General features: G+C 40.6%; 3 protein-coding genes, 1 long non-coding RNA gene and 1 pseudogene across 19 annotated transcripts; all 5 read left to right on the forward strand.

The window, feature by feature from the left end:
• Positions 1-19,830: 19,830 nt before the first annotated feature.
• LOC147871581 (uncharacterized) lies at positions 19,831-27,537 on the forward strand. Of its 2 annotated transcripts, none has more exons than XR_015538680.1 (5): positions 19,831-20,044; positions 20,491-22,674; positions 22,822-23,535; positions 24,695-25,619; positions 27,058-27,537. It is a non-coding gene; the product is annotated as an uncharacterized LOC147871581 (long non-coding RNA). The 2 variants fall into 2 exon arrangements; XR_015538681.1 differs by having other exon boundaries at positions 20,491-21,407.
• Positions 27,538-28,865: 1,328 nt separating this feature from the next.
• On the forward strand, positions 28,866-37,797 carry LOC147871582 (transformation/transcription domain-associated protein-like). 4 transcript variants are annotated; one of them, XM_087360769.1, is made up of 7 exons: positions 28,866-29,045; positions 29,889-30,040; positions 30,514-30,611; positions 31,111-31,196; positions 34,045-34,139; positions 34,650-34,774; positions 35,934-37,797. In XM_087360769.1, the coding sequence occupies exons 1-6, from the start codon at positions 29,037-29,039 to the stop codon at positions 34,675-34,677; spliced, it is 468 nt and encodes a 155-aa protein (XP_087216895.1). In that variant the 5' UTR covers positions 28,866-29,036; the 3' UTR covers positions 34,678-34,774; positions 35,934-37,797. The 4 variants fall into 4 exon arrangements, with proteins under 4 accessions (XP_087216895.1, XP_087216893.1, XP_087216892.1 ...); XM_087360768.1 differs by having other exon boundaries at positions 28,880-29,045; positions 32,197-34,139; XM_087360766.1 differs by lacking the exons at positions 34,045-34,139; positions 34,650-34,774; positions 35,934-37,797 and adding exons at positions 31,467-32,015; positions 32,197-32,335 and having other exon boundaries at positions 28,875-29,045.
• A 2,263-nt stretch (positions 37,798-40,060) lies between these two features.
• On the forward strand, positions 40,061-50,013 carry LOC147871583 (transformation/transcription domain-associated protein-like). 7 transcript variants are annotated; one of them, XM_087360776.1, is made up of 8 exons: positions 40,061-40,280; positions 41,124-41,275; positions 41,749-41,846; positions 42,346-42,431; positions 45,280-45,374; positions 45,885-46,009; positions 47,169-47,283; positions 49,534-50,013. In XM_087360776.1, exons 1-6 carry the CDS (start codon positions 40,272-40,274, stop codon positions 45,910-45,912), a joined length of 468 nt encoding a protein of 155 aa, XP_087216902.1. In that variant the 5' UTR covers positions 40,061-40,271; the 3' UTR covers positions 45,913-46,009; positions 47,169-47,283; positions 49,534-50,013. The 7 variants fall into 7 exon arrangements, with proteins under 7 accessions (XP_087216902.1, XP_087216903.1, XP_087216898.1 ...); XM_087360777.1 differs by having other exon boundaries at positions 49,538-50,013; XM_087360773.1 differs by having other exon boundaries at positions 40,070-40,280; positions 43,432-45,374; positions 47,169-48,095.
• Positions 50,014-51,202: 1,189 nt separating this feature from the next.
• Positions 51,203-72,844, forward strand: LOC147871584 (transformation/transcription domain-associated protein-like). Of its 5 annotated transcripts, none has more exons than XR_015538679.1 (5): positions 51,203-51,521; positions 52,365-52,516; positions 52,990-53,087; positions 53,587-54,110; positions 54,461-54,563. XR_015538679.1 is itself a non-coding variant. In XM_087360778.1 (5 exons), the coding sequence occupies exons 1-4, from the start codon at positions 51,513-51,515 to the stop codon at positions 54,631-54,633; spliced, it is 432 nt and encodes a 143-aa protein (XP_087216904.1). In that variant the 5' UTR covers positions 51,211-51,512; the 3' UTR covers positions 54,634-54,660; positions 57,255-72,844. The 5 variants fall into 5 exon arrangements, 4 of the variants coding, with proteins under 4 accessions (XP_087216908.1, XP_087216904.1, XP_087216906.1 ...); XM_087360778.1 differs by lacking the exon at positions 53,587-54,110 and adding an exon at positions 57,255-72,844 and having other exon boundaries at positions 51,211-51,521; positions 54,461-54,660; XM_087360780.1 differs by lacking the exon at positions 53,587-54,110 and adding an exon at positions 67,457-72,844 and having other exon boundaries at positions 51,212-51,521; positions 54,461-54,660.
• An 18,893-nt stretch (positions 72,845-91,737) lies between these two features.
• On the forward strand, positions 91,738-119,107 carry LOC147871585 (peroxisomal multifunctional enzyme type 2-like; annotated as a pseudogene). The gene is made up of 26 exons (XR_015538672.1): positions 91,738-91,816; positions 91,995-92,078; positions 92,601-92,738; positions 93,134-93,278; positions 93,718-93,845; positions 94,087-94,203; positions 94,598-94,797; positions 95,186-95,246; positions 95,320-95,483; positions 96,803-96,921; positions 97,100-97,272; positions 97,679-97,855; positions 98,604-98,765; positions 101,214-101,355; positions 101,709-101,804; positions 102,232-102,394; positions 103,731-103,838; positions 108,659-109,116; positions 109,229-109,658; positions 110,255-110,404; positions 110,889-110,986; positions 111,486-111,573; positions 111,819-112,039; positions 112,388-112,599; positions 113,134-113,347; positions 115,540-119,107. The product of XR_015538672.1 is annotated as a peroxisomal multifunctional enzyme type 2-like (transcript).
• Positions 119,108-129,234: the final 10,127 nt, after the last annotated feature.

Genomic DNA, 129,234 nt, shown 5'->3' on the forward strand with positions numbered 1-129,234 from the left:
ATATACGTTCCCTCAAAGTGACATAAGTTTTGTCTCTCAGATTCCTACAGATCGGGAGATATTTGCCTTTAAAAAATTGACTTTCGAATAATCTCGAAAAATTTAAATGTCTCTATCGTCCAAACCCTTTCACATACATTGACGAGATTCTGACATGAAGTTGACATATACGATCCCTCAAAGTGACATAAGTTTTGTCTCTCAGATTCCTACAGATCGGAAGATATTTGCCTTATCAATAATTGACTTTCGAATAATCTCGAAAAATTAAAATGTCTCTATCCTCCAAACCCTTGGACATACATTGACGTGACTCTGACAGGAAGTTGACATATACGTTCCCTCAAAGTGACATAAGTTTTGTCTTCCAGATTCATACAGATCGTAAGATATTTGCCTTTTCAAAAATTGACTTTCGAAAAATCTCGAAAAATTAAAATGTCTCTATCCTCCAAACCCTTGGACATACATTGACGTGACTCTGACAGGAAGTTGACATATACGTTCCCTCAAAGTGACATAAGTTTTGTCTCTCAGATGCCAACAGATCGGGAGATATTTGCCTTTTAAGAATTGACATTCGAATAATCTCGAAAAATTAAAATGTCTCTATCCTCCAAACGATTAGACATACATTGACGTGACTCTGTCAGGAAGTTGACATATACGTTCCCTCAAAGTGACATAAGTTTTGTCTCTCAGATTCCTACAGATCGGGAGATATTTGCCTTTTAAGAATTGACATTCGAATAATCTCGAAAAATTAAAATGTCTCTATCGTCCAAACCCTTGGACATACATTAACGAGATTCTGACATGAAGTTGACATATACGTTCCCTCAAAGTGACATAAGTTTTGTCTTTCAGATGCCTACAGATCGGGAGATATTTGCCTTTTAATAATTGACTTTCGAATAATCTCGAAAAATTAAAATGTCTCTATCGTCCAACCCCTTGGACATACATTGACGAGATTCTGACATGAAGTTGACATATACGTTCCCTCAAAGTGACATAAGTTCTGTCTCTCAGATTCCTACAGATCGGGAGATATTTGAATTTTCAAAAATTGACTTTCGAATAATCTCGAAAAATTAAAATGTCTCTATCGTCCAAACCCTTGGACATACATTGACGAGATTCTGACATGAGGTTGACATATACGTTCCCTCAAAGTGACATAAGTTTTGTCTCTCAGATTCCTACAGATCGGGAGATATTTGCCTTTTCAAAAATTGACTTTCGAATAATCTCTAAAAATTTAAATGTCTCTATTCTCCAAACCCTTGGACATACATTGACGTGACTCTGACAGGAAGTTGACATATACGTTCCCTCAAAGTGACATAAGTTTTGTCTCTCAGATGCCAACAGATCGGGAGATATTTGCTTTTTAACAATTGACATTCGAATAATCTCGAAAAATTAAAATGTCTCTATCCTCCAAACGATTAGACATACATTGACGTGACTCTGTCAGGAAGTTGACATATACGTTCCCTCAAAGTGACATAAGTTTTGTCTCTCAGATTCCTACAGATCGGGAGATATTTGCCTTTTAATAATTGACTTTCGAATAATCTCGAAAAATTTAAATGTCTCTATCGTCCAACCCCTTTCACATACATTGACGAGATTCTGACATGAAGTTGACATATACGTTCCCTCAAAGTGACATAAGTTTTGTCTCTCAGATTCCTACAGATCGGAAGATATTTGCCTTTTCAAAAATTGACTTTCGAATAATCTCGAAAAATTAAAATGTCTCTATCGTCCAAACCCTTGGACATACATTGACGTGACTCTGACAGGAAGTTTACATATACGTTCCCTCAATGTGACATAAGGTTTGTCTCTCAGATTCCTACAGATCGGGAGATACTTGCTTTTTCAAAAATTGACTTTCGAATAATCTCGAAAAATTAAAATGTCTCTATCGTCCAACCCCTTTCACATACATTGACGAGATTCTGACATGAAGTTGACATATACGTTCCCTCAAAGTGGCATAAGTTTTGTCTCTCAGATGCCTACAGATCGGGAGATATTTGCCTTTTAATAATTGACTTTCGAATAATCTCGAAAAATTAAAATGTCTCTATCGTCCAAACCCTTGGACATACATTGACGAGATTCTGACATGAGGTTGACATATACGTTCCCTCAAAGTGACATATGTTTTGTCTCTCAGATGCCTACAGATCGGGAGATATTTGCCTTTTAAAAATTGACTTTCGAATAATCTCGAAAAATTAAAATGTCTCTATCGTCCAAACCCTTGGACATACATTGACGAGATTCTGACATGAAGTTGACATATACGTTCCCTCAAAGTGACATAAGTTTTGTCTCTCAGATTCCTACAGATCGGGAGATATTTGCCTTTTCAAAAATTGACTTTCGAATAATCTCGAAAAATTAAAATGTCTCTATCGTCCAAACCCTTGGACATACATTGACGTGACTCTCACAGCAAGTTGACATATACGTTCCCTCAAAGTGACATAAGTTTTGTCTCTCAGATTCCTACAGATCGGGAGATATTTGCCATTAAAAAATTGACTTTCGAATAATCTCGAAAAATGTAAATGTGTCTATCGTCCAAACCCTTTCACATACATTGACGAGATTCTGACATGAAGTTGACATATACGTTCCCTCAAAGTGACATAAGTTTTGTCTCTCAGATTCCTACAGATCGGAAGATATTTGCCTTATCAGAAATTGACTTTCGAATAATCTCGAAAAATTAAAATGTCTCTATCCTCCAAACCCTTGGACATACATTGACGTGACTCTGACAGGAAGTTGACATATACGTTCCCTCAAAGTGACATAAGTTTTGTCTCTCAGATTCCTACAGATCGTAAGATATTTGCTTTTTCAAAAATTGACTTTCGAATAATCTCGAAAAATTAAAATGTCTCTATCGTCCAACCCCTTTCACATACATTGACAAGATTCTGACATGAAGTTGACATATATGTTCCCTCAAAGTGACATAAGTTTTGTCTCTCAGATTCCTACAGATCGGAAGATATTTGCCTTTTAAAAATTGACTTTCGAATAATCTCGAAAAATTTAAATGTCTCTCTCGTCCAAACCCTTGGACATACATTGACGTGACTCTGACAGGAAGTTTACATATACGTTCCCTCAATGTGACATAAGGTTTGTCTCTCAGATTCCTACAGATCGGGAGATATTTGCTTTTTCAAAAATTGACTTTCGAATAATCTCGAAAAATTAAAATGTCTCTATCGTCCAAACCCTTGGACATACATTGACGAGATTCTGACATGAAGTTGACATATACGTTCTCTCAAAGTGGCATAAGTTTTGTCTCTCAGATGCCTACAGATCGGGAGATATTTGCCTTTTAATAATTGACTTTCGAATAATCTCGAAAAATTAAAATGTCTCTATCGTCCAAACCCTTTGACATACATTGACGAGATTCTGACATGAGGTTGACATATACGTTCCCTCAAAGTGACATACGTTTTGTCTCTCAGATGCCTACAGATCGGGGGATATTTGCCTTTTAAAAATTGACTTTCGAATAATCTCGAAAAATTTAAATGTCTCTATCGCCCAAACCCTTCGACATACATTGACGAGATTCTGACATGAAGTTGACATATACGTTCCCTCAAAGTGACATAAGTTTTGTATCTCAGATTCCTACAGATCGGGTGATATTTGCCTTTTAAAAATTGACTTCGGAATAATCTCGAAAAATTAAAATGTCTCTATTCTACAAACCCTTATACATACATTGACGAGATTCTGACAGGACGTTGACATATACGTTCCCTCAAAGTGACATAAGTTTTGTCTCTCAGATGCCTACAGATCGGGAGATATTTGCCTTTTAAAAATTGACTTTCGAATAATCTCGAAAAATTTAAATGTCTCTATCGTCCAACCCCTTTCACATACATTGACGAGATTCTGACATGAAGTTGACATATATGTTCCCTCAAAGTGACATAAGTTTTGTCTCTCAGATTCCTACAGATCGGAAGATATTTGCCTTTTAAAAATTGACTTTCGAATAATCTCGAAAAATTTAAATGTCTCTCTCGTCCAAACCCTTGGACATACATTGACGTGACTCTGACAGGAAGTTTACATATACGTTCCCTCAATGTGACATAAGGTTTGTCTCTCAGATTCCTACAGATCGGGAGATATTTGCTTTTTCAAAAATTGACTTTCGAATAATCTCGAAAAATTAAAATGTCTCTATCGTCCAAACCCTTGGACATACATTGACGAGATTCTGACATGAAGTTGACATATACGTTCCCTCAAAGTGGCATAAGTTTTGTCTCTCAGATGCCTACAGATCGGGAGATATTTGCCTTTTAATAATTGACTTTCGAATAATCTCGAAAAATTAAAATGTCTCTATCGTCCAAACCCTTTGACATACATTGACGAGATTCTGACATGAGGTTGACATATACGTTCCCTCAAAGTGACATACGTTTTGTCTCTCAGATGCCTACAGATCGGGGGATATTTGCCTTTTAAAAATTGACTTTCGAATAATCTCGAAAAATTTAAATGTCTCTATCGCCCAAACCCTTCGACATACATTGACGAGATTCTGACATGAAGTTGACATATACGTTCCCTCAAAGTGACATAAGTTTTGTATCTCAGATTCCTACAGATCGGGTGATATTTGCCTTTTAAAAATTGACTTCGGAATAATCTCGAAAAATTAAAATGTCTCTATTCTACAAACCCTTATACATACATTGACGAGATTCTGACAGGACGTTGACATATACGTTCCCTCAAAGTGACATAAGTTTTGTTTCTCAGATTCCTACAGATCGGGAGATATTTGCCTTTTAAAAATTGACTTTCGAATAATCTCGAAAAATTAAAATGTCTCTATCCTCCAAACCCTTGGACATACATTGACGTAACTCTGACAGGAAGTTGAAATATACGTTCCCTCAAAGTGACGTACGTTTTGTTTCTCAGATTCCTACAGATCGGGAGATATTTGCCTTTTAATAATTGACTTTAGAATAATCTCGAAAAATAAAATGTCTCTATCCTCCAAACCCTTGGACATACATTGACGTAACTCTGACATGTAGTTGACATATGCGTTCCCTCAAAGTGACATAAGTTTTTGTCTCTTAGATTAATACAGATCGGGAGATATTTACCTTTCACAAATTGACTTTCGAATAATATCGATAAATTTAAATGTCTCTATCCTCCAAACCCTTGGACATACATTGACGTGATTCTGACAGGACGTTCACATATACGTTCCCTCAAAGTGACATAAGTTTTGTCTCTCAGATTTCTACAGATCGAGAGATATTTGCCATTTAATAATTGACTTTCGAATAATCTCGAAAAATATAAATGTCTCTATCCTCCAAACCCTTGGACATACATTGACGTGATTCTGACAGGACGTTGACATATACGTTCCCTCAAAGTGACATAAGTTTTGTTTTTCAGATTCCTACAGATCGAAAGATATTTGCCTTTCAAAAATTGACTTTCGAATAATCTCTAAGAATTTAAATGTCTCTATCCTCCAAACCCTGGGACATACTTTGACGAGACTCTGACATGAAGTTGACATATACGTTCCCTCAAAGTGACATAAGTTTTGTCTCTCAGATTCCTACAGATCGGGAGATATTTGCCTTTTAAAAATTGATTTTCGAATAATCTCTAAAAATTTAAATGTCTCTATCCTCCAAACCCTTGGACATACATTGACATGACTCTGACATGAAGTTTACATATGCGTTCCCTCAAAGTGACATAAGTTTTGTTTCTCAGATTAGTACAGATCGGGAGATATTTGTCTTTCACAAATTGACTTTCGAATAAACTCGGAAAATTAAAATCTCTATCCTCCAACCCCTTGGACAAACATTGACGTAACTCTGACAGGAAGTTGAGATATACGTTCCCTCAAAGTGACGCGCGTTTTGTCTCTCAGATTCCTACAGATCGGGAGATATTTGCCTTTTAATAATTGACTTTCGAATAATCTCGAAAAATTAAAATGTCTCTGACCTCCAAACCCTTCGACATACATTGACATGACTCTGACATGAAGTTTACATATGCGTTCCCTCAAAGTGACATAAGTTTTGTTTCTCAGATTAGTACAGATCGGGAGATATTTGTCTTTCACAAATTGACTTTCGAATAATCTCGGAAAATTAAAATGTCTCTATCCTCCAAACCCTTGGACAAACATTGACGTGACTCTGACAGGAAGTTTACATATACGTTCCCTCAAAGTAACATAAGGTTTGTCTCTCAGATTCCTACAGATCGGGAGATATTTTCCCTTTAATAATTGACTTTCGAAAAATCTCGAAAAATTTAAAAGTCTCTATCCTCCAAACCCTTGGACATACATTGACGAGACTCTGACATGAAGTTGACATATGCGTTCCCTCAAAGTGACATAAGGTTTGTCTCTCAGATGCCTATAGATCGGGAGATATTTGCCTTTTAAAAATTGACTTTCGAATAATCTCGAAAAATTAAAATGTCTCTATCGTCCAAACCCTTGGACATACATTGACGAGATTCTGACATGACGTTGACATATACGTTCCCTCAAAGAGACATAAGTTTTGTCTCTCAGATTCCTACATATCGGGAGATATTTGCCTTTTAAGAATTGACTTTCGAATAATCTCGAAAAATTAAAATATCTCTATCCTCCAAACCCTTGAACATACATTGACGTGACTCTGACATGATGTTGACATATGCGTTCCCGCAAAGTGACATAAGTTTTGTCTCTCAGATTCCTACAGATCGGGAGATATTTGTCTTTCACAAATTGACTTTCAAATCATCTTGAAAAATTAAAATGTCTCTATCCTCCAAACCCTTGGACATACATTGACGTGATTCTGACAGAACGTTGACATTAACATTCCCTCAAAGTAACATAAGTTTTGTCTCTCAGATTCCTACAGATCGGGAGATATTTGCCTTTTAATAATTGACTTCGGAATAATCTCGAAAAATTAAAATGTCTCTATTCTCCAAACCCTTGGACATACATTGATGTGACTCTGACCGGAAGTTGACGTTTACATTCCCTCAAAGTGACATAAGTTTTGTCTCTCATATTCCTACAGATCGGGAGATATTTGCCTAATAAAAATTGACTTTCGAATAATCTCGAAAAATTTAAATGTCTCTATCCTCCAAACCCTTGGACATACATTGACATGAATCTCACAGGACGTTGACATATACGTTCCCTCAAAGTGACATAAGTTTTGTTTCTCAGATTCCTACACATCGGGAGATATTTGCCTTTTAAAAATTGACTTTCGAATAATCTCGAAAAGTTAAAATGTCTCTATCCTCCAAACCCTTGGACATACATTGACGTAACTCTGACAGGAAGTTGAAATATACGTTCCCTCAAATTTACGTACGTTTTGTCTCTCAGATTCCTACAGATCGGGAGATATTTGCCTTTTAATAATTGACTTTCGAATAATCTCGAAAAATTAAAATGTCTCTATCCTCCAAACCCTTGGACATACATTGCCGTGATTCTGACAGGACGTTGACATAAACATTTCCTCAAAGTAACATAAGCTTTGTCTCTCAGATTCCTACAGATCGGGAGATATTTGCCTTTAAATAATTGACTTCGGAATAATCTCGAAAAATTAAAATGTCTCTATCCTCCAAACCCTTGGACATACATTGACGTAACTCTGACATGTAGTTGACATATGCGTTCCCTCAAAGTGACATAAGTTTTTGTCTCTTAGATTCCTAAATATCGGGAGATATTTGCCTTTCACAAAATGACTTTCGAATAATCTCGATAAATTTAAATGTCTCTATCCTCCAAACCCTTGTTCATATATTGACGTGATTCTGACAGGACGTTGACATAAACATTCTCTCAAAGTGACATACGTTTTGTCTCTCAGATTCCCACAGATCGGGAGATATTTGCCTTTAGAAATTGACTTTGGAATAATCTCGAAAAATTAAAATGTCTCTATCCTCCAAACCCTTGAACATACATTGACGTGATTCTGACAGGACGTTCACATATACGTTCCCTCAAAGCGACATAAGTTTTGTTCTCAGATTTCTACAGATCGGGAGATATTTGCCATTTAATAATTGACTTTCGAATAATCTCGAAAAATTTAAATGTCTCTATCCTCCAAACCCTTGGACATACATTGACGTGATTCTGACAGGACGTTGACATATACGTTCCCTCAAAGTGACATAAGTTCTGTTTCTCAGATTCCTACAGATCGGGAGATATTTGCCTTTTAAAAATTGACTTTCGAATAATCTCTAAAAATTTAAATGTCTCTATCCTCCAAACCCTGGAACATGCATTGACGTGACTATGACAGGACGTTGACATATACGTTCCCTCAAAGTGACATAAGTTTTGTCTCCCAGATTCCGACAGATCGGGAGATATTTGCCTTTCACAAATTGACTTTCGAATAATCTCGATAAATTTAAATGTCTCTATCCTCCAAACCCTTGTACATATATTGACGTGATTCCGACAGGACGTTGACATAAACGTTCTCTCAAAGTGGCATACGTTTTGTCTCTCAGATTCCTACAGATCGGGAGATATTTGAATTTTAAAAATTGACTTTGGAATAATCTCGAAAAATTAAAATGTCTCTATCCTCCAAACCCTTGGACACACATTGACGTGATTCTGACAGGACGTTGATATATACGTTCCCTCAAAGTGACATAAGTTTTTGTCTCTTAGATTCCTACAGATCGGGAGATATTTGCCTTTCACAAATTGACTTTCGAATAATCTCGATAAATTTAAATGTCTCTATCCTCCAAAACCTTGGACATATATTGACGTGATTCTGATAGGACGTTGACATAAACGTTCTCTCAAAGTGACATACGTTTTGTCTCTCAGATTTCTACAGATCGGGAGATATTTGAATTTTAAAAATTGACTTTCGAATAATCTCGAAAAATTAAAATGTCTCTATCCTCCAAACCCTTGGACACACATTGACGTGATTCTGACAGGACGTTGACATACACGTTCCCTCAAAGTGACACAAGTTTTGTCTCTCAGATTCCTACAGATCGGGAGATATTTGCCTTTAAATAATTGACTTTCGAATAATCTCGAAAAATTTAAATGTCTCTATCCTCCAAACCATTGGACATACATTGACGTGACTCTACCAGGAAGTTGACATATACATTCCCTCAATGTGACATAAGTTTTGTTTCTCAGATTCCTACAGATCGGGAGATATTTGCCTTTTAAAAATTGACTTTCGAATAATCTCGAAAAATTAAAATATCTCTATCCTCCAAACCCTTGAACATACATTGACGTGATTCCGACAGGACGTTCACATATACGTTCCCTCAAAGTGACATAAGTTTTGTCTCTCAGATTTCAACAGATCGGGAGATATTTGCCATTTTATAATTGACTTTCGAATAATCTCGAGAAATTTAAATGTCTCTATCCTCCAAACCCTTGGACATACATTGACGTGATTCTGACAGGACGTTAACATATACGTTCCCTCAAAGTGACATAAGTTTTGTTTCTCAGATTACTACAGGTCGGGAGATATTTGCCTTTTAATAATTGATTTTCGAATAATCTCTAAAAATTTAAATGTCTCTATCCTCCAAACCCTGGGACATACATTGACGAGACTCTGACATGAAGTTGACATATACGTTCCCTCAAAGTGACATAACTTTTGTCTCTCAGATTAATACAGATCGGGAGATATTTGCCTTTTAAAAATTGACTTTCGAATAATCTCTAAAAATTTAAATGTCTCTATCCTCCAAACCCATAGACATACATTGACATGACTCTGACATGAAGTTTACATATGTGTTCCCTCAAAGTTACATAAGTTTTGTTTCTCAGATTAGTACAGATCGGGAGATATTTGTGTTTCACAAATTGACTTTCGAATAAACTCGGAAAATTAAAATGTCCCTATCCTCCAAACCCTTGGACAAACATTGACGTGACTCTGACAGGAAGTTGACATATACGTTCCCTCAAAGTAACATAAGGTTTGTCTCTCAGATTCCTACAGATCGGGAGATATTTTCCCTTTAAAAATTGACTTTCGAATAATCTCGAAAAATTTAAAAGTCTCTATACTCCAAACCCTTGGACATACATTGACGAGACTCTGACATGAAGTTGACATATGCGTTCCCTCAAAGTGACATAAGGTTTGTCTCTCAGATGCCTACAGATCGGGAGATATTTGCCTTTCACAAATTGACTTTCGAATAATCTCGATAAATTTAAATGTCTCTATCCTCCAAACCCTTCGACATATATTGACTTGATTCTGACAGGACGTTGACATAAACGTACTCTCAAAGTGACATACGTTTTGTCTCTCAGATTCCCACAGATCGGGAGATATTTGCCTTTAAAAATTGACTTTGGAATAATCTCGAAAAATTAAAATGTCTCTATCCTCCAAACCCTTCGACACACACTGACGTGATTCTGACAGGACGTTGACATATACGTTCCCTCAAAGTGATATAAGTTTTGTTTCTCAGATTCCTTCAGATCGGGAGATATTTGCCTTTTAAAAATTGACTTTCGAATAATCTCGAAAAATTAAAATGTCTCTATCCTCCAAACCCTTGAACATACATTGACGTGATTCTGTCAGGACATTCACATATACGTTCCCTCAAAACGACAAACGTTTTGTCTCTCAGATTTCTACAGATCGGGAGATATTTGCCATTTAATAATTGACTTACGAATAATCTCGAAAAATTTAAATGTCTCTATCCTCCAAACCCTTGGACATACATTGACGAAATTCTGACATGAAGTTGACATATACGTTCCCTCAAAGTGACATAAGTTTTGTTTCTCAGATTAGTACAGATCGGGAGATATTTGTCTTTCACAAATTGACTTTCGAATAAACTCGGAAAACTAAAATCTCTCTATTCTCCAAACCCTTGGACAAACATTGACGTGACTCTGACAGGACGTTGACATATACGTTCCCTCAAAGTAACATAAGGTTTGTCTCTCAGATTCCTACAGATCGGGAGATATTTGCCCTTTAAGAATTGACTTTCGAATAACCTCGAAAAATTTAAATGTCTCTATCCTCCAAACCCTTGGACATACATTGACGAGATTCTGACATGAAGTTGACATATACGTTCCCTCAAAGAGACATAAGTTTTGTCTCTCAGATTCCTACATATCGGGAGATATTTGCCTTTTAAAAATTGACTTTCGAATAATCTCGAAAAATTAAAATATCTCTATCCTCCAAACCCTTGAACATACATTGACGTTACTCTGACATGAAGTTGACATATGCGTTCCCGCAAAGTGACATAAGTTTTGTCTCTCAGATTCCTACAGATCGGGAGATATTTGTCTTTCACAAATTGACTTTCGAATCATCTCGAAAAATTAAAATGTCTCTATCCTCCAAACTCTTGGACATACATTGACGTGATTCTGACAGGATGTTGACATATACGTTCCCTCAAAGTGACATAAGTTTTGTTTCTCAGGTTCCTACAGATCGGGAGATATTTGCCTTTTAAAAATTGACTTTCGAATAATCTCTAAAAATTTAAATGTCTCTATCCTCCAAACCCTTGGGCATACATTGATGTGACTCTGACAGGAAATTGACATATACATTCCCTCAAAGTGACATAAGTTTTGTCACTCAGATTCCTACAGATCGGGAGATATTTGCCTTTTAAAAATTGACTTTCGAATAATCTCGAAAAATTAAAATGTCTCTATCCTACAAACCCTTGGACATACATTGTCGAGATTCTGACAGGACGTTGACATATACGTTCCCTCAAAGTGACATAAGTTTTCTTTCTCAGATTCATACAGATCGGGAGATATTTGACTTTTAAAAATTGACTTTCGAATAATCTCGAAAAATTAAAATATCTCTATCCTACAAACCCTTGGACATACATTGACGTGATTCTGACAGGACATTGACATATACGTTCCCTCAAGGTGACATAAGTTTTGTCTCTCAGATTCCTACAGATCGGGAGATATTTGCCTTTTAAAAATTGACTTTCGAATAATCTCGAAAAATTAAAATGTCTCTATCCTCCAAACACTTGAACATACATTCACGTGACTCTGACATGAAGTTGACATATGCGTTCCCTCAAAGTGACATAAGTTTTGTCTCTCAGATTCCTACAGATCGGGAGATATTTGTCTTTCACAAATTGACTTTCGAATAATTTCCAAAAATTAAAATGTCTATATCCTCCGAACCCTTGGACATACATTGACGAGACTTTGACATGAAGTTGACATATGCGTTCCCTCAAAGTGACACAAGTTTTGTCTCTCAGATTCTTACAGATCGGGAGATATTTGCCTTTTAAAAATTGACTTTGGAATAATCTCGAAAAATTAAAATATCTCTATCCTCCAAACCCTTGGACATACATTGACGTGATTCTGACAGGACGTTGACATATACGTTCCCTCAAAGTGACATAAGTTTTGTCTCTCAGATTCCTACAGATCGGGAGATATTTGCCTTTTAAAAATTGATTTTCGAATAATCTCGAAAAATTAAAATATCTCTATCCTCCAAACCCTTGGACATACATTGACGTGACTCTGACATGAAGTTGACATATGCGTTCCCGCAAAGTGACATAAGGTTTGTCTCTCAGATTCCTACAGATCGGGAGATATTGGTCTTCACAAATTGACTTTCGAATCATCTCGAAAAATTAAAATGTCTCTATCCTCGAAACTCTTGGACATACATTGACGTGATTCTGACAGGACGTTGACATATACGTTCCCTCAAAGTGACATAAGTTTTGTTTCTCAGATTCCTACACATCGGGAGATATTTGCCTTTTAATAATTGACTTTCGAATAATCTCGAAAAATTTAAATGTCTCTATCCTTCAAAACCTTGGACATACATTGACGTGACTCTGACAGGAATTTGACATATACATTCCCTCAATGTGACATAAGTTTTGTTTCTCAGATTCCTACAGATCGGGAGATATTTGCCTTTTAAAAAATGACTTTCGAATAATCTCGAAAATTTAAAATGTCTCTATCCTCCAAACCCTTGAACATACATTGACGTGATTCGACAGGACGTTCACATATACGTTCCCTCAAAGCGACATAAGTTTTGTCTCTCAGATTTCTACAGATCGGGAGATATTTGCCATTTAATAATTGACTTTCGAATAATCTCGAAAAATTTAAATGTCTCTATCCTCCAAACCCTTGGACATACATTGACGTGATTCTGACAGGACGTTGACATATACGTTCCCTCAAAGTGACATAAGTTTTGTCTCTCAGATTCCTACAGATCGGGAGATATTTGCCTTTTAAAAATTGACTTTCGAATAATCTCTAAATATTTAAATGTCTCCATCCTCCAAACCCTTGGACATACATTGACATGACTCTGACATGAAGTTTACATATGCGTTCCCTCAAAGTGACATAAGTTTTGTTTCTCAGATTAGTACAGATCGGGAGATATTTGTCTTTCACAAATTGACTTTCGAATAAACTCGGAAAACTAAAATGTCTCTATCCTCCAAACCCTTGGACAAACATTGACGTGACTCTGACATGAAGTTGACATATGCGTTCCCTCAAAGTGGCATAAGGTCTGTCTCTCAGATGCCTACAGATCGGGAGATATTTGCCTTTTAAAAATTGACTTTCGAATAATCTCGAAAAATTAAAATGTCTCTATCCTCCAAACTCTTGGACATACATTGATGTGACTCTGACAGGAAATTGACATATACATTCCCTCAAAGTGACATAAGTTTTGTCACTCAGATTCCGACAGATCGGGAGATATTTGCCTTTTAATAATTGACTTTCGAATAATCTCGAAAAATTAAAATGTCTCTATCCTCCAAACTCTTGGACATACATTGACGTGATTCTGACAGGACGTTGACATATACGTTCCCTCAAAGTGACATAAGTTTTGTTTCTCAGATTCCTACAGATCGGGAGATATTTGCCTTTTAAAAATTGACTTTCGAATAATCTCTAAAAATTTAAATGTCTCTATTCTCCAAACTCTTGGACATACATTGATGTGACTCTGACAGGAAATTGACATATACATTCCCTCAAAGTGACATAAGTTTTGTCACTCAGATTCCGACAGATCGGGAGATATTTGCCTTTTAATAATTGACTTTCGAATAATCTCGAAAAATTAAAATGTCTCTATCCTACAAACCCTTGGACATACATTGACGTGATTCTGACAGGACGTTGACATATACGTTCCCTCAAGGTGACATAAGGTTTGTCTCTCAGATTCCTACAGATCGGGAGATATTTGCCTTTTAATAATTGACTTTCGAATAATCTCGAAAAATTAAAATGTCTCTATCCTCCAAACACTTGAACATACATTCACGTGACTCTGACATGAAGTTGACATATGCGTTCCCTCAAAGTGACATAAGTTTTGTCTCTCAGATTCCTACAGATCGGGAGATATTTGTCTTTCACAAATTGACTTTCGAATAATCTGAAAAAAATTAAAATGTCTCCATCCTCCAAACCCTTGGACATACAATGACGAGACTCTGACATGAAGTTGACATATGCGTTCCCTCAAAGTGACATAAGGTTTGTCTCTCAGATGCCTACAGATCGGGAGATATTTCCCTTTTAAAAATTGACTTTCGAATAATCTCGAAAAATTAAAATGCCTCTATCGTCCAAACCCTTTGACATACATTGACGAGATTCTGACATGAAGTTGACATATACGTTCCCTCAAAGTGACATAAGTTTTGTCTCTCAGATTTTTACAGATCGGGAGATATTTGCCTTTTAATAATTGACTTTCGAATAATCTCTAAAAATTTAAATGTCTCTATCCTCCAATCCCTTGGACATACATTGACATGACTCTGACATGAAGTTTACATATTCGTTCCCTCAAAGTGGCATAAGTTTTGTTTCTCAGATTAGTACAGATCGGGAGATATTTGTCTTTCACAAATTGACTTTCGAATAAACTCGGAAAACTAAAATGTCTCTATCCTCCAAACCCTTTGACAAACATTGACGTGACTCTGACAGGAAGTTGACATATACGTTCCCTCAAAGTAACATAAGGTTTGTCTCTCAGATTCCTGCAGATCGGGAGATATTTGCCCTTTAAGAATTGACTTTCGAATAATCTCGAAAAATTTAAATGTCTCTATCCTCCAAACCCTTGGACATACATTGACGAGACTCTGACATGAAGTTGACATATGCGTTCCCTCAAAGTGACATAAGGTTTGTCTCTCAGATGCCTACAGATCGGGAGATATTTGCCTTTTAAAAATTGACTTTCGAATAATCTCGAAAAATTAAAATGTCTCTATCGTCCAAACCCATGGACATACATTGACGAGATTCTGACATGAATTTGACATATACGTTCCCTCAAAGTGACATAAGTTTTGTCTCTCAGATTCCTACAGATCGGGAGATATTTGTCTTTCACAAATTGACTTTCGAATAATTTCCAAAAATTAAAATGTCTATATCCTCCGAACCCTTGGACATACATTGACGAGACTTTGACATGAAGTTGACATATGCGTTCCCTCAAAGTGACACAAGTTTTGTCTCTCAGATTCTTACAGATCGGGAGATATTTGCCTTTTAAAAATTGACTTTGGAATAATCTCGAAAAATTAAAATATCTCTATCCTCCAAACCCTTGGACATACATTGACGTGATTCTGACAGGACGTTGACATATACGTTCCCTCAAAGTGACATAAGTTTTGTCTCTCAGATTCCTACAGATCGGGAGATATTTGCCTTTTAAAAATTGACTTTCGAATAATCTCGAAAAATTAAAATATCTCTATCCTCCAAACCCTTGGACATACATTGACGTGACTCTGACATGAAGTTGACATATGCGTTCCCGCAAAGTGACATAAGGTTTGTCTCTCAGATTCCTACAGATCGGGAGATATTGGTCTTCACAAATTGACTTTCGAATCATCTCGAAAAATTAAAATGTCTCTATCCTCGAAACTCTTGGACATACATTGACGTGATTCTGACAGGACGTTGACATATACGTTCCCTCAAAGTGACATAAGTTTTGTTTCTCAGATTCCTACAGATCGGGAGATATTTGCCTTTTAATAATTGACTTTCGAATAATCTCGAAAAATTTAAATGTCTCTATCCTTCAAAACCTTGGACATACATTGACGTGACTCTGACAGGAATTTGACATATACATTCCCTCAATGTGACATAAGTTTTGTTTCTCAGATTCCTACAGATCGGGAGATATTTGCCTTTTAAAAAATGACTTTCGAATAATCTCGAAAATTTAAAATGTCTCTATCCTCCAAACCCTTGAACATACATTGACGTGATTCGACAGGACGTTCACATATACGTTCCCTCAAAGCGACATAAGTTTTGTCTCTCAGATTTCTACAGATCGGGAGATATTTGCCATTTAATAATTGACTTTCGAATAATCTCGAAAAATTTAAATGTCTCTATCCTCCAAACCCTTGGACATACATTGACGTGATTCTGACAGGACGTTGACATATACGTTCCCTCAAAGTGACATAAGTTTTGTCTCTCAGATTCCTACAGATCGGGAGATATTTGCCTTTTAAAAATTGACTTTCGAATAATCTCTAAATATTTAAATGTCTCTATCCTCCAAACCCTTGGACATACATTGACATGACTCTGACATGAAGTTTACATATGCGTTCCCTCAAAGTGACATAAGTTTTGTTTCTCAGATTAGTACAGATCGGGAGATATTTGTCTTTCACAAATTGACTTTCGAATAAACTCGGAAAACTAAAATGTCTCTATCCTCCAAACCCTTGGACAAACATTGACGTGACTCTGACATGAAGTTGACATATGCGTTCCCTCAAAGTGGCATAAGGTCTGTCTCTCAGATGCCTACAGATCGGGAGATATTTGCCTTTTAAAAATTGACTTTCGAATAATCTCGAAAAATTAAAATGTCTCTATCCTCCAAACTCTTGGACATACATTGATGTGACTCTGACAGGAAATTGACATATACATTCCCTCAAAGTGACATAAGTTTTGTCACTCAGATTCCGACAGATCGGGAGATATTTGCCTTTTAATAATTGACTTTCGAATAATCTCGAAAAATTAAAATGTCTCTATCCTCCAAACTCTTGGACATACATTGACGTGATTCTGACAGGACGTTGACATATACGTTCCCTCAAAGTGACATAAGTTTTGTTTCTCAGATTCCTACAGATCGGGAGATATTTGCCTTTTAAAAATTGACTTTCGAATAATCTCTAAAAATTTAAATGTCTCTATTCTCCAAACTCTTGGACATACATTGATGTGACTCTGACAGGAAATTGACATATACATTCCCTCAAAGTGACATAAGTTTTGTCACTCAGATTCCGACAGATCGGGAGATATTTGCCTTTTAATAATTGACTTTCGAATAATCTCGAAAAATTAAAATGTCTCTATCCTACAAACCCTTGGACATACATTGACGTGATTCTGACAGGACGTTGACATATACGTTCCCTCAAGGTGACATAAGGTTTGTCTCTCAGATTCCTACAGATCGGGAGATATTTGCCTTTTAATAATTGACTTTCGAATAATCTCGAAAAATTAAAATGTCTCTATCCTCCAAACACTTGAACATACATTCACGTGACTCTGACATGAAGTTGACATATGCGTTCCCTCAAAGTGACATAAGTTTTGTCTCTCAGATTCCTACAGATCGGGAGATATTTGTCTTTCACAAATTGACTTTCGAATAATCTGAAAAAAATTAAAATGTCTCCATCCTCCAAACCCTTGGACATACAATGACGAGACTCTGACATGAAGTTGACATATGCGTTCCCTCAAAGTGACATAAGGTTTGTCTCTCAGATGCCTACAGATCGGGAGATATTTCCCTTTTAAAAATTGACTTTCGAATAATCTCGAAAAATTAAAATGCCTCTATCGTCCAAACCCTTTGACATACATTGACGAGATTCTGACATGAAGTTGACATATACGTTCCCTCAAAGTGACATAAGTTTTGTCTCTCAGATTTTTACAGATCGGGAGATATTTGCCTTTTAATAATTGACTTTCGAATAATCTCTAAAAATTTAAATGTCTCTATCCTCCAATCCCTTGGACATACATTGACATGACTCTGACATGAAGTTTACATATTCGTTCCCTCAAAGTGGCATAAGTTTTGTTTCTCAGATTAGTACAGATCGGGAGATATTTGTCTTTCACAAATTGACTTTCGAATAAACTCGGAAAACTAAAATGTCTCTATCCTCCAAACCCTTTGACAAACATTGACGTGACTCTGACAGGAAGTTGACATATACGTTCCCTCAAAGTAACATAAGGTTTGTCTCTCAGATTCCTGCAGATCGGGAGATATTTGCCCTTTAAGAATTGACTTTCGAATAATCTCGAAAAATTTAAATGTCTCTATCCTCCAAACCCTTGGACATACATTGACGAGACTCTGACATGAAGTTGACATATGCGTTCCCTCAAAGTGACATAAGGTTTGTCTCTCAGATGCCTACAGATCGGGAGATATTTGCCTTTTAAAAATTGACTTTCGAATAATCTCGAAAAATTAAAATGTCTCTATCGTCCAAACCCATGGACATACATTGACGAGATTCTGACATGAATTTGACATATACGTTCCCTCAAAGAGACATAAGTTTTGTCTCTCAGATTCCTACATATCGGGAGATATTTGCCTTTTAAAAATTGACTTTCGAATAATCTCGAAAAATTAAAATATCTCTATCCTGCAAACCCTTGAACATACATTGACGTGACTCTTACAAGAAGTTGACATATGCGTTCCCGCAAAGTGACATAAGTTTTGTCTCTCAGATTCCTACAGATCGGGAGATATTTGTCTTTCACGAATTGACTTTCGAATCATCTCGAAAAATAAAAATGTCTCTATCCTCCAAACCCTTGGACATACATTGACGTGATTCTGACAGGACGTTGACATAAACATTCCCTCAAAGTAACATAAGTTTTGTCTCTCAGGTACCTACAGATCGGGAGATATTTGCCTTTTAATAATTGACTTCGGAATAATCTTGAAAAATTAAAATGTCTCTATCCTCCAAACCCTTGGACATACATTGACGTGATTCTGACAGGAAGTTTACATATACGTTCCCTCAAAGTGACATAAGTTTTGTCTCTCAGATTCCTACAGATCGAGAGATATTTGCCTTTTAAAAATTGACTTTCGAATAATCTCTAAAAATTTAAATGTCTCTATCCTCCAAACCCTTGGACATACATTGATGTGACTCTGACAGGAAGTTGACATTTACATTCCCTCAAAGTGACATAAGTTTTGTCTCTCAGATTCCTACAGATCGGGAGATATTTGCCTAATAAAAATTGACTTTCGAATAATCTCGAAAAATTTAAGTGTCTCTATCCTCCAAACCCTTGGACATACATTGACGTGATTCTGACAGGACGTTGACATATACGTTCCCTCAAAGTGACATAAGTTTTGTTTCTCAGATTCTTACAGATCGGGAGATATTTGCCTTTTAAAAATTGACTTTCGAATAATCTCTAAAAATTTAAATGTCTCTATCCTCCAAACCCTTGGACATACATTGATGTGACTCTGACAGGAAATTATGTATTTTCATTAATGTTCTTGGACACCGGCCATGCCGTCATCATGAAGTTACCTGCTTCAGTTCCCTCTGGGTGTTCTGTTTGACAAGTCTGGGGTGAAGAACCACGACGATATTGGCCGCAGTTAGATGACCTGTTACTGGCGAGTAAAACCTCTGTGTTGTGCCCCTGACACGAGATAGGGCGTTGGACCAACATTTCTCAAAGAGAGAGCATATTAATTGGCTCACAAAGTGCAGCGTATGTATAGAGCTACAATAACTGGATGTGAGTGAGTGAGTGTGTGTGTCTGTCTGTCTGTTCATAAGAGGCACCAGTACAAGAAGTAGGACACTGTCTTCTGACTTCATATCACAAAGAATATTAACTGGATGAATATTCGGAATATGTACCAAGTTGGAAGAGGAATACTTTTTCTGCCAAGCAACGGTAATGCTCTGACAGAGGCTGACTGCATGTTGGATGTTTGTTCTTACGTGTCTAATCCCCTGTATGTCTATGAACGGCATTCCCCCCCGCCCCCATTTCAGATTAAATATTTGAATAAGCAGGAGGCACCCATTAGATAAAATAAGTTGGCATGAGATTGTTCCATTTCAGACGACTTTGCCTCCAATGTCTGTGAAAGTGGCCCCTTGAGATTCTAGATTTCTTGTGTATCTTACACCTTTCCTGGTATATTGCAGGAGGAGTGCACCAACACTAGACAGACTGACATCCGAGAGAAGACCGCTTGTGTCCCCGATGGTTGGCCGTCCTGTTGCTGAGTGCGTACATGGAGAAGAGGACTGAATGCAGCGTGTAAATTTTGTGTGCCTCTGGAGAGGTGGTGCAGTTTTCTGTTATTTAACCCATTGACAGGGGCTTGCTCTGTTGTGGTAATTGTGTTGCAAGTGTGATAGCAACTTAGATATGAATCATGTGAACGTGTAAGGTGTGGATGTCTAGTTATGTGTGTGGGGTGTTCTACGGAGTGTAGTAAAATAGTAGAAATGTCGGCCGCAATCACATTGCGTTGATAAGAGTCTGCTTCATAGTGTGGTGGCCAACACATCTCGGAATGAGAGAGAGTTTGTCCTGTGTGAAAGGCTGTAAGTTGCAGGTGCTCTTGGCTTTGGCCGCAGCTTGTCACCAAAGATGTGATTCCTCTTCCTGGAAAGAATATGTTATTTCGTTTTATCTGCTTCATCCCATTTCACATTCTCAGTTCAAGCTAATGCCACAGGAAGATCTTCAAAACGTCAGTCATTGTGAATCTGTTCGGAAGCAGATGGGGGGGGGGGGGGCTCTGCAGTTTCACTCGTTTAGGAAGTGCGGTGATGAAGATCTCTGGCATAGCTGTACCGGACAGTCTTGATAGTAGTGGGTGTCCGTTCTCTGACCCAGGAGGGCTTTAAAAGTGTGCTGACCACGCATTACTTAGTTTGTATTTTCTTCATGTAAATCTGTAAAGAGATGTCAAAGCGGGAGGTAACGGGAATACTTAGTGATCATCACCGAGAGGGAGTTTCCAAACAGTCGTTAACGGGAGATGCGCAATAGCAGTTGTCCTATGATCGAAAAGTGTGACTTGCCAGTGATGAGATTGCTTTTTGTAAGTCAGGTAAGTGCAATGAGTTTTATGGATTGTGTGTGTTTTTCTGCAAGTGGTTTTCAGCGAATATTGCCGGCATTAATTTTGTTGGTAGTGTATTAAGTGTTGATTGCTGCATGTGCCAAAATGAAGTCTGACGAAGGGAAGTTGGTGTTGTTGAAGTACGGTCACCAGTGGGCTGGGTCGTTGGGTGTGTTATAGATGCTCGTGAAGTACAACCTGGTGGCAGGGGGGCTGTGTAGTGGCGACATATGCAATAATCGTTTATAGTGCTTCGTTCATTGAGCTGTAGTTTACGAAATCCCACCTGTTTTCATAAATGATGGAAGATATTTAGGTTATGGAAATGTTTATTAGTTGGTGTCTTATAGGTGATGTTGGTCCTACTTTTCAAATGACTCAGCTCGCGAGACGTTTTCGCCCTTCTGCAAAATTACTTGTGACAAATTATCGCGCAGGGAGAATGTCGGTGCTGAATTTGCGTGATGTCTTGAGTGCCAACATGAAATGTGACGAGGATAAGTTCGTGTTTGAAAGGACGTGGACGATTTCACTGGGTGATTTATAGGTAGACGTGCAGGTATTCAAGAGTTGTGTCTGGTATCAATCTGAGCAGTAACATAACGGCGACCGACAGGTTATGTGACAAATGTGCCCTAGGATGTAGGCGATGTAGATGCAAATTGTGGGCTACTTGTTTCGTAGTGCTTCGTGCTAAGTTGATTGAGCTGTAGTTTATTGGGTGTGGTTGGATTCATAAATTATTTTATGATTTTTGAGGTTATGGAAGTGATTGGTAGTTGGTTTCTTATAGGCGAAGTTGGTAGCTCGTTTCGCCTTAATTTTTTTCTTTACTTCCTGTCGTCTTTAAAGGAGAAGATGTGTCACTAATGGTATTCACGGAATAAAGTTTGATGTCTTCATAATATTTTATGGTATTTCAGTCAGCATTTGGTTCGGCAGTGCCGTGTAGTGTTCGCGGACGGGCATTTACCTCAGGTGTATTGTCGGTAGATGACAGGACAGTTCGTCAGGGTGCGCACATATTGATCGTAGAATATCCCTCATGCTCCGCCGGTGGCGGGATGTGTTCCCTTTTTTCAGACGTTGCCGTCCCTGCCTGCGAGAAAATGGCGCAGCTCCTCTGCTGTTATTGTTTACTTCGGACGGCGTGATGGTAGGATGCATGCCCAGTCGAGTGCAGCTTTACTCTCTTATATTTCCAATGCTTGCAAGTTTATTTGAACTGATGTTTGTCATCTTTCTCCTGTGTGAAGTACGTAAAGTGGGAAATATTTTGGTTGCACGAAAGGCCGGATTAGTTGCCAGTAGGTTTTTAATGTGGTGTAGAGTGCCTTGGTAGTAAGAATTAATACTGGTCTCTCAATGCGGATGTTTATTTCTGTACATGGTTTTGTTTCAGGTAGGCGTGAATGCAAGCATATGGGATACTTCAGCCGTTACGCAGTTTCGAGTCCATCATTACTACGGAGGTAGCAAGACTTTGCTCCGGTAGCTGACATGACCACTGTGCATGATGGACACAATTCATCAGTCGATGCGGTTGGGATGACCCACAGACTCGTGGTGGCAGCCTCTGTTTTAGTGACTTGCATGTGGAAATTCAGTAGCTGTTGATTTAAATTTGTGCAAGAGCTTATCGTAGTGAAGAAGCTAGAAGTAAGCAGCTAGGGTTACAGGTTGTAATGTTGGTTATGTGGCCACCACACCACACCACAGTTGCCCACTTTTGATTCCTAGTGACCAAGTATGGGGTGTTCGTAGCATGCCTCACAATGCCACAAGGAAGACCTCAGGCCCTCGTGCGAGTATATACCTTGCTTTCCGAGGAGGTGTACTGTTATAGATTTAGTGGGAGTGCCTAGTCTGTCTCAAAGAGGAGTTTGAGATCAGGGGATGTGCTGAGTAGCAACGTTCATGTGAACTGTAGCTGTAGTGTGTGTTTACTGGCATCAACGAAGACATGGAGGACCAATTTGTCTGAATATCAGTGTTTCAGAAGATCAGTTGTGTGCGTGATGGGGAAGCAGCTTTTTTGGAGTTGGAGATGTGAAGAACGAGACAGAACGAAGCACCTGGAGTGTTTGTTACTTGGATAAGGAATTGCATTATTCAGGTATGTTAGAGAGTAGAGTTTGTTTGCATTCCATAGATCCTTCTTAGGAGGAATCCAAAGGATGCAGTACAAGTCATTTCATACAATAAACATAAACTTCAGGACTTCATTCAATATACGTAAACCTCGGTACTTTTGACACAATTACAAGAACGTGTTTCACATATGAATGTACATAACCTTCAGATTTTGCAATTCAAGTATGAAAGCTAATTTCAGTGCAGGCTTGAATACATTTATATCACAATTTAGAGTTTTAATTGTTGGTTGGTGATTATTAAATAACTTGACACGTGTAAAGTACACTCCTCTTTGACATTTAGCAGGGTTTACATCTTGTAATTAAATTATGTACATCTGTATTTCTTTTAAAATTATCCAACTTTTCCACCACAAATGATAGCAAGCAGAGTATAAATTCACTTGCAAGTGGAAGTATATTAAATTTACGAAATAATTCTCTACAAGGTAAGCTGCTTTTGACACCTGCCATTGTTGTGATTATTTTCTTTTGCATGTAAAAAGCCTTATTACTGTCTGTTGAATTCCCCCAAAATATTAATCCATAAGACACCACAGAGTGGAAATAAGCAAAGTAAACTAGCTTTATAGTATCTATTGTCATGGGTGGTATGACTGTTCTGATGGCTAGGCACGCAGAGCTTAATTAGGGAATAATATACTCAGTGTGCTTCTTCCAATCTGAGGTGTTGTCAACTTGTAAGCCAAGGAAATTGTTTGTTTCAACTTCCGCGATTAATTTCTCATCACCGTAACCTCTCCTTTTGCCTCTGTACGTACGCACATGCACATTCACAACATTCCCTAGGGTGGAATGCTCACCTCGGGAGCTTACAGAGTTGTTCACGCCGACATTGTTGGTGCCCCGGCATATTCCTGCAGGCAGTCCACATCCCTTCTGTACTCACGTTTTCGGGCATATGTATACGTGTCTAATCCCCTGTATGTCTATGAACAGCATTCCCCCCCGCCACCATTTCAGATTAAATATTTGAATAAGCAGGAGGCACCCATTAGATAAAATAAGTTGGCATGAGATTGTTCCATTTCAGACGACTTTGCCTCCAATGTCTGTGAAAGTGGCCCCTTGAGATTCTAGATTTCTTGTGTATCTTACACCTTTCCTGGTATATTGCAGGAGGAGTGCACCAACACTAGACAGACTGACTTCCGAGAGAAGACCGCTTGTGTCCCCGATGGTTGGCCGTCCTGTTGCTGAGTGCGTACATGGAGAAGAGGACTGAATGCAGCGTGTAAATTTTGTGTGCCTCTGGAGAGGTGGTGCAGTTTTCTGTTATTTAACCCATTGACAGGGGCTTGCTCTGTTGTGGTAATTGTGTTGCAAGTGTGATAGCAACTTAGATATGAATCATGTGAACGTGTAAGGTGTGGATGTCTAGTTATGTGTGTGGGGTGTTCTACGGAGTGTAGTAAAATAGTAGAAATGTCGGCCGCAATCACATTGCGTTGATAAGAGTCTGCTTCATAGTGTGGTGGCCAACACATCTCGGAATGAGAGAGAGTTTGTCCTGTGTGAAAGGCTGTAAGTTGCAGGTGCTCTTGGCTTTGGCCGCAGCTTGTCACCAAAGATGTGATTCCTCTTCCTGGAAAGAATATGTTATTTCGTTTTATCTGCTTCATCCCATTTCACATTCTCAGTTCAAGCTAATGCCACAGCAAGATCTTCAAAACGTCAGTCATTGTGAATCTGTTCGGAAGCAGATGGGGGGGGGGGGGGGGGGGGGGCTCTGCAGTTTCACTCGTTTAGGAAGTGCGGTGATGAAGATCTCTGGCATAGCTGTACCGGACAGTCTTGATAATAGTGGGTGTCCGTTCTCTGACCCAGGAGGGCTTTAAAAGTGTGCTGACCACGCATTACTTAGTTTGTATTTTCTTCATGTAAATCTGTAAAGAGATGTCAAAGCGGGAGGTAACGGGAATACTTAGTGATCATCACCGAGAGGGAGTTTCCAAACAGTCGTTAACGGGAGATGCGCAATAGCAGTTGTCCTATGATCGAAAAGTGTGACTTGCCAGTGATGAGATTGCTTTTTGTAAGTCAGGTAAGTGCAATGAGTTTTATGGATTGTGTGTGTTTTTCTGCAAGTGGTTTTCAGCGAATATTGCCGGCATTAATTTTGTTGGTAGTGTATTAAGTGTTGATTGCTGCATGTGCCAAAATGAAGTCTGACGAAGGGAAGTTGGTGTTGTTGAAGTACGGTCACCAGTGGGCTGGGTCGTTGGGTGTGTTATAGATGCTCGTGAAGTACAACCTGGTGGCAGGGGGGCTGTGTAGTGGCGACATATGCAATAATCGTTTATAGTGCTTCGTTCATTGAGCTGTAGTTTACGAAATCCCACCTGTTTTCATAAATGATGGAAGATATTTAGGTTATGGAAATGTTTATTAGTTGGTGTCTTATAGGTGATGTTGGTCGTACTTTTCAAATGACTCAGCTCGCGAGACGTTTTCGCCCTTCTGCAAAATTACTTGTGAGAAATTATCGCGCAGGGAGAATGTCGGTGCTGAATTTGCGTGATGTCTTGAGTGCCAACATGAAATGTGACGAGGATAAGTTGGTGTTGGAAAGGACGTGGACGATTTCACTGGGTGATTTATAGGTAGACGTGCAGGTATTCAAGAGTTGTGTCTGGTATCAATCTGAGCAGGGTGTCGAAGGTTGCTCTGTGCAGTAACATAACGGCGACCGACAGGTTATGTGACAAATGTGCCCTAGGATGTAGGCGATGTAGATGCAAATTGTGGGCTACTTGTTTCGTAGTGCTTCGTGCTAAGTTGATTGAGCTGTAGTTTATTGGGTGTGGTTGGATTCATAAATTATTTTATGATTTTTGAGGTTATGGAAGTGATTGGTAGTTGGTTTCTTATAGGCGAAGTTGGTAGCTCGTTTCGCCTTAATTTTTTTCTTTACTTCCTGTCGTCTTTAAAGGAGAAGATGTGTCACTAATGGTATTCACGGAATAAAGTTTGATGTCTTCATAATATTTTATGGTATTTCAGTCAGCATTTGGTTCGGCAGTGCCGTGTAGTGTTCGCGGACGGCCATTTACCTCAGGTGTATTGTCGGTAGATGACAGGACAGTTCGTCAGGGTGCGCACATATTGATCGTAGAATATCCCTCATGCTCCGCCGGTGGCGGGATGTGTTCCCTTTTTTCAGACGTTGCCGTCCCTGCCTGCGAGAAAATGGCGCAGCTCCTCTGCTGTTATTGTTTACTTCGGACGGCGTGATGGTAGGATGCATGCCCAGTCGAGTGCAGCTTTACTCTCTTATATTTCCAATGCTTGCAAGTTTATTTGAACTGATGTTTGTCATCTTTCTCCTGTGTGAAGTACGTAAAGTGGGAAATATTTTGGTTGCACGAAAGGCCGGATTAGTTGCCAGTAGGTTTTTAATGTGGTGTAGAGTGCCTTGGTAGTAAGAATTAATACTGGTCTCTCAATGCGGATGTTTATTTCTGTACATGGTTTTGTTTCAGGTAGGCGTGAATGCAAGCATATGGGATACTTCAGCCGTTACGCAGTTTCGAGTCCATCATTACTACGGAGGTAGCAAGACTTTGCTCCGGTAGCTGACATGACCACTGTGCATGATGGACACAATTCATCAGTCGATGCGGTTGGGATGACCCACAGACTCGTGGTGGCAGCCTCTGTTTTAGTGACTTGCATGTGGAAATTCAGTAGCTGTTGATTTAAATTTGTGCAAGAGCTTATCGCAGTGAAGAAGCTAGAAGTAAGCAGCTAGGGTTACAGGTTGTAATGTTGGTTATGTGGCCACCACACCACACCACAGTTGCCCACTTTTGATTCCTAGTGACCAAGTATGGGGTGTTCGTAGCATGCCTCACAATGCCACAAGGAAGACCTCAGGCCCTCGTGCGAGTATATACCTTGCTTTCCGAGGAGGTGTACTGTTATAGATTTAGTGGGAGTGCCTAGTCTGTCTCAAAGAGGAGTTTGAGATCAGGGGATGTGCTGAGTAGCAACGTTCATGTGAACTGTAGCTGTAGTGTGTGTTTACTGGCATCAACGAAGACATGGAGGACCAATTTGTCTGAATATCAGTGTTTCAGAAGATCAGTTGTGTGCGTGATGGGGAAGCAGCTTTTTTGGAGTTGGAGATGTGAAGAACGAGACAGAACGAAGCACCTGGAGTGTTTGTTACTTGGATAAGGAATTGCATTATTCAGGTATGTTAGAGAGTAGAGTTTGTTTGCATTCCATAGATCCTTCTTAGGAGGAATCCAAAGGATGCAGTACAAGTCATTTCATACAATAAACATAAACTTCAGGACTTCATTCAATATACGTAAACCTCGGTACTTTTGACACAATTACAAGAACGTGTTTCACATATGAATGTACATAACCTTCAGATTTTGCAATTCAAGTATGAAAGCTAATTTCAGTGCAGGCTTGAATACATTTATATCACAATTTAGAGTTTTAATTGTTGGTTGGTGATTATTAAATAACTTGACACGTGTAAAGTACACTCCTCTTTGACATTTAGCAGGGTTTACATCTTGTAATTAAATTATGTACATCTGTATTTCTTTTAAAATTATCCAACTTTTCCACCACAAATGATAGCAAGCAGAGTATAAATTCACTTGCAAGTGGAAGTATATTAAATTTACGAAATTATTCTCTATAAGGTAAGCAGCTTTTGACACCTGCCATTGTTGTGATTATTTTCTTTTGCATGTAAAAAGCCTTATTACTGTCTGTTGAATTCCCCCAAAATATTAATCCATAAGACACCACAGAGTGGAAATAAGCAAAGTAAACTAGCTTTATAGTATCTATTGTCATGGGTGGTATGACTGTTCTGATGGCAAGGCACGCAGAGCTTAATTAGGGAATAATATACTCAGTGTGCTTCTTCCAATCTGAGGTGTTGTCAACTTGTAAGCCAAGGAAATTGTTTGTTTCAACTTCCGCGATTAATTTCTCATCACCGTAACCTCTCCTTTTGCCTCTGTACGTACGCACATGCACATTCACAACATTCCCTAGGGTGGAATGCTCACCTCGGGAGCTTACAGAGTTGTTCACGCCGACATTGTTGGTGCCCCGGCATATTCCTGCAGGCAGTCCACATCCCTTCTGTACTCACGTTTTCGGGCATATGTATACGTGTCTAATCCCCTGTATGTCTATGAACAGCATTCCCCCCCGCCCCCATTTCAGATTAAATATTTGAATAAGCAGGAGGCACCCATTAGATAAAATAAGTTGGCATGAGATTGTTCCATTTCAGACGACTTTGCCTCCAATGTCTGTGAAAGTGGCCCCTTGAGATTCTAGATTTCTTGTGTATCTTACACCTTTCCTGGTATATTGCAGGAGGAGTGCACCAACACTAGACAGACTGACATCCGAGAGAAGACCGCTTGTGTCCCCGATGGTTGGCCGTCCTGTTGCTGAGTGCGTACATGGAGAAGAGGACTGAATGCAGCGTGTAAATTTTGTGTGCCTCTGGAGAGGTGGTGCAGTTTTCTGTTATTTAACCCATTGACAGGGGCTTGCTCTGTTGTGGTAATTGTGTTGCAAGTGTGATAGCAACTTAGATATGAATCATGTGAACGTGTAAGGTGTGGATGTCTAGTTATGTGTGTGGGGTGTTCTACGGAGTGTAGTAAAATAGTAGAAATGTCGGCCGCAATCACATTGCGTTGATAAGAGTCTGCTTCATAGTGTGGTGGCCAACACATCTCGGAATGAGAGAGAGTTTGTCCTGTGTGACAGGCTGTAAGTTGCAGGTGCTCTTGGCTTTGGCCGCAGCTTGTCACCAAAGATGTGATTCCTCTTCCTGGAAAGAATATGTTATTTCGTTTTATCTGCTTCATCCCATTTCACATTCTCAGTTCAAGCTAATGCCACAGGAAGATCTTCAAAACGTCAGTCATTGTGAATCTGTTCGGAAGCAGATGGGGGGTTGGGGGCTCTGCAGTTTCACTCGTTTAGGAAGTGCGGTGATGAAGATCTCTGGCATAGCTGTACCGGACAGTCTTGATAATAGTGGGTGTCCGTTCTCTGACGCAGGAGGGCTTTAAAAGTGTGCTGACCACGCATTACTTAGTTTGTATTTTCTTCATGTAAATCTGTAAAGAGATGTCAAAGCGGGAGGTAACGGGAATACTTAGGGATCATCACCGAGAGGGAGTTTCCAAACAGTCTTTAACGGGAGATGCGCAATAGCAGTTGTCCTATGATCGAAAAGTGTGACTTGCCAGTTACTGTAACTAAAACATTTGACTTCCCTTACTCGTTATAACTTGAAACTGTTGCTTGTGTTTTCCAGGTCGTGGAGACAGCATCTAGTGCTCTGAAGTCGAGCACGACGGATCCGTTCTACCGTCGTCAGTGCTGGGAAATAATTTGCTGTTTCTTGGTGGCATCCCTGAATTTTAATGATGATGAGAATAGAGTGCAGCAGCTGTTCTCCTGTCCAAGGTATATAAGAGCAGTTGGAGGTAGAAGAATATTGTAAAACTAACCTCATTCTTGATATTAAAAAAAGTGTACAAAATAAAAGATGTTTTTCCATCCTGATGGTACTAACATGACATAACAGATTGTTAATCACTGGCTTTTCAACGCAGAATTGTAAGCGAGTCCCAAGGCAGTCTATGAGGCACTGATATAGATTTTTCTCTGAGCACCCAGAACTCATTATTTACTGGTACAGTGAGCCCGTTAGAGGCTGTATCACAATTAGTTTGTGTTTAGTATCCTGCCAGTACCAGGAGGCTTCTACAAGTAATGTATTTCTTTGTCATATCATAAAACCAGATTTCCCATTTGCTCTGTGCCTCTTACATCAGTTGCTGATTTAGGAAGCAGCTACTGCATTGGCCACTGCTGTGACCATTGAACATTAGGATGTGACTGTAATTATCTGTACTCATTGTGATTCGCTGTTGCAGTTTTGATGATCCACATGTGGAGATCTCCGCAGTCCATGGGATTCCGTACATATTGCAGGACAAGCAAGCCAGAGCCACTCACCAGACGGCAGTCACAGGCAAGTTCATCCGTTTGAGTAAATTGTTTAATAAACTTCTTTTCTGAATTGTAATGCCATTATTGAAAGAAGAAGACCTTTTTTCCTGAAAGGTAGCAAATGGTTTTAATGAAATGAAGAACTTGTCTATTTCTTCTATTGAGACTACAAAGAAACAGTGAAGAACGTGATTTTTCTTTGCCAGTGTAAGGAACCACATTTTGAGGCTGACCTCCACATAGTTCTATAATTGAGAATGCATGGAGTTTACCTCCATGCTCCCACTGCCTCATGGCATTGCGCTTAGTCACAAGGATAACTTCAGGTGATATAGCGAACCATTAAATGTTTGAAAACCATAATCGGTGTTGGTTTTCTGTAAGTCCAAGTGGTGTTAGAACCCAAAGACCACTGTGAGAACCTGAAATCTCTCTTAAAACCACATTTAGTATGTGAACTTGTTGAAAGCGTCTGCTTCATGTCTGGAAAAGCCAGTAAGGCCTGTTGTGTATGTTGGTAGGAGTGTTTGTTGCTGCAGCCATGAAAGAGTTACGACGGTGTTCCTTGTGTGTCACTACACAATGGTGGCGATATCACAGGAAGCTGGTGAGTTGAGTTTTATAAATTTAGATTGTTCAACATTGAAACAATTTATATTACTGATGGTGAAGTTTCCACCTTTGCTTCCAGAAGGCATTATAAAGTGGCATTACTGATGGTGATATGGAAAATAAATCTAATTGATACGGCTACCTCTTGCCCCTTGTCGGTTGAATTCACCTTAGTAGTAGAAGTGCTACAGATGTTGGCTGTGTTGTAGTGGCTTGCCATTTCTTAATCTTTCATTTACGTCCTTTCTCCATGACATCAAAACAGGCGAACCTGAAGGGCATGGACCGACTGGTGTTTATAGACTCCCTTGCTGTCATAATGGGGCACGAGGAGAGGGAGCCGTGTAAGCCGGGACACCTCGGCTCCAAACAGACGGCAAGCGAACTGTTCGTTAAATATCCACTGAATCAGTGGCAAGGGAAGTTGCGTGGGTCTGACGTGATGTGTGTGAGTTGTAGAGTTTGTAGTTGCAGTATTATGACGTGTGGAAGCAACAAGTACCTCCGAGTCTTAAAGAGTGCTCGGGTGACCGCACGCCCACAAGTTTGTGCGGAGGCTACTCACTTCTTGATGTACAGCGAGAACGTAGGCTCCCGGATCAAGTTGTTGTTGGGGGTGGCCCGCGAGGGGCCTTGGGACCCTTCCTGGAAGGACAGACCCAAAATGCCGTCAACTGGTGCTTGGTAAAAACCGTTCGCTGGCACGAACGCGACGTCAGGGATGCGGATTCCTCCCACCTGTAACGCATGGATTGCGACTTGTATGCGCCCTGTGAGCTGTGTGAAACAGCTGAACAGCGTACATGTTTAAAATGTGGGTTTCTTGTGTATTTTTGTTTCGCTTTACATGTGGTCTTTCTTTCTCTCGAAGGCTTGTGCTTGCAGAAAATGTTTCTAGAATTACGTTTTTCAATAATATTGTCATGTCACATTCTCTTCCATGGTAAATTGAAACATTTTTGTGAACTAAATATGTTGGAAATTTGTCTTTCTAGATTGTGACGCCTTGTAGTCTTGTACCTGGTGACCAAGGTGGAATGCCGAGGCAATGCATTTCTCCGAAACCTGTTGGATTAGACGGCGTCACAACTCAGAAGACCGCAGTCCACATTATGGCCGCAGCGAAAACTTCTCACCTGCGTGAAATAGCTTATGACACTGATTATGCAGAGGAGAGCAATTTATTTATTTTTTTTGCAAAAAAGAAATTGTCGTTTTCACCAGTGAACACTTTACTTGCAATGCAAACATGTTAACAACTGGAGCCTGGGTTTTCTGAACTGAGTACGAGGGTTGATGATTCATACTCACTGTCAGCGTATCCATGGCAACAGGACCGTACACTTTTATCTCGGCGTACGACAGGGAGATGTTTCCGTACTGCTTCTCCAGGTGGTGCGTGTCTGACAGGTTCGCCCTGAAGACGTCGTGGTACTCTGCAGCACAAGAGAAACGCACGCGGATTAACGAGAAACTTGGGCCTGTCACCTAGAGAGAGTCCGACTCTGGAGTCCTCGTCAGTTCTACGCACATCCTCACAATTTATTTCCCGAGAAAAATCGTGGTTCGTGTTTACGTTGTTCGTAAGTTTGCTTAGTTATTCCGGTCTAAATCTGGCAAAGAAACTTAAAATAGACCACGACCTCTTTCTTGTCTCTCTCTCTCTAATTCCGAAAAATCTAATACTTCATTTCATTGTTACATGACTCTTGTCGTTGATACAGCGTCTTTGAAACCGAATGAGCATGTACACAATATTATCTGCCAGTGTGTGTATTTACTCTGAATGTCCCCGCCTAAATCTCCCTTCATTTTATCGCAAGTACAAACGTACAATATTCGTTTGGTATGATTATTAATTCAAAATGGACCCTTGTAAGTGCCACAGCTGCTATAATCATGTGTTTTTCGGCGCCCCGAAAAACTACTTGTTGTAAAGGAACCCTGTTTAGACAGAAAACAAGAACACAAGAGTCAGAAGCTGCGCGTTTTTGTATTGCTATGTCCCGGTTTTCCGTGCGTTCTTTTCCACTCCATTAGACTATGGCATGCCCGAGAAACACCCCTCGCTTTCTTTCTGAGTAAATTTTTGTAGCGGCCGGATTGCTGTAATCGTAGAATTTAACACTTTGCATTCTGCTTCTGTTAAAAACCTTTTTCTGTTCGTGTGTTTTCATGGTAACATGTACTTTATGCTATTGAAAAGCCCGAATAGTTAGCTTTAATGTTGAGAGACGGCGATCACGTTTATTTTTCTGATCTTATTCACCTGACAAACCCAGATTGAAAAAGCCAGTACTTCTAACGATATTTGTCGTGCGTAACATGCAAAGACTTCCCTGCCCTCTCTTTGTGGAAGACCGTACTAAGTACCGACTGTCGAATTGCAGACAAGCAGTCGCCCTGACGATGGAAATAGTCAGAATTGTTGGATGGTTTAAATGATGAGATTTCTAGATCAATTCGTGATGTTTCACAGGATTACCTCTTTATATACATAGATTGATCTAAGCAATAATGCTATTGAACTTTATGCGGGTAGGGGGGGGACTTGCGCTATTTGAATATCACCTCGTGCTCTGATTTTACCCGCAGGTGTTCATGTAATATCTCACTGTGTTCAGGTAAATATGTGTCGAAGTCCGCTGGGACTACGAACGGCAGCAACTGTCGCTGTGATCGCACATAGCGGATAGGGCGTGCTGGCGGCATAGTCGCCAGATACCCTCACCGTATTTAGTTCGTTCTGCACGTGTGTCTGAATGGCCTAGTGCCTTTCTTAACACGTGTTAATTGCTTAATTTCCCCAGTTTAAATTCTAACAGTATTTTCATTTCTTCTAGAACTCACCTTACTACGTCGTGGCAGGATGTGGCAACCACGAAGAGGACGACGACGAGCAGTTGAACAGCAGACATCTTGGTGGTGTTGCTTCCAGGTGAGAATGAGGCACACAGCTCCTCCGCTAGCTTATATACCAGCCCTCTCACAATTGCCTTATCTCCAACTGACACCATACGTCTCCTTAGAGGCAGGTGATACTTAATGGCGCGCTCGTGCCTTCTCGAAGTTGGCACCAGCTGGTTGGTGTGTCACATAATTTAAATTTGAATTTGTCTGAAACAGGCATAAGTTATTAACCATTTGGTGTAAGCAATGCAAAATGAATAATTGACAGTCTTGTTAGTTTTGTAGCGACATTAAGAGAAGGCAGGCAGGTATAGTAATGAGTCTTACGAAAATTAGTCAGGAAAGTGTGTAGGAATGTAGAGTGAAGTCCTGGTGTGATCTTCCTTGTGCTTGTAGCGATAGGGCCGCAAAATGTAGAAGATTGTTTGCCAGAATTTTGTGTGGGGTATTGGTTTGACTTATTTGGCTGGATTCTTTCTTTTCGACTCCGGTGCTTTGAACACGTGGTTAAAGATTGTTGACCTGGAAATGATATCAGTGTTTCAGAAGATCAGTTGTGTGCGTGATGGGGAAGCAGCTTTTTTGGAGTTGGAGATGTGAAGAACGAGACAGAACGAAGCACCTGGAGTGTTTGTTACTTGGATAAGGAATTGCATTATTCAGGTATGTTAGAGAGTAGAGTTTGTTTGCATTCCATAGATCCTTCTTAGGACTAATCCAAAGGATGCAGTACAAGTCATTTCATACAATAAACATAGACTTCAGGACTTCATTCAATATACGTAAACCTCGGTACTTTTGACACAATTACAAGAACGTGTTTCACATATGAATGTACATAACCTTCAGATTTTGCAATTCAAGTATGAAAGCTAATTTCAGTGCAGGCTTGAATACATTTATATCACAATTTAGAGTTTTAATTGTTGGTTGGTGATTATTAAATAACTTGACACGTGTAAAGTACACTCCTCTTTGACATTTAGCAGGGTTTACATCTTGTAATTAAATTATGTACATCTGTATTTCTTTTAAAATTATCCAACTTTTCCACCACAAATGATAGCAAGCAGAGTATAAATTCACTTGCAAGTGGAAGTATATTAAATTTACGAAATAATTCTCTACAAGGTAAGCTGCTTTTGACACCTGCCATTGTTGTGATTATTTTCTTTTGCATGTAAAAAGCCTTATTACTGTCTGTTGAATTCCCCCAAAATATTAATCCATAAGACACCACAGAGTGGAAATAAGCAAAGTAAACTAGCTTTATAGTATCTATTGTCATGGGTGGTATGACTGTTCTGATGGCTAGGCACGCAGAGCTTAATTAGGGAATAATATACTCAGTGTGCTTCTTCCAATCTGAGGTGTTGTCAACTTGTAAGCCAAGGAAATTGTTTGTTTCAACTTCCGCGATTAATTTCTCATCACCGTAACCTCTCCTTTTGCCTCTGTACGTACGCACATGCACATTCACAACATTCCCTAGGGTGGAATGCTCACCTCGGGAGCTTACAGAGTTGTTCACGCCGACATTGTTGGTGCCCCGGCATATTCCTGCAGGCAGTCCACATCCCTTCTGTACTCACGTTTTCGGGCATATGTATACGTGTCTAATCCCCTGTATGTCTATGAACAGCATTCCCCCCCGCCACCATTTCAGATTAAATATTTGAATAAGCAGGAGGCACCCATTAGATAAAATAAGTTGGCATGAGATTGTTCCATTTCAGACGACTTTGCCTCCAATGTCTGTGAAAGTGGCCCCTTGAGATTCTAGATTTCTTGTGTATCTTACACCTTTCCTGGTATATTGCAGGAGGAGTGCACCAACACTAGACAGACTGACTTCCGAGAGAAGACCGCTTGTGTCCCCGATGGTTGGCCGTCCTGTTGCTGAGTGCGTACATGGAGAAGAGGACTGAATGCAGCGTGTAAATTTTGTGTGCCTCTGGAGAGGTGGTGCAGTTTTCTGTTATTTAACCCATTGACAGGGGCTTGCTCTGTTGTGGTAATTGTGTTGCAAGTGTGATAGCAACTTAGATATGAATCATGTGAACGTGTAAGGTGTGGATGTCTAGTTATGTGTGTGGGGTGTTCTACGGAGTGTAGTAAAATAGTAGAAATGTCGGCCGCAATCACATTGCGTTGATAAGAGTCTGCTTCATAGTGTGGTGGCCAACACATCTCGGAATGAGAGAGAGTTTGTCCTGTGTGAAAGGCTGTAAGTTGCAGGTGCTCTTGGCTTTGGCCGCAGCTTGTCACCAAAGATGTGATTCCTCTTCCTGGAAAGAATATGTTATTTCGTTTTATCTGCTTCATCCCATTTCACATTCTCAGTTCAAGCTAATGCCACAGCAAGATCTTCAAAACGTCAGTCATTGTGAATCTGTTCGGAAGCAGATGGGGGGGGGGGGGGGGGGCTCTGCAGTTTCACTCGTTTAGGAAGTGCGGTGATGAAGATCTCTGGCATAGCTGTACCGGACAGTCTTGATAATAGTGGGTGTCCGTTCTCTGACCCAGGAGGGCTTTAAAAGTGTGCTGACCACGCATTACTTAGTTTGTATTTTCTTCATGTAAATCTGTAAAGAGATGTCAAAGCGGGAGGTAACGGGAATACTTAGTGATCATCACCGAGAGGGAGTTTCCAAACAGTCGTTAACGGGAGATGCGCAATAGCAGTTGTCCTATGATCGAAAAGTGTGACTTGCCAGTGATGAGATTGCTTTTTGTAAGTCAGGTAAGTGCAATGAGTTTTATGGATTGTGTGTGTTTTTCTGCAAGTGGTTTTCAGCGAATATTGCCGGCATTAATTTTGTTGGTAGTGTATTAAGTGTTGATTGCTGCATGTGCCAAAATGAAGTCTGACGAAGGGAAGTTGGTGTTGTTGAAGTACGGTCACCAGTGGGCTGGGTCGTTGGGTGTGTTATAGATGCTCGTGAAGTACAACCTGGTGGCAGGGGGGCTGTGTAGTGGCGACATATGCAATAATCGTTTATAGTGCTTCGTTCATTGAGCTGTAGTTTACGAAATCCCACCTGTTTTCATAAATGATGGAAGATATTAAGGTTATGGAAATGTTTATTAGTTGGTGTCTTATAGGTGATGTTGGTCGTACTTTTCAAATGACTCAGCTCGCGAGACGTTTTCGCCCTTCTGCAAAATTACTTGTGAGAAATTATCGCGCAGGGAGAATGTCGGTGCTGAATTTGCGTGATGTCTTGAGTGCCAACATGAAATGTGACGAGGATAAGTTGGTGTTGGAAAGGACGTGGACGATTTCACTGGGTGATTTATAGGTAGACGTGCAGGTATTCAAGAGTTGTGTCTGGTATCAATCTGAGCAGGGTGTCGAAGGTTGCTCTGTGCAGTAACATAACGGCGACCGACAGGTTATGTGACAAATGTGCCCTAGGATGTAGGCGATGTAGATGCAAATTGTGGGCTACTTGTTTCGTAGTGCTTCGTGCTAAATTGATTGAGCTGTAGTTTATTGGGTGTGGTTGGATTCATAAATTATTTTATGATTTTTGAGGTTATGGAAGTGATTGGTAGTTGGTTTCTTATAGGCGAAGTTGGTAGCTCGTTTCGCCTTAATTTTTTTCTTTACTTCCTGTCGTCTTTAAAGGAGAAGATGTGTCACTAATGGTATTCACGGAATAAAGTTTGATGTCTTCATAATATTTTATGGTATTTCAGTCAGCATTTGGTTCGGCAGTGCCGTGTAGTGTTCGCGGACGGGCATTTACCTCAGGTGTATTGTCGGTAGATGACAGGACAGTTCGTCAGGGTGTGCACATATTGATCGTAGAATATCCCTCATGCTCCGCCGGTGGCGGGATGTGTTCCCTTTTTTCAGACGTTGCCGTCCCTGCCTGCGAGAAAATGGCGCAGCTCCTCTGCTGTTATTGTTTACTTCGGACGGCGTGATGGTAGGATGCATGCCCAGTCGAGTGCAGCTTTACTCTCTTATATTTCCAATGCTTGCAAGTTTATTTGAACTGATGTTTGTCATCTTTCTCCTGTGTGAAGTACGTAAAGTGGGAAATATTTTGGTTGCACGAAAGGCCGGATTAGTTGCCAGTAGGTTTTTAATGTGGTGTAGAGTGCCTTGGTAGTAAGAATTAATACTGGTCTCTCAATGCGGATGTTTATTTCTGTACATGGTTTTGTTTCAGGTAGGCGTGAATGCAAGCATATGGGATACTTCAGCCGTTACGCAGTTTCGAGTCCATCATTACTACGGAGGTAGCAAGACTTTGCTCCGGTAGCTGACATGACCACTGTGCATGATGGACACAATTCATCAGTCGATGCGGTTGGGATGACCCACAGACTCGTGGTGGCAGCCTCTGTTTTAGTGACTTGCATGTGGAAATTCAGTAGCTGTTGATTTAAATTTGTGCAAGAGCTTATCGCAGTGAAGAAGCTAGAAGTAAGCAGCTAGGGTTACAGGTTGTAATGTTGGTTATGTGGCCACCACACCACACCACAGTTGCCCACTTTTGATTCCTAGTGACCAAGTATGGGGTGTTCGTAGCATGCCTCACAATGCCACAAGGAAGACCTCAGGCCCTCGTGCGGGTATATACCTTGCTTTCCGAGGAGGTGTACTGTTATAGATTTAGTGGGAGTGCCTAGTCTGTCTCAAAGAGGAGTTTGAGATCAGGGGATGTGCTGAGTAGCAACGTTCATGTGAACTGTAGCTGTAGTGTGTGTTTACTGGCATCAACGAAGACATGGAGGACCAATTTGTCTGAATATCAGTGTTTCAGAAGATCAGTTGTGTGCGTGATGGGGAAGCAGCTTTTTTGGAGTTGGAGATGTGAAGAACGAGACAGAACGAAGCACCTGGAGTGTTTGTTACTTGGATAAGGAATTGCATTATTCAGGTATGTTAGAGAGTAGAGTTTGTTTGCATTCCATAGATCCTTCTTAGGAGGAATCCAAAGGATGCAGTACAAGTCATTTCATACAATAAACATAAACTTCAGGACTTCATTCAATATACGTAAACCTCGGTACTTTTGACACAATTACAAGAACGTGTTTCACATATGAATGTACATAACCTTCAGATTTTGCAATTCAAGTATGAAAGCTAATTTCAGTGCAGGCTTGAATACATTTATATCACAATTTAGAGTTTTAATTGTTGGTTGGTGATTATTAAATAACTTGACACGTGTAAAGTACACTCCTCTTTGACATTTAGCAGGGTTTACATCTTGTAATTAAATTATGTACATCTGTATTTCTTTTAAAATTATCCAACTTTTCCACCACAAATGATAGCAAGCAGAGTATAAATTCACTTGCAAGTGGAAGTATATTAAATTTACGAAATTATTCTCTATAAGGTAAGCAGCTTTTGACACCTGCCATTGTTGTGATTATTTTCTTTTGCATGTAAAAAGCCTTATTACTGTCTGTTGAATTCCCCCAAAATATTAATCCATAAGACACCACAGAGTGGAAATAAGCAAAGTAATCTAGCTTTATAGTATCTATTGTCATGGGTGGTATGACTGTTCTGATGGCAAGGCACGCAGAGCTTAATTAGGGAATAATATACTCAGTGTGCTTCTTCCAATCTGAGGTGTTGTCAACTTGTAAGCCAAGGAAATTGTTTGTTTCAACTTCCGCGATTAATTTCTCATCACCGTAACCTCTCCTTTTGCCTCTGTACGTACGCACATGCACATTCACAACATTCCCTAGGGTGGAATGCTCACCTCGGGAGCTTACAGAGTTGTTCACGCCGACATTGTTGGTGCCCCGGCATATTCCTGCAGGCAGTCCACATCCCTTCTGTACTCACGTTTTCGGGCATATGTATACGTGTCTAATCCCCTGTATGTCTATGAACAGCATTCCCCCCCGCCCCCATTTCAGATTAAATATTTGAATAAGCAGGAGGCACCCATTAGATAAAATAAGTTGGCATGAGATTGTACCATTTCAGACGACTTTGCCTCCAATGTCTGTGAAAGTGGCCCCTTGAGATTCTAGATTTCTTGTGTATCTTACACCTTTCCTGGTATATTGCAGGAGGAGTGCACCAACACTAGACAGACTGACATCCGAGAGAAGACCGCTTGTGTCCCCGATGGTTGGCCGTCCTGTTGCTGAGTGCGTACATGGAGAAGAGGACTGAATGCAGCGTGTAAATTTTGTGTGCCTCTGGAGAGGTGGTGCAGTTTTCTGTTATTTAACCCATTGACAGGGGCTTGCTCTGTTGTGGTAATTGTGTTGCAAGTGTGATAGCAACTTAGATATGAATCATGTGAACGTGTAAGGTGTGGATGTCTAGTTATGTGTGTGGGGTGTTCTACGGAGTGTAGTAAAATAGTAGAAATGTCGGCCGCAATCACATTGCGTTGATAAGAGTCTGCTTCATAGTGTGGTGGCCAACACATCTCGGAATGAGAGAGAGTTTGTCCTGTGTGACAGGCTGTAAGTTGCAGGTGCTCTTGGCTTTGGCCGCAGCTTGTCACCAAAGATGTGATTCCTCTTCCTGGAAAGAATATGTTATTTCGTTTTATCTGCTTCATCCCATTTCACATTCTCAGTTCAAGCTAATGCCACAGGAAGATCTTCAAAACGTCAGTCATTGTGAATCTGTTCGGAAGCAGATGGGGGGTTGGGGGCTCTGCAGTTTCACTCGTTTAGGAAGTGCGGTGATGAAGATCTCTGGCATAGCTGTACCGGACAGTCTTGATAATAGTGGGTGTCCGTTCTCTGACGCAGGAGGGCTTTAAAAGTGTGCTGACCACGCATTACTTAGTTTGTATTTTCTTCATGTAAATCTGTAAAGAGATGTCAAAGCGGGAGGTAACGGGAATACTTAGGGATCATCACCGAGAGGGAGTTTCCAAACAGTCTTTAACGGGAGATGCGCAATAGCAGTTGTCCTATGATCGAAAAGTGTGACTTGCCAGTTACTGTAACTAAAACATTTGACTTCCCTTACTCGTTATAACTTGAAACTGTTGCTTGTGTTTTCCAGGTCGTGGAGACAGCATCTAGTGCTCTGAAGTCGAGCACGACGGATCCGTTCTACCGTCGTCAGTGCTGGGAAATAATTTGCTGTTTCTTGGTGGCATCCCTGAATTTTAATGATGATGAGAATAGAGTGCAGCAGCTGTTCTCCTGTCCAAGGTATATAAGAGCAGTTGGAGGTAGAAGAATATTGTAAAACTAACCTCATTCTTGATATTAAAAAAAGTGTACAAAATAAAAGATGTTTTTCCATCCTGATGGTACTAACATGACATAACAGATTGTTAATCACTGGCTTTTCAACGCAGAATTGTAAGCGAGTCCCAAGGCAGTCTATGAGGCACTGATATAGATTTTTCTCTGAGCACCCAGAACTCATTATTTACTGGTACAGTGAGCCCGTTAGAGGCTGTATCACAATTAGTTTGTGTTTAGTATCCTGCCAGTACCAGGAGGCTTCTACAAGTAATGTATTTCTTTGTCATATCATAAAACCAGATTTCCCATTTGCTCTGTGCCTCTTACATCAGTTGCTGATTTAGGAAGCAGCTACTGCATTGGCCACTGTTGTGACCATTGAACATTAGGATGTGAGTGTAATTATCTGTACTCATTGTGATTCGCTGTTGCAGTTTTGATGATCCACATGTGGAGATCTCCGCAGTCCATGGGATTCCGTACATATTGCAGGACAAGCAAGCCAGAGCCACTCACCAGACGGCAGTCACAGGCAAGTTCATCCGTTTGAGTAAATTGTTTAATAAACTTCTTTTCTGAATTGTAATGCCATTATTGAAAGAAGAAGACCTTTTTTCCTGAAAGGTAGCAAATGGTTTTAATGAAATGAAGAACTTGTCTATTTCTTCTATTGAGACTACAAAGAAACAGTGAAGAACGTGATTTTTCTTTGCCAGTGTAAGGAACCACATTTTGAGGCTGACCTCCACATAGTTCTATAATTGAGAATGCATGGAGTTTACCTCCATGCTCCCACTGCCTCATGGCATTGCGCTTAGTCACAAGGATAACTTCAGGTGATATAGCGAACCATTAAATGTTTGAAAACCATAATCGGTGTTGGTTTTCTGTAAGTCCAAGTGGTGTTAGAACCCAAAGACCACTGTGAGAACCTGAAATCTCTCTTAAAACCACATTTAGTATGTGAACTTGTTGAAAGCGTCTGCTTCATGTCTGGAAAAGCCAGTAAGGCCTGTTGTGTATGTTGGTAGGAGTGTTTGTTGCTGCAGCCATGAAAGAGTTACGACGGTGTTCCTTGTGTGTCACTACACAATGGTGGCGATATCACAGGAAGCTGGTGAGTTGAGTTTTATAAATTTAGATTGTTCAACATTGAAACAATTTATATTACTGATGGTGAAGTTTCCACCTTTGCTTCCAGAAGGCATTATAAAGTGGCATTACTGATGGTGATATGGAAAATAAATCTAATTGATACGGCTACCTCTTGCCCCTTGTCGGTTGAATTCACCTTAGTAGTAGAAGTGCTACAGATGTTGGCTGTGTTGTAGTGGCTTGCCATTTCTTAATCTTTCATTTACGTCCTTTCTCCATGACATCAAAACAGGCGAACCTGAAGGGCATGGACCGACTGGTGTTTATAGACTCCCTTGCTGTCATAATGGGGCACGAGGAGAGGGAGCCGTGTAAGCCGGGACACCTCGGCTCCAAACAGACGGCAAGCGAACTGTTCGTTAAATATCCACTGAATCAGTGGCAAGGGAAGTTGCGTGGGTCTGACGTGATGTGTGTGAGTTGTAGAGTTTGTAGTTGCAGTATTATGACGTGTGGAAGCAACAAGTACCTCCGAGTCTTAAAGAGTGCTCGGGTGACCGCACGCCCACAAGTTTGTGCGGAGGCTACTCACTTCTTGATGTACAGCGAGAACGTAGGCTCCCGGATCAAGTTGTTGTTGGGGGTGGCCCGCGAGGGGCCTTGGGACCCTTCCTGGAAGGACAGACCCAAAATGCCGTCAACTGGTGCTTGGTAAAAACCGTTCGCTGGCACGAACGCGACGTCAGGGATGCGGATTCCTCCCACCTGTAACGCATGGATTGCGACTTGTATGCGCCCTGTGAGCTGTGTGAAACAGCTGAACAGCGTACATGTTTAAAATGTGGGTTTCTTGTGTATTTTTGTTTCGCTTTACATGTGGTCTTTCTTTCTCTCGAAGGCTTGTGCTTGCAGAAAATGTTTCTAGAATTACGTTTTTCAATAATATTGTCATGTCACATTCTCTTCCATGGTAAATTGAAACATTTTTGTGAACTAAATATGTTGGAAATTTGTCTTTCTAGATTGTGACGCCTTGTAGTCTTGTACCTGGTGACCAAGGTGGAATGCCGAGGCAATGCATTTCTCCGAAACCTGTTGGATTAGACGGCGTCACAACTCAGAAGACCGCAGTCCACATTATGGCCGCAGCGAAAACTTCTCACCTGCGTGAAATAGCTTATGACACTGATTATGCAGAGGAGAGCAATTTATTTATTTTTTTTGCAAAAAAGAAATTGTCGTTTTCACCAGTGAACACTTTACTTGCAATGCAAACATGTTAACAACTGGAGCCTGGGTTTTCTGAACTGAGTACGAGGGTTGATGATTCATACTCACTGTCAGCGTATCCATGGCAACAGGACCGTACACTTTTATCTCGGCGTACGACAGGGAGATGTTTCCGTACTGCTTCTCCAGGTGGTGCGTGTCTGACAGGTTCGCCCTGAAGACGTCGTGGTACTCTGCAGCACAAGAGAAACGCACGCGGATTAACGAGAAACTTGGGCCTGTCACCTAGAGAGAGTCCGACTCTGGAGTCCTCGTCAGTTCTACGCACATCCTCACAATTTATTTCCCGAGAAAAATCGTGGTTCGTGTTTACGTTGTTCGTAAGTTTGCTTAGTTATTCCGGTCTAAATCTGGCAAAGAAACTTAAAATAGACCACGACCTCTTTCTTGTCTCTCTCTCTCTAATTCCGAAAAATCTAATACTTCATTTCATTGTTACATGACTCTTGTCGTTGATACAGCGTCTTTGAAACCGAATGAGCATGTACACAATATTATCTGCCAGTGTGTGTATTTACTCTGAATGTCCCCGCCTAAATCTCCCTTCATTTTATCGCAAGTACAAACGTACAATATTCGTTTGGTATGATTATTAATTCAAAATGGACCCTTGTAAGTGCCACAGCTGCTATAATCATGTGTTTTTCGGCGCCCCGAAAAACTACTTGTTGTAAAGGAACCCTGTTTAGACAGAAAACAAGAACACAAGAGTCAGAAGCTGCGCGTTTTTGTATTGCTATGTCCCGGTTTTCCGTGCGTTCTTTTCCACTCCATTAGACTATGGCATGCCCGAGAAACACCCCTCGCTTTCTTTCTGAGTAAATTTTTGTAGCGGCCGGATTGCTGTAATCGTAGAATTTAACACTTTGCATTCTGCTTCTGTTAAAAACCTTTTTCTGTTCGTGTGTTTTCATGGTAACATGTACTTTATGCTATTGAAAAGCCCGAATAGTTAGCTTTAATGTTGAGAGACGGCGATCACGTTTATTTTTCTGATCTTATTCACCTGACAAACCCAGATTGAAAAAGCCAGTACTTCTAACGATATTTGTCGTGCGTAACATGCAAAGACTTCCCTGCCCTCTCTTTGTGGAAGACCGTACTAAGTACCGACTGTCGAATTGCAGACAAGCAGTCGCCCTGACGATGGAAATAGTCAGAATTGTTGGATGGTTTAAATGATGAGATTTCTAGATCAATTCGTGATGTTTCACAGGATTACCTCTTTATATACATAGATTGATCTAAGCAATAATGCTATTGAACTTTATGCGGGTAGGGGGGGGACTTGCGCTATTTGAATATCACCTCGTGCTCTGATTTTACCCGCAGGTGTTCATGTAATATCTCACTGTGTTCAGGTAAATATGTGTCGAAGTCCGCTGGGACTACGAACGGCAGCAACTGTCGCTGTGATCGCACATAGCGGATAGGGCGTGCTGGCGGCATAGTCGCCAGATACCCTCACCGTATTTAGTTCGTTCTGCACGTGTGTCTGAATGGCCTAGTGCCTTTCTTAACACGTGTTAATTGCTTAATTTCCCCAGTTTAAATTCTAACAGTATTTTCATTTCTTCTAGAACTCACCTTACTACGTCGTGGCAGGATGTGGCAACCACGAAGAGGACGACGACGAGCAGTTGAACAGCAGACATCTTGGTGGTGTTGCTTCCAGGTGAGAATGAGGCACACAGCTCCTCCGCTAGCTTATATACCAGCCCTCTCACAATTGCCTTATCTCCAACTGACACCATACGTCTCCTTAGAGGCAGGTGATACTTAATGGCGCGCTCGTGCCTTCTCGAAGTTGGCACCAGCTGGTTGGTGTGTCACATAATTTAAATTTGAATTTGTCTGAAACAGGCATAAGTTATTAACCATTTGGTGTAAGCAATGCAAAATGAATAATTGACAGTCTTGTTAGTTTTGTAGCGACATTAAGAGAAGGCAGGCAGGTATAGTAATGAGTCTTACGAAAATTAGTCAGGAAAGTGTGTAGGAATGTAGAGTGAAGTCCTGGTGTGATCTTCCTTGTGCTTGTAGCGATAGGGCCGCAAAATGTAGAAGATTGTTTGCCAGAATTTTGTGTGGGGTATTGGTTTGACTTATTTGGCTGGATTCTTTCTTTTCGACTCCGGTGCTTTGAACACGTGGTTAAAGATTGTTGACCTGGAAATGATATCAGTGTTTCAGAAGATCAGTTGTGTGCGTGATGGGGAAGCAGCTTTTTTGGAGTTGGAGATGTGAAGAACGAGACAGAACGAAGCACCTGGAGTGTTTGTTACTTGGATAAGGAATTGCATTATTCAGGTATGTTAGAGAGTAGAGTTTGTTTGCATTCCATAGATCCTTCTTAGGACTAATCCAAAGGATGCAGTACAAGTCATTTCATACAATAAACATAGACTTCAGGACTTCATTCAATATACGTAAACCTCGGTACTTTTGACACAATTACAAGAACGTGTTTCACATATGAATGTACATAACCTTCAGATTTTGCAATTCAAGTATGAAAGCTAATTTCAGTGCAGGCTTGAATACATTTATATCACAATTTAGAGTTTTAATTGTTGGTTGGTGATTATTAAATAACTTGACACGTGTAAAGTACACTCCTCTTTGACATTTAGCAGGGTTTACATCTTGTAATTAAATTATGTACATCTGTATTTCTTTTAAAATTATCCAACTTTTCCACCACAAATGATAGCAAGCAGAGTATAAATTCACTTGCAAGTGGAAGTATATTAAATTTACGAAATAATTCTCTACAAGGTAAGCTGCTTTTGACACCTGCCATTGTTGTGATTATTTTCTTTTGCATGTAAAAAGCCTTATTACTGTCTGTTGAATTCCCCCAAAATATTAATCCATAAGACACCACAGAGTGGAAATAAGCAAAGTAAACTAGCTTTATAGTATCTATTGTCATGGGTGGTATGACTGTTCTGATGGCTAGGCACGCAGAGCTTAATTAGAGAATAATATACTCAGTGTGCTTCTTCCAATCTGAGGTGTTGTCAACTTGTAAGCCAAGGAAATTGTTTGTTTCAACTTCCGCGATTAATTTCTCATCACCGTAACCTCTCCTTTTGCCTCTGTACGTACGCACATGCACATTCACAACATTCCCTAGGGTGGAATGCTCACCTCGGGAGCTTACAGAGTTGTTCACGCCGACATTGTTGGTGCCCCGGCATATTCCTGCAGGCAGTCCACATCCCTTCTGTACTCACGTTTTCGGGCATATGTATACGTGTCTAATCCCCTGTATGTCTATGAACAGCATTCCCCCCCGCCACCATTTCAGATTAAATATTTGAATAAGCAGGAGGCACCCATTAGATAAAATAAGTTGGCATGAGATTGTTCCATTTCAGACGACTTTGCCTCCAATGTCTGTGAAAGTGGCCCCTTGAGATTCTAGATTTCTTGTGTATCTTACACCTTTCCTGGTATATTGCAGGAGGAGTGCACCAACACTAGACAGACTGACTTCCGAGAGAAGACCGCTTGTGTCCCCGATGGTTGGCCGTCCTGTTGCTGAGTGCGTACATGGAGAAGAGGACTGAATGCAGCGTGTAAATTTTGTGTGCCTCTGGAGAGGTGGTGCAGTTTTCTGTTATTTAACCCATTGACAGGGGCTTGCTCTGTTGTGGTAATTGTGTTGCAAGTGTGATAGCAACTTAGATATGAATCATGTGAACGTGTAAGGTGTGGATGTCTAGTTATGTGTGTGGGGTGTTCTACGGAGTGTAGTAAAATAGTAGAAATGTCGGCCGCAATCACATTGCGTTGATAAGAGTCTGCTTCATAGTGTGGTGGCCAACACATCTCGGAATGAGAGAGAGTTTGTCCTGTGTGAAAGGCTGTAAGTTGCAGGTGCTCTTGGCTTTGGCCGCAGCTTGTCACCAAAGATGTGATTCCTCTTCCTGGAAAGAATATGTTATTTCGTTTTATCTGCTTCATCCCATTTCACATTCTCAGTTCAAGCTAATGCCACAGCAAGATCTTCAAAACGTCAGTCATTGTGAATCTGTTCGGAAGCAGATGGGGGGGGGGGGGGGGGGGGGGGGCTCTGCAGTTTCACTCGTTTAGGAAGTGCGGTGATGAAGATCTCTGGCATAGCTGTACCGGACAGTCTTGATAATAGTGGGTGTCCGTTCTCTGACCCAGGAGGGCTTTAAAAGTGTGCTGACCACGCATTACTTAGTTTGTATTTTCTTCATGTAAATCTGTAAAGAGATGTCAAAGCGGGAGGTAACGGGAATACTTAGTGATCATCACCGAGAGGGAGTTTCCAAACAGTCGTTAACGGGAGATGCGCAATAGCAGTTGTCCTATGATCGAAAAGTGTGACTTGCCAGTGATGAGATTGCTTTTTGTAAGTCAGGTAAGTGCAATGAGTTTTATGGATTGTGTGTGTTTTTCTGCAAGTGGTTTTCAGCGAATATTGCCGGCATTAATTTTGTTGGTAGTGTATTAAGTGTTGATTGCTGCATGTGCCAAAATGAAGTCTGACGAAGGGAAGTTGGTGTTGTTGAAGTACGGTCACCAGTGGGCTGGGTCGTTGGGTGTGTTATAGATGCTCGTGAAGTACAACCTGGTGGCAGGGGGGCTGTGTAGTGGCGACATATGCAATAATCGTTTATAGTGCTTCGTTCATTGAGCTGTAGTTTACGAAATCCCACCTGTTTTCATAAATGATGGAAGATATTAAGGTTATGGAAATGTTTATTAGTTGGTGTCTTATAGGTGATGTTGGTCGTACTTTTCAAATGACTCAGCTCGCGAGACGTTTTCGCCCTTCTGCAAAATTACTTGTGAGAAATTATCGCGCAGGGAGAATGTCGGTGCTGAATTTGCGTGATGTCTTGAGTGCCAACATGAAATGTGACGAGGATAAGTTGGTGTTGGAAAGGACGTGGACGATTTCACTGGGTGATTTATAGGTAGACGTGCAGGTATTCAAGAGTTGTGTCTGGTATCAATCTGAGCAGGGTGTCGAAGGTTGCTCTGTGCAGTAACATAACGGCGACCGACAGGTTATGTGACAAATGTGCCCTAGGATGTAGGCGATGTAGATGCAAATTGTGGGCTACTTGTTTCGTAGTGCTTCGTGCTAAGTTGATTGAGCTGTAGTTTATTGGGTGTGGTTGGATTCATAAATTATTTTATGATTTTTGAGGTTATGGAAGTGATTGGTAGTTGGTTTCTTATAGGCGAAGTTGGTAGCTCGTTTCGCCTTAATTTTTTTCTTTACTTCCTGTCGTCTTTAAAGGAGAAGATGTGTCACTAATGGTATTCACGGAATAAAGTTTGATGTCTTCATAATATTTTATGGTATTTCAGTCAGCATTTGGTTCGGCAGTGCCGTGTAGTGTTCGCGGACGGGCATTTACCTCAGGTGTATTGTCGGTAGATGACAGGACAGTTCGTCAGGGTGCGCACATATTGATCGTAGAATATCCCTCATGCTCCGCCGGTGGCGGGATGTGTTCCCTTTTTTCAGACGTTGCCGTCCCTGCCTGCGAGAAAATGGCGCAGCTCCTCTGCTGTTATTGTTTACTTCGGACGGCGTGATGGTAGGATGCATGCCCAGTCGAGTGCAGCTTTACTCTCTTATATTTCCAATGCTTGCAAGTTTATTTGAACTGATGTTTGTCATCTTTCTCCTGTGTGAAGTACGTAAAGTGGGAAATATTTTGGTTGCACGAAAGGCCGGATTAGTTGCCAGTAGGTTTTTAATGTGGTGTAGAGTGCCTTGGTAGTAAGAATTAATACTGGTCTCTCAATGCGGATGTTTATTTCTGTACATGGTTTTGTTTCAGGTAGGCGTGAATGCAAGCATATGGGATACTTCAGCCGTTACGCAGTTTCGAGTCCATCATTACTACGGAGGTAGCAAGACTTTGCTCCGGTAGCTGACATGACCACTGTGCATGATGGACACAATTCATCAGTCGATGCGGTTGGGATGACCCACAGACTCGTGGTGGCAGCCTCTGTTTTAGTGACTTGCATGTGGAAATTCAGTAGCTGTTGATTTAAATTTGTGCAAGAGCTTATCGCAGTGAAGAAGCTAGAAGTAAGCAGCTAGGGTTACAGGTTGTAATGTTGGTTATGTGGCCACCACACCACACCACAGTTGCCCACTTTTGATTCCTAGTGACCAAGTATGGGGTGTTCGTAGCATGCCTCACAATGCCACAAGGAAGACCTCAGGCCCTCGTGCGAGTATATACCTTGCTTTCCGAGGAGGTGTACTGTTATAGATTTAGTGGGAGTGCCTAGTCTGTCTCAAAGAGGAGTTTGAGATCAGGGGATGTGCTGAGTAGCAACGTTCATGTGAACTGTAGCTGTAGTGTGTGTTTACTGGCATCAACGAAGACATGGAGGACCAATTTGTCTGAATATCAGTGTTTCAGAAGATCAGTTGTGTGCGTGATGGGGAAGCAGCTTTTTTGGAGTTGGAGATGTGAAGAACGAGACAGAACGAAGCACCTGGAGTGTTTGTTACTTGGATAAGGAATTGCATTATTCAGGTATGTTAGAGAGTAGAGTTTGTTTGCATTCCATAGATCCTTCTTAGGAGGAATCCAAAGGATGCAGTACAAGTCATTTCATACAATAAACATAAACTTCAGGACTTCATTCAATATACGTAAACCTCGGTACTTTTGACACAATTACAAGAACGTGTTTCACATATGAATGTACATAACCTTCAGATTTTGCAATTCAAGTATGAAAGCTAATTTCAGTGCAGGCTTGAATACATTTATATCACAATTTAGAGTTTTAATTGTTGGTTGGTGATTATTAAATAACTTGACACGTGTAAAGTACACTCCTCTTTGACATTTAGCAGGGTTTACATCTTGTAATTAAATTATGTACATCTGTATTTCTTTTAAAATTATCCAACTTTTCCACCACAAATGATAGCAAGCAGAGTATAAATTCACTTGCAAGTGGAAGTATATTAAATTTACGAAATTATTCTCTATAAGGTAAGCAGCTTTTGACACCTGCCATTGTTGTGATTATTTTCTTTTGCATGTAAAAAGCCTTATTACTGTCTGTTGAATTCCCCCAAAATATTAATCCATAAGACACCACAGAGTGGAAATAAGCAAAGTAATCTAGCTTTATAGTATCTATTGTCATGGGTGGTATGACTGTTCTGATGGCAAGGCACGCAGAGCTTAATTAGGGAATAATATACTCAGTGTGCTTCTTCCAATCTGAGGTGTTGTCAACTTGTAAGCCAAGGAAATTGTTTGTTTCAACTTCCGCGATTAATTTCTCATCACCGTAACCTCTCCTTTTGCCTCTGTACGTACGCACATGCACATTCACAACATTCCCTAGGGTGGAATGCTCACCTCGGGAGCTTACAGAGTTGTTCACGCCGACATTGTTGGTGCCCCGGCATATTCCTGCAGGCAGTCCACATCCCTTCTGTACTCACGTTTTCGGGCATATGTATACGTGTCTAATCCCCTGTATGTCTATGAACAGCATTCCCCCCTGCCCCCATTTCAGATTAAATATTTGAATAAGCAGGAGGCACCCATTAGATAAAATAAGTTGGCATGAGATTGTTCCATTTCAGACGACTTTGCCTCCAATGTCTGTGAAAGTGGCCCCTTGAGATTCTAGATTTCTTGTGTATCTTACACCTTTCCTGGTATATTGCAGGAGGAGTGCACCAACACTAGACAGACTGACATCCGAGAGAAGACCGCTTGTGTCCCCGATGGTTGGCCGTCCTGTTGCTGAGTGCGTACATGGAGAAGAGGACTGAATGCAGCGTGTAAATTTTGTGTGCCTCTGGAGAGGTGGTGCAGTTTTCTGTTATTTAACCCATTGACAGGGGCTTGCTCTGTTGTGGTAATTGTGTTGCAAGTGTGATAGCAACTTAGATATGAATCATGTGAACGTGTAAGGTGTGGATGTCTAGTTATGTGTGTGGGGTGTTCTACGGAGTGTAGTAAAATAGTAGAAATGTCGGCCGCAATCACATTGCGTTGATAAGAGTCTGCTTCATAGTGTGGTGGCCAACACATCTCGGAATGAGAGAGAGTTTGTCCTGTGTGACAGGCTGTAAGTTGCAGGTGCTCTTGGCTTTGGCCGCAGCTTGTCACCAAAGATGTGATTCCTCTTCCTGGAAAGAATATGTTATTTCGTTTTATCTGCTTCATCCCATTTCACATTCTCAGTTCAAGCTAATGCCACAGGAAGATCTTCAAAACGTCAGTCATTGTGAATCTGTTCGGAAGCAGATGGGGGGTTGGGGGCTCTGCAGTTTCACTCGTTTAGGAAGTGCGGTGATGAAGATCTCTGGCATAGCTGTACCGGACAGTCTTGATAATAGTGGGTGTCCGTTCTCTGACGCAGGAGGGCTTTAAAAGTGTGCTGACCACGCATTACTTAGTTTGTATTTTCTTCATGTAAATCTGTAAAGAGATGTCAAAGCGGGAGGTAACGGGAATACTTAGGGATCATCACCGAGAGGGAGTTTCCAAACAGTCTTTAACGGGAGATGCGCAATAGCAGTTGTCCTATGATCGAAAAGTGTGACTTGCCAGTTACTGTAACTAAAACATTTGACTTCCCTTACTCGTTATAACTTGAAACTGTTGCTTGTGTTTTCCAGGTCGTGGAGACAGCATCTAGTGCTCTGAAGTCGAGCACGACGGATCCGTTCTACCGTCGTCAGTGCTGGGAAATAATTTGCTGTTTCTTGGTGGCATCCCTGAATTTTAATGATGATGAGAATAGAGTGCAGCAGCTGTTCTCCTGTCCAAGGTATATAAGAGCAGTTGGAGGTAGAAGAATATTGTCAAACTAACCTCATTCTTGATATTAAAAAAAGTGTACAAAATAAAAGATGTTTTTCCATCCTGATGGTACTAACATGACATAACAGATTGTTAATCACTGGCTTTTCAACGCAGAATTGTAAGCGAGTCCCAAGGCAGTCTATGAGGCACTGATATAGATTTTTCTCTGAGCACCCAGAACTCATTATTTACTGGTACAGTGAGCCCGTTAGAGGCTGTATCACAATTAGTTTGTGTTTAGTATCCTGCCAGTACCAGGAGGCTTCTACAAGTAATGTATTTCTTTGTCATATCATAAAACCAGATTTCCCATTTGCTCTGTGCCTCTTACATCAGTTGCTGATTTAGGAAGCAGCTACTGCATTGGCCACTGCTGTGACCATTGAACATTAGGATGTGACTGTAATTATCTGTACTCATTGTGATTCGCTGTTGCAGTTTTGATGATCCACATGTGGAGATCTCCGCAGTCCATGGGATTCCGTACATATTGCAGGACAAGCAAGCCAGAGCCACTCACCAGACGGCAGTCACAGGCAAGTTCATCCGTTTGAGTAAATTGTTTAATAAACTTCTTTTCTGAATTGTAATGCCATTATTGAAAGAAGAAGACCTTTTTTCCTGAAAAGTAGCAAATGGTTTTAATGAAATGAAGAACTTGTCTATTTCTTCTATTGAGACTACAAAGAAACAGTGAAGAACGTGATTTTTCTTTGCCAGTTTAAGGAACCACATTTTGAGGCTGACCTCCACATAGTTCTATAATTGAGAATGCATGGAGTTTACCTCCATGCTCCCACTGCCTCATGGCATTGCGCTTAGTCACAAGGATAACTTCAGGTGATATAGCGAACCATTAAATGTTTGAAAACCATAATCGGTGTTGGTTTTCTGTAAGTCCAAGTGGTGTTAGAACCCAAAGACCACTGTGAGAACCTGAAATCTCTCTTAAAACCACATTTAGTATGTGAACTTGTTGAAAGCGTCTGCTTCATGTCTGGAAAAGCCAGTAAGGCCTGTTGTGTATGTTGGTAGGAGTGTTTGTTGCTGCAGCCATGAAAGAGTTACGACGGTGTTCCTTGTGTGTCACTGCACAATGGTGGCGATATCACAGGAAGCTGGGGAGTTCAGTTTTATAAATTTAGATTGTTCAACATTGAAACAATTTATATTACTGATGGTGAAGTTTCCACCTTTGCTTCCAGAAGGCATTATAAAGTGGCATTACTGATGGTGATATGGAAAATAAATCTAATTGCCCCTTGTCGGTTGAATTCACCTTAGTAGTAGAAGTGCTACAGATGTTGGTTGTGTGGTAGAGGCTTGCCATTTCTTAATCTTTCATTTACGTCCTTTCTTCATGACATCAAAACAGGCGAACCTGAAGGGCATGGGCCCTTCTGGTGTTTATAGACTCCCTCGCTGTCATAACGGGGCATGAGGAGAGGGAGCCGTGTAAGCCGGGACACCTCGGCTCCAAACAGACGGCAAGCGAACTGTTCGTAAAATATCCACTGAATCAGTGGCAAGGGAAGTTGCGTGGGTCTGACGTGATGTGTGTGAGTTGTAGAGTTTGTAGTTGCAGTATTATGACGTGTGGAATAATGGCCCACTTGGCGAATGTTTTAAATTTGCTGGGGGGGGGTGAGGAAATAAAGGCTCCAATATGAATCTGTAAGCGAGGGAGTTCAGAATTTGTCAGGTCGCTGGTTGTGACCCGTATTTAAAGTTAACTTGTGAATGGGTTTGTAATGAACTTGACAGAATTTGTCTTCTGAATATGGAAGGTGCTTGTTCATTGGCTAAGGTAGGAGTGTTAACTGCTTGGTGAAGTAAAACTGTGTGTTCTTAGAGGAGTGTGATGTCTTGATTTCTTGAATGTGAATGTATTTTCTCTTTCTGGGAGTAGCAGATTACGAGAAACAGAATGATCCTTCAGATTGTACTGAGCACCACGTGACCTGCGTACTGCTAGCCAGAGAAGCGTTGAAGTACGTGCGGCAACAGTTGGCGGACCGACTTGATGTCAGAAGATTAAACCTGCTGGGACAAAGAAGGAACATCGTATCCGCAAGAAACTGATATCAGTCTGAACCAGGCATTCGTTGTGTGAGTACATGAGCATTAGAATGTATTTGATGCGGTTGTCATGTGAGAGAGATGAGTCTGTCCAATTTTATTAGGTACTTTAGATGTTGTGAACTTAAATGTGAGATTTGATATGTTGAAAGACCTATGTGCGGTGAGAGATTGGCATAATTGCAGTATCTGTGGTATGCTAGAGGCATTCATGATTCTCTAGTGAATATATTGTTCATAGGACATCGAAATTGGAGGTTAGGTGTAGCTTGTAGATGAGGGTGGTGACTATTTGTGATAAGGTTTTGTTACACGTGAGATGTGTGCAGTGCTGAGGAGCCTTTAATGTGGTCTGTTTACTAATTAATAAGTGAGCATTTGCCAGTGTAAGTAATTTAGTTTTGTGCACAGTGAGCGGAGCTGCCGGGATATTTTCTGTGCTTTTGGTTAATTTTGAGAGTTTGTTGTGTTGAGCAAGGGGATCGGTTACAAAACTTGTAAGTTTGGGGTGTGGTGTTTGTTATGAATTTGGATTTGCTTGCAAAAATGGAGATGACTGTCAGAGGTTCCATTTATTTGAGACTTAACCATAAGTTGAGAGTTGTCAGGTGTCAGTCTCATGGACATGTGATGAGGCTCAGTATTACTTCTGGTATATTCCGTGGTTGTTGGTGGGGTAAGGGGATTTGCATTAGGATCGAGGAGTGGTGTGGTTGGTTGGAACCAAGTATAGAAAGGCAGTGCCACTTATGTTGGTCACAATGTACCAGTGGTGGTGTTCGTCAGGATTGTTATTTTATGTCTGTAAAATGGTTGTGAAGAGTTCTTGGCTTAGGAAACACTAATTTGTTAGTGTTGTCAGTCAGATTGTTTATACGAAGAATGTAGAGATTGTGTTTTTGTGTGTGTGAGAGAGAGACAGGCTGAAGTTATTGACCATTTAGTTTGGTTAAAGATTGTTGACCTGGAAATGAAATGATATATGATGTCTGTTTGGTGTTCGTTGACCACCTTGGCTGCTCCCTCATAAATATATTGTTACATAACCCCTCCTTCCTCTCATCTTGGGCTCCCATATCGCACCCACGAAAACCCTCAGTTATTTTTTAGAGGGCAGAAATCAGGAAGGAAATGCATACAATACGAAACCCGTGTCTCCCCTCCATTCATTTCTAGAACTTATTACTACTGTAAGAATCCGTGCTGAAATGGAAGGGAGGGGACTTTAAGTGGTACAGCTCTTTTGCAGGATGTTTGTTAAAATATTAGATGTTCGAGCCGTCTGTGAGTGAAGATTCCTTTGCGTATGATTCTTGGAGGTAGAACGTAGCTTTGTTTGTTGCACGTTTTATTGATCTTGTTATTGGGTAGTCAATCAACATACGATGATGATGTTGAAGGGGTCCCTGGATCTTAATAAACATTGTGACCACAATCAGAAATTCTCGTGTAGACATGCTGGCAATTCCGTAATCAGCGTGCACTAAAACTCATCTCGTAAAACTGTTTATTGACGTAATGTCAGATACAAAATATTGTTTTGTAGAATTGCTTTCTTTATTTTGTTGTGTTTCTACTTGTTACATTGAGAGTGCTGCTGCTGGTGTCATGGAGAGATGTTTCCTCAAAGTAAGAAATTTTTGGTGGCTCCTTTACTTAGTGGGGAATCCCCACGTCCATATTACAGAATGTCTAAGTATTTGCTACCGGGTAGGTGGCCCCAGCACCCTGCCAGTTTCTTTAGCACTTACAGTCATCCTTCCATCCTTTATGTGAATTGGGTGTGGAGCGAGAGAGAGAAGGCAGGCAGTTGTCTTCTGGCAAACTGCTGCTTCTGTAATTGCTGGAAATGTGACCATACGAGTAACCAAGACTTTGAATAAAAATCTGCCCCAAGATGTGGGCGTAGGTGTGCGGATTGTTTTAAAAAGGGTAGCAGAAAAATTGAACGTAGTTTAGCGTAATGAATGGCGCGTTGCTTTGGTTAACAAGGAAATGATCATTTGTTTACCGTAACTGAAACAAATTATTTACGAACACACAGTCACGAAGGTCATATTGAACGGCTTTTCGCGTTTGCTTTACTTCATCGTTTTGTCGTCTGATTTGACTTCGTTTGTCCCCACCATTTTCCTACGTGATACGACCATAATTCGTTGCGTTGGATACGTTACTGGGCGGGGGAAAAGGGTCCCTTTGTAATTTATGAAAGTGACATTTGACAACTTGCCGAAGTGTAGCCTAGAACGTTTGTACATTGGCCGACAGAATTCGTGTATTTCTACATTGATTTGAGGTCTTGTTCGTCCTCGTAATCGTTAAAAAACAACTCGGCTCAATTTGAATACTAAGAAAAGTGTTAAAACTAGCTACTACATGTTTGTCCAGGAAGGCACAGATGTTTTGTAGTTGGTAGTATAGCCAGTATGATCTGAGTTTTTATCCATTTTTGTTGTCTGGATTTGGAAACAGTTATTATTGAAATATGATATTGTGTAATATTACCAGTTAGGATTCCAGTGAGACAGATTAGATGTTTGGAAGAAGAAGAAGATGGCAATAATGATGATGACAGTAATTGCAGTAAACTTGTCTTCACGATGTGTGTGTTACTTTTTTTTCAGAATTGTCACCTTTACTCAGAACACCTGATGTGATCTGGATATGCCATTCTGGTCGCTGCGGTGTGACAGCAGATAGGTTGCGGTGTTTAAATATCAGTGTTGTAATGCAGTTTGGAATAAGCAGGGTTCCTAATGACGTAGGATGTGGAAAGAGGCAACTCCATTCTGAATGAATCTGGTTTCATGCGGAATGTCACGGCCATAGCACTTTGGAATTTCCTGGAAACTCGGCTATGCTGTCAGAGGAATTTTGCATTTATCTTCATCCAAGATTGTTTCCTTCCACACAAAAGACTGAGCTACGCCGCAGTTTAAAATATAAGGTGACATTTTCATTGATCTGTCTTTTACACGAACATTTGTCATTTCAGAGTTGGTGACCATGAAATAATGACTTTTTGTACAGACTGGATGCAGCGGCTTGTTATCGTTTAGGTTCAGCTGTAACAAGGTAAATGTTAGGTGGAAGGAATATGTTGTTTGTGGCAATTCTTACTAATATAGAATATCACAATTTCTTATCTTATACAAGAATTATTAAGAAATCTGTCAAACTGCCCTCCACTCTTTCCATTTTAGTTTTGATTAGATCGATCATTGCTGGTGGACGTCGTGGTCTCTTACAATTGAACAAAGTTTGAGGTAAGGGATTCCTATTTATTATTATTGTTCATCACATTTAATGTTTTCATCTGCATTTTTGAACTCATGTACGAGAATTAAACTTGTCTTCTTTTAACACAATTTCAATTAACATTAGATTGACTTGTGTGTGTTCACGGCAACATTGATAATAAAAGAATATTCCAGTAGGCAATTAACTTTTTACAATTTTAAAGGAATTAAACGTGTTTCGTGGCCCAGAATCTTAATAAAAAATGCCGATGCTAAGAAGTGGGGTACATATTCTGAATAATAATTCTAACACTTTACAATTCCTGATACATCGACATTATTAAAGCGTTTTAGGGAACTCTGAAGAATTTTTATTTCGGATTTAGAAGCCTAATTATCGACGAATCTCCCTACATCAGCAGATTAAATCCAGGGAATGTTTGCTGTTATTGAGTGCAAAGTATTTATGGGTGCAAAACGTGGTCTTTCACTTTGAGGGAGGAACATAGACTGAGGGGCTCTGAGAACAGAGTGTTGAAGAAGATGTTTGGACCCAAAACGGGAGTGGGACAGATAAGAGAGAAATATACTTGACGAGCAACTCACCCGATGTTGTTAGGGTGAGTTGAGTGTTTACAAGGCCTGAAGGGAGGAGACCTCGGCGTAGGTGGCAGGATAACATTAAGATGGATCTTAGGGAGACTCGATGTAGCGAATTGGCTTTCCGAACACGATAATGAATCATCTGGTTCAGTAAAGGAAGTGGGATGTTCTTTGACAAGCCGAGAACCATAGAATATCTTGCTCATTGCAGGTTGAGAGTAGCGTGATGTAGGCCCGATCTGCGCATGCGTTAGAACGACTTTGAGATTTTGTGACTGTTCCCAACTGTAATTCTCGCGTTCATTTGATAAATTTAAATGACGTATTGTGCTCTTGGTTTATATAAACGTGTAACTTAGGCAGGAAAGTCCTTAATCATGTAAGCTCTTACGCACTTTTACTTCTACAGAGAGAGAAGAACTCGAAAATTTTATGCTTATGAAAAGGCGTAACCTTCTTTTTCCAAAATTTGTTTGTTAACTGCCCGGTTCTGCAACAAAGGTCGCATAATTTGTGTGGCATGTTTTTGTAAACCTTGACAAAGATGGCTTACTACATCGGCGAGCGGGAGGTCATTGCCCCGATCAGCTGGTAATGCCGCATGGGTTAGTAAATGACGTCATAGCCTCGCGTCACACCCAGGACAGAACAGGACTCTGAAGCCACGGATAGAGCGAGCGATACAATCCCATGTCAGCAGATGCGAGTCGAGAGACCGACGGAAACAAGGCCATGAGAATAAAGCCTCAGTGGGAGACCCGGAAGGGGCGAGGGAGCCATCTCAAGCGTGCGCCGTGGATCATAAAGCATCAAGGATTGGACTGCGAGACGCGGGATCAACATTTCTAGATCAACGATCACGCAGGTTATGAACTGGCCGTGACACCAAATGAGACTCGAGTCCATGCCTACCGATTCGCTAAGCTAATTAAGAATCCCTGAGACAACCCATCAAAACCCCGAAATATCCCACCAGCTACGTCGCTCTCTGGGATGGGACGCAGTGTGCGACCAGCCACGTCGTAGCGGACGCCGCGATGTACGCGACAGACATTAAGGAGGCTAATAAGTCCTTTGAAAGTGTGACAAAGTTCAAATACTTGGGAAAAACAATAACGATTCAAAATGATGCTCACGGGGAAGTTAGGAGGAGATTAAATTCCGGAAATGCTTGCTACTTCTCAGTTCAAAATATTTTGTCTTCCCGTCTGATTTCTAAGAACCTGAAGATTAAAGTATACAAAATACTAATTTTGCCTGTTGTGTGGTATGGGTGCGAAACATGGTCAATTTCGTTGACATTACTGTGTTGAATATTTCGGGCACAAACCTGGGTCCACATTTTCGCCTTCCGCTGTTATGTTATGGCAGTGAGCGTCAGTGTGGACCCGGCTTTAAGAGGCCGAGAAGTGAAAATGAAACTTCAAGATAAAAAGAAGAAGACTCGAGAACAAGTGTCCATATTCAGAAAATCATTCCGTACCGAGCATATTTTATTAGCCACGTGATCTAATTAGAGGTTTGTGGCGACTATTACCGATTGGGTACAAGAATACTTTGTGGGGTGGAGTTATTTTATCACGTGCTCGAGGCTGATTTTCAAAAGACATGCGTAATTTAGAATTTAAAAAGAGCCGGTTATGACGACAGGCTTCTGTACTCTGTCAGAATTTTCGTTCACTGTTTAAAGTTCAAATGCGGCAGGCAAACTTTTTAAATTTTGGGACTTTACTGAGTTACGATGCAACTGACCATGAGTGCAGAATGCAACGTGCGTGTTATTTCAACAATTTTAGCGTTCCTGAATTTCTTGTCACAGTGAACTTACTAAAACTGCAGCTGTGGTAGCTTGCTTGGTGACACACGCTATGCGACTCCACCCCCATTTAAAAGAAGGTTGAGCTGAAACAGGGTGTTTCATGTTAATTGTCGTTGAAATAAAATTTACTGTGCGTTAGATGTATAACACACCTCTTTCGATCTTTACTTTTTATGTATGAGGGGATGGTTATTCATGTAATAAATGTTTCGAACCCCCTCTGAGCTTAAGATTATGGCAGAGCAGATCTCTATCTATCTACCTGTCCGAAAGTCCATCCACCTGTCTTTATTATCCAGAGTTTCCGCATAAAACACAGTAACTAAGTACAACAGCAGAGCATACAGGCTTGGATTCAAACCAGTAACCTGCCGAGTACGAACCCCATTCCACAGCGCCCAGTTCCCAAGCCGCGCGTCGATGCCTGTTCGTTGCTTGGTTCTCAGCGTCAATAACAAATATAATGCTCCATGCGCTGTGATCTAATAGGGCAAACCACGGAAGTCAAGAATACTTTTCCAGAAGTCAGATTTCTTGAATAGCCCAGCGACTATTACGTTGTCAAGAAGCATTCTGTTCTATAGTTTGTTTCGCAGTCAAATCTAGAGCTCATAACGTGACGAGAACAGTCCTAATGTATTTGAATACATTTATACAAAGACTGAATAATGGCTACAGATTTTCATGAAGCTAAACCTACGATGGCTCAATTTTGTGGGCCCTCAGATTTTAATTGGGAAACTTGGATGTTTCCAAGTTAATGTATGTTCAATAATTCTCTTGTGTTTGGATTATTTACGACGCGAAACTTGGTCAGTGGCATTTATGCAGTGTCACAAACGCCTACATTTTGCGTTTTGGGCGAATGCTTTGTGTTGAAAAGCTTGAAACATTGGGTACTTGGCTAGTAACAGAGGAGGGATACAGAGTGACATAGCGTGGGAACCGCGGCGCGCCATTTGCTTGTCTGGTCTCTAACGTCACTTACCCCAGGTTAAATTTTATATAATTTTATGTGTGTCGAACTTTAAAACCCAAATAATAGGCGTACTAAATATATTTAGTGACGTCTGCACTTATTATTTTGATCATTAAATGCCGTCCATTTGTTAGATTTAGCTTTAACCGTCACAGGATGTCAGGTGGGGTGACATCTTACGGGCGAAATCGCTCTTCATTTTTTTAATCGCGTAGCATCAGAGAGCCATTAGCCTTCGTAAGGGTGAGACGTGAGCCTGCCTGCAGTCTATCTTGGCCTACATCGTACGAATCTGGTATTGTAGAATAAGCAACTAGTGTTCATAAGTTGTATTAAATAGTTTACGTGAAATTAATTGTGATTTCGTATTAATAGAGACAAATTAAATGTTCTCGGACACGTGCAAAAGCTACTTCACTTTTCTTTGTATAGTTGGATAAAAAGTAGTTCGTGGTGTGTGCAAATCAGGTCGTGTGAAACAATGAAGAAGTGTTCACTAAAAACGTCGTAACAGTTTCGTGATTTGAAATAACTTCGACTTTGATTTCACGTTGCTCGGTCAACAATTGCAAAATCATTATTCACGATATTCATTCCAACATGGAAAATTACGTGCGAAGTTGGTAGCCATTATGGCGTCTTTTTGCGATGTAGAAATATTAAATATTCAAGTCATTCAGAAATGAAGAACTTTTCCAAAATATTAAATTTGTTTGCCGACTTTTGAGCACGTACACAAAATTACTGCTGACCAGTGGCTTTGTAATCCGCGTAGCCTATAGGAACTGTACCGAGTACACATTAATATGAATAATTAATTAGTTGCAAAAGTGGTAGACATTTTGATTTTTCCGACATGAATATTCAAGCTGATCTGAATTATATTACATATTAATAATGAATGAGTTTTGCAAAGTTTCTAGAAGTTTCTCTTCAAAATTCTGGCGAACGTTTGGGAATCAAATTACTGTAGGACATTAATTGTTGATTGTCATTCTTATGATTTAGTCTAAAAATTCAGTGGTCCCATTGTAAAGTTATTGTCGTAGTTTCATGAAAATAATTTTAAATGCACTTGAGGAGATACTTAAATAATTATTGTGATAATATTATGTCAGTTCGGTTTCATATAAATTGATGAGTACATTTCAGTCAAATAGGGTTACGATGCACTCAGATGTCATTGCTAATATTAAATAGTTTTGTTTTCATATTTATAATCAGCTATTTACATGTGACATTACCGTAAAATGACCTCGCTCGGCTCACTGCTTGTTGCATCCGGAAGGCTCTCGGATAGATTCCCGAGCTGGTACAGAAGGTTTCGTGTTTTTATCCAGTTTCTCAGCGCATAACTAGTCACTGTGTCTTATATTATACTTTATTTTCGAAGCTGCAAAAGGATGTGAGCACTAATGTACCAAAGTTAAGTCGTGGGGAATTCTTTTGCTGATCCTGGGATTTGGGATTCGTGCAATAGAATGACGGACAATTGTCTTCCTGTGATTAAATGAAAAAGTTAATTACACTTGAGAAATGTGAAATTCATTTCTTAGGATGTCTGCACCATTCCACCCCTTCAAACTACGTTACATTTTATCTTTACGTCGACACGTTAAATGATTTGTTACATCTTTGCAGCTTTTCCTGTACTCTCGCGTAAAATATTCCCATTATCCCTAGAGTCAGGAATTCTTCCACTATTTCATCTTCCAGGATAGGAAACCATGAACACTTTTCATCTCCTCGTAAACTCCCGTCGTTTGTTCTACTTAGGCTACGAAGTCTAAACTGCAGTGCGTTTAAAAAGTTCGGTTCATTGTGTTCAGAATTTGTACAAAACTTGAAACATGTTCTCCTGCACCAACAAATTATTCCCCATTATAGCCAAGGTTCTTGGATTGTGACTGAGTAAGAGCAGTAACTGTCAAATCCGCTGACGTCACGTAAATTAAACATTGATATAAAGTTATTTGATGGCAGACTCCACACACGAATCGTACAAATTATCATTCTTTCTGCATGACTAACTCACTAATAAACCTAATAATTCTTTCCTTCTGTGTGCATGGCCGGCGAACACTAACTTTTCATGATTTGTACGTTCTCGTGTGCCCCTGCCATCCGTTGCTTCTTTGAATGTAGACAAATTTTAAATTTCGTTTCGTGAAAGAGCTTAAGAATGAACTTCAGTCGAAATCACGACAGTAAATAAATGGGACCAAAGGCGTCCCCACTCACAAATTCAAGGAATATTATAAAGAGTAGTATGATAATATTAAAAATGTCGCTAAATATGTTACGTGTGATGGGTAGTTGGACAGAACCTTCTATTTAATGTGTTTTGTTCTGAAGTTTCGGTCAGGATTACCACAGTGAAGTTTGCAAATGTTGAACACAGCTTCCATATCAGGTGTTATGTTATCCTGACATTTCAATAAGAGCTCTTAATTAATTTACATCTCGACGCTGAGGCTCTCTGTCCCTGTTCCAACTTCTCGATTCTCTTCCACGTCTTCATACATTACAACGTTTTCGGGAAATTCACTGCCACAAAAGAACACGGAAGTTAATTCTCGTCACCAGAAAAACCGAAATTCTACTCCTAGTCCGAACCATTTAACTTAAATTCGGATCTTAACTCCGTTTTAATAATATTCTCCTCCACTCCGAGGCCCCTTAGCTCGTGTCACGTGTTTCCGTGTCAAAGTTTTCTGCTAGGTTTCAAATTCCTTGGGCGTGGCCTTCTTGATGTAATCACAGGAAAGAATAAAAAAAATGAAACTCCTTCAACTGATACATCGTTGTTATATCATCATGCTTCGAGTCGAGAATAATTTCAGTTATTGTAGAGTATGAACTTATGTAGGCGTTGCCTTAGTTTTCTAATTTGTTCTGTGCTAGAAAAGATGATTCCATGGACCCGGAATCAAAACTTTAAATAATTCATTTTGACCAAACATCGGACGGCCGTCTTCGCTATGTGAAACTGAATAAAATCACGAAACCAAGCAAAGAGGAGGTTTTTGATCAGAGGAGCTTATGAATGCAACCAGTGGTGGACGGAGCACGGAAAACCAAAACTGTTTTGTTATTGTTAAATTGAGATTTGCAGACATCAGCAACAAATCTTTTTAAAATTGGTTGTCTGTCCATTGAAGAGCCTCCCCCCCCCCCACAGCTTATATTTTATACGCAACGTGTTATGTATGCTGTCTAAATGCCCAGCCAATCGTAACCATATTGATTTGTTTATGGCTGTGATGTTCTCACACTAAAAGGCCATGTTACACGATCATATAACTTGCCGAATTCGATGGCGCACGCATTCATCGCGAACTAACAGACATGTCGAAATTTCGTAGTTATATCGCGCGGTGTATTACAGGCAGGCAGGCTCTGGTCATTGCGGTAAGATTTTCGATAAACCAGGAAATATAAGAGAATATTTGCTCGTCAGGGATTTCGAAGTGTTTAGTGTTCAGTAAAGATTGGCTCAGAGTTTCGAAAGAGTGTAAAGTCTGTGTGTGAGTGAAGCGGCCCTCTGAGTATTTGTGGTTGTGTTGTGTTGTGTTGTGCCAGCGAGAGACTTCGAACCAGGGACCATGGCAAGAGGAGCAACGCGCAAACAGTAAAGTTAAGAGAAAAAACCAGTGTCGGCCGAACCCCTAGTGGACGAGGACCCATCCGCTGGAGGATGGGCTGGGTGCTCGCGGCAGATCTTGTACGCCATAGCATCGGCACGGTCTTATCAGAGCGGCCAGGCCCCAGGTTGCCAACGATAACCACGTCGGTCCGTGCCAGGCAACTTGTATTTGACGCGGCGCCCGCCACGACTGAGGGCATGTTAGGTTAAGGTCAAGTTGGCAACCCTGTGCACTTTATACTTTTTTTATAGTTTGTAAGTGTCCTCCCTGCCCTCCCCGATAGGTGCCCAAGTTAGGTCGCGTGCACTTAGCTTTTGTGTCCATGGCAATGGACGTTCAGTTAGGAGGGTTTGATATTTCTGTGTGTTTTTTTTTATCACAGGGTGCACAACTTGACAGGTTCGGTCGGCACGACCAATGAAATCAATGCGAGAAGGAGAGACAGACAAAAAGAACTTTTGCATTCTCTTCCTGTGAACAAATCGCATTGCAAGGAAAAAGATTCAGTAAAGCCAAAATACGTATTTTGGTTCTTCAGTCTTTCGCTTCAGTGCTGAAAGATTTGTCTGAATCTGTAAGGTTATTTATTGTCAGGAATTCTGAAGAGAAATATTATGTTTTGTTGTGTGTTTTATTCTGTGAACTGAATTACAGGTTATTCGACGTTAGAGAAAGACATCGATTGTGTTTTTTCTTAAGAAAGCGTAATTCAGCGTTATCGAACGCAGGTCAGTTACACGAACATTTTGCGTTTCGTTTGTCCGCGAGAATCGCGGAATTGGCGCCGGAGTTAGGATTTTGCACGACGAAAACTTCGCCGACGTAATAACGCGCTTTGGTTTGAACAAATTAGGAGTTTCGTGTGTTGTTCCGGGCCGCGAATCCGTGTCGCTGTTATTTTTTTCAGGAAGGCGAACTCCTTGCACGGGCGTAAAGGTAAGTGACAGAATAAAGGTGGGTGAGAGGTTCGACGTTGTTTGGTCCTCGTTTCCGACGTTTCGTTCTTCGATTCAGTGAACCGTCATTCCAGCGCGACAAATCTGAATTTCGTGTTCTCGTTTCATTTCCGATCTTATTGCGACGTCGTAAAAGCTCGATAAATTTTAGTCCGCGTTTTCGTTCGCCGAAGTGGATGGCCTGCAGTCGTGTCGCTTCGAAGTTGCGCTTGTCAAAACGGACAACTGCAATGAGCAATCATAAATGGCTACTGAACTCTGCGCATGCGCACAGCAGAAGAGATGAGTCACGGAGTCAACGAACAGCACAGGTAAGTTTTCTGAGTTCGTGTTCTTACTTCCAATGTATGATTGTTGTGCCGTTCTTACAGAAGTCGTTTTGTTTGTTTGTTTGTTTGTTTGTTACAGGTCCCGCTCATTTCCTGTGCCTCAACAAAGAACGATGCACGCCCGAAATTGGTTTTAGGTTTTACTTTGACGGAAATCCGTCCATTTTGGTCACACTGTTTCGTCTGTGTGCGGTTATGATTCGTGATTTGCCCAAGTTAATTGTCCTTTAAACGTTTCAATGTTATTTCGCGTCGCCTATTGACACGTGTTCGTCTGTCTTATTTTCTCCAGGTTGTGAGGATTTGAATAGGAGAGTCGACTTATGCACATAAGTGACGTGGAAATTATAATGGAAATGTCCGGGCAGTATTTTACGAAGTTGTGATTCATCGATTTTGATTAACATGGTTCGGGTAATTTGGACAATTACTCGCGGACGGATACGATGAGACTAATGGGTGGTCTTTAAAAAACACAGACAAGGGGGATTGTTTTGGTTTCTTAATTGTGACACTCTGTGGCACTTATAAAAGTGTCAATTATTTGCTTTCATGAATGTACAGAATTGAAAAATTTGACAGGGTGACCAAAAATGCTCGGAATGATGAAAGAACGTTTTGATATTTTGGCCAAGCAACGGAAGTGTGATGATACAAACTTCTGTTAAACCTCTGTTGTGTGACCACAGAGTTGTATTCGTGAATCTGGTAATTTAGAAATTATGGGGATGCATCGTTCCTTGGCCAAACAGGATGAACCTGATAATTTTAAATAATTTCCTGGTCACCAAGCCCTCGTTTACAGCTTCAAATGCATTCAGTATTTAGCTTTTCAAGAAGTTCCCTCTTACAAATCCTGCCATTTCAGTCTGAACCTGTAACCTAGCAACCTTAAATTTATTTTCATGTTAGCGATGTCACGTGTTGAATGTTAACCGAAGAGATTTTCTGAATCTTTCCGAAATTATTCACGTGTATGTAGTAATAGCAGTGCCTGGATCCAGTTTCTGAAATTTAATGTCTGAAATATTCATTCTTATAATAATTTCTCTAACTATACATGAGTCACTTAACTCGACTTTTATCACTAACATTTGCCTTAACGTCACGTATAAGAATTGTGGAATGGAGGGCTTAATGTTCATCAAAAGGTTTCAGGTAACTCGTGTCATCACTAGCTCAAGTTGAATTTTGACATTCTGTGAAAATGATGTACGTAAATCTGTGATTTATCGGAAGGTACTACGCTTGCAGGTACCTGGAGCAACTAACAAAAACCAGGACAGCTCATCCGCAGTCCAATTCTTGAGCACAGGACGTCCAGAACACAGAGCAGAGCGGCTACGCCTTCAACAATTCATCATCACGAAGTTTTGTTGTTAACTTGATGCATGTTTTTGGATATTTCCTGGGGATTGAGACGAGCTGCATCCAGTGAGTTTTTCTAGTGTTACAGGATAATGTAAGCAGAGCCAGCGTCTGAAATGTTGTTTTTTTCAACAAAAATATATTTGTTTCGAAAGTGCAATTAGCCTCTTTGCCGTCCAGTAAAATGTTAATTTTAACTTTGTCCAGTTAACACAATTTATTCCAGCAGTATCAATACAAATCACATTAAAATTACGCAATTTATAATATTTCTCTTTAGAGTAAATTAAATGTAAAAATACCTTCACGGCGACTACCAAAAACACGTAAATAAAACCGAGCGCCTTACTCCAGACTCCTCCCAGTTCCACAAGAGGCGCCACCATCACCTCGTTTTCATCTCGTGCTACCAAGGTCTCCTACGTCGCACTCGCATAGCAAATTGTGATGAGCATTGACTATTATATTAGGAGCAAACCTTCGTGTGTTTTTAAACATAATTCTCGTGTGTTCTAATTGTGGTGCAATGTATTCAGTACAGCTGTTTCTCTGTCGTTCAATATCCTAGAAACAAAGCGAGCTCCTGAAACGCTGAGCGATGGATGAACACAAATCTTAGTACTTAGTACATCGTATTTGATTCTGTGTAAATGTTGTTTTGAAATTGATGTTGCTAAAACTTCTGTCACTATTTACGAGATAAATTGTTAGTATTAACTGAAATTATGAATTGTAAAATGGTATAAAAGATACTGGACTGAGAGCTGTGTTTTAAGTCCACCTGACGTCATATTTTCAGGGGCTTAAAATGTCGCCTTTGATACATTTCATTGCCTCATCTTTATCAATTCCTCGTGGCGTCTGTTTCGATTCTGTCTCTGAGAGTTTGTTTCTGTTTTGTGCGGTCGAAATTGGAACTCCATTACGACAACGGAATCATCCAAATTCGAAAGAGTTCAGAGAAAGTTTCGTGCTTTGTGCCACGGTAATTACGAATGCATTTTAGTTACAGTAAATATCTCAGGCGGCGTCTTGATGACTTCCCTTTTCAATTCGTTTAAGAACAAAATTAGCTTTTTCCGTGTTTGATTTTGCTTTTGTCCTGACCTCTGTACACTTACGGTTAGTCTCAATTTCAAGGTCAGAGGCGTACTGCGTGTTTTTGTGCAGTAATTAAAGTTAAGATTCATCCGCGAAAGACTTGCTCGTGTTGTGTTGGTGGACGTGTATTCGCGTTACTAGACTTCTATGTTACTTTTATTAGATTCGATGTAAAACAGGGCAATTGATAGTACGAATTAAAATAAATGTATGCTTATAAAAAATCCGGACAATTTGTGACCGAATGTCAAAGTATCATAACAATTATGCACTGTCGTCTTCGTTACTTCAATGCAACACGAATATTCAAAATAATAACTTGTAAAATTTACTGCGATGTAACTTAATGAAGCTTCTACAAAGTACAGTCAAATAATTAAATAAATTTAGAGCGTGATGGAGCACGTACACACAGACGTAGTGTTCCGTGCTCCGTGACCGGAGAAACCTAAATGGAGAACAGCCCGTTAAATCGGAAAATGTTGTGGGAGATTTGTCGCCAGTTACGAGAAAAGCTTTGACCTTGGTAGTGCGCGCAGATCATAAGGAAAATGTTTTCTCAGCTAGAATACGTTCTCACGGCGGGGAGTACGAAGACGCCCGTCTTCTGCGTTGTAGCGCCGCGAAGTCTGGTAGGAGGTCCCTCCTGCCTCCATCATCACGTCGTCTTATCGCCCTGACGATGGAGGCATCAAGCAGCGTCGGTTTGAAGCCGCAGATTTACAACCCTCAGACTTTTAGAGAGGTCAGAACTGCCGAGGTCAAATCTTTCGCCGTGAGTCAGGAATAATATGCATAGCAGATCGTTACAGATTGCACCGTCCTTTAATTACGAGTCGTAGTTCGTAAGTTTTTCTACGCACTTATTAAGTAGCTGAGCGTTGCCACGTTCAGCGCTGATTAGATCGCTATAGCCCTTATGTCCGGATCCCCTGTTTTCAGTGCACGTGCATCGTGTCTCAAGGTCCCCTCCCCGTCCTCCCCTGCGCCTCATCGTGGGAAATTGCAGGTGTCCGGAGTCTTTTTCTGTAACTTGTTTGTCAACTTGTTTTTCACCTGAAAATAAATAACTAAAGCCTCAGCTGAGGCGATCTTTAATTAAACCCCGTGAACCCAGCAAAAGAGTCTCATAAATCCCTTCATCGAACCCAAACCCACCTTGGCAACAATCTACAAAGAAGAAGGGAACGGTTTCACAACCTCTTCAAATGCCGTGCTTTCAGTTAACAGATGTGTTTATTTATTCACGGTATTTTTAGGTATTTTAATGAATAAGCACAAAATATTACCACAAAATACACAAAATTGAATTTCGTTAAGGCACATACAGAGTAACAGGAAAATGATACAGCTCTAATCAAAGGGGGAACTCAATTCATGTGTCCGAGATAAAATCAAATACAGAATCAGCTTAACAGATCGTAAGCCGGGCCTGAAAGAAGACTTCACGTCTTATAACTGCCTCGAACCTGGACAATACCTCACCAGAATGCGCCACTAACCAGGACGTGGTTAACATAACACATCATTTATTCCGGCCCGAGTCCATTGTGTTACAAGACAGAACAGTTTCATTTCTTCGAGGACACCAGCAGAATCTAAAGTTCTCACGGCGGTAAGAACGAAATTTCTTTCGTTCTGGATTGACTACTGATCGGCGCTGCAACCAAGGACACAGTCGTCATCCTCCACCTTTCCTTCCTCAAGCGCAGAAAAATCAATAACGTCCCGAAGTTCCTCGTCCGCCAGATGGCAGGAGAATGTTGATGTAGACCATGCACGCAGCTAGTTTCAGCTCGCAGACACAGATAGCGCGCGTGTCAACACTTCCACTTCCTGTTCGTACAGCGGATGTAATGACGACGTATATTAATTTGCACGTGTTTAACTATAAGCATAATTCACTATGGCGTGTAATTAGCAAATGGTCATTTTTGGTCCAACAACACAAAGTTTATTCGCGGGAAATCTGTTGTCTCGTCTCAGTAAATAAAGAAATTAATTAATGCCAGACGGCATGACAAAATATCCAAAAGACAGTCGCCTTCCTTTGAATTTTAAGTTAATATTCTTTAACGATGCCATTTTATAATGACTCAACTTTTCGGTTCATAATTAATATATGATATAATGATTACCAGCCCATGAATATTGGTCATCTGGAGAGAACTTTTGACTGTGAAAGAGGCTTAGAGCCTGCCACTTCAAAACCATCGTCAGTACGGGCTTCTACTGCACATTTTTCACATAACCGGAAATCTTCTAGAACTATCTAAACAAAAGACGGGAGTCTAACGAAGGTTTATTGCGATTACATTCCAAATTCTTTTGCACTAAAAGGGCTATAAGCTGTGTCTATTTCTTGTTCCTACTTTTTAATTTCTGTTTTGCATGGATCAGAGTCCTTCATCGGAATCCGATAGCAACTTACTCACTCAAGAAATCCACCGCCTTTCATTGAATCCAAAGGTTCATCACCGCCTTCACAAGATTATCCTTATTCAAATTCAACCCACTCTCTAACATTTAACTTCATTACAATCCATTTTAATATTATCCTTCAACTTACTCTTATGTTTCATGGTAAATTTAAAGTGACATAGAAGATGCTGTAGAATTTACTTTTTCTTACAATCTCTGATTGGTTAATTAGGTTAATGGACCTATAATAACTTCACCTAGATTCTAGGTTGTCCCCAGACATTGTGGCAAAGGGAAGGAAACCCCCGTCCTGCCAAGAATTGAAGCCCGAACGCCCAGTTCGTAGCTAGTAGCCTGAAAGAGGCCCCAATCCGGATTGACGGAGGCGTTACTTATATACTTTGTATATCATCTTGGAAATTCAGCGGACGCCGACTTCCTTATGAGCTCGGCGTAAACCGTAGTCAGAAATGTGGGGCGTAAGCGATGCCTTTTCTATTTGTGTAACTTTTCTTTTGAATTCGAATCGTTTCATTGGAAAACAGAGACAGATAACGGCGAACGAATAAAATGTACGGAGAAGAAACAGGGAAGGAGAATAGGAAAAGATGGAGCTGAAACAAGAGGGAACACAATAATAATTGTGATCTTACCTCTCGTTCCATGTGTGGATTTTCCACGGATCTGCGTTCTGACATTCGACAACCGAAACCTCCCAATAGCCGCGATGTACCCGACAGACATTAAGGTGGCTCATAAATCCTTTGAAAGTGTGACAGATTTCAAATACTTGGGAAAAACAAAAACGATTCAAAATGATGCTCACGAGGAAGTTAGGAGGAGATTAAATTCCGGAAATGCTTGCTACTTCTCAGTTCAAAATATTTTGTCTTCCCGTCTGATTTCTAAGAACCTGAAGATTAAAGTATACAAAATACTAATTTTGCCTGTTGTGTGGTATGGGTGCGAAACATGGTCAATTTCGTTGACATTACTGTGTTGAATATTTCGGGCACAAACCTGGGTCCACATTTTCGCCTTCCGCTGTTATGTTATGGCAGTGAGCGTCAGTGTGGACCCGGCTTTAAGAGGCCGAGAAGTGAAAATGAAACTTCAAGATAAAAAGAAGAAGACTCGAGAACAAGTGTCCATATCCAGAAAATCATTCCGTACCGAGCATATTTTATTAGCCACGTGATCTAATTAGAGGTTTGTGGCGACTATTACCGATTGGGTACAAGAATACTTTGTGGGGTGGAGTTATTTTATCACGTGCTCGAGGCTGATTTTCAAAAGATGCGTAATTTAGAATTTAAAAAGAGCCGGTTATGACGACAGGCTTCTGTACTCTGTCAGAATTTTCGTTCACTGTTTAAAGTTCAAATGCGGCAGGCAAACTTTTTAAATTTTGGGACTTTACTGAGTTACGATGCAACTGACCATGAATGCAGAATGCAACGTGCGTGTTATTTCAACAATTTTAGCGTTCCTGAATTTCTTGTCACAGTGAACTTACTAAAACTGCAGCTGTGGTAGCTTGCTTGGTGACACACGCTATGCGACTCCACACCCTCGACCCCCCATTTAAAAGAAGGTTGAGCTGAAACAGGGTGTTTCATGTTAATTGTCGTTGAAATAAAATTTACTGTGCGTTAGATGTATAACACACCTCTTTCGATCTTTACTTTTTATGTATGAGGGGATGGTTATTCATGTAATAAATGTTTCGAACCCCCTCTGAGCTTAAGATTATGGCAGAGCAGATCTCTATCTATCTACCTGTCCGAAAGTCCATCCACCTGTCTTTATTATCCAGAGTTTCCGCATAAAACACAGTAACTAAGTACAACAGCAGAGCATACAGGCTTGGATTCAAACCAGTAACCTGCCGAGTACGAACCCCATTCCACAGCGCCCAGTTCCCAAGCCGCGCGTCGATGCCTGTTCGTTGCTTGGTTCTCAGCGTCAATAACAAATATAATGCTCCATGCGCTGTGATCTAATAGGGCAAACCACGGAAGTCAAGAATACTTTTCCAGAAGTCAGATTTCTTGAATAGCCCAGCGACTATTACGTTGTCAAGAAGCATTCTGTTCTATAGTTTGTTTCGCAGTCAAATCTAGAGCTCATAACGTGACGAGAACAGTCCTAATGTATTTGAATACATTTATACAAAGACTGAATAATGGCTACAGATTTTCATGAAGCTAAACCTACGATGGCTCAATTTTGTGGGCCCTCAGATTTTAATTGGGAAATTTGGATGTTTCCAAGTTAATGTATGTTCAATAATTCTCTTGTGTTTGGATTATTTACGACGCGAAACTTGGTCAGTGGCATTTATGCAGTGTCACAAACGCCTACATTTTGCGTTTTGGGCGAATGCTTTGTGTTGAAAAGCTTGAAACATTGGGTACTTGGCTAGTAACAGAGGAGGGATACAGAGTGACATAGCGTGGGAACCGCGGCGCGCCATTTGCTTGTCTGGTCTCTAACGTCACTTACCCCAGGTTAAATTTTATATAATTTTATGTGTGTCGAACTTTAAAACCCAAATAATAGGCGTACTAAATATATTTAGTGACGTCTGCACTTATTATTTTGATCATTAAATGCCGTCCATTTGTTAGATTTAGCTTGAACCGTCACAGGATGTCAGGTGGGGTGACATCTTACGGGCGAAATCGCTCTTCATTTTTTTAATCGCGTAGCATCAGAGAGCCATTAGCCTTCGTAAGGGTGAGACGTGAGCCTGCCTGCAGTCTATCTTGGCCTACATCGTACGAATCTGGTATTGTAGAATAAGCAACTAGTGTTCATAAGTTGTATTAAATAGTTTACGTGAAATTAATTGTGATTTCGTATTAATAGAGACAAATTAAATGTTCTCGGACACGTGCAAAAGCTACTTCACTTTTCTTTGTATAGTTGGATAAAAAGTAGTTCGTGGTGTGTGCAAATCAGGTCGTGTGAAACAATGAAGAAGTGTTCACTAAAAACGTCGTAACAGTTTCGTGATTTGAAATAACTTCGACTTTGATTTCACGTTGCTCGGTCAACAATTGCAAAATCATTATTCACGATATTCATTCCAACATGGAAAATTACGTGCGAAGTTGGTAGCCATTATGGCGTCTTTTTGCGATGTAGAAATATTAAATATTCAAGTCATTCAGAAATGAAGAACTTTTCCAAAATATTAAATTTGTTTGCCGACTTTTGAGCACGTACACAAAATTACTGCTGACCAGTGGCTTTGTAATCCGCGTAGCCTATAGGAACTGTACCGAGTACACATTAATATGAATAATTAATTAGTTGCAAAAGTGGTAGACATTTTGATTTTTCCGACATGAATATTCAAGCTGATCTGAATTATATTACATATTAATAATGAATGAGTTTTGCAAAGTTTCTAGAAGTTTCTCTTCAAAATTCTGGCGAACGTTTGGGAATCAAATTACTGTAGGACATTAATTGTTGATTGTCATTCTTATGATTTAGTCTAAAAATTCAGTGGTCCCATTGTAAAGTTATTGTCGTAGTTTCATGAAAATAATTTTAAATGCACTTGAGGAGATACTTAAATAATTATTGTGATAATATTATGTCAGTTCGGTTTCATATAAATTGATGAGTACATTTCAGTCAAATAGGGTTACGATGCACTCAGATGTCATTGCTAATATTAAATAGTTTTGTTTTCATATTTATAATCAGCTATTTACATGTGACATTACCGTAAAATGACCTCGCTCGGCTCACTGCTTGTTGCATCCGGAAGGCTCTCGGATAGATTCCCGAGCTGGTACAGAAGGTTTCGTGTTTTTATCCAGTTTCTCAGCGCATAACTAGTCACTGTGTCTTATATTATACTTTATTTTCGAAGCTGCAAAATGATGTGAGCACTAATGTACCAAAGTTAAGTCGTGGGGAATTCTTTTGCTGATCCTGGGATTTGGGATTCGTGCAATAGAATGACGGACAATTGTCTTCCTGTGATTAAATGAAAAAGTTAATTACACTTGAGAAATGTGAAATTCATTTCTTAGGATGTCTGCACCATTCCACCCCTTCAAACTACGTTACATTTTATCTTTACGTCGACACGTTAAATGATTTGTTACATCTTTGCAGCTTTTCCTGTACTCTCGCGTAAAATATTCCCATTATCCATAGAGTCAGGAATTCTTCCACTATTTCATCTTCCAGGATAGGAAACCATGAACACTTTTCATCTCCTCGTAAACTCCCGTCGTTTGTTCTACTTAGGCTACGAAGTCTAAACTGCAGTGCGTTTAAAAAGTTCGGTTCATTGTGTTCAGAATTTGTACAAAACTTGAAACATGTTCTCCTGCACCAACAAATTATTCCTCATTATAGCCAAGGTTCTTGGATTGTGACTGAGTAAGAGCAGTAACTGTCAAATCCGCTGACGTCACGTAAATTAAACATTGATATAAAGTTATTTGATGGCAGACTCCACACACGAATCGTACAAATTATCATTCTTTCTGCATGACTAACTCACTAATAAACCTAATAATTCTTTCCTTCTGTGTGCATGGCCGGCGAACACTAACTTTTCATGATTTGTACGTTCTCGTGTGCCCCTGCCATCCGTTGCTTCTTTGAATGTAGACAAATTTTAAATTTCGTTTAGTGAAAGAGCTTAAGAATGAACTTCAATCGAAATCAAGACAGTAAATAAATGGGACCGAAGGCGTCCCCACTCACAAATTCAAGGAATATTATAAAGAGTAGTATGATAATATTAAAAATGTCGCTAAATATGTTACGTGTGATGGGTAGTTGGACAGAACCTTCTATTTAATGTGTTTTGTTCTGAAGTTTCGGTCAGGATTACCACAGTGAAGTTTGCAAATGTTGAACACAGCTTCCATATCAGGTGTTATGTTATCCTGACATTTCAATAAGAGCTCTTAATTAATTTACATCTCGACGCTGAGGCTCTCTGTCCCTGTTCCAACTTCTCGATTCTCTTCCACGTCTTCATACATTACAACGTTTTCGGGAAATTCACTGCCACAAAAGAACACGGAAGTTAATTCTCGTCACCAGAAAAACCGAAATTCTACTCCTAGTCCGAACCATTTAACTTAAATTCGGATCTTAACTCCGTTTTAATAATATTCTCCTCCACTCCGAGGCCCCTTAGCTCGTGTCACGTGTTTCCGTGTCAAAGTTTTCTGCTAGGTTTCAAATTCCTTGGGCGTGGCCTTCTTGATGTAATCACAGGAAAGAATAAAAAAAATGAAACTCCTTCAACTGATACATCGTTGTTATATCATCATGCTTCGAGTCGAGAATAATTTCAGTTATTGAAGAGTATGAACTTATGTAGGCGTTGCCTTAGTTTTCTAATTTGTTCTGTGCTAGAAAAGATGATTCCATGGACCCGGAATCAAAACTTTAAATAATTCATTTTGACCAAACATCGGACGGCCGTCTTCGCTATGTGAGACTGAATAAAATCACGAAACCAAGCAGAGAGGAGAAGGTTTTTGATCAGAGGAGCTTATGAATGCAACCAGTGGTGGACGGAGCACGGAAAACCAAAACTGTTTTGTTATTGTTAAATTGAGATTTGCAGACATCAGCAACAAATCTTTTTAAAATTGGTTGTCTGTCCATTGAAGAGCCTCCCCCCCCCCCCCCACAGCTTACATTTTATACGCAACGTGTTATGTATGCTGTCTAAATGCCCAGCCAATCGTAACCATATTGATTTGTTTATGGCTGTGATGTTCTCACACTAAAAGGCCATGTTACACGATCATATAACTTGCCGAATTCGATGGCGCACGCATTCATCGCGAACTAACAGACATGTCGAAATTTCATAGTTATATCGCGCGGTGTATTACAGGCAGGCAGGCTCTGGTCATTGCGGTAAGATTTTCGATAAACCAGGAAATATAAGAGAATATTTGCTCGTCAGGGATTTCGAAGTGTTTAGTGTTCAGTAAAGATTGGCTCAGAGTTTCGAAAGAGTGTAAAGTCTGTGTGTGAGTGAAGCGGCCCTCTGAGTATTTGTGGTTGTGTTGTGTTGTGTTGTGCCAGCGAGAGACTTCGAACCAGGGACCATGGCAAGAGGAGCAACGCGCAAACAGTAAAGTTAAGAGAAAAAACCAGTGTCGGCCGAACCCCTAGTGGACGAGGACCCATCCGCTGGAGGATGGGCTGGGTGCTCGCGGCAGATCTTGTACGCCATAGCATCGGCACGGTCTTATCAGAGCGGCCAGGCCCCAGGTTGCCAACGATAACCACGTCGGTCCGTGCCAGGCAACTTGTATTTGACGCGGCGCCCGCCACGACTGAGGGCATGTTAGGTTAAGGTCAAGTTGGCAACCCTGTGCACTTTATACTTTTTTTATAGTTTGTAAGTGTCCTCCCTGCCCTCCCCGATAGGTGCCCAAGTTAGGTCGCGTGCACTTAGCTTTTGTGTCCATGGCAATGGACGTTCAGTTAGGAGGGTTTGATATTTCTGTGTGTTTTTTTTTATCACAGGGTGCACAACTTGACAGGTTCGGTCGGCACGACCAATGAAATCAATGCGAGAAGGAGAGACAGACAAAAAGAACTTTTGCATTCTCTTCCTGTGAACAAATCGCATTGCAAGGAAAAAGATTCAGTAAAGCCAAAATACGTATTTTGGTTCTTCAGTCTTTCGCTTCAGTGCTGAAAGATTTGTCTGAATCTGTAAGGTTATTTATTGTCAGGAATTCTGAAGAGAAATATTATGTTTTGTTGTGTGTTTTATTCTGTGAACTGAATTACAGGTTATTCGACGTTAGAGAAAGACATCGATTGTGTTTTTTCTTAAGAAAGCGTAATTCAGCGTTATCGAACGCAGGTCAGTTACACGAACATTTTGCGTTTCGTTTGTCCGCGAGAATCGCGGAATTGGCGCCGGAGTTAGGATTTTGCACGACGAAAACTTCGCCGACGTAATAACGCGCTTTGGTTTGAACAAATTAGGAGTTTCGTGTGTTGTTCCGGGCCGCGAATCCGTGTCGCTGTTATTTTTTTCAGGAAGGCGAACTCCTTGCACGGGCGTAAAGGTAAGTGACAGAATAAAGGTGGGTGAGAGGTTCGACGTTGTTTGGTCCTCGTTTCCGACGTTTCGTTCTTCGATTCAGTGAACCGTCATTCCAGCGCGACAAATCTGAATTTCGTGTTCTCGTTTCATTTCCGATCTTATTGCGACGTCGTAAAAGCTCGATAAATTTTAGTCCGCGTTTTCGTTCGCCGAAGTGGATGGCCTGCAGTCGTGTCGCTTCGAAGTTGCGCTTGTCAAAACGGACAACTGCAATGAGCAATCATAAATGGCTACTGAACTCTGCGCATGCGCACAGCAGAAGAGATGAGTCACGGAGTCAACGAACAGCACAGGTAAGTTTTCTGAGTTCGTGTTCTTACTTCCAATGTATGATTGTTGTGCCGTTCTTACAGAAGTCGTTTTGTTTGTTTGTTTGTTTGTTTGTTACAGGTCCCGCTCATTTCCTGTGCCTCAACAAAGAACGATGCACGCCCGAAATTGGTTTTAGGTTTTACTTTGACGGAAATCCGTCCATTTTGGTCACACTGTTTCGTCTGTGTGCGGTTATGATTCGTGATTTGCCCAAGTTAATTGTCCTTTAAACGTTTCAATGTTATTTCGCGTCGCCTATTGACACGTGTTCGTCTGTCTTATTTTCTCCAGGTTGTGAGGATTTGAATAGGAGAGTCGACTTATGCACATAAGTGACGTGGAAATTATAATGGAAATGTCCGGGCAGTATTTTACGAAGTTGTGATTCATCGATTTTGATTAACATGGTTCGGGTAATTTGGACAATTACTCGCGGACGGATACGATGAGACTAATGGGTGGTCTTTAAAAAACACAGACAAGGGGGATTGTTTTGGTTTCTTAATTGTGACACTCTGTGGCACTTATAAAAGTGTCAATTATTTGCTTTCATGAATGTACAGAATTGAAAAATTTGACAGGGTGACCAAAAATGCTCGGAATGATGAAAGAACGTTTTGATATTTTGGCCAAGCAACGGAAGTGTGATGATACAAACTTCTGTTAAACCTCTGTTGTGTGACCACTGAGTTGTATTCGTGAATCTGGTAATTTAGAAATTATGGGGATGCATCGTTCCTTGGCCAAACAGGATGAACCTGATAATTTTAAATAATTTCCTGGTCACCAAGCCCTCGTTTACAGCTTCAAATGCATTCAGTATTTAGCTTTTCAAGAAGTTCCCTCTTACAAATCCTGCCATTTCAGTCTGAACCTGTAACCTAGCAACCTTAAATTTATTTTCATGTTAGCGATGTCACGTGTTGAATGTTAACCGAAGAGATTTTCTGAATCTTTCCGAAATTATTCACGTGTATGTAGTAATAGCAGTGCCTGGATCCAGTTTCTGAAATTTAATGTCTGAAATATTCATTCTTATAATAATTTCTCTAACTATACATGAGTCACTTAACTCGACTTTTATCACTAACATTTGCCTTAACGTCACGTATAAGAATTGTGGAATGGAGGGCTTAATGTTCATCAAAAGGTTTCAGGTAACTCGTGTCATCACTAGCTCAAGTTGAATTTTGACATTCTGTGAAAATGATGTACGTAAATCTGTGATTTATCGGAAGGTACTACGCTTGCAGGTACCTGGAGCAACTAACAAAAACCAGGACAGCTCATCCGCAGTCCAATTCTTGAGCACAGGACGTCCAGAACACAGAGCAGAGCGGCTACGCCTTCAACAATTCATCATCACGAAGTTTTGTTGTTAACTTGATGCATGTTTTTGGATATTTCCTGGGGATTGAGACGAGCTGCATCCAGTGAGTTTTTCTAGTGTTACAGGATAATGTAAGCAGAGCCAGCGTCTGAAATGTTGTTTTTTTCAACAAAAATATATTTGTTTCGAAAGTGCAATTAGCCTCTTTACCGTCCAGTAAAATGTTAATTTTAACTTTGTCCAGTTAACACAATTTATTCCAGCAGTATCAATACAAATCACATTAAAATTACGCAATTTATAATATTTCTCTTTAGAGTAAATTAAATGTAAAAATACCTTCACGGCGACTACCAAAAACACGTAAATAAAACCGAGCGCCTTACTCCAGACTCCTCCCAGTTCCACAAGAGGCGCCACCATCACCTCGTTTTCATCTCGTGCTACCAAGGTCTCCTACGTCGCACTCGCATAGCAAATTGTGATGAGCATTGACTATTATATTAGGAGCAAACCTTCGTGTGTTTTTAAACATAATTCTCGTGTGTTCTAATTGTGGTGCAATGTATTCAGTACAGCTGTTTCTCTGTCGTTCAATATCCTAGAAACAAAGCGAGCTCCTGAAACGCTGAGCGATGGATGAACACAAATCTTAGTACTTAGTACATCGTATTTGATTCTGTGTAAATGTTGTTTTGAAATTGATGTTGCTAAAACTTCTGTCACTATTTACGAGATAAATTGTTAGTATTAACTGAAATTATGAATTGTAAAATGGTATAAAAGATACTGGACTGAGAGCTGTGTTTTAAGTCCACCTGACGTCATATTTTCAGGGGCTTAAAATGTCGCCTTTGATACATTTCATTGCCTCATCTTTATCAATTCCTCGTGGCGTCTGTTTCGATTCTGTCTCTGAGAGTTTGTTTCTGTTTTGTGCGGTCGAAATTGGAACTCCATTACGACAACGGAATCATCCAAATTCGAAAGAGTTCAGAGAAAGTTTCGTGCTTTGTGCCACGGTAATTACGAATGCATTTTAGTTACAGTAAATATCTCAGGCGGCGTCTTGATGACTTCCCTTTTCAATTCGTTTAAGAACAAAATTAGCTTTTTCCGTGTTTGATTTTGCTTTTGTCCTGACCTCTGTACATTTACGGTTAGTCTCAATTTCAAGGTCAGAGGCGTACTGCGTGTTTTTGTGCAGTAATTAAAGTTAAGATTCATCCGCGAAAGACTTGCTCGTGTTGTGTTGGTGGACGTGTATTCGCGTTACTAGACTTCTATGTTACTTTTATTAGATTCGATGTAAAACAGGGCAATTGATAGTACGAATTAAAATAAATGTATGCTTATAAAAAATCCGGACAATTTGTGACCGAATGTCAAAGTATCATAACAATTATGCACTGTCGTCTTCGTTACTTCAATGCAACACGAATATTCAAAATAATAACTTGTAAAATTTACTGCGATGTAACTTAATGAAGCTTCTACAAAGTACAGTCAAATAATTAAATAAATTTAGAGCGTGATGGAGCACGTACACACAGACGTAGTGTTCCGTGCTCCGTGACCGGAGAAACCTAAATGGAGAACAGCCCGTTAAATCGGAAAATGTTGTGGGAGATTTGTCGCCAGTTACGAGAAAAGCTTTGACCTTGGTAGTGCGCGCAGATCATAAGGAAAATGTTTTCTCAGCTAGAATACGTTCTCACGGCGGGGAGTACGAAGACGCCCGTCTTCTGCGTTGTAGCGCCGCGAAGTCTGGTAGGAGGTCCCTCCTGCCTCCATCATCACGTCGTCTTATCGCCCTGACGATGGAGGCATCAAGCAGCGTCGGTTTGAAGCCGCAGATTTACAACCCTCAGACTTTTAGAGAGGTCAGAACTGCCGAGGTCAAATCTTTCGCCGTGAGTCAGGAATAATATGCATAGCAGATCGTTACAGATTGCACCGTCCTTTAATTACGAGTCGTAGTTCGTAAGTTTTTCTACGCACTTATTAAGTAGCTGAGCGTTGCCACGTTCAGCGCTGATTAGATCGCTATAGCCCTTACGTCCGGATCCCCTGTTTTCAGTGCACGTGCATCGTGTCTCAAGGTCCCCTCCCCGTCCTCCCCTGCGCCTCATCGTGGGAAATTGCAGGTGTCCGGAGTCTTTTTCTGTAACTTGTTTGTCAACTTGTTTTTCACCTGAAAATAAATAACTAAAGCCTCAGCTGAGGCGATCTTTAATTAAACCCCGTGAACCCAGCAAAAGAGTCTCATAAATCCCTTCATCGAACCCAAACCCACCTTGGCAACAATCTACAAAGAAGAAGGGAACGGTTTCACAACCTCTTCAAATGCCGTGCTTTCAGTTAACAGATGTGTTTATTTATTCACGGTATTTTTAGGTATTTTAATGAATAAGCACAAAATATTACCACAAAATACACAAAATTGAATTTCGTTAAGGCACATACAGAGTAACAGGAAAATGATACAGCTCTAATCAAAGGGGGAACTCAATTCATGTGTCCGAGATAAAATCAAATACAGAATCAGCTTAACAGATCGTAAGCCGGGCCTGAAAGAAGACTTCACGTCTTATAACTGCCTCGAACCTGGACAATACCTCACCAGAATGCGCCACTAACCAGGACGTGGTTAACATAACACATCATTTATTCCGGCCCGAGTCCATTGTGTTACAAGACAGAACAGTTTCATTTCTTCGAGGACACCAGCAGAATCTAAAGTTCTCACGGCGGTAAGAACGAAATTTCTTTCGTTCTGGATTGACTACTGATCGGCGCTGCAACCAAGGACACAGTCGTCATCCTCCACCTTTCCTTCCTCAAGCGCAGAAAAATCAATAACGTCCCGAAGTTCCTCGTCCGCCAGATGGCAGGAGAATGTTGATGTAGACCATGCACGCAGCTAGTTTCAGCTCGCAGACACAGATAGCGCGCGTGTCAACACTTCCACTTCCTGTTCGTACAGCGGATGTAATGACGACGTATATTAATTTGCACGTGTTTAACTATAAGCATAATTCACTATGGCGTGTAATTAGCAAATGGTCATTTTTGGTCCAACAACACAAAGTTTATTCGCGGGAAATCTGTTGTCTCGTCTCAGTAAATAAAGAAATTAATTAATGCCAGACGGCATGACAAAATATCCAAAAGACAGTCGCCTTCCTTTGAATTTTAAGTTAATATTCTTTAACGATGCCATTTTATAATGACTCAACTTTTCGGTTCATAATTAATATATGATATAATGATTACCAGCCCATGAATATTGGTCATCTGGAGAGAACTTTTGACTGTGAAAGAGGCTTAGAGCCTGCCACTTCAAAACCATCGTCAGTACGGGCTTCTACTGCACATTTTTCACATAACCGGAAATCTTCTAGAACTATCTAAACAAAAGACGGGAGTCTAACGAAGGTTTATTGCGATTACATTCCAAATTCTTTTGCACTAAAAGGGCTATAAGCTGTGTCTATTTCTTGTTCCTACTTTTTAATTTCTGTTTTGCATGGATCAGAGTCCTTCATCGGAATCCGATAGCAACTTACTCACTCAAGAAATCCACCGCCTTTCATTGAATCCAAAGGTTCATCACCGCCTTCACAAGATTATCCTTATTCAAATTCAACCCACTCTCTAACATTTAACTTCATTACAATCCATTTTAATATTATCCTTCAACTTACTCTTATGTTTCATGGTAAATTTAAAGTGACATAGAAGATGCTGTAGAATTTACTTTTTCTTACAATCTCTGATTGGTTAATTAGGTTAATGGACCTATAATAACTTCACCTAGATTCTAGGTTGTCCCCAGACATTGTGGCAAAGGGAAGGAAACCCCCGTCCTGCCAAGAATTGAAGCCCGAACGCCCAGTTCGTAGCTAGTAGCCTGAAAGAGGCCCCAATCCGGATTGACGGAGGCGTTACTTATATACTTTGTATATCATCTTGGAAATTCAGCGGACGCCGACTTCCTTATGAGCTCGGCGTAAACCGTAGTCAGAAATGTGGGGCGTAAGCGATGCCTTTTCTATTTGTGTAACTTTTCTTTTGAATTCGAATCGTTTCATTGGAAAACAGAGACAGATAACGGCGAACGAATAAAATGTACGGAGAAGAAACAGGGAAGGAGAATAGGAAAAGATGGAGCTGAAACAAGAGGGAACACAATAATAATTGTGATCTTACCTCTCGTTCCATGTGTGGATTTTCCACGGATCTGCGTTCTGACATTCGACAACCGAAACCTCCCAATAGCCGCGATGTACCCGACAGACATTAAGGTGGCTCATAAATCCTTTGAAAGTGTGACAGATTTCAAATACTTGGGAAAAACAAAAACGATTCAAAATGATGCTCACGAGGAAGTTAGGAGGAGATTAAATTCCGGAAATGCTTGCTACTTCTCAGTTCAAAATATTTTGTCTTCCCGTCTGATTTCTAAGAACCTGAAGATTAAAGTATACAAAATACTAATTTTGCCTGTTGTGTGGTATGGGTGCGAAACATGGTCAATTTCGTTGACATTACTGTGTTGAATATTTCGGGCACAAACCTGGGTCCACATTTTCGCCTTCCGCTGTTATGTTATGGCAGTGAGCGTCAGTGTGGACCCGGCTTTAAGAGGCCGAGAAGTGAAAATGAAACTTCAAGATAAAAAGAAGAAGACTCGAGAACAAGTGTCCATATCCAGAAAATCATTCCGTACCGAGCATATTTTATTAGCCACGTGATCTAATTAGAGGTTTGTGGCGACTATTACCGATTGGGTACAAGAATACTTTGTGGGGTGGAGTTATTTTATCACGTGCTCGAGGCTGATTTTCAAAAGATGCGTAATTTAGAATTTAAAAAGAGCCGGTTATGACGACAGGCTTCTGTACTCTGTCAGAATTTTCGTTCACTGTTTAAAGTTCAAATGCGGCAGGCAAACTTTTTAAATTTTGGGACTTTACTGAGTTACGATGCAACTGACCATGAATGCAGAATGCAACGTGCGTGTTATTTCAACAATTTTAGCGTTCCTGAATTTCTTGTCACAGTGAACTTACTAAAACTGCAGCTGTGGTAGCTTGCTTGGTGACACACGCTATGCGACTCCACACCCTCGACCCCCCATTTAAAAGAAGGTTGAGCTGAAACAGGGTGTTTCATGTTAATTGTCGTTGAAATAAAATTTACTGTGCGTTAGATGTATAACACACCTCTTTCGATCTTTACTTTTTATGTATGAGGGGATGGTTATTCATGTAATAAATGTTTCGAACCCCCTCTAAGCTTACGATTATGGCAGAGCAGATCTCTATCTATCTACCTGTCCGAAAGTCCATCCACCTGTCTTTATTATCCAGAGTTTCCGCATAAAACACAGTAACTAAGTACAACAGCAGAGCATACAGGCTTGGATTCAAACCAGTAACCTGCCGAGTACGAACCCCATTCCACAGCGCCCAGTTCCCAAGCCGCGCGTCGATGCCTGTTCGTTGCTTGGTTCTCAGCGTCAATAACAAATATAATGCTCCATGCGCTGTGATCTAATAGGGCAAACCACGGAAGTCAAGAATACTTTTCCAGAAGTCAGATTTCTTGAATAGCCCAGCGACTATTACGTTGTCAAGAAGCATTCTGTTCTATAGTTTGTTTCGCAGTCAAATCTAGAGCTCATAACGTGACGAGAACAGTCCTAATGTATTTGAATACATTTATACAAAGACTGAATAATGGCTACAGAATTTCATGAAGCTAAACCTACGATGGCTCAATTTTGTGGGCCCTCAGATTTAAATTGGGAAACTTGGATGTTTCCAAGTTAATGTATGTTCAATAATTCTCTTGTGTTTGGATTATTTACGACGCGAAACTTGGTCAGTGGCATTTATGCAGTGTCACAAACGCCTACATTTTGCGTTTTGGACGAATGCTTTGTGTTGAAAAGCATGAAACATTGGGCACTTGGCATAAAATGAATTAATGGTTTCATCATCGCACTCAGCTGTGCTGATGCAGTGAAAGGTTTCGACGGACTGGACTCGTAGGTCGATTGAATCTGGTGTCAGAGTTGCAATATTAAGACGAAAATTCTCCGGGATGTCGCGCCGTATAATACAGTAGAAACTGACCGACGTTTCAGAGGTGCTTACTTCCTGCATCATTGGGCACTCATCGCCCTGATGATGGTAGGTAATAAGCACCTCTGAAACGTCGGCCAGTTTCTACTAGATTACTTGCCGCTGTGAGAAGCTGAAATCTCACTTACAGCAAGGATGTTTCTGGCAAAGTGACAACTTGCAAGATCAAGAAGGAGATGGGGGATACCATTGAGGTTGGTTTTATGGAAATAAGTTGCGAGTACGTGGACTGGATCCGTGTGGCTTGGCACTAGGACAGACGGAGGATTCTGTTGATCCTCGGGGTTCTGTTAAAGGCCTGCTTCGTGTTCGGCAGGTCCCGGGTTAAAATCTCGGCTCAGAGCCCGGCTATCTCAGCCCCTTCAGGCAAATTCCGGGATGGTACCGTAAATTAGGCCACGACCGCTTCCTTCCACATCCTTTCTAATTCATTATTCATTGTCTTCCTCTCATTCGACGCTGTGTAATCCGTTGAATTGTAAAAAGATAATCACGAGGAGGTTTTATCATTATCGCAGCTGCGTCGTCTCACGCACGGCTCTGCCTGATTTCCGCTGGCCTTGACCTAAGTAATTGGTTCACGCGGCGATTTCTTGCTTCAGGCAGGATCCGGTACGAGAGCTCGTGGCAGAATTTCCTGAAGAGGACGTCTGCATTTTATGGCTGTCGACACGATCACTGTGATGGAAAAGTTCTCTTATCACGGAATGTTAAACTGCAGGTCGTGTCTCAAATATTTTTAGATGCATTTAACTCTTTGAAGCACAGTGGTAACTATATGTACCACCTGCAGTTATATTTATGGGGTCTTCTTAAGGTACAATTTGGCTGCACGCGACAGAGACGGACTCATCGCAGCTTCCCGCCACTCACTTTTGAGGTGACGACCGAGACATGCGGCAAAGTGTTTGTTTTGTTGAGACGCGTGCACATATTCTGTGAAAAATGAGTATAAAAATGCTTCTAAAAAGGTTACTCGAAGAAGAAGAAGAAGAAGATGTGTTGCTGTGTTATTTGTTGCGAAAGAAAGAAAGAAAGAAAGAAAACCTACGAGTTCAATATTCAAAACCAGACGCGAAGATAATTTCAGGAGTTATTTCAGATTGAATCAAAAGCAGTTTGGTTACGCACTGAGTTTAATAGGAAAAACATACAAACAACAAAAACTGTCGCTCACGTTACGGTTAAGTTTCTTATATTGTATTATTACTAATTATGTCACAAATGTAATGACAATTGTCTTCATTCTGTGATGTTGGTTGGTTCGGGGGTCGAGGCAGTTCTTATAGGAGAATACCTCAGATGAACTTGGGTTGGACATCCCATGTTGCTCCTCGCATATCCATCTGAACCACTTCATAGTGACTTAAAATGTTAGCTTGTATTTTCAAACGTGGAGCCTTTACGTGGTTCCCAAATGAAGCAATTTCGTCTTCAATTTCTGTATCAGTGTTGGCACTTAACTGTTGCACGAGATTATCAAGAATATCATCATGATTGTTGTTGCGTCTTTTTCGTCGTGGAGGCTGTGGTACAGAGGACTGCGATGCTTCATCTGGACAACCTTCGCTGTTTTCAGTCCGAGTCTCAAACTGTGCGTTTGCCGCTGAATCTGACTCAACATTAGATGCAGTAGGTCTTTCTGTTGAAACCGGTTCTAAGAATTGGAGTCTCTTGAAAAAATCCCACTTAGAATTTTTCGGTGGTGCAGCTGATCCGGTTGACATTTTTCTTTTGCGTTTAAATCAATTGTATGAATCCCGTATATACTTCCAGCGTTTTCTACAGTCTCCATCTGAAATGAGAAAATACGCCCATTTTCGTGTGCGTGTTCTTTGTGTACGATATCACTTATTGAGTGATTGACAATTTTTTCCCTTCAGATTTATGGCGACTGGCGAAAGTTACGCTTCACTATCGTTTGCTTACCGTATATCAGCGCGTCATATTTCACCAATCGTGAAAGAGGTTCTTAGGTGTCTAAGAAACAAGTTGGTACCTCAACTCATGCCTGAACCTACGCAACGAGAGTTTCAACGCATTTCAAACGAATTTTGGATAAAATGGAATTTTCCGAACGCCGTTGGAGCCAATCTCTTTCAACTACAAAGCTTTCTTTTCTATCGTTCTTTTAGCCATCGTGGACGCTAATTACAAGTTTATTGCGGTCGACGTCGGTGCGTATGGCAAAGAAGGTGATTATTGGAAATAACTTTAATCTTCCGGGTCCTGAGTGCCTTCCGGGAACCATTTCTAACTTTCAGGCGAAGCATCGGGTCTCGACGCGTATCTGATGAAGTTGCAAAGAATAACGTAACTGAACAGACATTCAATTATCGCCTTTGTCGTGCCGGAAGGGTATCGGAAAATGCATTTGGGTTGATTTGCCAAGTATTTTGAGTGTTTTATACACACATAAACATTTTGCCGGAGACATGTGATGATTTGATATTAGTCGCCTGTTATGCGATGGATTCCTAGTAAAAATCTGGAAAAACTTTCTATCACTTCAGTAATGACGTGGAAACAACGCCACCAAACACGCACTCCTTATCTCGAGCAGGAGGCGAGATAAGAGAAGAGTTGAGAAAATATCTCATGTCAGACGCTGGTGCAGTTTCTAGGCAAGTAGATCGAAAAAACCTGGTAATAATCCATTCATTGCATGACGTGTTTAAGTCTAGAAGACGTTATATTGTATTATAAAAACGCAAACAACTAACCACTTTTGTCTAATTAGACGAGCTTCGGGATTTAGAGGGTTAAGTCTGGCATTTATGAAAGCGACAGTGAACTTATGAGTCCTGCAAATTTCGTGACTGTCAGGCATCGAGCAGGACCCCGTTCCTTGGCGTATAAAAATGTATTCTGTGAAAGTTAAGTTGCCACCACGCCCCGCAGTAAAGCTGACAACCGATTTCAGACTACGTTGCCGATAACTGGGTTACACCGAACGCCTATTGATTGCAGCATCCTTGGCGATGTAAAAGTCTGACCAGAACGAGCTGCATGGAGCAGAGTCCATCTTCAGCCCTCGGTCGGTCGGCTAGTCAAATTCTGAACGAAATTCTTATCTCCTTATAACGCAGTTTCCTCCTCGCTCTTGTCACTTCATCCGTCTCGGGTCCAGATATTACCCTCAGCGCTCTCTTCTCAGACACCCCGAGTCTGTGTTTTCGCTTGAAGTGAAAGACCGGGTTTCACACCCATACAAAACAGCAGGAAACATTCGTTGTTAGAGAGGAGACGGGAAACAGAAGATTGTGAACTGCGGGCGGGAGAATGTGAAGGTGCGTCGTGCAGTTGTAAAACGCTTGGAAGTGCCTGAGGTAAAGTTGGTAATCGGCTTCCTCAGACGTTGGTAGTATTTCGTAGGATTGGCGGGCAGATTGAAATAGCTGAAGATTGTCAGTTTGTAGATAATAATATGAAGAGTTTTATTCAGTCTCAAGACAAGATCAAGTTCACGCGCCCTGGGACCATGAAGTTTATGTATAATATCGAAGAAGGTGGCGTGATGTCATTCTCTTTATGAGTTCGACCTCACACGTGATCTCGTTACAGGCGATGACATCATAAGGAAACTGTTATCACAGGAGGCGTTGCGAGCTGTGAGGGCGCTCTCATATTACATCTGCTTAATCTCAATACGTGGAACTTACACAGTGTCTGATTTTAATTCCGATGGAGTTCGGACCTCAGCTTCTGGGGAATGCGGTGATGATCCTTCGTGGAAGTGTAGGCAACTGTCAGTTGCTCGAGAGACGTGCTAATTCCTTTCTTGTAGCTCCTGAGAAATGCCGCCAGTCGTTTTCTGGGTCTCTCCGACTGTCGGTTGTTTCCATGGAGACGGTTCCCTGACCTTGACCGCTATTTGTGATCTGGCCTTCGGCGTTGTGCGAGGGCTGGGCCTGCCAAAGAATTACGGAATGTTGGTCGTTCGCTTAATAACTCGCCCTGCTCGATTAATCCAGACCCGGGGACTAACAGGAATCTTTACTCGAATTTACCGCGGGCCGGCGAGGGAAGTAGGTTGTGTGGATAAAGCTGGCTCAGGAGGAGAATGCCCCGGGTTGCTGCCCTCAACAGCGCTGAACGGATTTTGATGAAACTGAACGCGAACTGGCGTCGGTAGGCATCGCTTCGGGAAATTCTCCGCTCCACATTTAGCTCATCTCTGGTTTTCAGAGTTCACTTGGCAAATGTTCACATTCGCTGGCTTCATATTTTAGGGTAACAAGTTTGAATCCACGAAGTCATTGTCATTATCGGAGATAGAATTGAAGTTGCTCAAAATCTGCCACCACGCGAGATCCGACATCCAGACAATTGTCTCAGTTCCTTGCCCACGTAAAACCGACGTTTCGTGAACAAACCCTGAAGATGGGGACAGATTTTGTTCCCGAAACGTCGGTTTACTACGGTAACCAGTTGATTATGTGTAATAAAATTGTCTGTATCTTGTGAATCACACAAAACATCATAGTTGAATGGTTAGTACTCCTGCTACATGTTTGGCAGGTCCTGGGTTCAGATCTTGGCCTGCAGACTGGCTATCGTGACGAAGGCTTGTTGTGGTTTTCCTCAGTCCCTCCAGAAAATGCTTGGATAGTTCCTTAAATTAGGCCATGATCACTTCTGTCCACATGTTTTCCAATTCTCTGTTTACTATCATCCTCTCACTCGACATTATATAGTCTCAGCTAGTGACAGCATCGTTAAATAAATTGTGAGTCACATGAAGATGGCTGCCTTCTGGGTTGTAGCATTACAACACAGAAAACGAGTCATATTCGTACTCGCCACTGTGAGAACCTCAATTCTTACTGTGACTCGCATGCTTTTGTTATGCTGTAACTTTGTGTGCCTGAAACTCGGGACTGTCAGTGTGATGGTATGAGATAAGAAATTCATGAACATGTGTCTGCACGACCTTGAATTTTAGGACATCCCATCTTACTAGTGACATCTTATAAATTGATCTGAAGTTGTCACTGACATGAAATCCCACAGTCTTGGACTGGGGACATTAAAATATCATAGTAATTTATAAAAAATACATTTAACACTGCTTTAGCTTTATTCAGCTTTCAGTATCACATTTAATTTTCATTGTTGCAATTTGCATACTCTTTCCTAATGTTCTTCAGTAAGACATCCTAGTTGCTGATTTAACTTCCTTGTGTAGAGCAGATGCTCATGGGAAAAGAGTGTGAAGATGACAGCGTTGTGGGATATTGCGCAGTGTAGTGTAATATAAATTGACACCATTATTAGGCGATCTCTCTGGTGATGAAGGCAGTAAGCATATTCCCCTTGTTACTTCATGCTTTTGAGTTAGTCATGTTTCTTTTCTGTATTAATAACATAGGCAGGAAAACTGCAACATGAGTTAAGAAAGATAAAAGCAGTAAGTACAGTTTCTATGGGATATTATGATACAAGGTATAAAATGTGAAAGTAGGGCAAGGAAATATCTCAATTTGGGAACTCTACATTCAGACAGGTAAAATGCCATTTGTTGCTTTCGAACATTTTCGCTAGATCTACTGATACTATTGGTAGCACTGCATTAATCTAAATATATCGATATGGGAAAGAATGACTAGCGAAATTGCGTCGATCACTTTCGTAACCTGTTTTGAAGTACAGTACATATCTCTTGTACAGAGGTTTTGCAGTTATGTCAGACAGCAGACTGGCCGTATCTGATGCGAAGGTCTGAAAACACAAGCACACAAACTGTGATGATCTCGTGGTAGTGGATTGTGTCTTGGAGTCTACGACTAGACAGCGGCGGATTTATCGTACGTAGTAAGATTTAGCAATTTGTGCGTTGTATTATAATTTTAACGGTTACATTATTTCTTGACGATGACTTCGCAGTTATACACACGAAAGTAAACAAGGTACGAAGTACTGGTTAATCTTGCACTTGTACTACCTTATCCGTGTGTTTGGTCACGTAACTTCGTCTTGTTTCAGGTTCGGACTTCTGTAGGGCCCTATTAAGCATGACAGATCTGCGATTCGATGGCCGAGTGGTTGTAGTTACAGGAGCTGGTGCAGGTGATTATCGTACACGAAAATAATGTTTGTGCCTGATCGTTTTTCTAGTATGCAAGACTTTCTTTCGGAAATATTTAATTCTTGTCGAAATTATTTTAGGTTATCGTTCTTGTCTTCGCGGTTTCAGCTTCATTAATGACTATATTGTACAAAAAAAATATAGTTCTTTCCCTCATTTGTTAAGACAAAAATATGAAATTGAAGGGTGTGGGCTGCTACAACAATATGTTTCCAGTTTTAATTGTACCAGTTTGTGTGTGTCCATTTCCATGGATAAAAGTTGTCATGATAATATTAAAGTATGATGAGACTCCACATGCCATGTGATGTGTGCACTGCAGAGGTGAGTTAATACCCATCTGTTTTATCATTTGTCTGTTTCCATTGTCTCATAATCGTATTAATCATGGCATTTGCTTACAACTTCTTGTAATGAACAGTTCTGTGTGTCGTTTCACCCACTTATCATTTCTTGTGTGCCAGTTCCTCATAATTCTGACCAGCCATGACTTTATGTTTCAGGCCTGGGTAAAGCATATGCCCTGCTGTTTGCGGAGCGTGGAGCATCAGTTGTGGTGAATGACCTTGGTGGTGGTCGCCATGGCGATGGGAAGAGTAGCAGTGCAGCAGACAGTGTTGTAGAAGAGATCCGGCACAAAGGTGGGTTTAGTGCATTATGATGCTTGTTGGCTGCTACTGCATTCGCATGTAAGTTTCTTGTTTGTCCTCTCACCTCTTCTCTTTCTCCTTCCTTCTTACAAACTGCTTTCTGCAGAGACTAATTCTGAAAGAGTTAAAATTCACAAGCGTCTATTATCATTGTGGTTCTGACCAGTTTCAAGAGACTGTCCATGGCATTTGCCTAGAGAGGCTGAGGAAAACCTTGACAAATACTGTCTGCTATGCTGAGCTGTTTTGACTGTTATTGATATTGTATAGGAGGCCAAAAGAAAAGGGAATATGGTAGATTTCTTGAGTTCAGGGATGGTTTTGCATGCTTTTTTGTCTAGTTACTAGTGCTGTTGAGGTTTAATGATCATTTGTTACTGTTGCAGGCTTAATTCAGGACGTACACCTAACAGGTGCTTTTAAGGCAACTCGAGCCGCGTGGCCTCACTTCCGTAAACAAAAGTATGGACGTGTCATTGTGACATCCTCCAATTCTGGTCTATATGGGAACTTTGGGCAGGCAAACTACAGGTCGGTGTTAGTGACACTTCAGTATATTTATCTTTCATAGGATTGATCATTTGTATAATGTGTGCGTGATATCTTGGACATTAATCTGTTCTGCTTTGAATATCTTTGGGATTTAAAAGTATTAATTACAATACACCCCTCCCCCCGCCTATGAAATATTGATTTAACATTCTGGTTATTTATAAAAATAAAAGTTTGTCTTTGGTTGCCAGAAATGGTAGAAACTGTTTTCCCCCACAGTTCCTCAAGACAGATGCTGGGTTAGTGTGTTATATAACCGAGGGTCACTTCTACATCCTCTCCAGTTCGCTCTTCCTTTCAGGACTGTGTAATTTGTGCGGCTGAAAAGTTGTTCTCAAATAAGAAAGTTGGTGTGAGCGATGGCCGCTTTATGCATTTCTTGGGAGGAGTCCATGTATGTTTTTTTTTATGGTTGCAGTGCTGCCAAGATGGGGCTGGTTGGTCTGAACAATACGTTAGCGATAGAGGGCAGGAAGGACAACATCCACTGCAATGTGATTGTGCCAACTGCGGCATCCCGGCTTACTGAAGACATCCTGCCACCTGGTGGGTCTGAACTTTTAATGCTGCTGATACTAAAGCCTGACAGTGTGTCACTTCTGTTTACAATAAATGAACATCAAAGTGATGCAAACAGTGCATTTTGGAAGTATATTCACCCTTTTGTCATATTATCAGTTGTAATAAATAGTTCATGTTTTGGAGATCTGTTATCAGCAGTTTTTAATATTGTCTCATGATTATAAACACTAATGTGATACTGATAAGTCACTTGTTTGTTGCACAGATTTCTTTGCGCAGCTGCGCCCAGAGCTGATTGCGCCAGTCGTCGCGTGGCTGTGTCACGAATCCTGTGAGGAGACTGGCTCCATCATCGAGTCTGCTGCTGGCTGGGCAGGAAAATGTAAGTGTCAGTGGCACCCCTGTTCGGAATATGCTCGATGCCTGTAACGACACCACTGGTTCTGAGTCATGTGATGCCGTCCAAAACAGGACTGCATTTCATTAGGGTCATGAAGGTTGGGTCTGTTGTTGCTCTTTCAGTGAAATGCAGAAATGATTTTTTCACTGCAAATCACAATCGTAGATAAGTCGCAGAATCTGCATGTGGACTTCCGTAGATGTGTCAACAGCGGTAGAATGACCGGATTCATGTTTCAAGGGTCCTGATTTCAGTGAGACAGCTTGGAATAGCCATGAAGCGCAGTAATGATAGACAAGCAGAGAACCGTTTACCTCCCGTGCTGAGTGTCGGCAGAACTTTCCATCAGGATGCGTTCTTGTCTGACAACCTTCAGGTTATCTGGTGCGTTCACCGGGCGGCCTGCTGCGTGCACAGATGAATGAGCTGGTGACGCCAGAGGCTGTACGTGAGAACTGGGGCAAGGTGACAGATATGTCTGCTGCCGTTAAATTGGAATCCATCCAGGAGGCATCTGGTACCCTGATGACCGTTCTGGAGCAGATGAAGTCGAACTCTGGGCTTTCTTCTGATGGCGTGAGTTATGACTCGATGTAGTTTTTTGCATATGCTTTCAGATAGTAATTATTCAAGTTACCCCTGTGTCTAAGCACCATCCAGTGGAGGTGTATAGAGGGAGTGTAGTATAAGACGTATGAATGAGCAGAATTAATTTTGTTTATTGTGTACAGGATTTTAGCCCGTCGCCATAATTGTAGTACGTGGTTTACGTTACTTCAGTTGTGGCTTACGCCACTGGAGGTCCAGTATTTTGTTAAATGAGGTGTACATTAGTTTTGGCAATGGCTGGTGCTGCCATCCAAGTATTGATGGTGGCTAATGTTTGTGCAGACTTGAACTTCTTTTGTCTTCTTGGTGACACTTATTCTGTGAACATGGTTTAAGGTCCTGATTTCCTTTCCAGAAGAGTGTTGTGACAAAGTTCCAATACACTCCTCATGACCTGATCCTGTATGCACTGGGAGGTGAGTAATGTGCCCTTATGTGCGTGTGTTTGTGACAGTGTGACAGACAAGTAATGTGTTTGTTTTATTGCAGTTGGTAGCACTGTGACCAACCCAAGTGACCTGAGATTCCTGTATGAAGGCCACGCAGACTTCTCTGCGTTGCCGACGTTCCTCGTGTTGCAAGGCGTGTCTGCCGTGATGGAGTCTAGTGTTACTGCTGAGGTGTTCAGTGGCAGGGATTTCAATCCTGCCAGGGTAAGTGAGGTTATGTCTTGATAAGCAGACTCTTTTGAGGATAACCGCAAGGTTCAGCATCGGTCATTTCGAAGCCTGCCTTCGGATGCAACCCTGAGCCACCTCACAATCTTCTTGCTGTGTTTTCATCTCTGTATGTGCATTTCTTGCCTTCGCAGCTGAACATGTCCATATATCTTAACGCAAGGCACATTTTACTGCCTGTGCTTTGTCTATTACGAATATAATAGCCAGTCTCCATCGCACTTGACTTGTTTAGTTCACTGTACATGCAGTGAGGAAGAAATTAAAAGTCTGCTGGTCCTCATGGAATGAAAGCAGATCCAGCTTCTGCAAAAATAATACTGCAGTGAGTTGTTTTTCTGTTCAGTGCAACGGAGGATCATTCAGGTCGTATTCTATGCTAGTGAAGTTGTAATTGAGCAGTGTGGTGTGGACTCGGGGAATGCTTGCTATCATTCAGTCCAAAATGTTTTGTCCTCTCATCTCACATCAAGAAAACTAAAGATACAAAAGTTGTGCTGTATGGGTGTTAAACTTGGTCTCCCACTTTGAGGGAGGAACATAGATTGAGGGTCTTTGAGAACAGAGTGTTTAGGATATTTCGACCTAAGAGGCAGGAAGAAAATTGCATTATGAGCTTCACGGACTGTACCCCTCACTTGATACTGTTAGGGCGATTAAATCGAGGAGGATAAGACGGGCGGGACATGCGGAACGCATTGTTAAGGGGTGGGGTGTTTACAAGATATTGGTTAGAAGGCCTGAAGGGAGGAGATTGTGGGTGAGACATTGGCGTAGGTGGGATGGCGTTAAGATGGACCTTTGGGAGATAGGAATCTATGGAGCAAACTGGATGCAGCTGGCTCAGGTTAGTCTTATGGCAGGCTTTTGTGAACTCAGTGATGAACCTTTGGCTTCTATAAAGAAAGTGTTCTATTTTTTGAGAAGCCAAGTATACAGTCAGTTTTTCAAAGAATATCCTGCACCATAGAGAGAGTGAGGATAGAATTCACACTGATTCAGTGAGCTGCACAGAGTGTAGATGCTTCCCACTGGCATGCCACTCGGTCATGTAAACAAATGACAGTATTCAGTTGTTTTTGCAGATATATCATAAAGTATTTCTTTCTTTCTTTCCACTAAATGGATTCGAGAAGTTCTGCTAACTTAAAGATAGTTCAGTGGTTTCGACGTAGAGACTGATTGGATTATGAACCTTAGGGTTGCTGATGAGGCACAAAGGAATGAGAAACGATTGAGTACATAATTGGAGTTGACTGAGGAGGATCGTGTTGCTGCTATGTTGCCAGATGTTGCATGGTGAGCAGTACTTGGAGGTTCTGCGTCCCATCAACAGTTGAAGGGACTCTTGAGGTGCACTGCAAGGTGGTGGATATGTTGGACAAGGGATCCGGGACTGTTGTGCTGGTGGAAGGTGAGATAAAATTGTGCAGTATGATCATTCCATTTGTAACTTCTGTCAACTTGGTTCGTGCAGTTGTAACGTGTCTCTTTTTCTTTGATCTGTCTAGGCTAGGGGGAATATAAGTGGTTTAAAAGTCTAGTCTTCAAGGTGATACAAATTCAGTTGCTGTCTGTTGTCATTATTGCAGTGGAGACATTTGATGAAAGTGGTGAGAAGGTGGCACAGTCCCTGCTGACAACATTTGCTGTTGGAATGAAGGGTGTTACAGACAAGCGTACTTCACCCTATGATGTGCCAACAGCAGAACCACCAAAGCGGATTCCTGATTTGTCTGTTGAGCAACACACGTCTCTTGATCAGGTCAGAATAGAGGGAAGCATGTGTTACGTGTGAGGCTCTTTGGTTATTTTTCTTGGGGGGGGGGGGGGGGGGGGGGGGGTGAATGTAACTTTTCTTATTCTGTGTATGTATTTTTAGTTTCTTCTGTCAGTAGTACTAACATGTAAAATATGGAGAAGAAGCAACAATCTAATTAAGATCTTGACATATTTGTGGTGATAGAGCTTTGTAAAATGTGCATCCTTAAGATTATTTGATGTAGACTGAAAATGCTGACTGCTTTGAATCTGCACTTATTGCTGTGTGTGAAAATTATGACTAATGAAACACTGCAGCTAAGTCTGTAGAATTTAGTATGGAGAGAGATCATAAACACACCTACAAATTAATTGTCAATGTTTCTTCACTTCAACATTATTTCCTGCAGGCTGCACTCTACCGACTGTCTGGAGACCGCAACCCACTTCACATTGACCCGAATGTGGCTGCATTTGGTGGATTTGATCGGCCCATCCTGCACGGTCAGTGTTCGCTGGGCTTCTCAGCCCGCCATGTCCTACAGCAGTATGCGGATAATGATCCAACCAAATTCAAAGCCATAAAGGTGTGTAATAGAAACATCTCTTTTTGGGGCTTTCCTATTTTCACATTCTCATGATAACATTCCAGCACCCTCTTTCTGTTGTTCTATGGATTGTTTGTGTTCACAGCATTTTTCACTTGCCTCTTCCGTGTCTGATGTACAGTTCAGTTGATGTCAGTCATTGTACTTTCTTATTCTTTCCACATGCTTTCCTATTTTCTCGCATCCCTGTTGGAATACTTCATAACCGTGACTCCCATTCACAGTGGATACGTTAAGGGAGGCCTATGGTAAGTAAAAAAAATATTCATGTGAAGCATGGTGCAATGGTGTGGCTTGATAGTAGATTTCTAAGTTGTAATTCCGGAGGACTGTTCATAACATTTTACCATTTCAGTCTCTTTTTTTTAATTTTATCATCTTGTTGCTTTGTAAGTTCTTTGTACTTTTTTTCCATCAGAGAGATTGTTAAATATGATGTTATTTCATGAATGTGTTTAATTTTCAGAGGTTATATAGCATCAGATAGAATGAGAGGATAATGAATGGGTATGAATTTGGAAAGGGGCAGTAATATTAATTTTCATGTTACTATGCTGGAAGTTTTTTGGAGGGACTGAGGAGAACTCTGATTAGCCTGAGAAGGATAGTCAGAAACTGGACTGAGATGCAACCTGATATCCCCATTAATATGGTTTAGATCGTTGCACTACACAGGCCATCAGAGTGTGAGGGTATGAAGAAAATGATGACTGTCACTGGTTTACAGGCTCGGTTCAGCAAGCCGGTTATCCCTGGGCAGACACTACAGACTGACATGTGGCAACAGGGGAACCGTATCCACTTTCAGACCAAGGTGAAAGAGACGGGGAGCGTGGTGATATCTGGCGCATATGTCGATCTCACCGAGGCATCCGTCCCGCAGCACAAGGTACGTTTTTGTGGCTGACTGATGGGCCAAGATCATCTTTGATGATGGTTGTTCTGCTGGTGAGAAATTTTGTTGCTGCTGGCCTTTCACCACGTTCACATAATTCTGCCCTTATGCTCTGTCATGAGCTGGTTGAGTCTATCTATTTCTTCACATCATATTTCTCTAAGGTGCATTTTAGTAATGTCTGTGTGTGTGTAGATCTCCCAAGTACTGTTTTCCTTTCAGCTTTTCCAATGAAATTTTTGTGTTAAATTTCATGTCTACGCAGTGGAAATAAAAGGTCACACATATTGCAGGTTCCTCACAGAAAAATGCAATTTGATTATGCAGTACACTGCTACTAAACAAGACGAAGCATTTGAGCTGTGTTTGCATGTAAAGCTTACTTAATATAAATGTACATTTTGATGTAAATTCTGTAATTGTGTTTTGGAGAATGTTTAATTTAGTGTGGGTTTAATGAGCCAAATATAAGATTTAATTCTGGATTTTTAGTAAAATGATAGGAAAGCTCTGATGGGCAGGGCATACAGCATGCATGAGCAAGACATGAAATGAGTACAGAATTTTGTGTGGAAAACCTGAGGGAAGAGATGGCTTCAGAGACCAACTCATAGATGGGAGTGTAATATTAAAATGGATCTTTAAAATACTGGGTGTTAGGTTGTGGATTGTGTTCAAGTGGTCCAAGATAAGTCCATGAGGCAGGCCTGAGCTGTGTGGTGTTTGTTCCTACAGATTGCAAGTTGTGTTTATAATCGATATAAAGTGTAACTGATATTCTGTTATCTTGTGATAACCTGCATTGTTCAGCCTAGCAATTTCTTACTCTCAGTGACAAGGTTATGTTTCCTTTTTGTTAAGATCCAAAACATTACAGCATTGCTAGTATCACATCTTCAGTAAGATCCATTTTAACCCTTTAAAGCTGAGTTGTAACTGTATGTACCACCTGCTGTAACAGTCATTATCTCTGCATTTTGCCCACAGAATATATAATGTGGGTTTTATATTGATCTCAGAATAAGCAGTAATTTATTTCTCTAAGCAGCATTAACTAGTTTAGTGTTGTCGTGGAGACATGTTGTGTTTTCTTTGAGGTAACAATGGATTGATAGAATATTATGCACCTTTACTGTGGCTGAAGGGGTTAATTATTTTCTTTAATTATCTAGTTGGTCTTCAGAGGTTACTCAAAAGCTCTATGGAATTTCTTTGTTTTCTCTTTCCTAGTTACATTTCCAGCTTATGGTAAATATCTGCAAATCAATTTCTCAGGATATTTGCATCTTCAGTGGGCAAAGTGAGGAACAAACTTCACGATTTGTACAGTTCACTTAGTGCTTTGTGAATAGTGAACTGTGGGAGACAAAGAGAAGTTGTCACATGAATACATTGTTTCACTACACTTGTTTATGTAAAATGTCATTAGGTCAGAAATTGGCTTAGACTTGGAAAAAAATTTTGGCATGATGCTGGGGGTGGAGCCGAGTCATGATATGGCCATTTGTGTGTGTTTTGTGTAACAGAATAATGAACCTTTGTTTTGTAAAAGCAGTAAGTTTTTTGACTAGCTGAGTCACTGTCAAGGAGGCAGGAAAGACTTTGCACTTTGTATAGTTCATTTAGCCTACATGTAAGGTTGTCTTGATAACATGTACAGTACAGTAGCTGTGTTCAAGGTCATGGAAGAAACACAAGTGAGTAGCTCTGATGTATGCTGGTTGCATCAGTCAGTCACTATGCCTGCTGTGATGAGGTCCACCAAGGTGAGGGAAGTGAAAACTGGAATTTGTAGTTCAGAGGCACATCTCATGTCCTGACATAGAATGAAAATATGAACATGGTTTTGCATTTGTTTTTAAGCTAAAAATATAGTATTCATAAATATTTAACACGTTCAGGAAGTACTCATTATTGATTACAGAGTGTGTAACCATCGAAACTACTCTCAGTAATGCTAAAGATCAAGTTACATCATATCCATATTTTTCCACTTTTGTATGGTTGTAAAATATGGTTTCTTTCTTTGTGTGAAGAACCTAAATTGTGTTTGAAAACAACCAAATATTATTTGGGATCTTGAAGGATCAAATAAGTGGATTCTTAGGATAGTGAACTAAAGGACTAAATGTGTTGTTCATAAGATGAAAACACATAATGTATGCATAGTTTGGTGGGAATCCTGTTAAAAAAATTGGACATAAGTAAGACTGAGAATTTAAGGGGAGGATAATATTAAGCTGGATCTTAGACAAATACAGATGTGTTTGAACTGTGCCAAAGTGGCTTGGTCCTGCAGCTAGTGATACTGTTTGGTATTGGCAATGTTCGACCTTCGTTTTCTATCACCAGAGAGTTAACAGGTTCCTAGAGACATGCAGAAATGGTGTATGATGTTGGTGGCTTTGTAAACTGTAATGTGAGGTTGCATTGTTGGTGCAGGCATCCACATCAGCGCTGGATTCGGATGGTGTGTTTGACTTGCTGAAAAAGCGGGTTGCGGCAAACCCAGAGCGTGCCAAGAAGATCGGTGGTGTGTTCCAGTACAACATCACCAAAGATGGCAATACTGTTGCCACCTGGAGTATGTATCACACAGTTGTCATGGATTTACAGCACTGTTAGAGAGTAAATTTTATACAGACTAACTTAAAACTTTCATCTGTTAAATGTTTTGTCTGTGCGGTTAACTCTCCTACTTCATATCTGGCAGATCTTGGGTTTGTATCTCATTTGAGAGACAGGGTTTTCTTATCATAGTCACGGAAGGCAATGATGAGACCCTCGCCGGGTTCGCTTGTCACGGCCACTTGCAGCTGAAACAGAAAGACTTGTTATGCATTTCTGTTGCGTCCTACAGGAGCAGTGTGTGACGATGTTAACAGAAACCCAAAAAACAAAACAAGAGATAAACTTAGGAATTTTACATGATTACAGGCTTTGTGGCATATGTATTTGTCAAGAAGTTCTGGAAAAATGAAATGTATGCAGAAATTTGATGGTGAAACCTGAGGAACACCACTTGGAAGACTTGTAAGAAGTTTGGAGATTAATATTCAATTTTAGCTTTGATGTTAGCTATATTCAGTCCTCAGTTCATTTTAATTATGAGCTTTGAATATCAGAGAAGCAGACAGAAACAAGTATGGTGTCCATAGATGGATTTTCCAAGTAATATTTAAATGTTTCAAAATGAAAATCATTTTATCAATCTGAAGAATTTGTGTTTTATGCTCATTATTTTACAATGGCTTCCTGTACATTCTAAATATATAATTTAGGACCAGCACAATGGAAATTACAAACATTTCTATAAATTTTGACCACGGTCCATGCAAGTGATAACTCACTTCAGAGGCATCCTCTGTTGGTCTGTGGTTGACTTCTGCAGCTGTGAAGTTGAAGTATCCATATTTCCTTGGTCTGACAACTACTACATGAGATACATTTGTCCCTGCAGGGATCCTGTCAATCTTGATGTTGAGCTGACCACCCACCAAAGTGAAGGCCTCTTTGTGAAAGCTACTGTCACTCAGCTTAACACCAAGAGCAGTACTTGTGCCAACATTATATAGTGTGTACTGCAAAGAATGTTGTGTGTTATAATCAAACAAGTTTATGAGGTATGTTGGTATTATATGGGTACTAAATACAATATTATCATGAGATGCTCCATATTCTTTGGCTTGTAACATAAACGGCCTATGATATGTAAAAATTTCTATTCTGCAAAAACAACCGGACGATAATTTTTCTGAAACAATATGACATCTAAATATCCCAGCTACTATGTCCATGTCTTCAACCAGATATCTATTCAGTATCTGTTTCGAAATTAGCAATCTGGCACCCGTTTCTTCTTCCTCATTACCATCTACATAAGCAGCTAGGGCTGTGAGAACAAAAATACTTAGAAATTTCATTCTTTCAAGACTTTTAACGAAATATTAATTTATACACTCCCCAACGTGTTGTACGCACGAGTACTTCGAATCTTTCCCAACGGAATGGCACTTCTTTATCAAAACTTCCAACTCGTTGCCAACTCACAAGCAACAAAGCATGTAATTCGACTCCTACTGGCAATGACCGCACTTAAAAATTAGTTCCGGTTCCCTTCATTGTCACCAATTTAAAAGTTAATGACGATAAAATATACCGTTCCAGCCGTTGCCAATGTTAAAATGAAACTGTTTTGGCTTCACTGTTAAACACGGAAGTTTAGAAGTTCCATAGTTTGTAACATGCTTTGTAACTCAGAACTGTAGTTTGTTAATCGGCTGTACTTCGTATGCGATTATTTGGAATAATTATTAGGCACATATGGATGTGCTTTGTTATCGGTAATATAACGTAACTGTGTTGAGAATCGTGTCGATGTCTCTGTCATCAGACCCGGAATTGGAAATGAAAGTTAAAAAAGGTTTGAAAACGTGTCAAACATGGATTGAGTTGTTTATGTTGAACTTATATACATAACATTGCAAAGCACTGCCCCCTGATGGTGGAGAAGAGGGTAGAAGTTACCAGACTGCATCATGAGTTGCAGGGACGTTGCTACGATGTGGAGTATGCCGTTGGGTAAGGTTTAAAGGAAATTCTGTTAGTTCACTAGTATTCAAGAGGAACCTTGTTCCCAAGTGAATACTTTTCCACAGGCTTGTAGCAGCATCTTGCTCATTTCTAGTTGACATTTTGAATTATGTGAAGTGTAATTTCTTTATGTTACAAGGAAAGCTTATTATTTAATCAATTAACTTAGTGATTTTAGACCTTCATTCATTTGACATTTCTGCCTGGCAAAGGAATAAGATCCTGAGTCCTGACACAAAGTCGCCAAATATGGTGTGTGTGCGTGTGTCTATCTATCTATATATATATGATTTGGAAGAAAAGTGAGAATCACAAGACCTTCCCAGAACTTTGTGTAGTTTTTTCAGCAGTTGTATTGTTCTCCAGGGCAGTGAAGTCTATGGAGGGGGCAGAGGATAACCTTGGTAACATACGGGAACTGCTGAAGAATGCGGTGTTCTTGCGACAGCAGATTAAGTACGAAGAAGCTCGCAGGTGAGTGTTATTGTGAATGTTGTGGACGTGATTTCTGTGGTCTGTCTGTGCCTTCTCTCAGGGTTCTTCCCATTTTATTCATATGTGAACTGAATGTAAGATGAGCAAATGTGTTTCAGTTGGAAAAGAATGTACTATAGCAAGTACAGAATGCTAAATTTGTGGGTTACCTGTGTTTTAGAATACATGAAGGAAATAGGGTTTGGGGAATTTGGGACACAAACTTGTTTTATAGCAACAGGAAGGAAGTCTGTCACTAGTGTAAATCCCCCATAAATAAATATATCCTATGCGTAAGGAAGAAATGATCTGAATTGTTGTGTAGTACATGGACAAAACTATTCTGTGCAAATCCTCGTTTGGGAAGGAGTGATTCTACCAGTAAATTATAGCAGTGTGGTGTTAGCACTCCTGTTTCTCAAATGAATTACGTCCTATGCACAAGTCTCAGCAGGGGATTTGCTGTCCTGACTGAAGAGGTTTTTTTTTGTCAGTTTCCTCAGATCTTCCAGTTGAATCTGATCATAGTGTATCAGAATATGCCAGTTGATCCAGTGGTTTTTGAATGACTTATAAAGCAGTCTTATTAATTAAGTACGCTGCATGTGTATGTCCATCTAGCCTGATTCAGTTACACAGCAGTTGACTGGTTTTTGTGAAATTTGGTGTGAATATCTACCATTTCAGTTCTCTTGATCTTCTGTTCATTTTAACTTTGTCATCTGCCATTACTGAATTGAGTTTTGAGGTTCTTATGATAGTGAATATGGAGGTGGCTGTCTTGCAGGTTGTTGCACCATTTAATGTAAAAATCAGTTTGTGCAACGTCGCAGGCAACCATCTTTGTAATGAGTTGTTTTGTAGGACACTAAATTAATTTTATTGCTCTGTGGATCACTGTTTCATTCACAGTAGTGTAGAATACCGGTCAGACAGTGTGTTAGTGATTTTTCACCTTGCTGTGATTCTTCATGTGTGTTAGAATTGTGTTTTGTTCTTGTGTGCTGATCCAAGAACATTTGGATTGGCATGCGCATATGCGCAACGCATGTGATTTATGTTGCATGTCTTGTCTGTGTAGGCTCCCCCACTAATTCTGTGAGATGCCAGGTAATTGCTGCTTCCTGCTGTTTATTATGTTGGTAGTATATTATGGTAAGCAGTCACTACATGATCATGATGAAATTGGGGATATCACATGGCCTTAGAATTGTTACTGTGTAGGAGAAAGAGTGCATGGTCACATGGACATAATGTTTCATTGATACAGAGGACACTACAGAACAAGGGAACTGTGGTCCTATAAGTGGGAAATATTAACCTGTCAGTGTGGGCTGTGTCGAATGGACGTCTTTGCACGGTGTGATAGGTGCCATGTATGTTTCCAACATCAGAGTGAAAGAAATGACTATATTTATTCAATTGTGAGGTGATACTGAACTGTGCAATATCGTTATACTAAGAGACAGTATATTTAAGACATTTATTTCCTCTATTAGGTTGAAGGCCAGTTCATGCTTCATTGTTCAAAGTTCCTGCTTTTGGAAAAGTTCTTAATTACAGATAATAATGGCTACTTATTTCACCTGCTGTTTTGTGTGGGTGTTAAACTTGGTGTCTTGCACTGATGTCTGTGATGAGCAGAATACATGTAACTAAGAGAAACATACAGGCAGCGAGAGAAAATTACATAATGAGGAGCTTCATGAATTGTGCTGTTTTTTTGGGAAAGTGTTCAAATCAAGAAACCAGTGGGTGGTTGGTGTTGCCCAAGGAATGTAGTGGCACTTTAGTATTAGCAGTGGATAGTTATATAATCAATATTGTTTGTGCATGTTTTTTTTCCTTCAAATTAGCCATTTAATTACTATGTATTTGCATCGCTGTTTGTTTAATTTTGTTCAGATTACAATTTCATGTCTTGGATCCTCCATTCACAATAATCCTAATCCCATTTAGTATTAAGTAATTTGTACGGTTGAAATATAATTATTAAATAGCCTACGAATCAATTAGTCAGTTCATTCACCCTTTTAGCCACTTGATCTCTTAATCACAGTCAGGCGGCTAAGCAACCAGTGGATCAATCAACTGCTCATTCTGTTCAAAGATATTTGTTCGTACAGGAACAAGAAGGAGTCATACTAAATTAAGGGTTTGGTGCAGTCTTTACTGTATGATCTACTATTAGCTTCTCAAGGACTCTGCTTCATGAAAATTTTATTTACAATCACAAAATCATGTTTAGATCTTCAAGGACACTGGTTGACCACAGTTTGTTGGGAACAATACTGGTGATTCATGGTTAGGATCATTTTTGTTATATTTTGAGGATAAAATTCATATTTTGGGTATGAAATTCTTACTTGAAACTACATTTCTCGGGCATTTACAGTGAATCCTTCATTTAGTTCAGATGCCAAAAGTGGTGTTCTGAAAGTGCAAAGTTAAGAGCTTTCATTAAAGATTTCGGTGAGGAATATTTTAGTTCTGATGGAACAATTCTGTTCTGTAAACTTTGTGAAGTTAATGTTACAGCTGGTAAGGGATTTAATGTGCAACAACATTGTGATACGGCAAAACATAAAAATAAATTGAGCAAGCAGTAGGCAGGTCAGGTTTCTGTTGCGATATGAAGTGAGCCTGCCAAGTGTACTGAACATACTCCACTGATTTCCTGGCAAGCAGTAGGCTGGTCAGGTGACAGACAGCTTTTCCCCGAGTAAAATCCCAAGGATCAATTAAGCTTCTTCTCTCAGCTATTCCCAGAAAGACAAAATGCATTCACTTTTAACTAACACAAATGCAAAAATAAACAGCATTCTGATGACGCAGTTGATTGAACATGTACTTTTGTTCTTGGGGAGGGGGGCACACCACACACACTTCTGAGTATATAAATGTCACTTATCAATGCCGTAAACGCCTCATGGCGTTTATTTATTTGATTCCTCGGGAATCATCGACACATAACCTCAACCGTTAAACGAGAACACCCTATCATTCCGTAACCTGATGACAGCCCACCTAGATCGCTGTTCGCACACATAATCTTACAGCACCTCCAACACTCCGAAGACTAGATTCACGCAACAAATTTTACCAACTCTATCTCTGCGCGAACTTGACTACAGCGAATTCTAGTAGCGAACCCAGTAAACTACGTATTGGCGGGAAAGAGCAGGGCATCGATATATCAGGAAGATCCAGAATCGTAATCTTGTAGGAGCCTGGTAGCCGAATGGATAGCGTGCTGGCGTGCGGAGTACGAGTACGACATCGGCAGTTCGAGACCCAGCGGATTCTTACAGTAGTATTAATTCTTAATTCTTACAGTAGTATTAAGTTCTAAATATAAAACGAGGGCAGGACTCAGGACTCAAACGATTTCTGATTTCTGATTTCTGCCCTCTAAAAATAATTGTGGGTTACCGGGAGGGTGGGGCGCCTAATATGATAGAATGAGGGGGGTTATGCACAAATATATAAAAGGGGGCTCAGTTGGGGGTATACCAAACATACAGACATCAAAGCATATGAGTCGAAAAAGAAACAATCCAGCGAAATAAAATAAATCAAACCATCAAACCTGCATGCTTGTCATGTAAGCTGTTGAGTGTGTTCGCAGACTGACTTGATATCTGAACAGGAAACCTGATGGGACAATGAATGAAGTGTGTAATTACCTGACCTATAGGATGTACTTTAAATGTTGTGATTGTAAGTGTGAGATATGTTGACAGAAGTAAATGCAGTTTGGGATTGACATTATTGCTGTTTCCAGTTGGTATAGGTATCGTTTGTAGGCGTGGGTGGAGACTATTTGTGAAGTGATTTTGGTTTTTGTTATGTAGTGCTGTGACCTGCCGGGGTATTTTCTGTGCTTGTGGTGTGTTAAGCAAGGATAAAGGTTTTAAAACTTGTAAACTTGTAAGTTTGGCGTGTGGTGTTTGTTATGAATTTGGATTTGCTTGCAAAAATCTCATGCCCAGTAGATGACAGATTTGTTTGTTGATTTATTTGGCTGGATTTTTTCTTTCGACTCAAGTGCTTTGAACACATTTTGGTTAAAGATTGTTGATTGATATGATGTCTGTTTGGACCACCTTTGGCTGCTCCCTCATAAATATATTTTTGCATAACCCCCTCATTCTCTCATCTTCGGCTCCCCACCCACCCACCCGTCCGTTAACCCTCAATTATTTTTTTAGAGGGCAGAAATCAGAAATCGGTTCAGTCCTGCCCTCGTTTTATATTTAGAACTTAATACTACTGTAAGAATCCGCGGGGTCTCGAACTGCCATTCGGCTGCCCTTCTGTTTCCCGCTCAATACGTAGTTTACTGGGGTTCGCTACTAGAATTCGCTGTGGTCAAGTTCGCGCAGAGAGAGAGAGAGAGAGAGAGAGTGAGAGAGAGAGTGAGAGAGAGAGTGAGAGAGAGAGTGAGAGAGAGAGAGAGTGAGAGAGAGTGAGTGTGTGTTGGTAAGCGTGAATCTAGTCTTCGGAGTCTTGGAGGTGCTGTAAGTTTATGTGTGCGAACAGCGATCTAGGTGGGCTGTCATCAGGTTACGGAATGATGGGGGTGTTCTCGTTTAACGGTTGAGGTTATGTGTCGATGATTCCCGAGGAATCAAATAAATAAACGCCATGAGGCGTTTACGGCATTGATAAGTGACATTTATATACTCAGAAGTGTGTGTGGTGTGCCCCCCCCCCCCAAGAACAAAAGTACATGTTCAATCAACTGCGTCATCAGAATGCTGTTTATTTTTGCATTTGTGTTAGTTAAAAGTGAATGCATTTTGTCTTTCTGGGAATAGCTGAGAGAAGAAGCTTAATTGATCCTTGGGATTTTACTCGGGGAAAAGCTGTCTGTCACCTGACCAGCCTACTGCTTGCCAGGAAATCAGTGGAGTATGTTCAGTACACTTGGCAGGCTCACTTCTTATCGCAACAGGAATTTGGCACGTGGAAGATTGTTTTTTGTCCAACAGTTCTCAGACTTTTCCTGCGTAAGACGTAGTTTACTACTACTCTGCTATGACAAGGAGGTCGGATGAGTTCGCTGTTTTTCAGACGTTGCCGTCCCTGCCTATGATAAAATGGCGTGGGCGTTCTGCCCCTCTGTATTTCTTTGGTTGCTAGGATGCATTCTGAGTCCAGTGCAGATTTACTCTCATATATATTGCCAGGGCGTGGAAGTTAATTTGAATTGATGTGTGTCATCTTTCCCTTGTGTGAAGGACGTAATGTGTGAAATATTTTGGTTGCATGGAGGGTTGGTTTAGTTGGCCAGTTGATTATTGATGAGGTGTAGAGTGCATTCGTAGTAGCAGTTACGACTGGTGTCACAATGCGGATATTTATTTTGGTATTTGGTATTGTTTCAGGTAGGAGTGCCTGCAAGCATGTGGGATACTATAGCCGTTGCCCACTTTTGATTCCTAGTGACCAAGTATGGGGTGTTCGTAGCATGCCTCACAATGCCACAAGGAAGACCTCAGGCCCTCGTGCGATTACCTTGCTTTCCGAGGAGGTGTACGGTTATAGATTTAGTGGGAGTACCTAGTCTGTCTCAAAGAGTAGTTTGAGATCAGGGGATGTACTGAGTAGCAACTTTCATGTGAACTGTAGCTGTAGTGTGTGTTTACTGGTATCAACGAAGACATGGAGGACTAATTTGTCTGAATATCAGCGTTTCAGAAGATCAGTTGTGTGCGTGATGGGGAAGCAGCTTTTTTGGAGTTGGAGATGTGAAGAACCAGACAGAACGAAGCACCTGTAGTGTTTGTGACTTGGATAAGGAATTGCATTGTTCAGGTATGTTAGAGAGTAGAGTTTATTTACATTCCATAGATCCTTCTTAGGACTAAACCAAAGGATGGAGAACAAATCATTTCATACAATACATATAAACTTCAGTACTTTTGACACAATTACAAGGATGTGTTTCACACGTGAATGTACATAACCTTCAGATTCTGCAATTCAAGTATGAAAAATAATTTAAATGCAGGCTTGAACACCTTTAAATCATTTAGAGTTTTAATTGTTGGTGGAAGATCATTAAATGACTTGATACGCGTATAATACGTTCCTTTTTGACGTTTATTACGGTTAGCATAGACTATAGAAAAATTATATACTTGTAATTAATTTTTATTTTATTGTTGAGATTTGTCAAACTCCACTTACAAAATAAAAGTCTAGTCAATGATATGTTGATGTCCATGAAACCCAAAGGTTCTGGAAATAAATATGACATGCGCCCTGATGTGGAGAAAAGGTGTTTAGAGTATTACAGTAAGTGCAGTACTTGAAAGTTACTGTAACTAAAACATTTGACTTCCCTTACCAGTGAATGTGGCCTGCGTTGTCACTCGTTATAACTTGAAACTGTTGCTTGTGTTTTCCAGGTCGTGGAGACAGCATGTATTGCTCTGAAGTCAAGCACGACGGATCCGTTACCGTCGTCAGTGCTGGGAAATAATTTGCTGTTTCTTGGTGGCATCCCTGAATTTTAATGAAGATGAGAATACAGTGCAGCAGCTTTTCTCCTGTCCAAGGTATATAAGAGCAGTTGGAGGCAGAAGAATATTGTAAAACTAACCTCATTCTTGATATTAAAAAAGTGTACAAAATAAAAGATGTTTTTCCAGCCTGATGGTACTAACATGACATAACAGATTGTTAATCACTGGCTTTTCAACGCAGAATTGTAAGCGAGTCCCATGGCAGTCTATGAGGCACTGGTATAGATCTTTCTCTGAGCACCCAGAACTCATTATTTACTGGTACAGTGAGCCTGTTAGAGGCTGTATCACAATTAGTTTGTGTTTAGTATCCTGCCAGTACCAGGAGGCATCTGCACGTAATGTATTTCTTTCTCATATCATAAACCCAGATTTCCCATTTTCTCTGTCCCTTTTACATCAGTTGCTGATTTAGGAAGCAGCTACTGCATTGGCCACTGTTGTGACCAACATTTTGTACACTGAACATTAGGATGTGAGTGTAATTATCTGTACTCATTGTGATTCGCCGTTGCAGTTCTGATGATCCACATGTGGAGATCTCCGCAGTCCATGGGATTGCGTGCAGATTGCAGGACAAGCAAGCCAGAGCCACTCACCAGATGGCAGTCACAGGCAAGTTCATCCATCTGAGTAAATTGTTTAATAAACTTATTTTCTGAATTGCAATGCCATTATTGAAAGAAGAAGACCTTTTTTCCTGAAAAGTAGTAAATGGTTTTAATGAAATAAAGAACTTGTCTATTTCTTCTATTGAGACTACAAAGAAACACTGAAGAACGTGATTTTTCTTTGCCAGTTTAAGGAACCACATTTTGAGGCTGACCTCCACATTGTTCTATAATTGAGAATGCATGGAGTGTACCTCCATGCTCCCACTGCCTCATGGCATTGCGCTTAGTCACAAGTATAACTGCAGCTGATATAGCGAACCATTAAATGTTTAAAAATCATAATCTGTGTTGGTTTTCTGTAAGTCCAAGTGGTGTTAGAACCCAAAGACCACTGTGAGAACCTGAAATCTCTCTTAAAACCACATTTAGTATGTGAACTTGTTGAAAGCGTCTGCTTCATATCTGGAAAAGCCAGTAAGGCCTGTTGTGTATGTTGGTAGGAGTGTTTGTTGCTGCAGCCATGAAAGAGTTACGACGGTGTGTTCCTTGTTTGTCACTACACAATGGTGGCGATATCTCAGGTAGCTGGTGAGTTCAGTTTTATAAATTTAGATTGTTCAACATTGAAACAATTTATATTACTGATGGTGAAGTTTCCACCTTTGCTTCCAGAAGGTATGATAAAGTGGCATTACTGATGGTGATATGGAAAAAAAAATCTAATTGCTACGGCTACCTCTTGCCCCTTGTCGGTTGAATTCACCTTAGTAGTAGAAGTGCTACAGATGTTGGCTGTGTTGTAGTGGCTTGCCATTTCTTAATCTTTCATTTAGGTCCTTTCTCCATGACATCAAAACAGGCGAACCTGAGGGGCATGGACCGACTGGTGTTTGTAGACTCCCTTGCTGTCATAATGGGGCACGAGGAGAGGGAGCCGTGTATCTTGGAGACAGCGATCAACATCCTCGGCTCCAAACAGACGGCAAGCGAACTGTTCGTTAAATATCCACTGAATCAGTGGCAACAGAAGTTGCGTGGGACTGACGTGATGTGTGTGAGTTGTAGAGTTTGTAGTTGCAGTATTATGACGTGTGGAATAATGGCCCACTTGGCGAATGCTTTAAATTTGCTGGGGGGGGGAGGAAAGAAAGTCTCCAGTATGAATCTGTGAGTGAGGGAGTTCAGAATTTGTCAGGTCGCTGGTTGTGACCCGTATTTAAAGTTAACTTGTGAATGGGTTTGTAATGAAGTTGACAGAATTTGTCTTCTGAAAATGGAAGGTGCTTGTTCATTGGCTAAGGTAGGAGTGTTAACTGCTTGGTGAAGTAAAACTGTGTGCTCTTAGAAGAGTGTGATGTCTTGATTTCTTGAATGTGACTGTATTTTCTCTTTCTGGGAGTAGCAGATTACGAGAAACAGAATGATCCTTCAGATTCTACTGAGCACCATGCTGTTTGTCACGTGACCTGCGTACTGCCAGCCAGACAAGCATTGAAGTACGTGCGGCAACAGTTGGCGGACCGACTTGATGTCAGAAGATTAAACCTGCTGGGACAAAGAAGGAACATCGTATCCGCAAGAAACTGATATCAGTCTGAACGAGGCATTCGTTGTGTGAGTACATGAGCATTAGAATGTATTTGATGTGGTTGTCGTGTGAGAGAGATGAGTCTGTCCAATTTTATTAGGTACTTCAGATGTTGTGAACTTAAATGTGAGATTTGATATGTTGAAAGACCTATGTGCGGTGAGAGATTGGCATAATTGCAGTATCTGTGGTATGCTAGAGGCATTCATGATTCTCTAGTGAATATATTGTTCATAGGACATCAAAATTGGAGGTTAGGTATATCTTGTAGACGAGGGTGGTGACTATTTGTGATAAGGTTTTGTTAATGAGTGGTTTTGTTACATGTGTGATGTGTGTAGTGCTGTGGAGCCTTTAATGTGATGTGTTTACTAATTAATAAGTGAGTAATTGCCAAGGTGAGGAATTTAGTTTTGTTGATGTGTGAGTATTGTGCACAGTGACCGGAGCTGCTGGGATATTTTCTGTGCTTTTGGTTAATTTTGAGCAATGGGATCGGTTATGAAACCTTTAAATTAGGTGATGTGTTGAATGTGATTGCATTTTTTTTCTGGTAATAGCTGCAGAGAAGAAGCTTGATTGATCCATGGGACTTTACTGAGGTTGAAGGATGCGTCACCTGACATGACTACTGCTTGCCAGGAAAAGAGTGGAGTATGTGCAGAAACACTATGGTGGCTCACTGATATGACGACAGGAAATCAATCGGCTGTTATCACGAAGGACCTCATGTCTGCGAGAGATTTATCTCTGTGTCAACTTGACATGCATTGTGTAAGTATACGAGAAATATGATTATCAGATGTGCTAATTCATGATTCACACAATCAAATTCTTTGGCAAGATAGCGAAATATTCCACCAACATGCACTTCATTATTTAGTTCACTTAAGATTTTGTGTGTAAAATTCAATAGCACGTTGTTGCATGTCTTTTTGAAATTTTTTTAGAGAATGCCGTTGGTAATGAAACTGGTCTGTAAGTAGAAATACCTGTCAATTTAGGTAAAGATCTTGTTTATGTTTACAAGATGTTTTGATATCTGCATTGGAACAAGTTTCACAGTTTGAAGGACAGTATTAGGGTGTGGTGTGGAGTACTGGCAGACCTAATAATATAATAAGGTTGCTTCACTGTCTTAACCTAAAATAGACCCATGACAAAAAATGTCTTCTCAAAATGGAATGTGAATTTATTTGCTTTACATGAGGTGTAGGGGCCGTCAAAGACATGTATTTCTTTAATTATTTGATGTTAGTATTCTACCATACTGACTAAAAGACTAGCAAAGAAGAGTGATGGGAGACGACCAATTTGGATTCAGGAGAGGAAGAGGAACCAGAGATGCCATCGGAGTTATGAGAATAATTTCAGAGAGAGTTCTCGATGTCAAGGAAGAAGTATGTGTCTGCTTCATCGACAGGAAGAAGGCTTTCGATCGAGTAAAATGGAAGAAATTAATGAGGATCCTACAGAGAATTGGAATTGATTGGAGAGATAGAAGACTAATCGAAAACCTGTACATGCAGCAGAAAGTCAACGTGAGACTGGACTCAGGAGACACCAACAGCGTTGAGATAGGTAGAGGTGTAAGACAGGGATGCTGCGTATCACCACTTATTTTTAACCTGTACGGGGAATGGCTTGCCAAGGAAGCTGTGGAGACTTCAAAATTGGAGGAAGATGATAATGACTGTAAAGTATGCAGACGACTTGGTAGTATTGGCGAAGGAAGAGGAGGAATTACAGAACATGATGGACAAGTTAGTGGTAACAGGTAGAGAGTATGGAATGGAAATCAACATTGAAAAATCAAAGGTAATGAGGATGGCACCGAGAGCAGAACGTTGTAGTTGGAAACCAACGGCTGGAGAATGTGGAGAATTTCAAGTACTTGGGAAGCATAATCACGACGGACGCCCTATGCACCAAGGAAGTAAAAGCAAGGATAGCCATGGCCAAGGCAGTTTTCCGTCAAGAAGAGGATACTTCTCACTAACAAGTTGGGATTGGAGATGAAGAAGAAACTAGTGAAGTGTTACGTATGGAGCAGAGACCTGGACACTCAGGATGAAGGAACAGAAATACCTGGAGAGTTTTGAAATGTGGTGTTGGAGAAGAATAGAGAAGATCAGGTGGACGGATCGAGTTACCAACGAAGAAGTATTGAGGAGAGTCGACGAGCAAAGAAACATTCTGCAGGCGATTACACGAAGGAAAGCTAACTGGCTCGGACATTACGAGAAGGAATGGGTTACTGAGTGACATCATCGAAGGTCAGGTTGAAGGAAAGCGAGGACTGGGAAGAAGACTGATACAGCTAACCGACGATCTGAAACAAGGAAAGAAGATGAAGTTCCAGGAATTAAAATGAGAAGCTGAGAATAGGGAAAACTGGAGAGTTCTTTTTGGGCAAAGCAATGGACCTGTTGTAAGACAGAACACTGAATAATAATAATAATAATAATAATAGTATTCTACCATGTTTTCCATTGGAGGTAGCTCTGCCTTCATTTTATGTGTTTGGCATTGGTATTTTAATTTGGTCAAGAAAGGGGCTTTCTAGGATAGGTAAGATAGCTGCCCTATCTCTCGGTGAGAGACTGAGGCCGAGTTTCTATTTTTTGAGAGAGTGTTTTATTTATTTCTTGTGAGAGGTTGAGATATCGTTTGAGTCTTCGTTGTTGTGGTTTTGAACTTTGTAAATGTTTGCTCATGTTTGATTCTTTTGAAATTGATATTGTATTTATATCTCCTTATCATTGTTCATTTACATCCAGTTTACATAAAATGGGATTGCCGGTGGATGTAATGACACCAAGAACCTCCCCATTTTAACTTCAGAAAGGCCGATACTGTTAAAAGGTTTGTTTTCTTTCCATTTTATCGATGTCATTTCTGAGCATTGGCGATCGGTGGTTGGTATGTTTGACTTATATTCTGTGTTTGTGTTTCATGTACGCCAGTGCATCGGACACGTACCAGTGGACGCGGCGTGTTCTGGAGGGGACTCGAAGCGAAGGGCTCTTTGTGCGTGTGTTGCGGTATCGTTCATTAGCTTACTTTGAATGGCGTATGGTGCAGTACTTGGTGCAACGTGCAAAGGTAGTTGATTTTTTCGATCACGTAGAGTTATTATTGTCTCTAACGGAGTCCGACGAACGCAAAGGAATTTTGAAATTTCATTCTGAATTGAAATCAGACATTGACATGTGCCCTCTGTTGGCTGTTTAGAACGGTCAAAGATGTAGGCAGATTGCGTGTAGCCCCATTAAATGTAGAGTATGACACACTCTGAGTAGGTAAAGTATTTGAGTTTGGTTGACCACGAGGCTCACCACGGCAAGTGTCAGCCTCAAGGAGAGACTGAGGCAGAGTGACTTATTTTTTAATTTATTTTAAGAAGCAGAGATATGGATGGAAGGAAATTGGTTGCATTGTGCATTTCGCTCTGTTTACTTGCCCCCTGGACCACCACCATGAGGCACGTGGAAGATTGTGCTGTCAATTTTGTTTTTTGGCGAACACTTCTCAGACATTTCCTGCATAAGACATAGTTTACTACTACTCTACTATGACAAGGAGGTCGGAAGCGTAGGCATGTATCCATCAGCCTTTAGTCTTTTCTGCTTGCGAAGAGGCACACCTACTTTCTCACATGTCACGCCACCTCTACCGAAATGTTCACTAGCATATGTATGTTTTTATTGTGGATTCGTTTGAATCAGGCCACCCGAAAAGGGTCACGGTGTAGTTTGCGTATGCTGCGTCTTCGAGATTTTCAGCTCTTGGAGGATAGCTTGGATTTACTAGGAGTAGGAGTAGCTGCGTTGGAATCAGGCTAAAAGAAAATGGTGATACATCATGTTCTGTAGGTTATAGAAACAGCAAGGTACGTGCTCTGCGTGAATAGGTAGCAGGATGCTGGCTCACTTGCATGAATTGTTGAGGGTGCGCCGTGTCCGTAGTTGGCTACGATCTCAGGTACACACTTTCGTTCGGCTATCCCGCATCTGCAGGGCTTAAGAAGTCTGGGTTAGAGTGCGTCAGTAGCTGGCCATCAGGCTAGTGGTCGACATGTATAGTTTTGTTGGGCGATGCTTCGTCCATGCCAGGCGACTGGTTGACGTGAATATCTTGCTTAGCCTAGGCTGCGTCTGTAGCCGTGTGCCTTGTCAGTTGTATGGGTTTGTTTGGTAATGCTGCATGTGCAGTGCTGTACCAGTTAGGTTTATGTTTGCTTGCCTACTTTGTGTCTGAAATAGGCCACCACTGTAGAGGTTTGTTATTAATCCTAGGTTGCTGCGGTAGCAATAAATCTTTTCACATGCTTAGTTTGGCCCAGCTGTGGCCGTAGAAGGCAACAAGACCACAGGCAAACATTGGTCAGTCTGGGTTGCGTACATAGATTCCTAGTGGCTGAATAAATCACAGGTTGGGTTGACAAGGCTCTGTCCGAAGAGATCGACTGTGTTGAAGGCCGCGTCCATAGCAGCTTACTGCCTTACTTGCATAGGTTTGTTGTGTCAGGCTTCGTCCAGAGGAGGATAATTTGTAACGTGGATATTACGATAGTACTAGGCAGTGTCCTTTGCTATGCTGCGTCCGTAGCTGGCTAATTGCTCACTATAATTGATATCTTAGGAAGTCTATAACAAGAATGATTGAAAGAAAGTGATTTAAGAAGAACTGGAGTGCACGGAAGCACAGAAAAGAATGTTTAAGAGCACATGAAATTTTGAAATATAATAAATTGTTTCAAATACAGAAAAATTGAATTAAATTAATTCTTAACGTTTAATTTAGATAGAAGAAAAATAAAGAAATTTATTTAACTTGTTCACTTTACTATGGTAATCTTTAAGCCGTTAAAACATTTCTGGCAAACACTTATTAAAGTTGAAGTAGTACATTATGTTCATGAGATGGGAAGCCATAAATGCAACAGATGATGCTTACATACACATTAACAGATCACTCTTAAAGATATTGTGTGTCTATTAACCGACTAACAAAGTTCTAATTCTTCCTTCTACTGGTGATGGGTTCCTTCTGTTGCTTATGCATGGCCGGCGCACTGTAGCAGTAACATTAAGTGATCTGTAAATGTGTTTGTATTGTCATTGCTTCTTGTTTGTGCGAGGAAGCAGACAGGCAACTTATTTAAGAAGATACAAGATGATTTATAGTACAATACAACTGATAAAGATACAGAAGGAAAGATGCAATTAAGTAAAACTGAATTTAAAATTGTAGTATCATACAGTTGATATGTAGTTATGATAAAGTGAGGTCTGATGACAACTCCCTAAAATGCTACATTCTTAGAGGCATAGGTTGGTGTGGCTAGGCTACGTCCACAGCAAGGTACTTTCTCGAGTGTATTGGGTGATTGGGCTATGCTGTGTCTAAAACAGGCTACCACCTGATTGGCATAGGTTGTTTACTTTAGTGTGCGTCCAAAGCGTGAATAGGTTCTTTAGCCGAGGCTGCATCAAGTACGTGGGAGTCGTATGTTGGTCAAGGCTGCATCTGAAGCAGGTTAAGGCTATCGGTAATTTTTGCGAGGCAAGCGAGCTACATCCTAGCGTGTTTAATTTTCTGATAGTTGGCTGCGTTCTAAGCAGGATACAGGCTCAATTGCATAGATTGGTTGGAGTAGGCTACGTCCGTCGCAGGTTACGTGCTCAGTTCCAGATATGTTTGGCCATACTTTTTGACGTGAAAACGTTCGAACATCCGAACTAGAATATAATAGTGACGAAAATTTAGAACTGTGATGTGCGTACCTTCAGAAATTCTTTAAACTTGAACTAGTGAATAATTTGGACAAACCAACCACGCAAGGGAAAACTTGTATAGATTTGACATTTGCAAGAGGTATTCAAATAATTTCAAAGCCATATGTATCCTACTTCTCATACCACTACCCTGTATTCAATAAATGTAAGTTGCAAATGAATTAAACGATTCAAAACAAAAATTTTGTTTAATTTCAATATACACGATTTTTTCTGCAGCGATCTGCTCTGTTATGGGCATAATTTAGTTTGGCTGTGCTCTATGCTCAGGAGGCTTCTTACACATACTTGACAGGTCACCACCATTCACCGACCTCACTACGAACATATGTTGGTTAGGCAAGGCTTTGCTCGAAGCAGAGTTATTTTCCGTAAACCGCGTACGAAACAGATTACTGGGAGATGGCTGCGTCCGAAACGGGATACTACTGCATACGCTTTATTTAGTTGGGCTAGGCTGCGTCCACAGTTGTCTTCATTCGTTCGTCTAATCCGCTTCAGGTTGGTTGGGCTAGGCTGTGTCCGTAACAGCATACGTCCTTAGTAACTTAGGTTTGTTGGGTTTGGTTGCGTCCAAAGCAGGGTACTTTCTCATGTGGATGAGTTGATTTGGCTTGTCTGTGTTCTTAGCTAGCTACCAGTTCAGTGGCATAGATATTGTTTGACTAGGGTGCATCGGGTGCATCTGTAGGTGGCTGTATATTTGTTGTGCTAAATAAAAGCCATATATCCATTTCGTTACTTTTATTTCATTCCCATATCGCAAAGAAAATATTACCCGCAAACGCAGACATATTCGTAATGCTATAAAGCGTTGCACTAGATGGTATACCAAGTTATTATTAAGGGTTCTGAAATCCTTGCTACTATTATTAAATTTATTTTCAATTTTAGCTTCTCTCAGCAACAATTTCCCACTTTGTGGAAACAAGCAGCTATTGTTCCATTTTTAAAAAAAGAAGACAAAACTGTTTCTGTTATAAACTATAGACCTACTACCATAATTAATAATGTTTCCAAAATATTTGAAATTATTGTACATACCATGTTTCTTATAATTTTAATTCAAAATGAATCCCTTGTCAACATGGTTTTAGTAAATCCAAATCCACCACTTCTAATCTGGTTACGTTTTTGGATTTATTTTCCCCTATAGCTTGTTCCCAGTCTCAAGCTGATGCATTTTATGTTGATTTTATCATTTATTTACTTCCATCATTTTGTTTTCTATATTACTCCATATTTATTAATGTTTTCTTTAAATCATTGCTTTACAGACTAATAATGAACATCAGATGAACCACGCCATATAAAAAACAATACCTTCGTTCTAATATATAAGAGTAATTCTGATAAGAACATCTTCCATAAACTGCATAACATTGTAAAGGATTGTAATTCGAGTTTTAAATTTACCAATCTAATTTATACCTGAAGACGGTTAAATATAACCGAAACATGTCGTAAGAGACGTTTCAATTTCTAAATCGATCATTCGATGCGGAACGTGAAATGATATTTTAAATATTTTATATTTTACCATCTTATTATAAATTGTGATTTGACATTTATCAGTGTTGTTTCGCATGTCTTACGTTTGCACAAACTTGGTGACTATGAACTGTCTGCTGGTTATATGATTGATTTCTTAGTTACCTAACCAGCAGACATTCGCAAGTACGTTATTCTGGAGTTTTGTCATTTCCTTTTGATTTATTGTCTGGTATCTTTCAAGGATCTGTATTAGGACCTTTGTTGTTTAATGTGCAATGTCATTAAATTGTAAGGCCATAAAGTCTCCTCAATATAGTTCTTTACTTTGAAAGGACGCAGAAAGCTTAAAGAATTAGAAAAATGTAAACTTAAAAAAAATTTGAAAAATTTCAAAATTTTTGGGTTTTGTGTTTTTTTTTTGACAATTTCCAGCAATTTTAGTTTTTTCAAAAAAATTATGAAAATTTATGAAAATGTCGAAATTTTTCCCATTCTATACCTACCAGAAACGTTGAATGACACCCAGTCCATGCGAGACTCCGTCTGTGCAGCACCCAATCTCTGCTTCTCACGGTCTCGGCCGGGCTGCCCATGGGGCCTTTCCCGCGAAAGAGTTCCCGGCGACCGGCCGACCATTGTATCTGTCCCCTCTTCGAGGCCTGCCTCGCTCGCGGCACTGCGTTCTCAGCCACCCGTAAATCAGCAATCGCCGGTCGTGCCTTCACTAACACTTATTTTAAAAAAAATATATAAATACGTACATAAAAATGTATGTATGCATATATATTGTTATTTTTTATTCTTACCAAGTCGGTATCGCCGAGGGGTTTGTGGTGCCAAGCAAAACAGAAAACTACCGCGCGCCGTCTGACTTTGCCTCAGAACGGGACCTGCTGACTACGACGCACCGCCGGACATTGACTCGGAACTCGACCGACCAAGTAGCATGCACCGCACTCGCGCGCACACACAGAAGCCACGGCAACGTACTTTATGTGATTTGTTATTATATTATGTTTTTACTCTTTTTTGATTCTACCAAAATTTCTTATTCTCTCAAAAATATATATGCATATTTATATACACATGCGTATATATATTCTTAATTTTATTCTTATGTAGTCGGTATCGCCGAGGGACTTGTGCTGTCAGGCAACGCGGAAAGTAGCACGCACCGAAGAAGTTAGCCAGTCAGATATCACGCACCGTGTGACTTTGACTCAGGCAGCCAACTACCGCACACCGCACACAAACGAGACACGGTAAGCTGCTGATGTTTATTTATATTTTAATTTGGAGTTCCCCCCCCTTCTCTTATTGTTTCATTCTTCGCACTGCGTCGTACATGGACGGTCGAGCTCTGCGGCTATGTCCCACGGTGCGTGGTAGTTAAGACAGCCGAGCAAAATCCGTCATAAATAAATCTGAATCTGCCTTCAATGTGTGGATAATGGCAACCCATATCAACATGAGTACCATCAGACATACATGAATGTACAAAAGAAATGTATTTAATCTCGATCTTATGTGTACATGGGATATACGGATGTCCGCACGTAGGAACGTTGAAACTTCGATATCAGCAGACGTGCGTGATTACACCAAACGCACTGATGGTAATGTTTGGCATGTATTGCCTTACGTCAGTGGTCCCCAACCTTTTTTTGCCCAAGGGCACATTTCAGAGTTTATGAGATCGTGGCGGGCGCCAACCAATTAACAAAGCCAAATTTTCTTTTCTCTGGACAAATAAGATATGGACACCAAATAATACACAAAACAACACGACGTTTATTGATACAAGAAACCACGCAATCAAAAATACGTACTTTTATAAGTACAATTATTATTACTCAAGTGGGAAGTTAGTGTGATGTTTGGCATTGCATTTCAGCGGCCAGTTTTTCAAATTTGGGAGAGTAGGATGTTGCTGCTCGCAATCGTCAAGATGGGCATTGGTACGTAGAGAACTGTGCTTTGATTTTATAATGTTCATGGTTGAACGGCCTTTATTATTCAGTATAACCTCTTTCCGTATCAACGCGGGCACCGCGTTGGGGACCACTGTTGTACATTATTTCGCCCTCACATCTTCATCAGTTATCAGAGTGATTACTCTCTTGTAACATTGATGTCACTGTTAGGTCAAGGTCATGACACAGACACTACCACTTCCAAGACAAGGCAGGGGATTCTTTTAGCAATGACGTGCGTGATTCAACCGAGACACTACCACTTTTAATACAAGGCAGAGGTTTGTTTTGGCAATTACGTACAAGATTCACACACGAGATTACCTCTTCCAAGATAAGGCAGGGGTTTCTTTTAGCAATGACGTGCGTGATTCACACAAGACACTACCACTTTCAATACAAGGCAGAGGTTTCTTTTGACAATGATGTACGAGATTCACACAAGACACCACCACTTTTAATACAAGGAAGAGGTTTATTTTAGCAATGACGTGGCAAATCGTCCACAAATCGAACAAAAGTAAGAATTTTTGAAAATTTTCAACTTTTAATTTCTTTCCGAATTTTCCGAAAATTTTTGGTTTTGTGCGCATTTCAGAAGGTTTGCAGCGTTTTTTGATTTTTCGAAAAATTTGAAAATTTTTCCTTCTAAATTTGACCTGTCCCATCCCTATCAGGACTAGACTCCCAAGTCTTGAGAAGTCACTTGTCCCAAGTCTTCAGAAGTCCTTGTCCCAAGTGTAGAGAATTTCTTGTCCCAAGTCTTGAGAAGTCACTCGTCCCAAGTCTTGAGAAGTCACTCGTCCCAAGTCTTGAGAAGTCACTCGTCCCAAGTCTTGAGAAGTTATTGTCCCAAGTCTTGTCTGCTTGTTTAGGGCTGTGCCTCACCTGTCTTAGCTGAATTCAAATTTTTTTCGAAAATTCTTAGTCTTCTTCGCGTTTCACGCCATTTGCAGTCGTTTTTAATTTTTTTAAAATTTCGAAAATTTTTGAAAATTCTCAAAGGGGTACCCCTTTGAGAAATTCCAATTTTTTCGAAAAATTTCGAAAAATCGAAAAACGTGGCAAATCGTCCAAAAAGCGCACAAAACTAAGAATTTTTGAAAATTTTCAACTTTTAATTTTTTTCCGAATTTTCCGAAAATTTTTGGTTTTGTGCGCATTTCAGAAGGTTTGCAGGGTTTTTTGATTTTTCGAAAAATTTCAAAAAATTTTCCTTCTAAGTTTGACCTGTCCCATCCCTGTCAGGACTAGACTCCCAAGTCTTGAGAAGTCACTCGTCCCAAGTCTTGAGAAGTTCTTGTCCCAAGTGTTGAGAAGTCACTTGTCCCAAGTCTTGAGAAGTCACTCGTTCCAAGTCTTGAGAAGTCACTCGTCCCAAGTCTTGAGAAGTTCTTGTCCCAAGTCTTGAGAAGTCATTTGTCCCAAGTCTTGAGAAGTCACTTGTCCCAAGTCTTGAGAAGTCCTTGTCCCAAGTCTTGAGAAGTCACTTGTCCCAAGTCTTGAGAAGTCACTCGTCCCAAGTCTTGAGAAGTTATTGTCCCAAGTCTTGTCTGCTTGTTTAGGGCTGTGCCTCACCTGTCTTAGCTGAATTCAAATTTTTTTCGAAAATTCTTAGTTTTCTTCCCGTTTCACGCCATTTGCAGTCGTTTTTAATTTTTTTAAAATTTCGAAAATTTTTGAAAATTCTCAAAGGGGTACCCCTTTGAGAAATTTCAATTTTTTCGAAAAATTTCGAAAAATCGAAAAACGTGGCAAATCGTCCAAAAAGCGCACAAAACTAAGAATTTTTGAAAATTTTCAACTTTTAATTTTTTCCGAATTTTCCGAAAATTTTTGTTTTTGTGCTCATTTCAGAAGGTTTGTAGCGTTTTTTGATTTTTCGAAAAATTTGAAAATTTTTCCTTCTAAATTTGACCTGTCCCATCCCTATCAGGACTAGACACCCAAGTCTTGAGAAGTCACTTGTCCCAAGTCTTGAGAAGTCCTTGTCCCAAGTCTTGAGAATTTCTTGTCCCAAGTCTTGAGAAGTCACTTGTCCCAAGTCTTGAGAAGTCATTCGTCCCAAGTCTTGAGAAGTCACTCGTCCCAAGTCTTGAGAAGTCCTTGTCCCAAGTCTTGAGAAGTCACATGTCCCAAGTCTTGAGAAGTCACTTGTCCCAATTCTTGAGAAGTCACTCGTCCCAAGTCTTGAGAAGTCACTCGTCCCAAGTCTTGAGAAGTCACTCGTCCCAAGTCTTGAGAGGTTATTGTCCCAAGTCTTGTCTGCTTGTTTAGGGCTGTGCCTCACTTGTCCTAGCTGAATTCAAATTTTTTTCGAAAATTCTTAGTTTTCTTCGCGTTTCACGCCATTTGCAGTCGTTTTTAATTTTTTTAAAATTTCGAAAATTTTTGAAAATTCTCAAAGGGGTACCCCTTTGAGAAATTTCAATTTTTTCGAAAAATTTCGAAAAATCGAAAAACGTGGCAAATCGTCCAAAAAGCGCACAAAACTAAGAATTTTTGAAAATTTTCAACTTTTAATTTTTTTCCGAATTTTCCGAAAATTTTTGTTTTTGTGCGCATTTCAGAAGGTTTGTAGCGTTTTTTGATTTTTCGAAAATTTTTCCTTCTAAATTTGACCTGTCCCATCCCTATCAGGACTAGACACCCAAGTCTTGAGAAGTCACTTGTCCCAAGTCTTGAGAAGTCCTTGTCCCAAGTCTTGAGAATTTCTTGTCCCAAGTCTTGAGAAGTCACTTGTCCCAAGTCTTGAGAAGTCAGTCGTCCCAAGTCTTGAGAAGTCACTCGTCCCAAGTCTTGAGAAGTCCTTGTCCCAAGTCTTGAGAAGTCACATGTCCCAAGTCTTGAGAAGTCACTTGTCCCAAGTCTTGAGAAGTCACTCGTCCCAAGTTTTGAGAAGTCACTCGTCCCAAGTCTTGAGAAGTCACTCGTCCCAAGTCTTGAGAAGTTATTGTCCCAAGTCTTGTCTGCTTGTTTAGGGCTGTGCCTCACTTGTCTTAGCTGAATTCAAATTTTTTTCGAAAATTCTTAGTTTTCTTCGCGTTTCACGCCATTTGCAGTCGTTTTTAATTTTTTTAAAATTTCGAAAATTTTTGAAAATTCTCAAAGGGGTACCCCTTTGAGAAATTTGAATTTTTTCGAAAAATTTCGAAAAATCGAAAAACGTGGCAAATCGTCCAAAAAGCGCACAAAACTAAGAATTTTTGAAAATTTTCAACTTTTAATTTTTTTCCGAATTTTCCGAAAATTTTTGGTTTTGTGCGCATTTCAGAAGGTTTGCAGCGTTTTTTGATTTTTCGAAAAATTTGAAAATTTTTCCTTCTAAATTTGACCTGTCCCATCATTATCAGGACTAGACTCCCAAGTCTTGAGAAGTCACTTGTCCCAAGTCTTGAGAAGTCCTTGTCCCAAGTCTTGAGAAGTTCTTGTCCCAAGTCTTGAGAAGTCACTTGTCCCAAGTCTTGAGAAGTTCTTGTCCCAAGTCTTGAGAAGTTCTTGTCCCAAGTCTTGAGAAGTCACTTGTCCCAAGTCTTGAGAAGTTCTTGTCCCAAGTTTTGAGAAGTTCTTGTCCCAAGTCTTGAGAAGTCACTTGTCCCAAGTCTTGAGAAGTTCTTGTCCCAAGTCTTGAGAAGTTCTTGTCCCAAGTCTTGAGAAGTCACTCGTCCCAAGTCTTGAGAAGTTCTTGTCCCAAGTCTTGAGAAGTTCTTGTCCCAAGTCTTGACAAGTCACTCGTCCCAAGTCTTGAGAAGTTATTGTCCCAAGTCTTGTCTGCTTGTTTAGGGCTGTGCCTCACCTGTCTTAATTGAATTCAATTTTTTTCGAAAATTCTTAGTTTTCTTCGCGTTTCGCGCCATTTGCAGTCGTTTTTAATTTTTTTAAAACTTCGAAAATTTTTGAAAATTCTCAAAGGGGTACCCCTTTGAGAAATTTCAATTTTTTCGAAAAATTTAAAAAAATCGAAAAACGTAGCAAATCGTCCAAAAAGCGCACAAAACTAAGAATTTTTGAAAAATTTCAACTTTTAATTTTTTTCCGAATATTCCGAAAATTTTTGGTTTTGTGCGCATTTCAGAAGGTTTGCAGCGTTTTTTGATTTTTCGAAAAATTTGAAAATTTTTCCTTCTAAATTTGACCTGTCCCATCCTTATCAGGACTAGACTCCCAAGTCTTGAGAAGTCACTTGTCCCAAGTCTTGAGAAGTCCTTGTCCCAAGTCTTGAGAAGTTCTTGTCCCAAGTCTTGAGAAGTCACTTGTCCCAAGTCTTGAGAAGTCCTTGTCCCAAGTCTTGAGAAGTCACTTATCCCAAGTCTTGAGAAGTCACTTGTCCCAAGTCTTGAGAAGTTCTTGTCCCAAGTCTTGAGAAGTTCTTGTCCCAAGTCTTGAGAAGTTGTTGTCCCAAGTCTTGAGAAGTTCTTGTCCCAAGTCTTGAGAAGTTCTTGTCCCAAGTCTTGACAAGTCACTCGTCCCAAGTCTTGAGAAGTTATTGTCCCAAGTCTTGTCTGCTTGTTTAGGGCTGTGCCTCACCTGTCTTAATTGAATTCAATTTTTTTCGAAAATTCTTAGTTTTCTTCGCGTTTCGCGCCATTTGCAGTCGTTTTTAATTTTTTTAAAACTTCGAAAATTTTTGAAAATTCTCAAAGCGGGGCCCCTTTGAGAAATTTCAATTTTTTCGAAAAATTTCAAAAAATCGAAAAACGTAGCAAATCGTCCAAAAAGCGCACAAAACTAAGAATTTTTGAAAAATTTCAACTTTTAATTTTTTTCCGAATATTCCGAAAATTTTTGGTTTTGTGCGCATTTCAGAAGGTTTGCAGCGTTTTTTGATTTTTCGAAAAATTTGAAAATTTTTCCTTCTAAATTTGACCTGTCCCATCCTTATCAGGACTAGACTCCCAAGTCTTGAGAAGTCACTTGTCCCAAGTCTTGAGAAGTCCTTGTCCCAAGTCTTGAGAAGTTCTTGTCCCAAGTCTTGAGAAGTCACTTGTCCCAAGTCTTGAGAAGTCCTTGTCCCAAGTCTTGAGAAGTCACTTATCCCAAGTCTTGAGAAGTCACTTGTCCCAAGTCTTGAGAAGTCCTTGTCCCAAGTCTTGAGAAGTCACTTGTCCCAAGTCTTGAGAAGTCACTTGTCCCAAGTCTTGAGAAGTCCTACGCAGAATATATTTATTTTGTTTTCAGTTAATTTTATTTGCTTTGATTGAAATTAATGTTTGTTTTTTGATTTTGTTCAGGTGATGATACTTTTTTCCAGTCGAGATTAAGAAGATGAAATAAGTGAATGAATTATATTTTGTAAACTGATGTACAAACAGAATTTTTTTGCATAATAAAGACTTTTTTTATTTTGAATAATGTTATCATTTAGGATTCCTGAATTCCTTCCATACACTCTAGGTAGAACTGAGAATTTCTTCGAACTTTGCCAAAAACTTAGTTTTTGGTACAAGTTCGGAAAATTCTAAGAAAAACTGAAAAGTTCTTGTCCCAAGTCTTGAGAAGTTCTTGTATCAAGTCTTGAGAAGTTCTTGTCCCAAGTGTTGTCTGCTTTTTTAGGGCTGTGCCTCACCCATCTTAGCTGAATTCAAATTGTTTTCGAAAATTTCGATTTTTCTTAGTTTTCTTCGCGTTTCACGCCACTTGGGACGAGTGACTTCTCAATACTTGGGACAATAACTTCTGAAGATTTGGGACGAGTGACTTCTCAAGACTTCGGACGAGTGAATTCTCAAGACTTGGGACATGAACTTCTCAAGACTTGGGACAAGAACGTCTCAAGACTTGGGACGAGTGACTTCTCAAGACTTGGGACAAGAACTTATCAAGACTTCTCAAGACTTCTCAAGACTTGGGACAAGGACTTCTCAAGACTTGGGACAAGTGACATCTCAAGACTTGGGACATGAAATTCTCAAGACTTGGGACAAGAACTTCTCAAGACTTGCGACAAGGTTAGGTTAGGTCAGGTCAGGTCAGGTCAGGTCAGGTCAGGTCAGGTCAGGTCAGGTCAGGTCAGGTCAGGTCAGGTCAGGTCAGGTCAGGTCAGGTCAGGTCAGGTCAGGTCAGGTCAGGTCAGGTCAGGTCAGGTCAGGTCAGGTCAGGTCAGGTCAGGTCAGGTCAGGTCAGGTCAGGTCAGGTCAGGTCAGGTCAGGTCAGGTCAGGTCAGGTCAGGTCAGGTCAGGTCAGGTCAGGTCAGGTCAGGTCAGGTCAGGTCAGGTCAGGTCAGGTCAGGTCAGGTCAGGTCAGGTCAGGTCAGGTCAGGTCAGGTCAGGTCAGGTCAGGTCAGGTCAGGTCAGGTCAGGTCAGGTCAGGTCAGGTCAGGTCAGGTCAGGTCAGGTCAGGTCAGGTCAGGTCAGGTCAGGTCAGGTCAGGTCAGGTCAGGTCAGGTCAGGTCAGGTCAGGTCAGGTCAGGTCAGGTCAGGTCAGGTTAGGTTAGGTCAGGTCAGGTCAGGTCAGGTCAGGTCAGGTCAGGTCAGGTCAGGTCAGGTCAGGTCAGGTCAGGTCAGGTCAGGTCAGGTCAGGTCAGGTCAGGTCAGGTCAGGTCAGGTCAGGTCAGGTCAGGTCAGGTCAGGTCAGGTCAGGTCAGGTCAGGTCAGGTCAGGTCAGGTCAGGTCAGGTCAGGTCAGGTCAGGTCAGGTCAGGTCAGGTCAGGTCAGGTCAGGTCAGGTCAGGTCAGGTCAGGTCAGGTCAGGTCAGGTCAGGTCAGGTCAGGTCAGGTCAGGTCAGGTCAGGTCAGGTCAGGTCAGGTCAGGTCAGGTCAGGTCAGGTCAGGTCAGGTCAGGTCAGGTCAGGTCAGGTCAGGTCAGGTCAGGTCAGGTCAGGTCAGGTCAGGTCAGGTCAGGTCAGGTCAGGTCAGGTCAGGTCAGGTCAGGTCAGGTCAGGTCAGGTCAGGTCAGGTCAGGTCAGGTCAGGTCAGGTCAGGTCAGGTCAGGTCAGGTCAGGTCAGGTCAGGTCAGGTCAGGTCAGGTCAGGTCAGGTCAGGTCAGGTCAGGTCAGGTCAGGTCAGGTCAGGTCAGGTCAGGTCAGGTCAGGTCAGGTCAGGTCAGGTCAGGTCAGGTCAGGTCAGGTCAGGTCAGGTCAGGTCAGGTCAGGTCAGGGTCAGGTCAGGTCAGGTCAGGTCAGGTCAGGTCAGGTTAGGTCAGGTCCAGGTCAGGTTAGGTTAGGTTAGGTTAGGTTAGGTTAGGTTAGGTTAGGTTAGGTTAGGTTAGGTTAGGTTAGGTTAGGTTAGGTTAGGTAGGTTAGGTTAGGTTAGGTTAGGTTAGGTTAGGTTAGGTTAGGTTAGGTTTAGGTTAGGTTAGGTTAGGTTAGGTTAGGTTAGGTTAGGTTAGGTTAGGTTAGGTTAGGTTAGGTTAGGTTAGGTTAGGTTAGGTTAGGTTAGGTTAGGTAGGTTAGGTTA

The sequence above is a fragment of the Zootermopsis nevadensis genome, unplaced genomic scaffold (genome assembly GCF_977971745.1).
Source record: "Zootermopsis nevadensis isolate Lab colony 2312 unplaced genomic scaffold, Znev_1.0 Znev_ptg000046l, whole genome shotgun sequence".
Lineage (NCBI taxonomy): Eukaryota > Metazoa > Arthropoda > Insecta > Blattodea > Termopsidae > Zootermopsis > Zootermopsis nevadensis.

Coding starts and splice junctions, on each gene's coding strand:
- LOC147871583 (XM_087360772.1), top strand. Junction 41,276..41,748: donor CAGCTGTTCTCCTGTCCAAG/GTATATAAGAGC, acceptor TCGCTGTTGCAG/TTTTGATGATCCACATGTGG. Junction 42,432..42,701: donor GGCGATATCACAGGAAGCTG/GTGAGTTGAGTT, acceptor ACATCAAAACAG/GCGAACCTGAAGGGCATGGA.
- LOC147871584 (XM_087360778.1), top strand. Junction 52,517..52,989: donor CAGCTGTTCTCCTGTCCAAG/GTATATAAGAGC, acceptor TCGCTGTTGCAG/TTTTGATGATCCACATGTGG. Junction 53,088..54,460: donor TCACCAGACGGCAGTCACAG/GCAAGTTCATCC, acceptor TTCTGGGAGTAG/CAGATTACGAGAAACAGAAT.
- LOC147871582 (XM_087360767.1), top strand. Junction 30,041..30,513: donor CAGCTGTTCTCCTGTCCAAG/GTATATAAGAGC, acceptor TCGCTGTTGCAG/TTTTGATGATCCACATGTGG. Junction 30,612..31,110: donor TCACCAGACGGCAGTCACAG/GCAAGTTCATCC, acceptor GTATGTTGGTAG/GAGTGTTTGTTGCTGCAGCC.